Source organism: Pistacia vera, unplaced genomic scaffold, assembly GCF_008641045.1.
Source record: "Pistacia vera cultivar Batoury unplaced genomic scaffold, PisVer_v2 Contig503, whole genome shotgun sequence".
NCBI lineage: Eukaryota > Viridiplantae > Streptophyta > Magnoliopsida > Sapindales > Anacardiaceae > Pistacia > Pistacia vera.
The window spans coordinates 2246800-2379886 of record NW_022196339.1 but is presented as its reverse complement, the minus strand read 5'-3'; the positions used below and the strand labels follow the sequence as shown (position 1 = coordinate 2379886).

Here is a 133087-nt window from a genome sequence, read left to right as displayed (position 1 = left end):
AATTAACAAAAATGCTCCAACTTATTCATCAAATGTCGGTAGTTGGTCACTACCGTTGGAGGGTCGTTAAAAGTCGTCATTGCGTAGATCTGACTGAAAAATGCTAGATCGGTGTACAACCGGCTAGATCTAACCGGTTGTACATCATTACGGTGACTTTTGGCCACCCTCTTACGGTGGTGGTTGATTGCTGGCATTTAATGGGTGGGTGTGAATGTTTTTGTTAGTTTTTAATGTTTTATTATAAGGGGTGTTTAACTAAATTAATAAATCTAAAAGGTTTAAAATAGTTGAATAGAATAGGATTAGATTTTGATGATAAGGAAATAAATATGTATTTTGGATAGAATATGAATAAGATAAGGAAAAATGAAAAAGAAAAGGCAGAGCGTTTTAGAGCCCTAAACCATTGATGTAGAATGCCTCTGTTTTTATTATTTATAATTATCATTATTAAGGAAATGATATTTAGTCCTCGTTTTCTATTTTATGTATGGTTATAATCATAATAGAACATTTATTTCTTTCTTCTATATTTTAATTTCAAAACTTTAAGTTCTCATATCCTTCTAAATCTAAAGCAGTTGTTTAGTTTTTTTCTTCTTTTCTTTTATAAGTTTTGTATTTTGTACAACTATTACGAAAAACATTTTTAAATTGAAAACTAATCATATGACCAGAAAATTATTAAAGCTTGAATCAAATAAGGTATTATGTTAGTTATAAGTTGGAGTGTTTTTAGAGTGAATAGGTACACAGTCTCATATGCGATTCCTTATTTGCATATCCGCAATTCAAGTGAGAGGTCATGACGATAGATTGCTGTTTTAATCTCCTCCAATAATTACTTGAGATATGTATAAATTGGCTTAGACACTTTAGTTAAAAAAAAAAAAATAATAAATAAATAAACTGATCTGGATCCTTTGGTTACAAAATAAAAAAAATTAAAAAAAAAAAGCGTTTTTAGAGTTGACAACTTAATAGAAACACAAGCAGAGGCGGAGTTAGGGGATGGGTCTCCTGACTGCAACCTGAGTCAAGTTTGGGAAAATAACTTTTATATTTCTTTTTTTAAGTTTGAAAAAATATTATTGTATGAGCTAATTTTAAAGTCTTTTAAAATAATATCTCTTACTTCTGATTCTCAATACTTTTTTTTTCTTCTATTATTTAACACATCTCTTCTTTTATTTTATAAATTCTTTGTTGTGCGAGAATGTTTGGACAACTCAGAGCAAGCAATAACTTAGAGTGAGCTTTAGCTCAGAGTAATTTGTGAGACGATGATCAAATGGAGGCGGGCTACAGTTGGCGAGCTACCTGGTAGTTATCCTCCAGACAATGAATGAGCTTTATCTCCTTAGACAAATGTTATCCCTTAAAATCAAGGAGAATATCATGGGATTGACTACTTATAATTTCGGCATGATAACTACATCAAAGATCATGAGATTAACTTTCCAAAATCAACTCTTTATCCTGAATATCACTCTTATAACCGTTATCAACTCAGGAGTATATAAACCCCATCAAAATCATTGTAAAAGGGGTTAGCAATTTTAGATAGAGAGAGAGAGAGAGAGCTTATTCTTGTAATCAAACACTTTAATAAGATAACAACGGACCTAGGCTTGAAGTTTAGCTCGCCAAACCACTTTAAAAGTTTTATTTGCATTCAGTAGCTTTATCTCCTTAGACATGCGTTATCCCCTAACACTACAACAAAATTTTTATTTAGGGACGAATTCAGTTTTGTCCCACAATGGTCACTAGAGGACAAAATTATAATTTCGTCAAAAAATGCTTAACACTCGATTTCCAACCCACGCCAACAATTGATTTTCTTGGCCAAATGAAGGGAATGGTGAAATAATATGGAAGGAAATCATTTTGGGACGAAAATTATTATTTTTGGATGAAATTTTTTGTAGCTAAGAACCTTTTTGTTTTTGGGGACAAAATTTTGTCTCTAATTGTACAAAATTTGGAAAACTTATTAGGGATGAAATTTGATTTTATCCTCGATTATGAAAAATACATTTTTAGGGACGAAATTTGGAAAACTAATTAGGGAGGAAATATTATTAATTCTAGATAAATATAAAAACACCCAATTTCTTTTCTATTTCATTTGAAACAAAACTCTGATTTGCTTGCTGGTGAATCTCGATCTCCTGCCCTAAAATTGATTGAAACCCAAGATAAAAAATTGAAAATTAAGTACAGGTGGCGAATAAGGATCGACTGAAAATGGCAGGAAGGCGTGGTGGGTGTCTTTGAGGATCTCGATATGCTCTAAACGAGCCATCGTTTTACTCTTTCTCTTCAGTTCATTTTTTGCTTCAACTTTATAACTGAATCAGGTTTCTTATTTAGTTGCTTGTTTTCTGGGGTTCTTATTTTGGCCAAACTGATTTCGCAGGATTTGCTTCCTTCTTTAATTGATTGTTTACGGAAATATTGAACTAGTTCAATTTTCAACTTCTTACTTTCTTTTCTCCATTAATTTTTCTAGGGGATTTTGAGTTTTTGTCTTGGTTCTTGGGTTTTTCTTTGTTTATTAAGTTCTTGTTTAACGGAGTGGTTTTATTTTAATTGTTTAAAACTTAAATAATTCATTTATATATGTTGTTTTCTACAGGATTTTAAAAAATCTGTAGCTGCTAGGTAATGTATAGTTTTTACTATCGAATTTATAAATCCAAATTTGTAAATTATACATTCTCATTTTTGTTAAAAAATATTGTTAGAACTCGGAAGCAAGCGGAAGAGGATGTTCATGACATACATTGTTCAAGAGAAAGGAGCAGGGCGGCATGGAAAATTATTGAGCAGATTGCACAATGTGTACAATTTGTTAGATATAAGATGCGAATTTCTTGGTTTTATTGTTCATATCAAAGAGCATGATTTGACATGACCTATCGTGACCCTCCCTATCCCATAGACTACCAAAGAGCATGATTTGACATGACCTATCCTGACCCTTCCTATCCCTATCCCATAGGCTCCAGTCTCACCTATGAGACTCTGGTGACCGAGACGTGCTATGTGGAAAAACTATGAAACATGTTTATGAATTAAAACATCATAAAACTCTTCTAGCTAAAAAAATTTATAGACACTCCTTCTTATTTCTCACAAATAAATATAACATCATTTGTAAATAAACAAATGCAATTGAATTTTTACAAAATGAAACGTATAGTTTCACATTTTTCCATATCTTTTATAATCTAAAACATGAAATAAATACATGATGAAGAAACATAAACTTTGCAACGGAAAATAAAACACAACTATGACACATATGATGAAATGAAGTCGTATGGCTCAATCTTGAATGAGATTCACTCATTTGCACGATCTCCTTCTTGACCTGATGGGGGGAAAAGAAAAACATTTAAAAAGCGAGGGGTGAGCTATAATGGAGAATAGGTTAGTATACAATATAACATTTTAATATACAATAAAACATTTATGTTTATAAAATCTCATTTCTATAAGCACATTTTATAATATAAGCTATCTTTCATAACCAATGCTGAAATCTCTCATTGTAAAACTTTTTTCTAAAAACTTTTATAGTAAACAAATCAATACTCATGTTTTTCTAAAAATATCATTTAAAAAAAAAAAAAAACATTCCATATACAAATAACATTTGCAAATATAAATTTCCATTTTAAATACATGATATACATATATATATCCAAACCATCTCTCAATCATATGTGAAACTCTCACCCATCTAGTACCCAAGGGTAAATCCGTCTAACCCAGCAAGATCTAACATCGCGCAGGTTGAATCATTAAATCCATCCTGCTAGGCGGAATCAATCACTGCTTAAGCCTTCGACCCAGCAAGATCATGCATCGCATGAGCCGGCACAATCAAATCCTATCTAGCGATATCTATCTCACTCGGACTTTCGACCCACTTGGACTAGCAAAATCAAATCATATGTAGTGAAATCTACCTCACTCGAGCCTTCGACCCATGGACCGACAAAATCATGTCTAGTGATATCTGCCTCGCTCGGGCCTTCGACCCACTTGGGCCGACAAATGACCAATCATACACGTGTAGAATTAAATCAACATTATGAGGGGGATGGGTACTATAAATGATAGTTTGAGAACTACTATCATCAATATACATACCTTTAACTCATCACTTTTCATAAATCTCATGCCTTTATTCATAAAGAAAGCATTTAACATAACATTAAATTCTCATGTGCAATATAAGGCTAAAATGTAAGTTTTCAACATGATTTCATAATAACACTTTAGCCCAATTTTTTGTATTATCAACAACAATTTTCCAAAAGAAACTTCAATTTCTCATGTAAACCAATAACATTAACAATGAATCATATTTATATAAAGAAAATCACTTAATTATGGCAAATAGTAAACCAAAACAACTCATTTGAAGTTTGTAACAAACATTTATTTCAAAATGAAAGTTAGGGTTTGGATTTTCCACTCACTATTTTGGAGCTTAACCCTTAAGCCAAAAAAAGATTGAAATCCTCTAACGATGCCCTCGCTTGCCTCCCTATATACAAAATCCAATAAACTCTTCATACATAAGTCCCGTAAGGTAAACCTCAATATTAAAATCATTGAACACTTCACATACCAAAAGATTAACATAACTTCTTCTTTAACAAAACTGTCTCATAACCGAACATTGGTCACTCTCGGATTTTTTTCGTGAAAATTCCATTCATCAATTTAAGCCATAATTTTAATGAGACATTTTAGAGACACACAAGTTGCTCTCATAATTTTCTCAAGTCATTCTAGAATCAATAACTATTTAAAACACAATTTTTTTTCAACTCACTCAAAACTGTCAACTATTTCCAGAATTGAGGTTATTGACTTGTAAAATTCGTAAAAATTTAACCTTTAATCAAAACCTCACAAAACTCTCAAAAATTAAACTAGGCACATATAGGATTTACCAGAATTTAAAATTATTCAATTTGGATAAGAATGGAAGCACCAAATCATTTTCCAAAAATACATGTTCTGCAGAAAACGAAAATTCCAGAATTCACAAGGTAATTTCAAAAATCCATATAAAATTCAATTCTTCGAGTTTTTGAGTGAAATAAATTTTAAAACACTCCTAAAGAAGTCTACAACAAATATCTGAAATTCAACTTAAAAAAAAAAACCCAAAACATATAAACAATTTTCTGAATTTCTAGCTAGATTTTTATACAGTGAACCCTTATATGAAAATCACATCTTTAACCAAATTTTATTTAGGAAACACATTTATGTTCCACCCACATAAAATTATTGAGCTCAATCTTCCCATTTTAATGTAATCTCATGCTATTACACTCAATTATAACCAACACAAATCAAATGATCTAAAACTCATCAAAGAGAGAAATTTTAAGCTTTACTCACCTCCCATATGCTTGATCTTTCTCCATTCTTTCCGATCACAGGAGTTTTATTCACCAGTGGCCACTTTTCCAGCCACCTTCATCGTTCTCTACTCCTCTCTCTCTACGTTCTCTCCCTTCTTCCTTTCTTTCTTCTTTCTCTCTTTTCTTTTCTCCATTTTCTCTCTTTTCTTTCTTCTCTTCTTTTTCTCTTCTCTTTCTTCTTCTCCCCGTCGTTCCCTTCTTCTCCCTTTTTCTTTTCTTTGATTAATCACTGTTCACAAAATATCTAGCAAAATTTCTTTAGTCCTCACTTGTTTCAGTTATTACTTTATCCCCTTAAAACTTTCAAAATCTAACACTTTAACCCCCAAAATCACAAAATAAAATTTAATAAAATTCTATACGAAAAATACGGGGTATTACATGATTGCTACTTGATGTTTGGTGTAGTATTTGATGCACTTTGTGGAGAAAGAATGCTATCAGATTTCGACTAGGTGTAGACTTCACCCTGATAAGGATTTGTTTAGAGATCAGGCACATCATAAATTCCATGTAGATATAAATGAACTGCTTTTGGAATTGTTATCTTGGGTTTGAAAATGAAGATGGATTTTGGTTAGAATTTATGATTTTGTGTTTTTGGGGTTTGAATTGACAAAGGTTGCTATTGTGATAGTGTTCATTTTATTTGTTTTTCTATAACCTGTGCTTTTGATATTTGGGTATTGACTTGATCATTAAATTGGTGGTTCTTATATTCGCTGCTTGTGGGTTTGCATCGAGGCTATGAGATTGGGGGTTTATGCTACATGCTAATTGTGAGTGATAAACAAGTCCATGAAATAAGTCCTAATTTTTCAATACAATATAATTATTCTTTATTCTTTATTCATTTTTTTGTTTTTGTTTTTGTTTTTTATCTTGCAGGTTTGAGTGAAAAAATATTATTTGCTAGAATTACTTGCATTATTCAAGGTATTTTCCAATTAAATTTGTGCAAGATTAGTGTCTTTTCCTATTGAGTTTGGAATTCTGGCTTGAATTGGAACTTTACTATTGTGTTTATAGTTAGAGTAACTTTATTTGATTAATGTAAAATTTTGATTTAGTTTAGTATTTAAAAAATGGAATTATAATTTATCTCATTATAAATGGTTTCTTTAATTCATAGGCTGCAACCCAACCCATCCAACCCAATTACTAAATACACCCAACCCAACCCAACCCAATATATTTACTAAATATACTTAATATTAAAAAAAAAATTACTAAATACACCCAACCCAACCCAATAGGTTCTAAAGTTTTCAATGAGTTTACAAACAAATAATATTATTTATGCATTGAATGAAATAATTTGATCATTGAAAATTAACATATCTTCCATACAGTAATTATAGCAATTATAATTCCATAGTGACCCTTAGTGATGGTTTGACTTCCATTTCACATACTCGACTTTTTCAATTCTGTCCGACGACTCTTTAGCTCTCATGACCCATTCTAGCGGCTGTCAACCTCTTTTAGTCTTTGGTTAGGTGAGTTTTTTAATCTTTATTTTTTATACTTGTTTGTCTCTAAATTTAGTTGAGGTGATCGTGTTAAATTTAGTTGATGTGATTATTTTGGTAAGTGGTTATATTTTTGTCACCTTATAGTTATTAAATCATGGATTGGACTTGGATGAAGGGAAAAAAATGGTTGAAAAGATATGTGGAAGGAGTAAGATATTTTTTGAAATTTGTGGAGAACAACTTAGGTGGGGAATGTGATATTAAATGTCCATGTGCAGATTGTCTAAATTTGTACATCCAAAGGCAAAATGTTGTTTGCGATCACCTACTTATTCGAGGGATAGATACCGACTACACTAGATGAATCTATCATGGTAAGCACTCTAATTTTGATATTGGTTCTCCTTCTCATCCTAATGGTTGTGATGGTCAGGACTATCATGAAACACTTAATAATGAGAGAGAGGATGATGAGATCTAGGAGATACAGGTGGGAAAATCCGGTTAACCGAACCAGATAGTGTTATTTATAAACATAATCGGTTTTTTGATTCAAGTAAAAACCTGAACCGAAACCAAATCGGTTATATGACTAAACCGGTTTTAAACCGAACCTAATATTTGGTTCGGTTCACCGGTTAACCAGATTTAAACCGGTTTTTTTTTTTAAATCACCTCTTTAACTCACAAGCCTCCCAACAAACATCCGTCAATTTATCAAAGTAAAACCTTCTTTCAAAGCATAAGTTTAATCAACAACAACTCAACCATCAAATTAATTAATCAATCTAACCCACTATAACTCAAACAAACAGAATGGGGGAGAGAAGTGAATTTTGTTTTTTTGCATCAAAGTTGAGTGCCCATTTGGGGATTAGCTGCCTATAGTATGAGGTGTCTTTTGAAGTTTATACGGTGTCAAAGTGTGGAGGATCAGTCTAGAGAAGTGGGCTTGGCTCAAAAGAAAAGGAAGAGAAGATAAGATGAAAAAGTGTGGAGGATGAGTCTGGAGAAGTGAGCTTGGCTCAAAAGAAAAGGAAGAGAAGATGAGATGGAAAGGAAAGAGAGAAATGAAGGAGAAGAGATGGAGAAAAAGATGAAAAACAAAGTGAAAAGTGAAGAAGAAGAAATGGACGAGGAAAAGATGAAAAAGGGAGAGAAAAGTGGAGGAGAAGAAGGGGAAGTGAAAGAGAAAAGCGGCGGTGACTCAAGTTAGAAGTTTAGTATGATTATAGTTATGTTTTTTGATTTTGTTTTTTTTTGTAAATCAGTTTTAAAATCTGGTTTCGGTTAACCGGTTTAAAAAAAACGAATGAACCGAACCGAATAATCGATTTATGAATTTTTCCAAACTGAATTGGTTTTCAAAAAAACTGAACTTTCGGTTCGGTTTCGATCAGATTTTCCGATTCGGTTTGGTTTCTAGACTTTTTACCCACCCCTACTAGAAGATGTTAAATGACTTTGAGAATTTGAGAGATCATTGTTTTGGAAGTATTGGTCCTCGTGACCATGTTCATAGTGAGGCAGCAAGGCATTCATATACGGGTTTTGAAAAGTTTTTGAGGGAAGCTTAACAAGAGTTGTATCCAAGTTGTTCAAATTTCACAACATTGTCATTCATAGTAAAGTTGCTTCATTTGAAGGTGTATAACAAATGGAGCAACAAATAATTTGACATGTTGCTTGATTTACTTAAACAAGTAAAACCAATTGGTGAGAAACTTCCAAAATCTTATTACGAAGCAAAAAACATGTTGCGTGATTTGGGTTTAGGATATATCTCTATACATGCATGCAAGTATGATTGTGCCTTATTTTGGAAAGATTATGAGTGTCATGAATATTTTCCTAAGTGTGGTCCTTCTAGATGGAAAATAGATGATGGGAAAAGCAAGAAAATTCCTCATAAAATTTTGCGATACTTCCCCTTAAAGTCGAGGCTTCAAAGGTTATTTATGCCAAGAAAAACAAATATAGAAATGAGGTGGCATAAAGATGGAAGAGTAGATGATGGAATTTTGAGACATCCAACTAATTCTCAGGTATTGAAAGATTTAGATAGGGTTTTGCCATGGTTTGCACAAGACTCTCAAAATGTACGTCTTAGCCTAGCAACTGAAGGATTCAATCCATTTGGAGATATGAGTAACTCTTATAGCATGTGGCCAGTTATTCTCATGCCATATAACCTACCACCTTGGAGATGTATGAAAGAAAATTTCCTCATGATGTCATTGTTAATTCCATGGTCTCATGCTCCAAAGAGAGACTTTGATGTGTATATGCATACCTCTTGTGGATGAATTAAAAGAATTATGGGATATTGGTGTAGATACATATGATGCATCTAGTGGATAGATTTTTTAGATGCATGCTACTATTTTGTAGTCGATACATAATTTTCCCGCTTATGGTACTATGTCTAGATGGATGACAAAAGGATACATGGTATGTCCGATTTGTAATGAGGACACATTTTCCCAAAAATTAAGAAGTAAAATCTGTTATATGGGACATCGTCAATTTTTACCAAAAAATAATAGTTGGTGAAATATTAAGAAGTTTAATGGTAAAATAGAATGGCGATTAGCACCCAAAGAGCTATCCGAAGACGATGTGTTGCACCAACTAGAGAATTTGAGAGGGGACCCTTTTAGAAAACACCCAAATTACAAAAAGAGAAAGCGCTTAAATAAAGAGTTAAATTGGACAAAAAAACGTGTTATTTTTTAATTGTCTTATTGGCATACTACAAAGTTGAGGCATAACTTAAATGTTATGCACATTGAGAAAAATATATGTGACAATATCTTAGGCACATTGTTGAGCATGGATGAGAAAAATAAAGACACAAGCAAGACAAGATTTGGAGGACATGAATATTAGAAGGGAGCTACATTTAGTGAAAAATAGTAATGGGAGTTGTACATTTCTATTTTTTTTTTTTCATTATCAAAGAGAAAGAAGCAAGAATTTTGTGAATTCTTAAAATCGGTGAAGTTTCTAGATGGGTATGCTTCTTCTATCTCTATGTGTGTAAATGTGAACGATGGAAAAGTATCAAGACTCAAAAGCCATGATTGTCATGTCCTTTTACAAAGGTTACTCCCTATTGGCATTCGGGGATGCTTACGAAAGGATATCTCTTCTACCTTAGCCGGGTTGAGAGAGTTTTATAAACAACTATGTTGTAAGACATTAAAGGTAGAGGAACTTAAGAAGCTACAAGGAGATATCATTTCAATACTTTGTAAACTTGAAATGATTTTTCCACCAGCATTCTTTGGTGTAATGGTCTATCTAGCTATTCATCTACCATCAAAGGCCATTCTTGGAGGTCTAGTCCAATTTAGATGGATGTTTTGTATTGAGTGGTAAGATACTATAATTATAAGTTCTCTACATTTTTCAATAGATTAAATTGTAACAATTCATTTTTAACTCTTAATAGGTTTTTGGGACGTCTTAAGAAATATGTTCAAAATAGAGCGTGTCTAGAGGGTTCAATTGTTGAGGCATACATTGCCAATGAATGCTTGACATTTTGTTCAATGAATTTGAGCGACATTGAAACCCAATTCAGTAGAGAAAATAGAAACAATGATATTACGAAGGATGATGGATTATCAGTTTTTTCGCACAAGTTGAGACTGATTAGAGCAGGAAAATATGTTGACATGGAGAAGGAGATTGATATGTGTCATTGGTATATCCTAAATAATTGTGCAGAGGTGGAGGTTTACATTGATTAAGTCATTTCTAATTTTGTTATACTTAAATAATTAGTAGTTATGGTTGTCACATGATCACAATTGATAATAATACAATACTTTTTAGTGCACATATGGATGAGCTTATGAAAGAAAGTGAAGTTGACATAGAAGAAAGACACAAAGTAGAGTTCCCCTTATGGTTTAAACAAAGAATAAGTAATTAATTGTATATGACAAAGTAACTGTATACGACAAAGTAATGTCCACCAGTTTAGATTGTATATAGCATCATCATACTTTTCTATAAATTTTGAAGGTGATGCATTTTTATAATTCTCGAGCACCAGAAGTTAGTGAGGCATTATTTGCTTTAGCTTATGGACCACAAGAAACTGTTAAGAAGTATCAATGTTGCATTGTGAATGGAGTAAGATTTCACACTAAGGATCGAGGTAGCCAATTTAGAAGCCAAAATAGTAGGGTTGTCATTGAAGGGAATCATGGAGATAGCGTGATTGATTTTTATGGTGTACTCACTGATATTATCGAGTTGGATTACCTAAAAGATAAAAAAATGGTGCTTTTTAAATATGAATGGTTTGACGTTAGTAACAGAAAAGCAAGTACACATGTTGATGGAAATCTCACAAGTGTCAATGTCAGTCTCACTTGGTACGAAAATGATTCTTATGTACTAGCTTGTCAAGTGAAACAAATTTTTCATGCTCCAGATTTTGTGTTGGGAAAGAATTGGCAAGTAGTGTAGAAATTTCAGCATAGACAGTTGTTTGATGTTCCAGAATTACAAACCAAAGCAATGGTTGAGGAAGCATTATCTAGTTCAAATGATGAAATTTATCAAGATGTTGAGTTGGAAGAAAATGTGAATGTGGCTACAAATGGGGATGAAGAAATTGATTTATTGTTGAGAGGGGATATAGATCTATAAATATCAGAAGCCAATATAGTAGAACGTAAGAAAAGAAATTTGCAAGAAGATGAGTTCATTTATGATGATAGTAATGATGAAGATGACACTCTATCAGATTATTATAATGATGAAGAAGAAATCAATTGTTGTGATGATAATGATACATATTCTTATACATGAATTTGGTAATGTAACTTAATGATTTTTGACATTTTGATTACATGTCTGTACAGTTTATGTTATTTTGCATCTTATAATAGATTAATATGTTTTTGTTGTGATAGGTACTTTATTGTAGAAGATGGTTTCAGTTTTACAACACTGCTCTAAGGCTAAAGGGAAGTCTACATCTAGTCCTTCTCATGCATCAACTAGTGGTACAACTATTTCACTTAATTCAATTGAAGATGTTCCTCAGGTTGTCTCTTCGCAAGATGAACAATTTCAGCCTACTCCTCCCATTGCTCCTTTTTGTAACATTATCTCATTTAGAGGATGTCACTTTTCCCACTACAAGTTTAGGCTCTCATTAAATTGCTTAAAATTTCGGTCTTCCTTATATTTTTTCATGACATAGTATAAGTCTTTTTACTTCTCATGATAAATTTCATTTTTGTCACAATAGATTCCATCTCAACCAAGCTGAAAAGAGGTCGTACACAAGGAAAAGACCTAAGTAAAATGAACAAAATCTTTGGTAAAAAGTTGAAAGTGCATGTTGATTTGGATAAGGGAATGCTAGTAAATAGAGTTCAGCCGACTAAGTTGTAAAGTCAACTAGGAGTAATTTCTTGAGAGTGTATACATGTACCAATTAAATGGAATGATATGGAGGTTCATGATTTCAAGCTTGCACTGGATAACTTAGACATAAGTGTATTCATTAGTTATTATTTTTTTATTGGAACAATAATTCTATTTTCTTTTACTTGATATGATTTGAGAAATGGATACATATTAGGTTATTTGATCATTCTTTATTAGATGTACTATTCATTAATAGAGACATAGATACATATTTGGTTTATTTGATCACTATATAGAGTCACCTAATGGGTATTACATACATAGAGTTCCATATGTTCTTATTCTTTCAACAAGCAGCATGCATACTTGTTTTCTTTCTTTTAACAATGACAATTGCCTATAGTAATAAAGTGTAACATATTATTTGTTTAGCTTCACATGGAAATTGAAGACATAGGTGATGAAGCAATACAAGAGAAGATTGAGCAATTGTTGAAGAATTGATCTAGGAATGCACAGTAAAAGTTGCACAACCATTTTAGGAAGTTTACAACACTTGACGAGGCACAAAGAAACAAGCCAAAAGAAAACAATTTGACTCAATATAATTGGAATTTACTTTGCAAATATTGGCCCGATCCTAATGTCAAGGTATAAAATCTTATAGTTGTATTAGACCAATAATCAATACAAGGAATTTATGAGATTCACTATTTTACCGGTTTTGTCAAATACAGGCAAAATGTGAAAAAAAAAATGTTGAGAATCGAACAAACCATACTATGTCACATAACCAAGGATCTAAGGCTTTCGTGGTGGTCCAAAATGAGATTATAAGTACTCTAAATAGCCTTCACTTTTAACCTGGATTGTTTTCGTTAGTTTAGTACAAACATATATATAAATCAAATTTGATTATCATATAAATTCTGTTATTTGGAATTTGAAATTGTATTGTGACCAATTTGGATGTACATAAAATTAGGAGGAGAAGGAACTTGATGGGGAGGAATGTGATCGAATTAGCCTTTTTAAATTCACTCATTTCAAAGAAGGAAAGGGTCAGATGCCACCAGAAGCTAGAGGCAAAATATGTAAGTGAAATTAATTAGTGTTCAATTGATTGTATGTGACAACGTTGTGTCTGCTCACTATGATTGGCATTGTTTAACCTAATTTAATGTTCATATTGAATGTCTTAAAATGCAGAATGAAATGATAGAAGTGAAGGAAAAGAGTTCATCAGATAACAAACCATTAACTATAGATGAAATTTGTGGTCAAGTGTTTGGAACTCGATCAAGATATATTAAGGGACTTGGGTATGGTCTAAAGCCTAAGAAAAAAGCAGGATCAAGTCTTCACATTAAGAGACTTCCAAATGCTCTTAAAGAATCTGAAGATATATTTAGATAATCACAGGAGAGAAATCTCAAATATCAAGAGAACTACCAAGCCTTTCTAGTTTTTGTTCTTGGCTCCATTTAAGTCTTCACATTTGAGATGTGGCTTGCCACTGGAAATCATCCACCTGCTACTTGGAGGTAAAATCATTAGCAATATGTCTCCCTAATGTTTTATGTTAACTTTATCTTACAAACTTTAGACAAATATATAGTTGAGTAATTGTTAATAATGATTGTTGCAGACTTGTTTGACATGCATATACCTAGACATCTAGCAGCTTCAAGAATTAACTTTTTTGCTTCTTTTGACATCCAAGTAGTGAAGAAAATGTTAGGATTTTTGTGCGATAACAAGGTAGCGGAAACAATAAAATTCACATTAAATCCTAAAAGCCCATGTATCCGGGAGTTGAATAATTTATTTACATAATCAAAATCCATACAAGGATTCGTATATACCTAGGTTTGGAGGCTCTTTCAATGGATTGTCTCTGAAATTGATTTCACAATCCGATTCACAGTAGAACCGCACTCATGTCATCCACACAAAGATAGAACAACAATTACCAAAAATCAATTTTTGCTAGAATTGATTTTGACTTCAAGGATCGCAGATCATTGGAAGAGAAAGTTGAGAAAAAAATAATATAATTTTTCTCTAAGTGGGCGGCTAGGTTTAGTTCAAAGTGAATTTAAACTGAAACCTAATTTTGCTTTTATTTATATAATAAAGCAAATATCCTCTCTACCCCTCAAGTTTAGCATCAGCCAAACTTTAGATAGAATTGCATATTAATCCAATCTAATTATTAGTTTAAATATTAATATTAATTCTAATAAGTAAATTTATAATTTTACTAAATTATTCTAATAATGAAATTGGACATAGACTACAACCTCAGTAAATTGGACATAAACTTTAGATAGAATTGCATATTAATCCAATCTAACAGATAGAGATTCAATGAAACTACAACCTGTCAACAGTATGGTTATCGTGCAATCAAATCCTTTCATCATATATTATCTCATCAATGTCGAGGTACAAAAATAGTGTCAACCTCATATATCCTTGATTTTTTGCATTCGGTTATTGGGCCAACGACCAAAATAGATTGGATTGAGCAACAACTCAATCCCACTGTGGCCACAGATTTAGTGTCGTTGCCATTTACCAAATTGATTAGTGAGATAATTTCTCACGTACCCAGGAGTAATGAATCATTTGTCAATCCACCATAGTCTTGATACACTTCTCGATGTAACCAATCACTACCATTCTGATTGCTTTGAATAGAATTACGTTGGGCTAGTGTCAAACTACACCAATTAGTGACAGAAGGCACTCCGGTCATCTTAAGTCTAAGGATCACATGCACCACCATCCATTAGAGGATTTATTCCACAGACACTAGAGTTACCATCTATGTGGAATCATATGGTGGGTCTGTCTGATGAACTCGTCTATGGCAAGCACCCATGTGTTGCACCAGGTTATCGGTAAACAATCTTGACAAGTGAAATCAGTCACTACCTCACAACCGGGTCGTTCAAAACTATGATAGTCTTACCGTATTGTCTGTCCTTGGTCAGAATAATATTGGAGCTACGGACATTTCTAGAATGACCACCATATGTGATCAACTGATCATAAGGTTCTCACTATCAAGATTAAAAACACTCAATACCCTTGTCACAATTCTACCATCCTAAGGACATATATCAAGATATAAAATTATGAATTACATGATATATTAAAAAATGTCTTTTTATTGATAAATAAACATTCTTACAAAGAGACAATATTACAATAATTGATTGTCTCCAGGACATCTACTCTAACAGAAAATAGTATATATTTTCTTTTGACATCCAACTAACAAATAAAGTGTAGTTATTTTACACTAATGGCTGACACATTCTATATTTTTTGTTTATATGTTAGTTACAATTGGATGTGTTTATGATACATGATGTTTTGTTATTACTTGGTCATTTGTTGATTTGTAGTAGTATCAATTTTACATTAATTAATATTATTTACTTAGTTAAAAAGATGTTTCATATGAATTTTTTGACTTTGAGAATCAATGCATTTGTTAATTTTCAATCAGGAACAAATTCTCATTGTAATTCATCATAAAAGAAATGACGAAATATTTTATCCTCAAATCTTGACACAATCAATGATGAACATTTTTGTCCCCAATTCACCACACCATTAGGGACGAAAATTTTTGTCCTCAATTCACCACATAGACAAGGACAAAAATAGGTGTCCCCAATTATTGACCCAATCAGGGACAACATTTTTTGTCCCCAATTGTGCTTTTTTTTTTCGGGACAAAACAATATTATTTGGGATGAATAGTTATTCTTTTGTGGAAAAAAAATTTCATCACAAAATAAATAATCTTTAATGACGAAACCAACCGTATTCCGTCCCCAATGACGTGGCTTTGGGGACGATTTAGTTTTTTGTGGGCATTATCCTTTGGTAACACAGCTTTGGGGACGATTTGGTCTATCGTCCCACATTACTTTTTAGGATGAATTTTTCACTTTTAGTGACGAAAATTTTTGTTACCTTTTTTTAAATTTCTTGTAGTGTAAAATCAAGGAGAATATAATGGGATTGACTCCCAACAATTTTGGCATGATAACTACACCAAAGATCATGAGATTAACTTCCCAAAATCAAGCCATGATCCCAAATATCACTCTTATAATCGTTATCAACTCAAAAGTATATAAACCCCCTCAAAATCATTGTAAATGGGTTAGCAATTTTAGAGAGGGAGAGCTTATTCTTGTCATCAAACACTTTAATAAGATAACAGTGGATGTAAACTGAAGTTTAGCTCATCGAACCACTTTAAAAGTTATGTTTGCATTCAGTAGCTTTATCTCCTTAGATGGGCGTTCTCCCGAGAATATCACAGGATTAACTCCCTACAATTTCGGCATGATAGCTACACCAAAAATCATGAAATTAACTTCCCAAAATCAAGCCATTATCCTGAATATCACTCTTATAACCATTATCAACTTAGAAGTATATAAACCCCTACAAAATCATTGTAAAGGGGTTGGCAATTTTAGAGAGAGAGAGCTTATTCTTGTAATCAAACACTTTAATAAGATAGTAGTGGACGTAAGCTTGAAGTTTAGCTTGCCGAACCACTTTAAAAGTTCTGTTTGCAATCAGTAGCTTTATCTCTTTAGGCAAGCGTTATCCCCTTAGATCAAAGAGAATATCATGAGATTGACTCCCTACAATTTCCGCATGATAACTACAACAAAGGTCATAAGATTAACTTTCCAAAATCAAGCCATTATCCCAAATATCACTCTTATAACTGTTATCAACTTAGAAGTATATAAATCCCCTCAAAATCATTGTGAACGGGTTAGCAATTTTAGAGAGAGAGAGAGAGAGAGAGAGAGAGAGAGAGAGAGCTTATTCTTGTAATCAAACACTTTAATAAGATAACAATGGACGTAGACTTGAAGTTTAGCTCGCCAAACCACTTTAAAAGTTCTATTTGCATTCAGTTTATGAGATTTGTTATAACTTTTGCTAATTATTCATTATCACATGACCATCTTATCTGATTCCATCAAGGTCAATTGGATATCTTTGTTGTTGCGAGATTTCGTAGCAACATTTTAGAACTAGAAGGTGGGCTTGAACACTCCCTTTGTCAATCTTATTTGTCAATAATAATAGTCATGGCATGCAGTATAGCATCAAAAAGTGTCACCAGAGCTAATCAGACTGGTGATAATGAACCTAGCCACTAGGAGGTTGATTATAGGGCCACGCAAACTCACCTATCAGTTGTTCCATCGATAATCCAGCTTGGGGCAAGAACGTCTTCCAATTCGTAGAATGCCCAGATTATGGACATGCTAAGGTCGCTCATCTATGCATTCCAAACCCTGCAGCAAGAGGTGGCTGGAATGAGGGACGTCCAGCAAGGAAACCGATACATAGCCAGCAAAACGTTATTGCAAGAATGCAAAGTTGTTTATATCACTAATGTATAGTAAAATTTTATTTACTAGTACACAATACGTGTAATAAGATGATTGAGATGACCCCCATTAATGAGATTTAATTAATCAATGAAAGCTTGTCTGGCTTGTTATTAACGTGGGTTTGAATGTTTTGATGGTGCAAATTGTTTAAATTTGTAGATAGAGCTAGGTCATTAATTAAACTATAGTATTTCTAAGTTCATTTAACTCAATCCAAAAAATTCATCATTAATAAACGACATTTTCCCAACTCAAAAAGTTTCAAAACGATATTTTCCCACCCATTCACGGTTAACTTTAATTGAAGAAAGATATAATGGTAAATTCAAAAAGCAGTCAAAGGGTAATTATGTCATTTTATCCCCTATATATAAACTTAGAAAAAGAAAAAGAAAAAAAAACTCCGAATCAAACCCTTTCTTTCCCACCCCTCAAAATCTCGGGGCAGTTTATTAAAAAAGACATTTGGAGTTAAAATTTAATTAAAAGGCTATCTAGTTTGTAAATTTTAACTAAATAGCCTTATTTTTTATTAATCTTAATTAAATATGATTAGGGGTTAATTAAAATTAATGAATAATTGTGTAATCTTTTAAAAATTATAATATGTCCCCAAAGAGTCAAAATTCTTGCAAACAAACCCAAACACCTTCTTCTTCTTCTTCCCGCCACGTTAACACATTCCTCCACCATTAACATCTTCTCCAACACAGATCCTCCTCCTCCTCCTCCTCCTCCTCCTAACATTTCGTCCAGGTATGTGTATCTCCCTTTCGATTTACAAAGATCTGGGTTATGATTTTGATTTAGCATGGATTGGGTTTGGGTTATGATTTTGATTTAGTTGTTCAGGTTGTTGGGCTGTGTTTGATGTAATGGAAGTTGAAAGGAGTGAAATATGTTGAAAATTTGTTCTGGGTATGTGTTCTAGGGTATGATGGATCGATTATAGGTGGAGATGACTGAAAATGTGTTCTGGGTATGATGGATCGCTTAAGCGATCTGGTAGGTCTGCTAATACAGCAGATAGATCACTTAAGCGATCAGGTATGTGGCATAAATTTTCTAAAAGTCTGGTGTATAGGAGCAGATCGCTTAAGCGATCAATAAATGGCATAAGTAGCGATCCAGTATAAATAACCATGATCGCTTAAGCGATACACCAGACCATATAAGCAGCTATGCAGATTCTTTTTAAAATATTTGAAACCTTAGTACATCATTTAAGAATATATTTTTTCTTGCATTACAGGTAGTTGGCTATTATTACACATGGGACAAGTTGTTTTGGGTGTTGAATATTTTGGTGAGTGGGTGGAGGAAGAAAGTAGCTGGAAGTGGATTGGGAAGAGCAAAGAAGTTATATCAATTNTTTAAGGGCGAATATTCCACTTTCTGTGACAAAAATTTTCATCCTTAAATGTTAAATTTCTTGTAATGTTAGCATTTGAAACTTAAGGATCTCTCAGATAGACAGATAAAATTAACTCTTGTCAAAGATTAGGAAAAAAAAAAAAAAAACCTGTTAAGGACAATAAATGTTATAAACATTCGTTTTTGGTGATGAGCACAGCAAGGACACCTACAAAAATGTTTTTATTTTTTCTTTAATTTCTTTTTACAATATTGTAAGAGTTACTCAAATATCGTACACATCGTGGCTGTGTTTGGTAGAGTATTTACAATAGTATTTTTGAAAAAGTTGAGTTGGGTTGTTATTATGAAAATAGGTTTGAATTTGAAAATGTGTTTAATAAATTTTTGAAAAACATTTTTTGAAAATATTTAGATTATTTTTTAATCCCCTATATTTGTTAATTTAGCTAAACACTCCCTACAATAAAAGTTTTATAATTAACAAAAACACCTCCACCCACCCATTAAATGTCGATAGCCGGCCACCATTACCGGATGGTGATAGAAAGTCATCAGAATGGTGCACGACCGAATGAATCTGGCCAATAGTGTGCCGATCTGGCCGGAAACAACCAGATCTACGGCCAAAGATCTGACCATCGTTTGGCTGTAAATGACGACCATATCATGACTGTCGTTGACGACCAGATGTGGCCATATGTAGCCATCAACTACCAGATCTTTGGCCATAGATCTGACATTTTCCAGCCAGATCCATGGTGGATTGGGCTAGAAAGGGCCAGATCGTCGCATGACTGGCTACATCCACCCAGTCGTGTGCCATTCCGATAGATTCTGACCACCTGCCAAGGGTGGTGACCGGTTGTCAGGAATATGTGGGTGGATGAGGGTGTTTTTGTTAATTTATAAACTTTTATTATTGGGAAGTGTTTAGTTAAATTAATAAACATAGGGGGTTAAAAATTTAAATCTTTTGAGTTGAATATAATATAATTAAATTTTGATAATATTGAAACAAATATGTATTTTGAATATGATTGGATAGAATAGTATTTTGAATAGGGAACAAACACTGCCCATATTCTTTTATTGAGTGGAGTTGACGAGGATCAAAACATAAAGGTTCACATGTCAACTACTTTCTCTAATATTTAGTTGTTTGTTACTTTATGTGTCAAAGTGAGTAAAGGAGCTACCTAATTAATTTCATATCTCATAATGATTATAGACAGGATCCAAAATCTGAGTATCTCATTGATTTATACCAAAAGAGAACTTCAAATTGAAGCATTTCATAATCTCTAACCATAATATCAACATTCATGCACTAATCAAGGACTTAATAAATGTGAAGTTTATTTCAAAAAAAATATATTAAAAAATAATTAATATTAATGAATCAAGATTTTATTTAAAATTAAAAATAATTAAAAGTTTATATAGACAGAGTACATAAATCCAAACTTTTAAGTGTCATTAAAAATAAGTAGTGAATTATAATCCATTGGTAGCCAATGACCTTTTGAACACAAAAATCTTTTTTAAATTCTCTTAGTAAATTATTTATTTAATCAAATAGTTAATATTAGACTATAGAATAAGTTTAAAATTCATGACAAACCCCAAATGGAACTTTGTATTATTCCTCTATTAATTTTTTTTTTTTTTTTCTAAGAGTTTGCAATCGTTCCACCGTCAAAACATATTGCTGAATGTGACACAAGTATACAAATCACATGCAAGTTCATCTATAATATGATTGTCTAATACACCAAAAAACCAGCTATAGTTTGACCTAATAGTCTAAGCTGAGCTTGACGGCACTTATATATATATTATACTTTTCTATTTATTAAGATTTTAAATGTGAATGGGAAGAAAGAAACAAACCCCCATTATACAAACACATTATTGATAAAATTCAGCTCACCTTTTTGTATCCCAATTTTAAAATTGGACTAATCAGATCAAGATCTCACTTTTAAATTAAATATAATTACCTAGTAGGAGACATATCAATCAGGCACTTAAATTTCCCCATCGTTGTCTTTTTTCTTTCATTTACTCCTCTATTGAGAGAGAGGGAGAGATTGAATTATGATGCTTTGTATTGCACTGACAGTCATCAAATGGTATTATATTTGCTTAAAGTAAAGTGGCATTTTAGAATAANAAGGGCGAATATTCCACTTTCTGTGACAAAAATTTTCATCCCTAAATGTTAAATTTCTTGTAATGTTAGCATTTGAAACTTAAGGATCTCTCAGATAGACAGATAAAATTAACTCTTGTCAAAGATTGAAAAAAACAAAAAAAAAAAAAAAAACCTGTTAAGGACAATAAATGTTATAAACATTCGTTTTTGGTGATGAGCATAGCAAGGACACCTACAAAAATGTTTTTTCTTTAATTTCTTTTTACAATATTGTAAGAGTTACTCAAATATCGTGCTATGTTTGGTAGAGTATTTACAATAGTATTTTTGAAAAAGTTGAGTTGGGTTGTTATTATGAAAATAGGTTTGAATTTGAAAATGTGTTTAGTAAATTTTTGAAAAACGTTTTTTGAAAATATTTAGATTATTTTTTAATCCCCTACATTTGTTAATTTAGCTAAACACCCCATACAATAAAAGTTTTATAATTAACAAAAACACCTCCACCCACCCATTAAATGTCGATAGCCGATCACCACTACCGGATGGTGATAGAAAGTCATCAGAATGGTGCACGACCGAATGAATCTAGCCAATAGTGTGCCGATCTGGCCAGAAACAACCAGATCTACGGCCAAAGATCTGGCCATCGTTTGGCTGTAAATGACGACCATATCATGACTGTCGTTGACGACCAGATGTGGCCATATGTAGCCGTCAACTACCAGATCTTTGGCCATAGATCTGGCATTTTTCAGCCAGATCCATGGTGGATTGGGCTAGAAAGGGCCAGATTGGCGCATGACTGGCTACATCCACCCAGTCATGTGCCATTCCGATAGATTCTGACCACCTGCCAACGGTGGTGACTGGTTGTCAGGAATATGTGGGTGGATGAGGGTGTTTTTGTCAATTTATAAACTTTTATTATTGGGAGTGTTTAGTTAAATTAATAAACATAGGGGGTTAAAAATTTAAATCTTTTGAGTTGAATATAATATAATTAGATTTTGATAATATTGAAACAAATATGTATTTTGAATATGATTGGACAGAATAGTATTTTGAATAGGGAACAAACACTGCCCATATTCTTTCATTGAGTGGAGTTGACGAGGATCAAAACATAAAAGTTCACATGTCAACTACTTTCTCTAATATTTAGTTGTTTGTTACTTTATGTGTCAAAGTGAGTAAAGAAGCTACCTAATTAATTTCATATCTCATAATGATTATAGACAGGATCCAAAATCTGAGTATCTCATTGATTTATACCAAAAGAGAACTTCAAATTGAAGCATTTCATAATCTCTAACCATAATATCAACATTCATGCACTAATCAAGGACTTAATAAATGTGAAGTTTATTTCAAAACAAATATATTAAAAAATAATTAATATTAATGAATCAAGATTTTATTTAAAATTAAAAATAATTAAAAGTTTATATAGACAGAGTACATAAATCCAAACTTTTAAGTGTCATTAAAAATAAGTAGTGAATTATAATCCATTGGTAGCCAATGACCTTTTGAACACAAAAATCTTTTTTAAATTCTCTTAGTAAATTATTTATTTAATCAAATAGTTAATATTAGACTATAGAATAAGTTTAAAATTCATGACAAACCCCAAATGGAACTTTGTATTATTCCTCTATTAATTTTTTTTTTTTTCTAGGAGTTTGCAATCGTTCCACCCACCGTCAAACATAATTGCTGAATGTGACACAAGTATACAATCACATGCAAGTTCATCTATAATAATGATTGTCTAATACACCAAAAACCACTATAGTTTGACCTAATAGTCTAAGCTGAGCTGGACGGCACTTATATATATTATTACTTTTCTATTTATTAAGATTTTAAATGTGAATGGGAGAAAAAACAAACCCCCATTATACAAACACATTATTGATAAACATCGCAGCTCACCTTTTGTATCCCAATTTAAAATTGACTAATCAGATCAAGATCTCACTTTTAAATTAAAATATATTACTATTAAGACATATCAATCAGGCACTTAAATTTCCCCATCGTTTGTCTTTTTTCTTCATTCACTCCTCTATTGAGAGAGAGGAGAGATTGAATTATGATGCTTTGTATTCACTGACAGTCATCAAATGGTATTATATTTTGCTTAAAGAAAGTGGCATTTTAGAATATAAAAATTTGGATTTGGATTTGGATTTGCATTTGACTCGATTGTATTACTTTGGATTTTTTTAATGGCCCTACACATTATTTATGTCATTGTTACTACTTATTTAGGTTATTTTTTTATATAAAGAATTGGAAGAGATAATGCAACCTAACACCACATTTAGGTTTAAGTAGGTAAAATTGTGGGTATTATGGCACTAAGCATTATTTTCTCTTCTGCTAAGACTAGAGTCCTCTTTCCCTTCTAAAACAATTTTTTTACATTATAACCGGTGAGATGTACACCTTTTAAATCATAGAATACAGTATTACATTTATTTTATCGAGGAATTATATCAGCCAAATAATTGGCATGCAATGGCAGAATTTCTGGGGCTAAAGTGGAACTCAACTTCAACCAAGGGAGACCAAATGTCATATTTGTAAAAAAGAATTTGCATTTAGGGTGGGCTGCAAACTAACCTGAATACGAGGAACACCTCTAGTCTGTAAATCAGTTCGTGCAACAAAGGGTTGTTGCGAATTGGTTGTTCGAACTCGAACGAACCCAAATGCCCGTTGTGTTAAACGGTTGTGTTCGTGCTCGAGACTCGTCGAAAACTGGTCTTTTCGAATGACGTGACAAACGGTTTGAATAACTGTGTTGAAATACTTATGTCGATATTAAAAAAATATACACCAAATTCGGGTTAGGCCCGGTTGTTGTTGGGGATTTGTGTTTATTATATATATAGTATATACTTAATCATAGATTAAATATTGTAATATTTACTAAATTATCAAAAGTAAGGTTTACATAATATATTATCATGACATAAATTATCATAAAAGAAATGCACAATATACTTTATATCAACCCCAAAGACAAAATGGAATGAGTCTATTTACCATATAATCAATAAAATGCTAATTATATAAACTAGTATAAGCTAATGATTAATTCTCATACGTAAGATCACTTGATTAACGATATGAGATAACATTGATATATCACGTTGATTACATAGTTAGCACATTTACCAGTATTTTATTATTATAATTGAAATTCTACTCTTAATAATCATTATGATTACATTGAAAAATATAAGTTATTATGTTTTAATTTGTTATGTACAATAATTAATATTGATGATACATTTTAATAATAAAAATAATATAATATGATAAATTGATGAAAATGACATATTATGATAATAGATATATAAGCACGACAACTTTTCATAACATAATAGCTTAATTAAATAGACGTATAATGGCAAAATAATAAAATAAATTTTAGGGAGAATTGATATATTCATATGTTCAATTCTAAAATTTCATGTAGGGTCTAGTTGCCCTAACACATGTTCTGCCCCAAGTAATCAACAGCAAACAAATTACTTCTAAAATTAACTTGGACATATTTATGTTATCAATGATCTTAAATGTTTTTATAATTATTAGTAATACAAAGTACATTTATAGAAGAAAAACTTTCAATTATAGAAAAAGAGAAAACCTTTTGTATATTGATCATTTAATTACAGTACAATCAGTCAATGAGAATATGTCTCTTTAGTTGATTGGAACATACTTATTTTTTAATTGGTTGATTGTACTATAATAAATCACCATAAGTTTTATTATAGAAATCCTCAATGAATAGATCTATACGTGTAAAACCTGTCAGTTCATGTGCTTCATAAGAGACTTTTGGACTTCGGAAAAATTGATGAGTAGAAAGGATGATAGTAGATGGTCCCAAACGTTTATTGGTATAGAAAGTTGTACGCATTCATACTAAGCGTATGAAAATGGCAATTTCGATATCTTGAGCATGTGGAGGAAGTGCTTGTACATAAGGTAAAATTTGAACCATTTGTCCGTGATATAAATTGAAGCATGGCACAGGTATATCCGTTTATAATATGCTTCTCCATGATGTGCAACAAAGTATTTTATAATTATTATGGTAATAAGTTCTATATTCACCTGAAAATATCAACCTTTATATATCACTATGTAATTAATTCAAAAAAATTAGTAGTGATGCATTCATCAGCCCCACATTAATTGTCAGAAGCATGTGCATTTTTCTTTCTTTTCTTTCGTCTCTATAAATTGCATGTCAATTTCAGTGCCTCTCTTCAATCAAACTTATGAAGAAAGTATTAGAAGAAAGGAAATAGAGACAAGAGAGATGCAATTCAGGAAAAAAAAAATTTATTTTTTGCTTGATTAATAACTAACAATCTCGTACTCTCGTTCTGATATCATGCAATTTGAATGGTATTATTATCGAAATTGGATGAGACAACATCAAAATCATAAATTTAAATACTTTAATGAGATACGCTGAAACTTAAAATTCTACATAAAGTACTAATACTGAGAGAAGCCACTTTGTGCTGTCCCCAAAAGTTTTCAAATTAACATATTATTATACTATTCAAAGCTCATCGTCGTTGATTAATTAAAAGACAAAGAGAACAGAAATACAGAATGTGAACTTAAAATCAATAATTGTGGTATTCTATAAGTATATCTTGAGATGTGTTCATGATAATCTCGAATGCTATTTTCTCCCATGATGTTTAATTAATTTTTTCATAATTATTTTTAATAAAAGCTTGTCGTAATCATGTCCAAATGTCTTTTTGCCTTTTGATAAGTAATCTTACATGAAAAGTAAAATAAACTAACATCTTTTAGATGGACTAATAAGTATTGATATCATGAAATAATGTAGATCAAAATCTTTCTATGAAATTTAATGTAAATTTACATATAAAATAATGTTAAGTTGGTAAACACAATGGCTGGTGTTTGTTTCATGTTTTGGGAATACTACTTTTAGTATTCCTAAAAAGTTAAACCGTAAAATACCCAAACCTCAGATTTTTTGGAATACTACTCTCAATTTATTCAACTTTTTTAAACCCCTTAAATTTGATAATTTAATTAATACCCCTAAATTTTTTTTTAAATTACAAAAACACCCCAATAATTCACATTTATCAATTCTGGCCACCACCACCGGAAAATGGCCGGAATCTGGTAGGATGGCGCACTACCGGTTGAATCTGGCCGGTGTGCGCCGATCTAGCCTTTTTTCGGCCAGCTCCACGGTGGATCTGGCCAGAAAAGGCCAGATCTAAGGCCAAAGATCTGGCCGTTGACGGCCAGATCTTGGCCGTAACAGTCGGTCACAACGGCCACAAACGGTCGTCGTTGACCATCAACGACGACCGTTTGTTGGCCGTCGTTGAGAGCAAATACGTCAGATCTACGGTTGACGGGCCAGATCTGGCCGTAGATCGGCCTTTGCCCCAGATCCACCATGGATCTGGCTGGAAAGGCCATATCGGCGCATGACCAGCAAGATCCAGCGCGTCATGCGCCCATAAGGTGACTTCGGCCACCTCCGGTGGTGGTGGCCGACTGGGGTGTTTGAGGGTGGGTTAGGGGTATTTTTGTTAACTTTTAATGTTTTATTATAGGGGGTATTTTGTAAAAAAATAAATATATGGGTTTTTAGTTAATTTATAATCCTACATCGTATACCCGCCCCATTCAATTTTTTTTAACTTTTTTCAAAAAACTTTTTCCCAAAACCCCTAAATTTTGAACCAAACGGAGACCATTTCCCCTATTTTTAACATTCCATGTTTATAATTTAACAGCAAATTTTAAGAAAAATTACTTAATGTTACTAGTCAACCATGGATATTTGTTTTTTTTCTTTCTATTATTCATTATAAGAACAATATCATATACAAACAAGTCCAAATAAAACCAGTATACAGAAAAAAAGATACCATTCTAATTGTAGAATGGACACCAGCATAAGAGGGCCAGCCTACAAAAGTAAATGGAATACAGTCTGTTTGCCAAACTCTGGCACTCTCACTCTCACTTCCCATACTCTTCTTCCTCTATAAAAACCTCTCTCTTTCCCTCTTCACAAACCAAACTTAATTATCCATAGCTATGAAGCTCCATCTCCTCTCCCTACCCCTCCTCTTCTTCTTCTTCTTCCTCACCCTCTCCCACGGTCTCAACCCCAAATGCAACATCCCTGACCGCGGCTCAACCCTCCAGGTTTTCCATGTCTTCAGCCCTTGCTCTCCCTTCAGACCCTCCAAGCCCGTGTCCTGGGAAGAAAATGTGCTGCAAATGCAGGCCAAAGACCAGGCCCGCCTGCAGTTTTTGTCCAGCCTTGTGGCCAGAAAATCAGTGGTGCCGATTGCCTCCGGCCGGCAGATAATCCAGAGCCCTACTTATATTGTTAGGGCGAAGATTGGAACCCCTGCTCAAACCATGCTTATGGCTATGGATACCAGTAATGATGCCGCTTGGGTTCCTTGCACTGGCTGTGTTGGCTGTGGCTCTACTGTCTTTAACACCGCCAAGTCTTCTTCTTTCAAGCCTGTTGGTTGCCAGGCCGCTCAATGCAAACAGGTAATGTAAATTATTTCATTATTTCTGTAGAATTTGGGAAGTTCCAATGTTGATTTTATTTGCAAAAGAGATAAACATCTTCATGATAATTACTTGAACAGGATTTCAAAGTTCAAACCTGACTGTCAAATTGGGTCCCTAGTGGGTGTTTCCATATGATTGTTGTCACTATATCTACACATTTCTATCTCCTTCTTCTTTGTAAGGTTTTAAAAACGATTTAGATGCTTTTTAAAATTTTAAGAATGATTTTAGACGTAATAAATATATTTTAACTAGAATGAATAGTTTATAGCAAGTCTGTTCAAATATCATGAGGTGTGCTAGAAACACTATTTATAACAGTTCTTTTTCACTCCCTCATTCTTATTGTCATACGTGTGCAATATATAAAAAAAGTATGAAAAAAAATATATATATTTTTTCATTTTCGTTAGCTTTTTGTACACATATCTAATGGTAAGTAAAAAAGGGGTGGGTCTCCCCATACCCGAATGTGTTAGACTAATCCCAATCGGGGTTCGGTAAGTACCCCTGGCCTCGAGGTACTTACCCGAACCCCTGGCCTCGGGGTTCAGGTAAGTACCCCTGGCCACAAAGTGCTTCCAGTGTTGTTCGAACCTTGATATTGCAAGTAAAGTTGGCCCCACTTGAAGCCCAGTTACTACACCTCGTGGTTTGTCATCACTCTTTAACTGATGCCAAAAGGTTCACGGGTGACAAAATATTACAAGCTACTTTCCAAACATAGAAAGTTCACATGACTTCACAAGATCACATAATGACACTAACAATCAATGCACATGAAATTTCAGGTACCAAACCCCACTTGCGGCGGCACCACCTGCTCATTCAACCTCACCTACGGTAGCTCCACCGTCGCAGCCAACCTCTCACAAGACAACATCACTCTAGCCACTGATTCAATCTTCAGATACACCTTTGGCTGCATAGCAAAAGCCACAGGCAGCTCTGTGCCTCCCCAAGGTCTATTGGGCCTTGGCCGTGGCCCGCTATCGCTTCTGTCCCAAACCCAAAACTTGTACCAATCCACATTTTCTTACTGCCTTCCTAGCTTCAAGTCCGTCAACTTTTCTGGGTCATTGAGACTTGGGCCCATTGGCCAGCCCAAGAGGATCAAGTACACACCGTTATTGAAGAACCCAAGAAGATCTTCACTTTACTATGTGAATTTGATGGCAATTAGGGTTGGAAGAAAAGTTGTTGATATCCCACCCACTGCTTTTGCATTCAATCCCACTACTGGTTCAGGAACCATCATTGATTCTGGTAATGTTTTTGTTTTCTCAATTTATTTTTTGTTTATTCTATAATAAAGGTACATATCTTATGCTTAGGGATGTTAATAGAAATTTATACTAAGATGGGTTCAATTCCATGTCTAGGTAATGGTTGGTCCAAATTAGTTATGTTCTTTTAATGTGGACAAAAAATTGTGGGATGAAATTGGACACTAGTTTTAAGTCAATTAATGTCACATTTTCTTTGTACTGCTGGAAAAAACAAAATATCTAAAGCTAAGAGCCAAAAAAGGGATATAAATGGGTTCGTTGGAATCATATATATTATCAGTAGTCGTGATTGTGACAATTATTAATTGTATTGACCTTTCTTTATTATTATGGTAATCAGGCACGGTTTTCACCCGGCTAGTCACACCAGCATACATTGCAGTGAGAGACGAGTTTCGGAAACGGGTTGGCCGAAACTTAACAGTGACAACCCTAGGTGGATTCGACACGTGTTATTCGGTCCCAATAGTTGCACCAACGATAACCTTGATGTTCTCGGGGATGAATGTGACACTCCCACAAGACAACCTGCTAATCCACAGCACAGCAGGCAGCATCACATGCCTAGCAATGGCTGCGGCCCCTGACAATGTGAACTCAGTGCTGAATGTGATAGCCAACATGCAGCAACAAAACCACAGGTTTCTTTTCGATGTACCCAATTCCAGGCTCGGTGTGGCCCGTGAGCCCTGCAGCTGAGTTTGATGGCTTTTCGTGTTTGTTTGGTACTAATTTTTAAGAGGAAAAAGGGCCAAATTAAAATTATTTTGTAGCTTTTTGTAATGGGTTCGTGATTTGTCACGGGTTCTCTGTATTTGTCCAGGTGTTTGCATTTTCTTCAAGATGATGATAATTTATGTCACGGGTGACTAGAAGTCTTTCATGTACTTTTTTTTTGTTAAAATAATTCTAATCAATCAATAATACACCCCCTGGTTTCTTTATAGTTATTATTTCGAGTAACTTTTTCCAAAATAAATTAGATTGTCTTTTCTTTTTTAATGTTTCTCTGACCCACGTCTCCTTTCTTTAGGGAAAACTTTCTGAAAGGCTTAAAAAGAAAAGGGAGGGAGTAATATCTAAAACATGTTTCTTTAATCATTTTTGTACCGCAACCTTTTATGTTGGATTTGACTTTTGAGGTCAGTAATAGTATTTGTTTGGGAAGTGATCTAAGAAATCAACACTTTAACCCCTGAAATTGAAGACTTTAATCTTGTAAAATTTATATATTAACTCATTTAAATCCTCGGATGGGTATTAAAGTGTTATTTTCTAATTCTAATAAACTAATTCGTTATATATAAGACCCTAAATTTATCCTAAACTTGGTTTCAATATTGAATGTTAGATGTAAAATTTAAATAAATTAGAAAAAAAAAAGTAATTTTCTGTTTTCTATAGCTTCTAGTTTTGAAAATAGTTTAAAAATATTATACTAAATATATCTTTCTTTATTAAAAATATTAACGTACAACTTAGTTTTATATTAAACTTAGTTTATTCAAACTTATTTTTGAAAAACAACAAAATTGGTAGAATTATATTTCAAAACTTTTTATTTAGGTATATTTAAACATTGATTAATTCAATATTTTCATTAGGAGTAACACTATCCACTAGTAAACTCTAATAGTGGCTTGCGTCTACTATGTTGTTTGTATGATCTTAAATAATGAAAGATGTATTTGCATGACATAATCGACTCATTACTGAACACTAATTAACTTAGATGATTATTGATAATTTGATCTTTACGATTATATTAATGGTCCAATAATATTATCAAATCCATATCATAACTTCACCCTAAGTTACATACTCCATATGACATTTGATTAATAATCACTAGACGTTTGATTATTGGTATGTAAGCATCAATTGAGGCCTTCATGACAAATGTCTGGTCTCTCCATCCTGGTGGGAGTAGGGAGTCCTAATGTAACTCTGATACAAACCCTAGAAGATAGAGCCCTGATAGGCTGTCTTACCAATGTCCGGATAGGAAGGTGATTCTGATTAGGAGATCAACTTCGAGTAGGAAGTGTAAGTCGGGAAGGTGACCTGAATAGGAGATTGCTCGAGAATAGGAAAATATTCTGAGGCCTTGGGCCCTGGATTCGCCCATGGGCCTAGGAAATGGGCCGGGATTGGCTGGCTTCTTCCTTGTCAGGCCCGTTTTCTTATTGGGGCCGAGGATGATTTTTGGCCCTACAGACTCCCTTTGAAATAGACTACAATTTCCCTATTTACATTCCATGTTTAATTTTATAGCAAAATTTTAAGAAAAAATAACTATATGTACTAGTCAACCATGGATATTTTTTTTTTCTTCTATTATTCATTATAAGAAATAATATCATATAAAAAAAATCCAATAAAACAAGTATACAGAAAAAAGATACCATTCTATGTAGAATGGACACCAGCATAAGAGGCCACCTACAAAAGTAAATGGAATACAGTCTGTTTGCCAAACTCGCCACTCTCACTCTCACTCCCATACCTTCTTCCTCTATAAAAACCTCTCTCTTCCCCTCTTCACAAACCAAACTTAATTATCCATAGCTTGAAGCTCCATCTCCTCTCCCAACCCCTCCTCTTCTTCTTCTTCTTCTCTCACCCTCTCCCACGGTCTCAACCCCAAATGCAACATCCCTGACCGCGGCTCAACCCTCCAGGTTTTCCATGTCTTCAGCCCTTGCTCTCCCTTCAGACCCTCCAGCCCGTGTCCGGGGAGAAAATGTGCTGCAAATGCAGGCAAAGACCAGGCCCGCCTGCAGTTTTTGTCCAGCCTTGTGGCCGAAAATCAGTGGTGCCGATTGCCTCCGGCCGGCAGATAATCCAGAGCCCTACTTATATTGTTAGGGCGAAGATCTGAACCCCTGCTCAAACCATGCCATGGCTATGGATACCAGTAAATGCCGCTTGGGTTCCTTGCACTGGCTGTGTTGGCTGTGGCTCTACTTGCTTTAACACGCCAAGTCTTCTTCTTTCAAGCCTGTTGGTGCCAGGCCGCTCAATGCAAACAGGTAATGTAAATTATTTCATTATTTCTGTAGAATTTGGGAAGTTCCAATGTTGATTTTATTTGCAAAAGAGATAAACATCTTCATGATAATTACTTGAACAGGATTTCAAAGTTCAAACCTGACTGTCAATTGGGTCCCTAGTGGTTGTTTCCATATGATTGTTGTCACTATATCTCCACATTTCTATCTTTTCCTTCTTTGTAAGTTTTAAAAACGATTTAATGCTTTTTAAAATATTAAGAATGATTTTAGACGTAATAAAAATATTTTTAATTAGAATGAATAGTTTATAGCAAGCTGTTCAATATCATGAGGTGTGCTAGAAACACATATTTATAGCAGTTCTTTTTCACTCCTCCTTCTTATTGTCATCCGTGTGCAAGATATAAAAAAGTATGAAAATATATATTTTTTTTTTCATTTTCGTTAGCTTTTGTACACATATCTAATGTAAGTAAAAAGGGGTGTTCCCCCATACCCAATGTTTAGACTAATCCCAATGGGGCCAGGTAAGTACCTTGGCCATAAAGGCTTCTATGCGGTTCGAACCTTGATATTGCAAGTAAAGTTTGCCCCACTTGGAGCCCAGTTAGGCACACCTCGTGTTTTTTCATCACTCTTTAACTGATGCCAAAGTTTCACGACAAATTTAATAACATAATAGCTTAATTAAATATACGTATAATGGCAAAATAATAAAATAAATTTTAGGGGATGAAATTGATATATTCATATGTTCAATTCTAAAATTTCATGTAGGGTCTAGTTGGCCTAAGCCATGTTCTGCCCCAAGTGAATCAACAACATAACAAATATATTCTTCTAAAATATAACTTGGAAAATATTTTATGTTGTCAATGATCTTAAATGTTTTATAATTAATTAGTAATACAAAGTACATTTATAGAAGAAAAACTTTCAATTATAGAAAAAGAGAAAACCTTTTGTATATTGATCATATTAATTACAATACAATCAGCCAATGAGAATATGTCTCTTTAGTATGAGTGGAACATACTTATTTTTTAATTGGTTGATTATACTATAATAAGATATACCATAGTATTTTTATTAGAGAAATCCTCAATGAGATAGATACATATACGTGTAAAACATGTCAGTTCATGTGCTTCATAAGAGACTTTTGCACTTCGGAAAAATTGATGATGTAGAAAGGATGATAGTAGATGGTCCCAAAACGTTTATTGGTATGAGAAGTTGTACGCATTCAATACTAAGAGGTAATGAAAATGGCAATTTCGATATCATTGATGCATGTGGAGGAAAGTGCTTGTAACATAAGGTAAAATTTGAACCATTTGTCCGTGATATAAATTGAAGCATGGCAAGGTATATCCGTTTATGAATATGCTTCTCCATGATGTGCAACAAAATATTTTATAATTATGATGGGTAAATAAGTTATTTATTCACCTGAAAAATATCAACTTTTATATATCACTATGTAATTTAATTCAAAAAAATTATAGTGATGCATTCACCGTGCCCACATTAAATTGTCAGTAAGCATGTGAATTTTCTTTCTTTTCTTTCGTCTCTATTAAATTGCATGTCAATTTCAGTGCCTTCTTCAATCAAACTTATGAAGAAAGTAGATAGATTTGATGCTCTCAATTTTGTCTTAGAAAAAAAGGAAATAAAGAGACAGAGAGGGAGAGAGAAATTCAGGAAAAAATAATAATTTATTTTTTGCTTGATTAAGAGAACTAAACCAATCTACGTACAAGTATCATGCAAATGTGAATGGAAATTATTTATCGAATAAGTTGGAGAGACAATCATCAAAATCAATAAATTTAAATACTTTAATGAGATACGCTGAAACTTAAAATTCTACATAGAAAGTACTAAATACTGAGAGAAGCCACTTTGTGCTGTCCCCAAAAGTTCAAATTAAGCATATTATTATACTATTCAAAGCTCATCGTCGTTGATTAATTAAAAGACAAAGAGAACAGAAATACAGAATGCGAACTTAAAATCAATAATTGTGGTATTCTATAAGTATATCTTGAGATGTGTTCATGATAATCTCGAATGCTATTTGCTCCCATGATGTTTAATTAATTTTTTCATAATTATTTTTAATTAAAGCTTGTCGTAAATCATGTCCAAATGTCTTTTTGCCTTTTGATAAGTAATCTTACATGAAAAGTAAAATAAATAACATCTTTTAGATGGACTAATAAGTATTGATATCATGAGAAATAAAGTAGATCAAAATCTTTCTATGAATTTTAATGTAAATTTACATATAAAATATAATGTGAAGTTGGTAAACACAATGTATAATAATAAAGTAATTACATTGAACATTTTCTCATCTAAGTTTATATTATGTTATGGATACACTATACATTGAGTTACTAATCTCAACTTCCCTATCAAAGATCTAATTAAAAAAAAAAAAAAAAAAAAAAAATTCAATATTATTAATCTATCTTCTCTCCATTATTTTTATCATGTGTATATATTATTCATTTTCATTCTCTCTTCTATATATACGTTCTATTTTATTTGCAATCTGAATTAAGTTCGTCACAACTTGGTCAAAGAAATACCTTCTCAAAAACTTTTCACAACAGTTTTATAATTTCTTACGACTTTTATACTATTTATGGCATATTTATGCACTTGTCACAAAATAAATAAATAAAATTCCTCACAAAAACTTCATTTTATTGTTGTAGAGAGTTTCCTAATATGAAAATATTGTCTGAATTTTAAAAGACACATCTACATATATTTCAATTGAAGGTAGACCCTGTAGACGTAAAAATCTACTGGCACGGAAGGAAGGATTGATCCTGTGAGGTTGAGGCCACTAGCAATCTGTTGTACCTGCACATGTAAAGAAACACGTGTGAAGCGACGGAAAACACCGGGGTGGTGTTCGCCGTAGGCACTCCGACGCTCAAGTCAGCAAGGCTGAAAGAGGCTAATATAGTGAGGGTTAGGGAGTAGAGAGGTTACCGGAAGTCTAGTCGGAGACTGTGACTACGGCCGTGATGTGAAGCTCTCAAGTAGGAGCTTCAGGTGTGAAGGTGTATTGTCCATCCCCCTTGTGAGAGGGCTGGCCTCTGTTTATATAGTGACTGTCTGGTCTCCCAATCCTGGTGGGAGTAGGGAGTCCTAATGTAACTCTGATACAAACCCTAGAAGAATTAGAGCCCTGATAGGCTGTCTTACCAATGTCCGGATAGGAAGGTGATTCTGATTAGGAGATCAACTTCGAGTAGGAAAGTGTAAGTCGGGAAGGTGACCTCGAATAGGAGATTGCTCGAGAATAGGAAAATATTCTGAGGGCCGTGGGCCCTGGATTCGCCCATGGGCCTAGGAAATGGGCCGGGATTAGGCTTGGCTTCTTCCTTGTCAGGCCCGTTTTCTTATTTGGGCCGAGGATGATTTTTGGCCCTAACAGACTCCCATTTGAAATAGACTACATTTCCCTATTTTACATTCCATGTTATAATTTTATAGCAAAATTTTAAGAAAAAATATACTTAATTTTACTAGTCAACCATGGATATTTTTTTTTTCTTTCTATTATTCATTATAAGAATAATATCATATAAAAAAATCCAAATAAAACAAGTATACAGAAAAAAGATACCATTTCTATGTAGAATGGACACCAGCATAAGAGGGCCAGCCTACAAAAGTAAATGGAATACAGTCTGTTTGCCAAACTCTCGCACTCTCACTCTCACTTCCCATACTCTTCTTCCTCTATAAAAACCTCTCTCTTTCCCTCTTCACAAACCAAACTTAATTATCCATAGCTATGAAGCTCCATCTCCTCTCCCTACCCCTCCTCTTCTTCTTCTTCTTCCTCACCCTCTCCCACGGTCTCAACCCCAAATGCAACATCCCTGACCGCGGCTCAACCCTCCAGGTTTTCCATGTCTTCAGCCCTTGCTCTCCCTTCAGACCCTCCAAGCCCGTGTCCTGGGAAGAAAATGTGCTGCAAATGCAGGCCAAAGACCAGGCCCGCCTGCAGTTTTTGTCCAGCCTTGTGGCCAGAAAATCAGTGGTGCCGATTGCCTCCGGCCGGCAGATAATCCAGAGCCCTACTTATATTGTTAGGGCGAAGATTGGAACCCCTGCTCAAACCATGCTTATGGCTATGGATACCAGTAATGATGCCGCTTGGGTTCCTTGCACTGGCTGTGTTGGCTGTGGCTCTACTGTCTTTAACACCGCCAAGTCTTCTTCTTTCAAGCCTGTTGGTTGCCAGGCCGCTCAATGCAAACAGGTAATGTAAATTATTTCATTATTTCTGTAGAATTTGGGAAGTTCCAATGTTGATTTTATTTGCAAAAGAGATAAACATCTTCATGATAATTACTTGAACAGGATTTCAAAGTTCAAACCTGACTGTCAAATTGGGTCCCTAGTGGGTGTTTCCATATGATTGTTGTCACTATATCTACACATTTCTATCTCCTTCTTCTTTGTAAGGTTTTAAAAACGATTTAGATGCTTTTTAAAATATTAAGAATGATTTTAGACGTAATAAAAATATTTTAATTAGAATGAATAGTTTATAGCAAGTCTGTTCAAATATCATGAGGTGTGCTAGAAACACTATTTATAGCAGTATCTTTTTCACTCTCTCATTCTTATTGTCATCCGTGTGCAAGATATAAAAAAAGTATGAAAATATGTATATATATTTTTTTTCATTTTCGTTAGCTTTTTGTACACATATCTAATGGTAAGTAAAAAAGGGGTGGGTCTCCCCATACCCGAATGTATTAGACTAATCCCAATGGGGGCTCAGGTAAGTATCCTTGGCCATAAAGTGCTTCTAGTGCGGTTCGAACCCTGATATTGCAAGTAAAGTTTGCCCCACTTGGAGCCCAGTTAGGCACACCTCGTGATTTTTCATCACTCTTTAACTGATGCCAAAAGGTTCACGGGTGACAAAATATTACAAGCTACTTTCCAAACATAGAAAGTTCACATGACTTCACAAGATCACATAATGACACTAACAATCAATGCACATGAAATTTCAGGTACCAAACCCCACTTGCGGCGGCACCACCTGCTCATTCAACCTCACCTACGGTAGCTCCACCGTCGCAGCCAACCTCTCACAAGACAACATCACTCTAGCCACTGATTCAATCTTCAGATACACCTTTGGCTGCATAGCAAAAGCCACAGGCAGCTCTGTGCCTCCCCAAGGTCTATTGGGCCTTGGCCGTGGCCCGTTATCGCTTCTGTCCCAAACCCAAAACTTGTACCAATCCACATTTTCTTACTGCCTTCCTAGCTTCAAGTCCGTCAACTTTTCTGGGTCATTGAGACTTGGGCCCATTGGCCAGCCCAAGAGGATCAAGTACACACCGTTATTGAAGAACCCAAGAAGATCTTCACTTTACTATGTGAATTTGATGGCAATTAGGGTTGGAAGAAAAGTTGTTGATATCCCACCCACTGCTTTTGCATTCAATCCCACTACTGGTTCAGGAACCATCATTGATTCTGGTAATGTTTTTGTTTTCTCAATTTATTTTTTGTTTATTCTATAATAAAGGTACATATCTTATGCTTAGGGATGTTAATAGAAATTTATACTAAGATGGGTTCAATTCCATGTCTAGGTAATGGTTGGTCCAAATTAGTTATGTTCTTTTAATGTGACCAAAAAATATTGTGGGATAAATTGGACACTAGTTTTAAGTCAACTAATGTCACATTTTCTTTGTACTGCTGGAAAAACAAAATATCTAAAGCTAAGAGCCAAAAAAAGGATATAATGGGTTCGTTGGAATCATATATGTTATCGGTAGTCGTGATTGTGACAATTTTAATGTATTTACCTTTCTTATTATTATGGTGATCAGGCACGGTTTTCACCCGGCTAGTCACACCAGCATACATTGCAGTGAGAGACGATTTCGGAAACGGGTTGGCCGAAACTTAACAGTGACAACCCTAGGGGGATTCGACACGTGTTTATTCGGTCCCCAATAGTTTCACCAACGATAACCTTGATGTTCTCGGGATGAAGGTGACACCTCCCACAAAACAACCTGCTAATCCACACGCACAGCAGCCATCACATGCCTAGCATGGCTGCGGCCCTGACAATGTGAACTCAGTGCGAATGTGATAGCCAACATGCAGCAACAAACCACAGGTTTCTTTCGATGTTCCCAATTCAGGCTCGGTGTGGGCCCGTGAGCCCTGCAGCTGAGTTTGATGGCTTTTCGTGTTTGTTTGGTACTAATTTTTAAGAGGAAAAGGGCCAAATTAAAATTATTTGTAGCTTTTTGTAAGGGTTCTGATTTGTCACGGGTTCTCTGTATTTGTCCAGTGTTTGCATTTTCTTCAAGATGATGATAATTTATTGTCACGGTGACTAAAGTCTTTCATGTACTTTTTTTTTGTTAAAAAATTCTAATCAATCAATATACACCCCTGGTTTCTTTATAGTTATTATTTCGAGTAACTTTTTTCCAAAATAATTAGATTGTCTTTTCTTTTTTTAAGTTCTCTGACCCACGCTCCTTTCTTTAGGGAAAACTTTCTGAAAGGCTTAAAAAGAAAGAGGGAGTAATATCTAAAACATGTTTCTTTCTTTAATCATTTTTTGTACCGCAACCTTTATGTTGGATTTGACTTTTGAGGTCGTAATAGTATTTGTTTGGGAAGTGATCTAAGAAATCAACACTTTAACCTACTCAAATTGGTTTAATCTTGTAAAATTTTATATTAACTCTTAAATCCTCGGATGGTATAAGTGTTATTTTCTATTTCTAATAACTAATCGTTATATATAACCCTAAATTATCCTAAACTTGGTTTCAATATTGAATTTTAGATGTAAATTTAAATTAGAAAAAAAAAGTAATTTTCTGTTTTCTATAGCTTCTAGTTTTGAAAATATTTAAAAATATTATACTAAATATATCTTTCTTTATTAAAATATTAACGTACAACTTAGTTTTATATTAAACTTAGTTTATTCAAACTTTTTTTGAAAAACAACAAAATTGGTAGAATTATATTTCAAAACTTTTTATTTAGGTATATTTAAACATTTTTAATTCAATTTTTCATTAGGAGTAACACTATCCACTAGTAAACTCTAATAGTGGCTTGCGTCTACTATGTTTTTTGTATGATCTTAAAATGAAGATGATTATGACATAATATCAATAACATAATCGACTCATTCTGAACACTATAACTTAGATGATTTTGATAATTTGATCTTTACGATTATATTAATGGTCCAATATTTATCAATCCATATCATAACTTCACCCTAAGTTACATACTCCATGCGACATTTGACTAATATCACTAGACTTTTGATTATTGGTGTGTAAGCATCAATTGAGGCCTTCATGACAAATAGCCTACAATAAATAGCTTGATGCGTTTGGTTCATTATTTTGGATAGGATTTTGATAATATTGGGTAGTTGATAGGGGAGTATTAGGAGGTAAAATTTAAAAATTTATTAAAAAGTCCATAGGTTTACTAATCTAATTAAACACCCCAACATATAAATGATAAAAAATACCCTACCACCTGCAATGCCCAGATTCTGCCTCATCGCTGAATCTGGTTTGAAAAATCGCATTACAACACCAACCGGTCGATCTGTGTCGTAACGCGTCGTTATAGCCTTTCTGGCCAAATCCATCATGGATCTAGCCAGAAAAGGCCAGATCTACAGCCTGCTATAGCAGTTGACGGCCAGAAAAGGCTAAAACGACGACCATCTTTGATCGTTAGCTACGGCCAACGATATGGCCATCATTTTTTCGTTCAACGATCGCTATTTCTTTGCCGTCACTGACGGCTAGATCTAGCCTTTTCCGGCCGATCCACTGTGGATCTGGTTGGAAAAGGCCAGATCAGTGAATTACGCCAGTTCCGGTTGGTATTCACCGTTGTACAGATTCCGGCTACTACCGATGGTGGTTGTCGGAATCTGCCAAGTTATGGTCAGGGGGTGTTTTTTTTATTTTTAAATTTTTTTTCAGGGTATTTAATGAAATTAATACCTTATGGTTTAAAAGTAATTAGAAAAATTAGATATATTTCGGAATATGTGCCAGATTATTTTGGAGAATAGTAGTTGGAATATGGGTAGGAATAATGAACCAAACCCGGTATTTGATTTTGCCAAGCACTCATTTATATGGGCCTATGAAGCCCATTTAACGTTGCTTTTTATTAGACTTTTCTGGGAATTAGTAGCAAATAAAGGGGTGTTAAAAAGCCCCTAATTTTCTCTCACAAAAGTTCAATTTCTTGTTAAATGAGGTTAAAATAGTCATAAAAAGAGATAAATAAAAGATAAAATTAATCAGTTTTATAATTGAAGGAGGAGTTGAAATAAAAGATGTTGATTTATAAGAACATAAAATTAAGTAGTGATTTTTAACCCCACTCAGTATCATCGACACACCATAAAATATCCTAATTAACATGTTTTGTACATATAAATTTGACTCAAACATAACTGCAATGCTTTTTTGTTTTTTAAATTTACAAATAAAATACCTCTTTTGAAGTATTTTGGTCCTTCAAAACTATGGAATTTGGGTCCAGGCTATTTTATGAGATTCTTTCCAAAATTGACTAATTTTATTTGGACCCTAAATTAGTGGCAATTAATGTAATTTCCCAAAATTGAGATATCATGTCAATCAGGCACACTTAAAAGTGTAATTGTATTTAAAGCAAAACAAGCTCATGAGCCAGCCATCCTCTAGAATAGGGGTGAGTAGTTTTGGGTACCTTTTATTTTTCAGGGGAACCAAAACGGCACAATGCTAGCTCCCAAAAAAGGAACCGAAACCAGAACCTGATTCCTCACCTGGGTATCTTATAAAAAAATCAATTACCCCCTATTAGTTTAAAAAATGACAAAAATACCTTAAAAATTTACAAATACACCCATAACAAATTAAGAAAACCCACATTCAGTAGTTTTCAACTTTTGATTACTCATTCATTTGTGTCCAATGTGACTCATAAATCCTCTAATCTCTAGGCAACACTTGAATTCAGTCAATTCATCACCATGCACATAAAATTTCTCAATCAAAACCAAAACACAAACAGGTTCCAAGCAGGATACCCGTTTCAAGTTCTTTTCCCAGGTTCAGGTTCAGGTTCCAGTTTCAGTTCCGATTTCGAAACTTGTAGGAACCGGAACCACATAGTGTCGATTCTAATAAAATGGAATCAGAACCTACCCGCATAGTGTCAGTTCCGGGTAGGTTCCGGTTTCAGTTCCGGTTCCGGTTCTGGTTCTACCCGCTGCCAATGCTCACCCGTCTAGAAAGGCATAATTGAAGAGTTCCAAATCAGATTTAAATTAAAAATGTTATTAGCAAAGTTTGAGTAGTCAGTAGACAATCCAAATGCCAGATTAAAAGAGAATTTAGGGAACCAAACCCAGAACTGGGCATACCATTTGCAAAGTTTACTACTAAATAAACAATTGAAAGCCACAATATAAATATTTAGTCAACCAAAACCAAATATGCCAGCAGATTAGAAGAAAATGTCTGTTATAACCTAAGCCTGATAAGCAAATTCGCAACACAAATAACANTCTTCAACCCGTAACTAACCCTAGAGATTACACCCTTCGAATCTCTAAGTACAGCGTATACAATACACCTAGAATGACCTGACCAGTCACTCAATAACCAAGTTACAGGAAACACTCAACCCAAACTGAAAAAACCCTAAAGGCTCAACAATGGTGTTTAACGAAGAAGAGAGAGACTTGTAAAACGAATACTGAATCGAAATTCATAAACTGCCAAAATAATTCTGCTTTTATATGGTCAAAATTAGGGTTGAATTTCAGCCGTTGGATCTTCTTCTCATCAACGCTCAGGATTGTTTCTGTCATTTAGATCAAAGCGACGTCGTTCCACTTAAGTGCAAATATGACAGCGTTTCAAGCCATCATCCAACATGTTGAAAAGCTGAAAAAGTCTGGCTATGCCCATGATGATGTGGTGTTTCATCAGCTTGATGTGGCAGACCCTGCAAGTATCAGCCGTCTAGCAGATTTCATCACAAATCAATTTGGGAAGCTTGATATTTTGGTATGACTTAGACTCAAAAGTCAAAACTATATATATATATATATATAACAAAGGTGATCACTGATTAAGTACTGTGTATGTGGCCATACATTTATAGCAATATTTACTATTATCCTTCTGGGGCAATTTAAGAAACCAATCCACCATTTTCCTATAAACTATGCAAAACTTATGATTTTTTCTTTAAGTAATACTAGTCTTACAAAGAGGTATATAAAGAGTCATACAAAAAGTCAAATCAAGCCTTTGAAATTCATAATTACCTATTTCTCTCTCTCTTTTTCCCTTCTTCTGGACTTGACTCTTTGTATGACTCTTTGTATGCCTCTTTGTAAGGCTAGTATTACTCTTTTTCTTTTAGTCACCAAATTGATTCTTTAGTCTCTTCTCAAAGCATTATCATTAAAATTATAAACTAAAGTAATAAATTTTAATGTTCTAATCTACATTGCATAGAAAAAAAAATGTTAGGTCTTGGACTTATAAGAATCAAAAGGTATACGTTAGTTTTTTGGGTAATGTTCAACTCGTAACACTAAAGAAATTAAAAGTATCCCAAATTCTAGCTTAAATGTCTGGACTTTTTGGTAGGTGAACAATGCAGGGGTTGGCGGTGTAGTCCTATCGGGTGATGTTGACGTTGCTACTTTATCAGGTCTTCTCAAGGTACTACTACTTGCCTTAAAATCACACTCCGTTTCAGACCCTTAGTTTTCTTGTTTCTACTATTGACTTGGTGAGTATTAACTATTAAGATAATTTTTTCTCTCTATAATACAGGCAGGTCCATCAATCAAATGGAATGAAATATCAACTCAATCTTATGAGTTAGCTGATGAATGTGTTAGAATAAATTACAACGGCGCCAAAAGAATGTGTGAGGCGCTTATTCCCCTCCTCCAGTTATCTAATTCCCCAAGAATTGTCAACGTTTCATCCTCCATGGGAAAGTTACAGGTAAAACAATAACTTCTTACTTCTTGCTAGAAATATACAAGTTCCATTTCAACCCTACTCAAAACTTTGTTTCTCATTGTTTTGTTCCAGTTGGTGACAAATGAATGGGCCAAGAGAGTATTAGGAGATGTGGAGAATCTTACAGAAGAGAAGGTGGATGATGTATTGAGAGAGTATCTAAAAGATTACAAAGAGGGTTTGCTAGAAACCAAAGTGTGGCCTGCTTTTATGTCTGCTTATATTTTATCAAAAGCAGCTATCAGTGCTTGCACAAGGATCTTGGCCAGAAAGTACCCGAGTTTCTGCATTAACTGCGTTTGCCCTGGTTTTGTCAAGACAGACATAAACCACAATGGCATTTCGTCGATCCCTTGTGTTTGTAACTTAATCTCACGAATTAACCCCAAGACTTAGCAAGATCTGAAGTCCTAACGATCTAGAATCTTGAAATCGAAAAACCCCCAAATCTGACAAACCCTAATTTTAGAATTCGTCAAGAAGACCAAGCGATTTCTAACCCTAAATCCCCTTAGAACTTTCCAGCTCTGATACCACTGTTATAACCTAAGCCTGATAAGCAAATTCGCAACACAAATAACACACACAAGATTAAAGAACAAAGAATCACACACACAACACAAGACACGATTTTACCGTTGTTCGTCTATCCAATCTTGGATAGACTACGTCCACGTTGAGCTCCGAAATACGAAAGCTCACAGCACTAAGAAGATATTCAACGATTACAAGAAGGACAAGAATACAAATCTGCCAAAAACAGACTAACACCCAACCAAGGCCTAATCACTCAAGAATCTCTCAATAATCTGCAAGAACAGAGGACAAATACCAGCCTCTAGAAGGAAACGCAACCCTCTCTCACAATCAACCCAGATTACACCCAGAAAGATTTAGCAAAAACCAACCCTAGCTTATCCCTCTTTTGCAAACCCTAATACCCGATTAACAACAAAACGCGTTCTTTTTTTTTTTTTTTTATCACTGTTGCTCTTCTTTATATATGTTTGCGTTCGTAATCCTCAGCCCTTGGATCTATATTGATCTGACGGCTGAGTTTCGGTAATGGTCTTAAATGAAACGACCCCGTTTTGGCTTCCAATGGACTTAAGTGAAATGGCTCCGTTTTGGCTTCACAATATTTTCAATGTCCAATGTTATTAATTATTTGAATGACTTCATCAGGCGATTTCAAAACTAGATTCTAAATCATGGATCATCCAAAAGCCTACCAGGCATCATGCCTAGACATCAAATAATCTGTTTATTTTAACTTCTTCATTTTTGCTTTCAGAAGCCAATAGAAAACTTTGCCAACTCTTAAGCACACAGCTAAATGACAATCTGGTATGTATTGCAACTTTATTGTTGTCCCTTGATAGAGGAAAAAAGTATTCTAACAACCACTAAATTAACAATCCATGGTAGAGCAATGTGCATTGCAAATTCATTGTTGTCCCCCTCGCAGTAACCAGAAGATTAAGAATCCAGTACAACAGCAGAATGGTTCAATTAATTAAACAAGAAATCCAAGCTCCAGGGGCCAATGCTAGCATGAGTAGTAGATTTGCACAATTTTGAGAATCTGGTAGAAAATTAGGCGTTGCAGGAGGATACATGTTCTCAGATTCTTTAGCACAGCAGAATACATTAGAGACTACTGCATATGTAAGAATGTAACAGACTTGAAAGTTTTAATCACTTACCAAGTTGATTAAACCTAAGCGGATTGGGTTGCTAACTTGATTTTAGTGCTTGTGAGTTTGTTCATTCATCACCAACACAAATCAAACATTCATGAAACAAAATAAAGCACACCAGGGGATTTTACATGGTTCGGCAAAATGCCTATATCCATTGGACCAAGTCCAGATGAAGCCAATCCACTATGATAAACATTTACAGTTCAATTACAAAGCCAAATTAAGCATCAATTGCAAGAACACTCCTTGCTGTCGTAATGCTTTAAACTCCACCCTTTGGTCGAACTTCGAACTACCACAGCAAGCTCCACGTTAACGAGACCACCTAGTCAGCCTTGGATCAATCACCAAAGACGCTCTCCAGTTGAAGTAGCTTGAAATACCATCAAGCAATAGCCACATAACCAACGTAGAAGCAAGGAGTATTGATGAAGGTATTTGTAAGCCTATCTAAGCATATGAAACTTGATGTAAGACAAAAGAAACCTTTTAGAATACACAGAGTACTTTCAAAGGAATTATCAGGCTTTAAATGAAATTGCATTGGAGAAGAGAATATAAAGAAGAAAATTTCCGGCCAATGCAAGGGGATAGGTGGCCAACAAGATGCATTTTGGTTTTACCTTTTTGGAAAAGTTTATTCCAAACTTTCTTGGGACCACCGACAATTGCAAATAAACTTTCTAGCACATTGTATGAATAAATTTCAAGTGTTACGGACCACAAACAATATCTCAAAAGAGAATAAAAACAGTTTAATGGAATATCAAAATGCAATATGTGTTATGCAAAATATCTGTCAAATGCGTGTGACCACTCAGACTCCGAGGTGCCCACGCGATATAATGGAAAAATAGATCTAATTGAAAATAATCACTTCGACAGAGAGTCGTCACACTGGAAATTTAAACAGAAAATGATTGTGCAATAATAAGAGTGAAGTGCTCATACCACGACTAGTGTTACCACACTAGAATCATAAGTTGACAAATTGTCAACGTTTCATCCTCCATGGGAAAGTTACAGGTAAAATAATAACTTCTAACTTCTTGCTAGAAGTATACAAGTTCCATTTCAACCCTACTCAAAACTTTGTTTCTCATTGTTTTGTTCTAGTTGGTGACAAATGAATGGGCCAAGAGAGTAATAGGAGATGTGGAGAGTCTTACAGAAGAGAAGGTGGATGATGTATTGAGAGAGTATCTAAAAGATTACAAAGAGGGTTTGCTAGAAACCAAAGTGTGGCCTGGTTTTTTGTCTGCTTATATTTTATCAAAAGCAGCTATCAGTGCTTGCACAAGGATCTTGGCCAGAAAGTACCCGAGTTTCTGCATTAACTGCGTTTGCCCTGGTTTTGTCAAGACAGACATAAACCACAAAACAGATATATTAAGTGTTGAAGAAGGTGCCGAAATTTGTGTGAGGTTAGCTTTGCTGCCCAATGGGGGTCCTTCTGGTCTGTTCTTTTCACGGAAAGAAGAGACCTCTTTTTGAATTGAGGAAGTTGATAAATTTCAAACCATAGCTTGTAAAAATTCTGTGCTTTTCCCTTGTATTGTGGTGGACTTTAGTAATGTGTTCCTTTAAACAATAATATTATGATTATTTTTATGATTGATCAACAACAAATCTTAATTTCTTCTTTCTTCTCTTCTCCATTCTGTATGTATAATCTATGGTACAATGATATTATCATTCTCAAATTTTAATTCAATTATCTCTATGTAAAACTTAATATAAAGGCTCTTAATTTTCAAGATAGGAAATTAACCATATTCTCGACATGCTTTGAAGAATCATGATAAGTTATTCAAATTTACAAACCGCATACTATGTTGTGTTTAGTCATCGAGAAATACGTCTCATTCAAATTAATTGTTGATCTTCTTTGCTGGTTTTATATGATGTTTTAAAGAAGTTTTACACTTACAAGAATGATAATTATTCATTAACGAAAAATCATGATAAAAAAAGTATTATATTGAAAAAAATCTAGAATACGTGCTGAGTTAGTAGGGGTGAGCATGGGTAGCGGATAAAACCGAAACCTACCCGAAACCGACATTGTACGGGTAGATTCCGGTTCCTTTTTATTGGAACTGACACTGTGTGGTTCCAGTTCCGGTTCTTATAGGTTTCAGAACCAGAATTGAAACCAGAACCTGAGAAAAGAACCTGAAGCGAGTACCCAGCTTGGAACCTGTTTGTGTTTTGGTTTTGATTAAGAAATTTTATGTGAATTGATTGAATTCAAGTGTTTCCTAGAGATTAGAGGATTTATGAGTCACATTGGACACAAATGAATGAGAAATCAAAAATTGAAAACTACTAAATGTAGGTATTCTTAATTTGTTAGGGGTGTATTTGTAAACTTTTAAGGTATATTTGTCATTTTTTAAACTAATAAGGGATAATTTATTTTTTATAGGGTATACGGGTAAGGAACCGGAACTTACATTTCAGGTTCTAGTTCCTTGAATTTAATAACCGGAACCTGTCGGTTTCGAGGTTCCTTTTTTTTTGGAACCTGCATTGTATGGTTTCGACTTTGATTCCCTCGAAAAATACAGGACACCCGAAACCACACACCCCTAAGAGTTAATACCACAAGCCACTTAAAAGGTTGATATGTGTCAATTTCATTAAAAACTCAATTAACTTTATATTCATTTTTTAATTTCAAATTTTAAAAATAAAAATTAATTTCTCTCACTTCTCTCTTGCGGATCTTTCACTGATGGTTTGTTTGGTATCAACTTTAAGTATAATCAAACCCAACAAATCTAAATCATCGAAAAACAAAATGGAAACAAAGGAATGGTTGTGCAAAAAGTTTTCAGTTCGGTGATGCAGGTTGTGCTCGATGATGCTAGGACGAGATTTGGTGGTGGTTTGCGAAATGGGCAGCCAAACCCAACCATGCTGGGTCGCCGACATCACGCTGCTAACGTTAGGTGTGATGCGACCTGATTCTAGGCTGCCCTTCAGGCGACGATACTGGGTTTTACAGGACCAATCCTTGTCACCGGAGACAAAGCCGCCCAGCTGCCTCCACCTTTGTTGTTGTGAAGAGTGAAAGTCGAATGTATAAAAATCTGTTAATTTTGTTGTTAGAATAAATACGCATCGTTTCGTTAATATGTTAAGTGAAACTGTGGGTATTGGATATTCTAGTTGGTTAACAAAACAGTGCGTACAATGCAGTCGTTATTCTTGTTTAATTTCTGTTGTAGGGTTGGGTTTGTTAGAGTTATCGACCATTTTAGTATTAGTGGGCCACGCAGACTCATTCGAGGGTTTTACTCCCCGGTAAGCAAGTAGGGGTCGCGGGGGCAACCCCCCCGAGCCCGCAGATGGTTTGGCCTTTTTCATGAAGAGTTGTTAAAAGATTTATTTTAAGTTATTAGTTCTTTATTGGGTTTGGACTTAGGAATATGAATCCTTATAATACTATATTTTAATCTTTTAAACCTAGCATATATAAAGACATTTTTCTTTTGTAATGAGTGGTAGCAAACAATAAGGTAAATTCATTCATTGTAAACGAGAGAGATGAGACAATATTGAAATAATATCGATTCTGCTAGATATAGCTGGTTAATTGGGTGAACAAGGATAAATCATGCATATTACTTTTTCTCTTTACTGTTTATGTGTTGTGTGTTTACTATTATCTTAGTTTCGTATTTGTCTTTATTTCGTTCAGGGTTCAGGTGCAAAACGTGCGAACTCTTTTGCCACTTTTGCACTCTTTTATAACTATAAAAGCAGAGTTTCTAATAAGAATTTCAGTTCTCATTTCTCTTGGGTTCACTCTAAATTTCTCATGATATCAGAGTTGGTTTGACTAGCGTGAATGGTCAATTTTCCTTCTTTTTTCTAGCTTACCAATCTACTTGAGAAAAGCTTTACATCAGATGTTGTACTAAGTAGTTTGATGAATCATTCCAATCCTTTTTCCGTCTTCTAATCTGCAAGTGATAAACCTTATAAAGAATATTAACGATACTGGAGCTCTCAAGTACTCATTCACTCTTGGAGCTCATGAGCTAGAGCATCATCTAACAAGTTATTAGTACCTTGTCTTTCTCCTTTTGTTATGGTCAAATCAGATAATAGTATCTATAAGTGTAAACGAATCGAGCCGAATCGAGTATATAACTTCTCAAGCTAGGCTTGGTTGCTACAGTATCAAACTCGAGCTCGACCGAGCTTGAGATGTTTACTAAACCATCATTAAATTGATTTACTATTGCTTAATTGATTATATAATAAATATAATGCTCGCTATGTCATCAATATTGCTTATGTAGTAAATATAATTCTTCATTTATTTTCTTAAATGATTTACTAAATCATCATTAAATTGATTTTTTTTTTTCAATATATTTATATATTTCAGAAATTTTATTAGATGAGCATGCAAAAGTCAGTAATATATAGTGATACACTAAATAATTTCTTGATTAGCAAATAACATAATTATTAGAGATTTAACAAATGAAGAAGAGTTTAACAATCATTCTCTTCTGTGACATCTTCATCTTTTTAAAATTAGGCCTTTTTACGGTAAAAAAGTGTTAAATTACAAAATTACATATATTATTTTATTATAAAACTTTCAGAATTTTTTTTATTTCCGCATTAATTAATCGGTCTATATTAACAATGAGCAATGCCAAGAAAATAAGGAAGTATTCATGATTTGTATCTCAACTATAGATTTAATTTGACAAAATACTTTTTCACGCTATAACATTACTGTATATATTTCAACTTCTATATCTCAATTTTAATTTGTACCTCCAACTTAATGGCATTATTAGATGAAGAGATCATGTATCAATTAATGCATATCCACCTTTTATATCAATTAAATTGCAACTTCAGTAGGGATACAAGAATTGAAATGAGTATATGCTCCATCTTTTGGATAAATAGTGTAGACGTAAAAATCTACCTGTACGGAAGGGAGGTCTGATCCCGTGAGGATGAGGCCACTAGCGATCTGCTGTACTTGCACACGTAGAGAAACACACCCGTGAAGCGAACGGGAAACACCGGGATGGTGTTTGTCATAGGCACTCCGACGCTCAAGTCAGCAAAGCTGAGAGAGGCTAATATAGTGAGGGCTAGGAAGTAGAGATTACCGGAAGTCTAGTCGAGGACTGTGACTATGGCAGTGATGTAAAGCTCTTGAGTAGGAGCTTCGGGTGTGAAGGTGTAATGTGATGTCCTTTGTGAGAGGGCTGGCCTCTACTTATATAGTGACTGTCTGGTCTCTCAATCCTGGTAGAAGTAGGAGTCCTAGCATGACTCTGATGCAAACCCTAGAAGAATTAGGGACGTGGTAAGCTGTCTTACCAGTGTCCGGATAGGAAAGTGATTCTGATCAGGAAAGTAACTCTGAGTAGGAAAGTGATCAGGAATAGGAAGGTGACTTTGAATGGGAGATTGATCCGGAGTAGGAAAGTATTCTGAGGGGGTCATGGGCTCTGGATTCGCCCATGGACCTAGGAAATGGACTGGGATTAGCAGGCTCGTGCCCACGTGGTTTGGATCGGCTATATCTTGTATCGAATGGGCCTAATCCGGTTGGGTCATATCGGGATTGGGCCTAGCTTCTTCTTCAGTGTCGGGCTCGTTTTCCTATTTGGGCCAAGGATGATTTTTGGCCCTAACAGTTTGCTCCCCACTCTCGGAGTTAAGAGTTTCTTAAGTCAGAGAGTAGGAAGCGATCGATGGGCGCTTGGTCATTCTTCCGGGATGATCGGTTATTAGTGTAGTTGATCCTGCAAGTGATTTTTGTCCTGGGGTCGTTCGGTATCCATTGCCAATCCGGAGTATGCCGTCATGGAGTGCTGTGCCCGATCAGTGTGAAGGGCCGAAGGAACGGACAACGAGAATTCGGGGGCTCATAAGCTCGTTCGGTACGTCCTACCGACTGAAGAGGTGAGGTGTTACTATTGCCGCGGTGTCCGCTCGGCGGGCTGGGTCGAATGAACATGAGCATTAAACTGGATGCTTGCTCGGTCGGGGTGTTCGGGCGATCGAATGAAAGAAATATGCGAGCTTTAACTCTGTCGGTTCGTTTGCTCCAGAAGGACGAATGGGTCGTACCCATACCTTTTTACCTACGGAGAGATCGGGTCGGGCCGTTCTCAGGCTGTTTGGTCGGTCGGTAAGCTTGCCTGGACTTGTGAATCATGGGCTTCTGTTGGGTCTTGTTCTGGCGGTCGCGAGCTAGCTCGGTCGGGGAGGTAGGTTGATTGGGACTGATCGTGCGGATTCCTAGGTGCCGTAGATGCTTGCCACGTGTTCGACAGATATCAAATCCTGATTTTCGAGGCGGGAAAACGAAAAGGTGCTCTAACTCATAGCCAATCGTGGGCTGCCACGTGTTTCAAGCTGTCAGTTTTTCTTTTAAAAACGAGTGAACAAGCCGTTCGTCTCCCATTGTAATTTTCCTCCGTTTTTCTTCAGAAAAATATTTTTACTTCTGCATTCTTGGTTTCATTTTCGCGACGGCAGCTTCTTTCGGCAGAGTCCGGCTTTTTCACGATAAACACTCTTCTTTCATGGCGTCTTTTGTTTCTTCTTTGTGTTTGTTTTGGAAGAATAGGATGAATTTTTTAAGCTCTGGATATTTTTGACTTGTTCTGAGGAGTTTTGAGTATAGATTTTTAGAATAGGCATGAATTTTGGTATTTTCGGTGGGTTTCTGGCGTCTTAACTGGTTTTTTAGGCCTTCTTCTGACGTTTTGGACGGTATTTGGGAAGGCGAAGTCGAGTTAGACTTAAGTTCGTTCGGTCAATTTGCCTGACCGAACGGGGTACCATCTTGGTGTTATAGGGGAGTTCGGTCGTCCGGTCCATCTAGCCGAGTGGGGAAAGGTGAGCGGAGAGGAGTGTAGAGTCGGTCGGTCATCCAAACCGAGCGGGTGATTTGAGTTGCTTGATTGGTGAGAAGGGGCGAGTAGAATTTAAGTTGACCTTGGGGACCAGTCGGTCACCTAAGCGAGCGAGGGGATACCTCGATCAGGGATTGGCGGGGTCGGTCACCCAGGGTGAGCCGAGAAAGGCTAGAATCCAGAGCCGGATCGATCGACCGGGAGGGTCGACCAAGGTTTAGGTTAAATTGTATCCGGGTAGGTAGACCGGTACTGAAGGGCGAGTAATAATAGGTCGGTGTCTCGGGTCGGGTGGTTGACACTTAGCATTTTTGGCAGTAAGGAGCGAGGCTTGGGTCGATCTGTTGGGTTGGGCTATTAATCCAACATGTCGGATTCTGAATCGGCTAGTTCGAGCGGGATTGTGGCAGACCCAGGGGATGAGTACGAACGTGCCCCGACTATAGTGATGATGCCTGAGGGGGGTGTTCCGGTGGGCGTGCCGACTGGAGTTAGTATAGCCGCTCCAGGGTCGAGTGAGGCTGGGCCGAGTGGCTCAGGCAGGCATAGGAGGAGTGGGGAAGACTCTGAAAGAGTTGATAGTCCATCTTCTTCTGGAAGTGGCTCTAAGGAAGAGCAGAGCCAACAAGGCAACGGGATTTTGACTAGAGATTATCCGCCCGTGCCGAGAGATAGTGATGTGTGGTGCATCCGGACCTTGTATCACATTCCAAGTTCGGTTGATATCCGAATGCCGCGGTCGTACGAACGGGTTGATTGGGAGGCAAAAGACTGGATCAGTGTTTATGAGAAGTGGTTTCATGATGGGTTGAGGTTTCCTGTGCCCCGCCTCGTCTGGGAGGTGCTGAACCACTTCATGATTGCCCCGTCTCAGCTTATGCCGAATGCTTGGAGACTGCTAATGGCTTTGGAAGACCTCTGTGTTCAAAACCAAGTGAGGTTCGGGCTACACGAGCTGCTGTACTCGTACTTCTTGAAAGAGAATGATAAAGAGAAGGGTCGTTACTTGTTGAACTTGAGGCATGATCGGTCTCACTTGGTGACCGACCTACGGTCCAGTGATAAGAACTGGAAGGACCGATATTTCTACCTCAGGGGTCAACTGTATTTGGAGAGAGAGGACAGGGCGAGATCCCGATCGGCTGGCGAGCAACTGGTGAGAACTTAGTTGTTTCTTTCGTACTTTTGATTACTAAATCTTGATTGTGTTTTTTGTTTGCAGAGCTTGAGTTCAATCGGGCTGGGCAAAGCGGAGGCGGCTTTGACGTAGCGACCCAGAGAGTGTTAGCCATCCCATTAGAGCAGAGGGATTGACGAGTAGTGCTAGTAGAGTCCAACCTTAGGACCAGCATTCTTTGGGCCGGAGTAGAGGCGATACAGAGAGGTACTCCTTTCCCCTCGCTGAAGTAGACTTGGGATGTGCTTCTGAGTCGATACTGCAACCATATCATTTTTGGTGAGTCCGAGCTGAACCCACTAACCATTGGAGAGTTTGCACTTGTAGAGTCACTGATGAAGAAGTTGACCGTCTCGAGCGCGAGCGAATCTATTGCCCGATGCCGCGAGAAGAGGAGGAGGGAGTCTTTAGCCAGGGAAGACAGAGGAGCAGAAGATGTGCTAGCGACGCCACCAAGTTAGCAGCCACCGAGTCAGTAGCCTGCAACTAGAGCCAGGTCATCCCAGACCGCGGTAATGGATGAAGAGGCTGGAACGATTACCATCACGATTCCGGCTAATGCATCGACTTACTCTGATGCGACTACCATGAGTAAGTTGGCCGACTCATTTTTGTTCCCGACGAACGAGGCACGGCTTAACCAGATGGGTGCAGTTGCTGCGGCTGATTGGGGGGTAGCCCGCGCCGTTCAGGTATTACAGTAGTGTTTCATGATTTTTGTTTCTGGATCTTGTTCTGATTGCAATGTTTTGTTGTGCAGGTACTCACTAGCAGTCTTCACATGAGGAAGTTCGTCGTGGCGCAGGAGAAACGTATACAAGATGTGTCCAAGGCCAACAGCAGCCTACGCTAGAAGGAGATGGCAGCCCGAAAGGCGGAGCAAGAGTTTCAGCATCGTCTGAGGGATAGTGAGCATGAGGTCGAGAGACTGAGGCGTGAGTTGGCTGAGAGAACCGCAGAGGTCGAGTCTCTCGGGGAGCAATGCATCTCCATTGCTGATGATGCTATCATTAAGGCCCGAGGTGAGCTCATGCTGGAGTTCAAGGAAGGATGGACCTCTCATTGGGATCCAGATGAAGACATCTTGCTTATGCAGGAGTTACTGGAAGAATGGGGTAGTCATCCAGGGGGGCAGGACGACGAGCAGATGCCTGACCTTAGCCAGCCGAGGCCATCGGGTGTTGATGATGCGGGCAGCCAGGCTGCTAGGCCGAGCGCTGGCAGCACGGACATGGTGACCGATTCGGCGATGGAGGATGAAGCTCGTGTTGAGGATCCTTAGCTTTTTTCTTTATTTATGTATTTTGGGGCCTACGATGCCCTTTTGTCTGGCGTGTGTGCCATTTTTTGTATTCTGAACTGAGCCGTTTGATGTTATATATATAACATTTGACCATTTTGACTTCTGATGCTGTCTCCTTGGATGAATGAACTGTTGTTTCTTTACTTGTAGGTGCACTACGTCGTGTATGTTACTTTAGAGTGGCCCAGTGGCTAGGGCATGTAAGCCTTATGTTGGGCTGGGTTAGTGCTTCGCTTGTCAATGGTGTAAGGACCATTCATTCGGTCTGGTCGACCGAGTGTACATTCCCTTGGATGAACGAAGTTAAACTTTAGTTCAGTTCTTGGGTCGGATCGGGCCGACTGGGTGGTGTGGATCATAAGTCGTGCTGAGTTTCGTAGACCGTGTGGGGCCAATACTAAGGTGCAACTCGCGAATCAGGTAGGGCCAATCGGAGGATGTCATTGTGAATCGAACAGGGTCGATTCGGCGGTGTAAATATGTTTATCGGGCAAGGCCGATATGAAGGTGTCCTTGTGAATCAAGCAGGGTCGATTCGAAGGTGTACGTACGTTTATCGGACAGGGTCGATTTGAAGGCGTTAGTACGTTTATCGGTATGGCCGATCTGAAGGTGTCATCGTGAATCGAGCAGGGTCGATTCGAAGGTGTACGTACGTTTATCGGGCAAGGCCAATTTGAAGGCGTTAGTACGTTTATCGGCAGGGCTGATCTGAAGGTGTCATCGTGAATCGAGCATGGTCGATTCGAAGGTGTACGTACGTTTATCGGGCAGGGTCGATTTGAAGGCGTTAGTACGTTTATCAGCATGGCCGATCTGAAGGTGTCATCGTGAATCGAGCAGGGTCGATTCGAAGGTGTACATACGTTTATCGGGCAGGGCCGATTTGAAGGCCTTAGTACGTTTATCGGCATAGCAGATCTGAAGGTGTCATCGTGAATCGAGCAGGGTCAATTCGAAGGTATACGTACGTTTATCGGGCAGGGCTGATTTGAAGGCGTTAGTACGTTTATCGGCATGGCTGATCTGAAGGTGATAGTAATTCATTGACCGGGGTTGGTTTGGAGACAAAAAACTTCTGAATAATACTTCATTAAATTTCTGGCCATGAGACTGACTGTCTAAGAGGAGATGGATAGGCCCACTCATCCTTTTTAAAAAAAAAAAAAATGACAAACAAAGTTCACCTAGTAGTAGTAGCGTTTGAGGTGGATGGCATTCCAACTGTTGTTGATGTCTTTGCCCTCGGGGGTCTGGAGTTTGTAGGTGCCCTTCCCTGCTGCTTTGATTATCTTGTAAGGACCTTCCCAGGTGGGGCCGAGTTTGCCAGAGTTGATCTCCTTGGTGTTTTGGAAGACCCTGCGGAGGACCCAGTCGCCTATCTTGAAAGCACGGATCCTCACGTTGCGGTTATAATGTCGGGCGGCCTGTTGCTGGTAAACTGCGTTACGGATGCTCGCCCGTTCCCGTAGCTCGTCCATAGTGTCTAGGTTCTAGCAAAGGTTGTGACTGTTTGATTTCTCGTCCACCCATTGGAGCCTGGTGGATAGAACTGATACTTCAGCTGGGATGACTGCTTCAGAACCGTATGTGAGGGAGAACGGGTTTCACCCGTTGATGATCGAGCCGTGGTTCGGTATGACCAGAGGACTCTGGGTAACTCATCTGCCCATGCGCCCTTAGCTTTCTACAATCGCTTCTTCAATGTCTATATGATGGTTTTTTTTGATAACTTGGCCTGGCCGTTAGACTGGGGGTTGCGAGGTGTTAAGAAGCTCAACTTTATTCCCCACATGTCACAGAAATCCCTGAAGCCTGAACTAATGAACTGGGATCCATTATCGGTGACAATCTCCTTCGGTATTCCGAACCTACAGATGACATTCTTCCAGATGAAGGCTTTTACCTCTCGATCTCTGACTTGTGCGAAGGCTTCGGCTTCGATCCACTTGGTAAAGTAGTCTGTCACAGCCAACATGAAGACTCGTTGCCCTGGTGCAGTAGGTAGCTTTCCCACGATGTCCATTCCCCACTTCATGAATGGCCAAGATGTGAGGATGGAATGGAGTCGCTTTGGTGGGAGGTGTGAGACATGGGCAAACCTCTGACAGTTGTCGCACTTCTTTACGTAAGCGGTCGAATTGGTGTGTATGGTCGGCCAGTAATATCCAGCAGTGATCACCCGGTGTGCAAGACTGTGGCCTCCTATGTGGTTCCCGCATTTGCCTTCATGGAGTTCGGCTAGAACACTTTGGGCTTCTTCTGGGCTTACACATTTGAGATAAGGGCTTGAGAATGACTTTCCGAGGAGTTGGCCCTCATGTATGGTGAATCTGGCAGCTCTTGCTTTCAATCGGCGTGCTTCGTTCTTGTCAGCCGGGAGTTCATCATTTTCCAGGTATCTTACTACCGGAGTCATCCAGCAGTCGGCTTGCTCAATGCCCATGGCTTCTACGGGAGACCTGTTCGGTGGTTGTTCCTTCCAGTTGGCTGGCCATTGCATGAATAAGAGAGGGATGGATGACTGGGAGGAACGTGGGAGTGCCGAGCCAAGGTTGGCTAGGGCGTCAGCATGGTAGTTCTCAGCTCTGGGGATCTGTACGATGGAGAACTCTTCGAATTGGGCCTGCAGCTCTTTGACCATGCTCAAATAAGATGTCATCTTTGGATCGAGTGCTTGATACGTGCCTTGTAGTTGATTGACTACGAGTTGGGAATCGGACTTTACTTCCAGTTTCTTGGCTCCAATTTCTCTGGCCAAGGTAAGTCTGGCTATGAGGGCTTCATATTCAGCCTCGTTATTCGTGCACTTGAACCTACACCGAATTGCTTGCTGGATGATGTCTCCCTCTGGTGCGATCAGTACTATTCCGAGTCCACTTCCATTGACATTACTCGATCCATCTACTAGGAGAGTCCACTTTGAGGGTGGTGCGCCGTTCATGCATAGTAATTCTCTTTCGACCTGGGTGGTGGTGCTTGGTGTAAAGTCGGCAATGAAGTCTGCTAGTGCTTGGGACTTGACGGCGGTGTAGGATTGGTAAGCTATGTCGAACTCACTGAGCTCTACTGTCCATTGCATGAGTAGGCCTGATAGTTCTGGTTTGTGTAGTATCTTCTTGAGCGGGAAGGAGGTGATTACAACAATGGAGTGGCACTGAAAGTACGGCCTGAGCTTCCTGGATGCATGGATGAGGGCAAGGGCCAGTTTCTCCAGTTGAATGTACCGAGTTTCTGCGTCGAGGAGCGACTTGCTCACATAGTAGACCGGTAACTGCTTTGATTCTTCTTCCCAAACTAGCACTGCTGAGATGGTTGTCTCTGAGACCGCTAGGTAAGAGTAGAGCTTCTCCCTGTCCACAGGTTTGGAAAGAAGCGGGGGTGTGGTCAGATACCTCTTCAGCTATTGTAGGGCTTCTTCGTAGGAGGGGTTCCAGTTGAACTTTTTGGACTTCTTGAGGGCATGGAAGAATAGGTGACACTTATCAGCTGATCTGGAAATGAAGCGGCTCAGGGCAACCACTCGTCCTACAAGGCGTTAGACATCTCTGATGCAAGTAGGGGATGATATGTTGAGGATCGCTCTGATCTGGTCGGGGTTCGCTTCTATCCCTCTCTGAGTAACCATATAGCCCAAGAATTTACCTGATGAGATGCCGAATGAGCACTTGGCTAGATTCAGCTTCATGTTGTACTTCCGGAGGACGTCGAATGCCTAGCTAAGGTGGTCAAGGTGTTGTTCGGCTATCAGGGACTTGACGAGCATGTCATCGATGTAAACATCTATAGTCTCTCCTAAGTAGTTGGAGAACATCCTGTTGACTAGCCATTGGTAAGTGGCCCCGGCGTTCTTCAGTCCGAACGACATTACTTTGTAGTAGTAGGTTCCCCTCTCTGTGATGAAGGCTGTCTTCTCTTGGTCATTCGGATGTATCAGGATCTGGTTATATCTCGAGAAGGCGTCCATGAAACTAAGGAGTTCGTGCCCTGCGGTCGCATCTACCATCATGTCGATATGTGGGAGTGGGAAAGAATCCTTGGGGCAGGCTTTGTTCAAGTCAGTGAAGTCGATGCAGACTCTCCACTTCCCATACTTTTTCTTTACGACCACGATGTTTGCTAGCCATTCGGGGTAGTGGACCTCTCTGATCATGCCGTTGCTCAGGAGCTTTTCAATCTCTTCATTGACGATCCGATTTTGTTTAGGTGCGAATTTCCTCTTCCTTTACTTCACTGGTGGGTGATCCAGATCTGCCTTGAGCTGGTGGACTATTGCGTCTGGACTGATTCCGGTCATGTCGGCGTGGGACCAAGCGAAGCAGTCTTCGTTTTGTTTGAGAAATTCTATCAGCTTCTCCCTTGTCTCGGGTTCGAGGTGGGAACCTATATGTGTCTTTCTCTCGGGGTCGTCCGGATGTATCTGCGCTTCATCTAACTCCTCAATGGTCAGTTGGTCAGGCTCGGTCCGAGGGGTTGGATGAGATTGTAATTGCTATGAAGAGTTTCATTTGCTCTTGAATGCGTTCTTGTAGCAGTCTTTGGAAGCTTTGAGGTCGCCCTTGATCTCTCGTACCCCCCACTTAGTTGGAAACCTGATCGTCTGGTGGAAGGTAGATGGGACTGCCCACATGTCGTGGATCCAAGGCCGGCCCAAAATGACGTTGTAAGGAGATGGACAGTCGATCACCAGGAAGACAGTCTGTTTGTTCACTCTGCCGGCATAGATGGGAAGGACTATCTCTCCAATAGTGTATTTCTGCTCCAAGCTGAACCCAACCAGCAGTGTCAGCCGCCTGTTGATGTTTGCTTCTTCTAGTCCCATTGCTTTTACTGCTTCGAGGAACAAGATGTTTGCTAACGAACCTCCATCTACGAACACCCTTTTCACTAGGATATTGGCAATCTGCAGGGATACGACTAAAGCGTCGTGATAAAGAGCGGCCAGTGTGACTGGTTCGTCATCTTTAAACTGAATTACCTGATGAGAGTGTGACCGCGAGATCGGATGGATGGACTGGACTTCATGGTGGTGGTTGGCTCTAGCATACCGCTTGGCCAATGAGTAACTTACCCCGCTGATCTCTGATCCTCCGAAGATGAGCGAACAAAAACCTTTCAGTGTGGGTTTCCACGGAGGGGGTAACGGTTCTTTGGAGCTTTTCTGGCTAATGGTGTTCTTCCCCTTGTCAGTAAGCAGATCACGGAGATGTCCCCTTTTCAAAAGTGCGGCAACCTCGAGTCGTAAGGCAATACAGTCTACGGTGTTGTGCCCATGGTTGTTGTGAAACTTGCACCACTTGGTTGTGTCTCTCCTTGCCTCGGGATGGAGCTTTCCAGGGCACTTGACGGTGGATCCTAATCCTTTTATTATTGCTACGACCTGGGTCAGTTCGACGTTAAGGTTATACTCCGGTATTCTGGGTCGGTTCGATCCGAACTACCTGTTATCATTTCTCGAGGGTTGGCGATCATAAGGCTTCCTGACTCTGCCCATATTACGTGTTGGAGGGTGGTAGCGGTGTCTATCAGTCCAGGCTCTAGCTTCCTATCGCTCCGCCTTGGTTCATATCTAGAGTGAATCGTTCGGTTTATCTCATCCTCCTCCCACCTTATTTGGATCACTGCCCAGACCAGGGCGTCTTCCATTGCTGTACATCCCAGCTTTGTAAGTTCTTTGTATAGCTCTCCGTCCAGGAGGAGACCCTTCCTGAAGGCATCTACGGTTGTCTCAGGGTTGCATGCTGGGATGGAAATCTTCTCTCTGTTAAACCTACTGATATATTCTCTCAATGGCTTGCCCCTTCTCTGGTATACTCTATACAAGTCGGCTGACAGCTTCTCGAGTTTCTTGCTGCTGGCGAACTGTTCCACAAACGTGTCGGTGAGTTGAGCGAACGAATCGATGGATCCATTCGGGAGGTTCGTGCACCATTGTAGTGCTGGGTCGGATAAGCTCGAACCGAAACTTTTGCACATGCAGGCTTCCCTAAGCGGTCGGGGTTTCGAGACGGTGAACATCCGTTGCTTATACGAGGCTATGTGATCGTCCGGATCGGTTGTGCCATTGTACATTTTCATGTTGGGGATAGTGAACTTCTGTGGCAAGTCGGCTAGGGCGATCTCGTCCACGAAGGGTGAATCCGCGTAACAATGGGGCTTGCTCTTCTTGGTTGGGACCGGCATTCTTGGAATGCATCTCATCACTGCCTTGACGTCGGCCAGTCTCTTGGCCAGTACTTGTTCTATAGGAGAGGGGGATACTACCGGGTCATCCTGTCTTACTGGGTCTGCTACTGCATTCGCTCTCAGCACATTCTGTTGGGTCATCCCTCGGGGGGTAGTCTGATAGATCATTCTGTCGTGCATTCCTTGGTAGCATGGATCTTCGTTCATCCCTTCCGGTTGGGTGACTCCCATTGTCACTATTCTATTGTTCCACCCTACATGAATGGTCAGTGGAGTCGATTGGTAGTCGCTTGGTCTGTTAGGATGGATGAGCTCGAGTGTTGGGGTTGGTTTGGTTTGGCCATTCAACCCGCGAGGTTGAGCCGAGCCGAATGGGGTTTGTGTTTGGGTTGTAGACTGGAGGTGGAGCAGGACAGTGAGGATGGGCTGGTCTTGTGGATGTGGGCTTTCTGTTATTGGATTATCTTGGTCACGAGGCTGGGATGGGTCGGCTGGATGGTATTCTACTGGCATATCTTTGTCTCCATTAGTCAAAACGGAGTCGTCAAGCGCCAGTGTTCTTAACTGACGCGGCCCTTTACCGAAGGCCGAGGACTGATGCTCTGGTATGGAGAGTGGTTGCATGGATGGGATAGGGGCGCGGAACCGATTAGGGGGTACTTGGCCGGGAAGGAACTCTAGGTCATAGAATTGACTCACCTTCTCCTTGAGGGATTGGTTTTCTGACCTGACGGACACGTTTTCCGTCCGGATCGCATTGTTCTCAGCTTCCAATGCAGCCACCTTGTCCAAGTTCTATTGCATGAGAGCGGTTAGAGCTTCCAGTTTGGCCTCGAGGCCGGGATTAGCATTATCGGAGTTGTCAGCCATGGAATGTTCCTCCACGTAGCAAGGTTCGTCGAGCCGAATGATTGTTAGAGGCCCCACGGTAGGCGCCAAACTGTAGATGTAAAAATTTACCTGTACGGAAGGAAGGTCTGATCCTGTGAGGATGAGGCCACTAGCGATCTACTATACCTGCACACGTAGAGAAACACACGCGTGAAGCGAACGGGAAACACCGAGGTAGTGTTTGCCGTAGGCACTCCAATGCTCAAGTCAGCAAGGCTGAGAGAGGCTAATATAGTGAGGGCTAGGGAGTAGAGATTACCGGAAGTCTAGTCGGGGACTGTGACTACGACAGTGATGTAAAGCTCTTGAGTAGGAGCTTCGGGTGTGAAGGTGTAATGTGATGTCCTTTGTGAGAGGGTTGGCCTCTGCTTATATAGTGACTGTCTGGTCTCTCAATCATGGTAGAAGTAGGAGTCCTAGCATGACTCTGATGCAAACCCTAGAAGAATTAGGGTCGTGGTAAGCTGTCTTACCAATGTCCAGATAGGAAAGTGATTCTGATCAGGAAAGTAACTCCGAATAGGAAAGTGATCAGGAATAGGAAGGTGACTTTGAATGGGAGATTGATCAGGAGTAGGAAAGTATTCTGAGGGGGTCATGGGCTCTGGATTCGCCCATGGACCTAGGAAATGGACTGGGATTAGGAGGCTTGTGCCCACGTGATTTGGGCCGGCTATATCTTGTACCGAATGGGCCTAATCCGGTTGGGTCATATCGGGATTGGGCCTAGCTTCTTCTTCAGTGTCGGGCCCGTTTTCCTATTTAGGCCAATGACGATTTTGGCCCTAACAAATAGTATACTATCGAATTTAAAATACTATTTTATCAAAAACTGAATTTATGTATGTAAGTCAAAAGAGGACAAACGACTTTCACTTCCGGAATCGAAAAGCCTGATTACATGATCAGCGCCTAACTTAAATCAATCAAAATTGATCAGCAAAAAAGAAATAGTTTTTAAGTTGTTTGTCATGAAATAATAAAAACTTAACAAGGAAAAATAGGAAAAGATTAACTATTTATCGTATTTTTTTATTATGTGTCATGTACAATAGAATTTATATACGGAGACTTAGAGTCCAAGAAAAGAAAGAATCAAATTTTGTTACACATAAGGAGAAAAATAAGAAAATGAAGATAAACAGGAGCAATATATGCATAGAGCCATTATCATCCACAAACTGCTTAAATTTCAATTTGTCTACACAATAAGTTCCATAGATTGCTCCTTCAATTTTGCTCCATGATATTCCCCCTTAAGTTGGAGCATGTATGTCAATCATGCCCAACTTGCCAAGAAGACAGTCAAAGTGCTCACTAGCCAAAGGCTTCGTAAAAATGTCTGCAATCTGTTTTAAGGTGGAAATATGTTCTATTTTGATCAATCCTTTTTTTATCTTCCCACGAATGAAGTGGTAATCTAACTCAATGTGTTTAATCCGTTCATGGAAAACAAGGTTAGTAGCAATATGAAGAGCGGCCTAATTATCACAATATAAAATGCTTGGAGTGGATGAATTAAAACCAAAATCAGCCAATAAAGACTCCAACCAATGTAACTCACATGTAGCTTAAGCCATAGTCGGTACTTTACTTCAACAGAGGATCTTAAAACAACACTTTGCCTTTTTGTTTTCCATGAAACAAGGCTAGATTAAAGAAAGATACAAAAACCATTTGTGGAGCGACGAGTTAGAGGGCAACCTGCCTAATCAAAGTCTACATAAGCAATCAGTTTATTTCCATGAGTCTTGGAAGGATGAAACCTAACATTCCCATATCGTGTAGAATATCAAGGCTATATTTTCCTTGACAAAGAAAGATTCATTGTCATTAATGAGCTACCTCAATGCTAAGGAAATACTTTGTTGAACCAAGATCTTTTATGCTAAACATATCATTGAGCATTTTCTTCAAGCCTTCGATTTCAACCATGTAGTCACATGCTACAATGACAAAAATAAAGCCATGTGACATCCTTTTGAAGAAAAGTGTGGATTTTGCTTTGATTGAGTATATCCTGTAGAAATCAAAGATTGACTTAGCTTGTCAAACAATTACGACTCGCTTGTTTAAGTTTGTAAATTTATTTGTTAAGGTGATATACATAATTTTCTTTCTCCCCCTATCAAAAATAACTTGGAGACACTTGCATATAAACTTCTTCATTACCACCTCTTGATAGCAACTATAGCAAAAAAACAACGAACTGTACCATCTTTGCTACCCGCGCAAAAGTTTTATTGTAATCCACCCCTTCCATTTGTGTGAAATCTTTAACAACCAAACATGCTTTATACCTTTCAATAGTCTCATTTGAACAATACTTTATCTTATATACTCATTTACAGTCGATGGCTTGTTTACCATGCAGTAAAGTTGTGATAGTCTAAGTATTATTCTTCTCAAGGGCATTTATTTCTCTGGTCATTGCTTCTTGCCATTCTAAAATTTGAATTGCTTGGGAAAAGTTTGTGGGTTCCACTTAGAGTCAAGGGTAGTAAGGAAAGCTTTATGGTTAGTAGACAAACGGTCATAAGAAATGAAATTGGACAAAGGATGAAGCATACCTGAACCACGAGAAGACATTGGCTATGGTCAAGTTATTGAAATGATGGTGTTGCATAATTGTTCTTAAGCTTGGCAACATTTCATTGGTTAGTTGGGTGGCTGAAATTAGTATATAAACTCCCTCCCCCCTTTAAAAATTGATGTACCAAATTAAAAGACAAGTGAATGAGAAGGAAATATCATCTTAGCCCTTCTATTCTTTCTCTATATCATGAATCCATTATCTTTCATCTATTTTGTTAGTCCCTATTATTTTGTATTTCTGCAATTATATTTTACAATAGTTTTCAAAACTTAATAACTAGTTTATTAAGCAGAGAATGATTGTTCAAATTAGTTTTCTAGTTGCATATATATACTTAAATTTTTTACTTCATTTTTTGGTACTCCTTGTGAACCGTTCATCTATATGGATCCAATGTTGACAAGATGTGTTGAGTTAATTTGCATTAATGTAACTACCTTAAACATTTATCTCATCATTATTGTACTTACACAAATTAACGGTTCACAAGAAATGTAAAAAAAACAAGTTAAAAAAATTAAGTTACAATATCCTTACCCTGTATATAATACTCATAACTTACACAAATATATTCCAGGCGACATTCATTTAAACACCAAACAACCCATGTTTTTTTCGATTTGAGAATCCTATATGATGTGACTAAATTTTATTTTTGTCACATTTAATTATATAGAGCAAATAGTATTTCAAATGGTGACTAAATGAACAAAACCCTGTTCCTGAGTTTGTTTTGTTAATTTGTAAGGGTGCTTAAGACCTCATCGCATACGTAATAGAAATTGCTGAGCTCCCAGCCGCCCATTTTAATAATGTTAAGTAAAGTTTAACTCCCTTATTCAATTTGAAAATTGTTCATTAATTATTAATTAAGGGCTGCGTGCAAGTTGCAGGTTTTCATATATTTTTAACAAGAAGCACGCATAAAAAGTTGATGAAAATGTTTTCAATTTACTCTATATATAATTTTCTTCCACTTGGAACCATCATCTTACATCTATCGGTGAAAGCAGAGAAAGAGAGTTAAGAAATGGAGGCAGTTGCAGCAGCCAAACCAGTGATCAAAGTTGCAGCTCTTTGTGGGTCTGTTCGCAAAGGCTCCTTCAACCGTAGCCTCATTCATTCCGGTAATCTTTTCTCTCCTTTTATACATATATACATTTGTAGATCACTACGAGGCCTTTTAAATTTAAAAAAAAGAATAATATAGGGTAATGGTAAAATAACAAAAAAAAATTAGGTACTAGGGACGGAGCCACAAACAAATGAGTGGGGGCTGCTGACCTCACTCAAAACAAAATTTTCTTTAATTTGGTTTTTTTTAATATTTATATACCTTTTTTTAACTTGTCCCTTCTGAATTTAATTTTAGATTTCGTTCCTCTTAGATACATCGAGATATATATATATTGTTTTAAATCTTAATTCCAGTTTCTTAACTCCAATTGATGCTGAAAGGTAAATCTAATTCATATAGTTTTTTATAAGAAAAAGTTTGACCCATCTTTTTATTTTTACAGTTTTTGATACCCAAAATGAAGAAAAAAAAAAGAGGTTGACTAAACTTTCTGACTGGTAAAATTTATCGTCGATAATAAAATTTAACCAACACCATAAAAAATGCTGAAGAGAACAGTGAGCTAAACTAAAGATATCATACTATGAGGGGGAGCATCTTGAAATAGACTGTTTTCTTAATCTTTCACAGATTATTATATGTGAATTAATGGAATGTCTTTGTGTCTTTGTTTTGACATGGCTGTTGATGCTGTAGCAATTGAGATTTCAAAGGAGTCAATTAAAGGCATGGAAATAGTATACATAGACATATCGCCATTGCCGATGCTGAACACTGATCTTGAAGTTGACGGAACGTTTCCACCAGTAGTTGAGGTTTTCAGAAAGAAAATTCTGGAAGCTGATAGCATCCTTTTTGCTTCACCTGAATACAATTACTCCATCACAGGTAATAAGCATTAATACTAGCTGTATTTGTATGATAAAACATTTAATTTTCATTTATATAAGAACACACACAAAGAAAAAGGACTATATTTACACGTTAAAAACTTTAAGAGATATCCACACCAAAGAATAACTACATAAATGAAAATAATGTTCATATTTATATTTGTTTTGAATCCTAATATATGTAAATCATATCTCTATATATATGTAAATCATATCTCTATATGTTAGCATTCATTAATTTAATGTTTTAATATTTCATATTTTACAAACACCATTTTTGTTGTTATATTACTGATGTTGTAACATATGCATGATACATAGATGTTTTCAGGTAAACATGATAGGGATGTGGAAGTGGTTTTCTTAAATGAATTAGTCATAATCCCAAAAGTGACTAAAATAAAATAAAAGGATTAAAAAAATTAAAAGGTTCTCTTTATTAGTGACACATCTTTTATAGAATATGGTGATATTAGGTAAATGATAAATTATCAACATTCTTCCAATGACATACTATTCTTTGAATCGTACACAATATTCAAAGAATCAAATTCAGTGGAATTAAAAATAAATATTGCTTGAATTATATTGTTTAACTATAACCTAAAGTATACCACTCAAAGTCTTTTATATTTATATTAAATATCTTTTATAACTTTTAAAAAAGGAACATGATAATTGAACATATTATTTACTTTGTATCCATTTTATACTGTGTAACTAAATTACGTTGAGCATTTCATAGAATAACAGAAAATCTAATTGGAAGAGGCGCTCGCTTATATGTAATAATACTTTTCAGACAATATTTGATGGAGCATCTTTTTTTTTTTTTTTACTATACACATGAAATTAAAATAGAAAAGAAATCAATATTACAAATTATTTACTCGTTCCATTCAAATTCATAATAAAATCGTATGCACAAATGTCCTCATCAATATATAATATATAGAATAAAAAAATATGTAAGATAGATGATGTGTGTATGATAAATTATATAAATTTTAAAATCTAACGTCATCTATTAAAAAGAATATTTAAGCTAACTATTTATATATAGAATAGAATAATACTATATATATAAACTTTTAAGTAAAAAGCATGAATTAATTTGTTTCAAAGTGGATGATGTAGCAACCATGTAATTGCGTTTTGGTTGTAACTTCTGCTTTCTAAACATTTTTTATACACTTTCAATTTATTACACCCAGCACCATTGAAGAATGCAATTGACTGGGCATCAAGACCACCGAACTGCTGGGCTGACAAGGCTGCAGCCATCCTAAGCGCCAGCGGTGGCTTCGGAGGGGCACGATCACATTATCATTTACGGCAGATAGGGGTTTTTGTAGATCTTCACTTCATAAACAAGCCTGAGTTCTTCTTGAACGTGTTCCAGTCTCCTTCAAAGTTCGATAGCAATGGCAAGTTGGTTGATGCAGAGGTGAAGGAAAAACTGAAGGGCGTTCTTCTAGCTTTGCATGCATTTTCATTGAGACTCCAAACCAAGCATTTGAAATAAATACTTATCTCTGCAAAATAAAAGGCAATTGATATGGAGCTTGTCAGTTGTATGTTGATGATTTGAATTTAGACTACTTGGGGGGACTAAGCCAAGGAATTTCTTGTGCACCAACTTCAAAATGACCAAATTAATAAATAGCACTAAACTATTTGTGGCTTTTAGGAAATTGAAGAAGAGGAATAATAAGAAAGACTTGAGGAGAAAAAAAAAATATGTACGAACCTGTTGAAGTAAAGGAACGTCCTTAATTTAATTTTGTAGCAGCCATCTTTTTGAATTCACAGGCCATCAATGGAAATATTTGGGATGAGCAAATTTTGGCCATTCAACATCCATGTTGTTTTCGCATCTTTCTAACAGTTGCGGACAATCCCTGATATCTAAGTACTCTAATTGCATCCCTTCTGGAAGAGTAATTAAACAAGGACAATCATTAATCTGGAGATGCTTCAGAGCGGTAACATGTTGAATCCCTTTTGGAAGCGACGCTAATTCAGGAAACGTAGGATAGGCTGGTATGGCCTTCCCATTGTTTTTCGTACTTGTTAATAAACGAGTCAAGATTGCAACAGTCTTCTATTATCAGAGATTTTAATTTTCAGAGAAGGTGGAGGAAGATATCAACATCATTGTCTGTTGTAGTGGCTTCAAGCTGGTTTCCCGCAAAACCAGTTCCTCTATAGAGGGAACAGTGGCATGATAGTCAGATTGGGACAATACTCGATATTTAACTTGGAAATTAAAGAAGTTCTGTCATTTCTGTTGTTTCGCCATTATTATCATATATTCTCCACCATTCCTTTGGATTAAAACAGTCAAAAACTTGATGTTCCTGATTTCTTGGACAGTCAGAGGTCCCAAAACTCCCAAGATTTTAGCAGCAATGTTAGACAAAACTCCTTTGCCATTTTCTCCCTGATTTTAGTAAGGCTAATGAAATGGTTCTTCAAGATCAATATTGAGGTATTAATAAGGACGATTTATTCTCCAAATGAATTGGTCAACTTATTGAAAACCGCACCAAAACCAATACAATTGTCAGATGAAGAGGCGTGAATGATGCTTCAATTTGAATAAAAAAGCTAATTAAAAAATTAAGTGAATGTTTAGATCTATGATGTCAACCAACACAGTGCTTTTATTGGTTGTATTTGTTTTTATATATTATTAAAATAGTAAAGGAAGAAACCTCGGATGCCATTCTCAATGAAAAGGAAATGCAAATGCTTCATTTGTTTATATTTCTCAATGCACTGCTACATATGCAAATGCGTAAAAGCCATTCAACCATGTACTTTGGTTTTTCAAACTTTATGTTTAAATATAAAAGATTTCATTATTTAAGTAAATACTTAAGAGATCTTCAAGGATCAATAGTAAATATGATGATTTTTGTTGAATTTCAAATATCTAAAAAGAATTGATTTTAAAATGTATAATTGTCATAAATTTTACTAGAGAGGGTAGAATGTATAGTTCTCATTATGCCCACGTTTTGCTTGCTGGGTGTATTGAGTTCCAATCATGTGGGATCCCATGATTTATAATGGTAGTTAGAACTTTAGATTAGTATTGTATTCTGATTACAATTTTTTTTTTCAAGAAAAAAAAAAAAATCAAGTTTGAAAAAGAGAGAATGATAAACATAAAAACTAACTCTTGTAAACTATATTAAATAAGTAATAAAACGTTTGATAATATGCATCGATTAGGGAAAGATGTTTTTTTAACCTCTTGAGCACGCTTGATAGACAAAGAGAGAGGTAGTAATTGATGTTTTCTAAAACATCAGAGGTGATATGAATCTCTAAAATCTGTGGGGTCCAAATAGTTTCAGAAACTCGAAAGTCTCGTTATCTACCCTTTCAAAATCGCTGTCCCCTCCACCTTCTCATCTAGTCTCCGCGCTTCAGGCGCTCGAGCGTCATCTTTCTAATAGTTGTACTGTGTAGAATTACATTATCATCCGTTGCTACTAGACGTGAACCCCCTTAAATTTGGAAAATATTCATCGACTCCCACTGTTCAAAGAAACTTAATGTTACCACAAAAAAAAAAGGGTTTTTGCCACAACTTTGACTAGACATAAATCATTGTAAATGAAGCCAATCAAAGAAAAATACCAATTTTAAGACACCATCACTAGTTAAGAATTAACATCACCACCAATTTCAAACACATAATGTTTATATAAAAATTTGAATTTCAACTATGGTATTGTGGATGAGTCACCACTACAAAGAATTATAGGATTATGCAATAATATTGTTCTTGTTAAATTAATGCTAATGACCATCAATAACTATGTCTAGGGTTAGTCTTATGTGTTCTGTAATGTGTGTGTTATATACTTTTTTTTTTAAATTAAGATACACTAAAGACTAACGGTAAAGAACTTCATAACTATTTAATTCTCAAAAGGGTATATTTCAAGGGTACTTTGCCTTCTTTACAATTTGAAAATCCAGTTACCCTCATCAACTTTAGAAATATTCACTTACATCCCTTACAAATTACAATTAATTTTCAGCCGTTAAAATGCTAAGAAGTGGTAAAACCGAAATTTTTATTTCTTTTTAACTTTTTCTATATAAACTAAAATATACAAAATATTGGAAAAAATGTTACTTTTAAATTCTATATTAAAATAAATCATAATAATAAAACAATTTAACATTTAAAAGAAAATTAAAACAGTTAAAAAATTATCTAAAAACTTAAAAATATATAAATACATTTTCATAAATAATTATATATTTAAAATATATTTTCTAAGAGTTTTTTTTTGTTTTTGTTTTTTTTTCATTTATTTTTTAAAAAGAAAATGTAAAATTTTAAATAAAATCAAGGTATTTTGGTTTTAGGGGTCAACTCTAGTCCTCCATCCAATTTTAACCACAGAAGCTTACAGCAAGGGGGTACCTGGAATTTTCTGGATTTGGCAGGATAATTGTTAGTTTTTCAATTTTGAGGTCACCCTTTCAAAACAAAGGCGTATGTTCTTAAGCGGGACAGGGAATATGTATTTCCTTCTTGTCATCTCGCAAAAACTGAAAATATGAAACGACATTAACCAATTCTGTAACAGCCACCATAATCCGAAGCAGCAGACGTGAGAAAAGGAGAATGGAGCATGGTAGCACACACACCATGATAAAAGTGGCGGCTCTTGTGGGTCTCTTCGTAAAGCCTCCAACCGCGGCCATTCGCTCTGGCTCTCCTCCTCTCTCTCTCTCCCCGTATCCTATAACGTTCTGTTGTTATGTTGAGTTTCTTCTGACAAATCATGATTCTAAATTAAAGCTATGCAATTGGTGAAGGACTCCGTGAAGGGCATGGAGATAGAGTACGTCGACATTGCGCCATTGCCAATGCCAATACTGATCTCGAAGTTAATGGAACTTATCCCCCGTTGTTGAAGCGTTCGTCAAAAGATCTTCAGGCTGATGTTATCTCTTTGCTTCTCCTGAGTATAATTACTCGTTTCTGGTACTCTCTTGAACCCCTCGCCTTTTATTATTATTTTTTTTTTTTTGCAATGATTTTGTCTGCTGTGAAATGGGAATTTTTTTTTTTTTTTTTTTTTTAATGTAAGGAAAAGTTCATTTAGTTTATGATGTTTTGTTTAAATTCCTAAGAGAGTTCGTGACTTATAGAGACCAGCTTTATGCAAATTTATAAAACTTAAAACGGGAGCTCTGACAAATTTAAGAGAGATTTGGTTTGTTTTCAGAAATTTATGAGAGCTTTCTTTTTACGGAGTTTGAAACTAATAGTAAGTGGATGGAAGTTTCCTATAAGGAAGTTATTCTTTTAAAGTATCACGAGGAGGAACAAAGATTAAACAAGAAAGTAGGAGTGGAGGGCATAATATCTTCTTTTATTAAAGACACATTGTGGGTTCTAGTTGGAAGTTGCAGGGAGTGGGCAAGGTATCAAATTTGTGCCATTAGGACCATATCCTGAGTTGGGTTCTTGCATCATTTGATGGGGCCTTGTGCGTGATATTTGGGGTCTTCACATGTATGGATGACTTGTATTTCTTAATCTGTAATAGTAAATTGTGAGGAAAGTCACGAGGATACCATTGACCTTTAATTGGAGGTGTTGTCTTGGTAATGATTATAACTCAATGGTTGGCTTATGAGTTGAGTAACTTTAATTTGTAGTCCCACATGATACACTCATAAAACTAATTTGCATGACTTGGATTATATCTATGTAATCTAAGGATGTATGAACTTAAATATTATATACAACACCTAATTCACAATGGATAGTATTTTAAACATGAACCATATGTACAAAAATACTTAAGCATTTGTTGTGATTGGTATTCTTATCCTCGGATAAATAGTAGAGTTTTAGTAAGTAAAGCTATAGTATATCAGCTTTTATTAGTAGAAATAAGTAAACATGTTCCTTAAAAGTTTAAAAACCTTGGCTTTTATAACTAACCAGTGAATTCTGAAACTAGAATTCTTAATCAATTACTTGATTCAAATATCATTTCCCAAATTAGTGTTCATTACCATTAACTTGTGTGTACCATACTAAGTTCAACAGCTGGAAGGGGGATTGTTCCTAGGGTATTGAATTATTGATGGGGAAAATGTATTATTAAGCTGAGCTATTGGTGTCTGATATTATTTCTGCCATTGGCAACTACTTGTTATATATTAAATTTGGAAATGATGAAACAAGATATTGTTTTCTTTGGCTTTGTTCATGATATTGAAAATATGAGGAATGTGCTACGAACTGATGTTTAATTCAGATTGTTTAGTAAGACAGAAAGCTGGATGTGTGAATCTTTGTCAAGAAATGATTTACTGTGCTCTTGTTATTGATTTTTCGAACTTGATACTCTATTAAGATGGTGTGCTTACACATCTAGTGTTGTACTTAGAGATATATTCAATTTTAGGTAGTGCTTAATGGGAAATTTGAAAAGATTATGATGCTTTAGTCAATTTTCTGGTACTTGTTGACTTTAGATGAAAAAAATGACTGTATACAGCTTGTAAATGCATACTTCAAATAGTTAAGTATCATTTCTTCAACTATTATGTTTCATATTATATTCCCTGACATAGACGGTTTGTTGGATGTGTAACTGTAATTTTGATTTCGAAGTTTAAAGTACAACTGACCATAGAAACAGTTATAATTTGATATATTTTAGTCTTCTTGTTAGGATTTGTATCAACAAACAATAAAGTTTTATGTAGTGTTGCTTTCATCTCCTCAAGGTCCTCTGAAGAATGCAATTGACTGGGCATCCAGACCACCAAATGTTTGGGCTGATAAGCTGCTGCTATTGTAAGTGCTGGCGGAGGCTTTGGAGGGGGACAGCACAATATCACCTTCGCCAAATTGGAGTTTATCTTGATCTTCATTCATTAATAAACCTGAATTCTTCTTGAATGCATTCCAGCCTCCTGCAAAATTCGATGTGATGGCAACTTGATTGATGAACAATCCAAGGAACGATTAAAAGCAGTCCTTCTTGCCTTAAAGGCCTTTACCTGCGCCTCCAAGGTAAAGGCTATATTTAGGATGCATTGGAGCTGTGCAAGTCATGTATACTTTGAAATGTGATTCATTTGGGATTTTATTGCAGCATCAAAACCTTTATTTAAATATTCTTTTGCTAAACCGTGTGATGTTCGAGTTTGTCATAACATTTGTATTTTTACCAGCTTGCTGTGCACTATTTCTTCTGTTTCTTAATGTTAAATAAAATCCCAGTTGTTTGTCATGTATGACATAGCTTGATGTTTGACTGGATAATTTTTTTTTTTTTTTTCTTGATGCTGTTTCTAAGAATAAACAAGGTGTTTTTGGTTTATTATTTTGGATATGATTTTGGGGATAGTATGGATAGTTGGATAGGGTTATCATTACAAGAATAGGATTTGCAGGATATGTGTTTGGTAGAGTATTTTGACCTTGATATTGTGTTGAATATTTTATTAATATATTTTTTTATAAATGATTTATTAATATAATATTTTGTTGCATTTGAAAATAATGTATTATTATATATATATACTTATCAAATTACATTTTAATAATATTATTTTTATTGGTAATTTTGTCACCCGTATATATTAAACAAAAACTCATATAATTTCATTATTAATCCAACGTTTTAAACACTACATTAATACATATATACAAAAGTACTAATTATCAACCCTTACAATCATTATTACACGTATACTCCATTAACAACTAACATGGTCCACTGTGCCACCCACAGTGCATTCGTTATGTTATCCCGTATAATCGTCATGTTGTCGTTGACTCGGTCCTTCTCCATTTCGGCCATATTCTGCCCCATTTTAATAATCACAATACTTGCTCATTACCCATACATTATTGGTTTGTTCAAGATATGGTCGTCCATATTGTACATTCTAATAAAATTATGAAGTACATAACATGCCATAACAATCTTCCCTTGTTTGTCCAACGGGTAATTGTTCATTCCATTTAGAATACGAAACCGTCTTTTCAAAATACCAAAGGTTCTCTCGATAACATTGCAGAGTGAAGCATGTCTTAGTTAAACAACTGATTCAATCATATGCCAGATGCCAAATTAAACCCATTCACATGCGTGTGCCAAATGGCAATAAAAACAAAACCCATTCCAAATACCAATAAAACAAAATCCAAATAAAACAAAACAAAACCATTCAACAATCTATTAACCAAAAAGCATTCTCTTCTACACAGATCAACAAAAAACACATTCACCCCTTAATGCAAAGATCATCCTCTTCCACACAGATAAAAAAAAAGCATTCTCTGTATCCATTAACGCAAAAGCTTCTCTTTACACAGATCAAACAAACCCATTCACACCATTAACGCAAAAGACTCCTCTTCTACACAGATCAAACAAAAACTCATTCACACCATTACACAACATCATCCCTTTTTCACACAATCAAACAAAAACCATTCACAATCAATTCCTGTCAACAAATAAAAAACGTAAACAACATCTGAGGTGGGTTTGATCCAGAGGGAGGTGTCGGTTTGCGAGGATCGAGTCGTGGTGGGTTCGTTTGGATAGATCGGGTCACGGTGGTGGGGTTGCGAAGATCGTCACGATGGGTTCATTGTGGATAGATCGGGTCACTGTGGTTGTTTGCAAAGGATCGGTTCACGGTGGATTCGTTGTGGGTAGATCGGGTCACGATGGTTGGGTTGCAAAGGATGTGTCACGGTGTGTGCGTGTTGGGTTGCAAAGGATCGGGTCACGGTGGGTTCGTGTGTGACAAATCGGTCACGGTGGATTCGTTGTGGGTAGATCGGGTCACGATGGTTGGGTTGCAAAGGATTGGTCACGGTGGGTTCGTGGTTGGGTTGCAAAGGATCGGGTCACGGTGGGTTCGTGTGTACAAATCGGGTCATGGTGGGTTTGTGTGTGACAGATCTGTCACGGTGGGTTTGTTTGACAAATCGGGTCATGGTGGGTTGTGTGTGACAGATCTGTCACGGTGGTTTTGTTTGTGACAGATCTATTTCCAGGTTCACGGTTGGGATCTGAAGTGGGTTCGCGGTGGGTTTGTGACGAGGCATTGCAGGTTGACGGTGGTGGGTTGACGGTGGGTTCACGTTGGGTTAGATGGGGTTTGTGACAGAGGACTTGTAGGTTCACGGTGAGAACTGAGAAGTGAGCACTGAAGCTGCCACTGGATACTAGAAAGTGAAATGGTGGTAAGGCAAACTGGGAAGTGAAGCACTGAACCTGGTAATGGATTATCAAAAAAACTGAAATGGTGGTGATTGGATCCTGAAAGTGAAGCACTGAAAACAGTAATGCGAACTGAGAAGTGAAGCACGAAGCTGGTAGTATACTGAGAATGAGAAAGTGAAATGGTGAAGCGTGAAGATGCAGTGAAGAAAAGTGAAAAAGTGAAAAAGCAAACTGTAACGGTAAAAAAAATTTGTCAGGATAGTTGTCGGATTGAATTATCAGGACAGGGTTATGTAAATAATAAAACAAACGCTATATGAAGAATCGGGTCCAAAATATGAATAAAATAACAAGCCAAACATAGCCCAAATTATTCATCAAAAAAACATGCACATAGACAAAATCTTAAAGGATAATACTTAGGTTTTCATTTCAACTTCCTGAGAAGATTCGGCAGCTCCAAAGCAGCCTTCTTTCACATGTGACATTACCAAATCAAATTAAAGAAAGAGTTATGTTTTAAGTTGTCTTTGTGCCCACATAATCAAAGATTTTTCTCAGATAATGCAAGTCCAAGTGTCGATTTTACAGGCCAATTATTCAAGCTCACCCAGCGTGGTTCAGTACAGATTATTAGTCCTCTTTGAGGAACTTTTGACTCAGGTTTCCGGCCTCTATGACACCTGTCTTTTGAGTTGTTTTATTTGGCTTGAAACCAAAAATACAGCGTGGAGTCCGCTCATCTCGCCCTTCGCCACTCCTACAAGCCTTTGGCCTTGCAAAACTACAGGAAGACAAATTCCATGATTGCACAACACCTTCACCCGCCTGTGTCGTGTCCTTGGGTGGCCAATCGCTCGGGTTCAGGATCTAGCTCGACTCTACCTCCCCTTTTGCCTACGCCAATTTCTGTTCTGCGATCGCCCACCCCCGTTACACCAGCACCAAGTTCCTTCCCGTTAAAACAGCTCACGACAGCTCAAATGCAGGAGCGTCCCGACCGTGGCCTTTGCTTCAACTATGATGAGAGGTTCCATCGGGGCCATCGTTGTAAGGCCAAATTTTTCTTGCTTATAAGGATGAGACTGCGGAGGAGGAGGCCTCCCCGGAATTGCCAGTTGAGCCCGTGCCGCTGGAAATTGCAAGCCGCTGATCCTCTAGAGTCGAATGATAATTAAGAAAAGCACTCTGCTTTGAAGATCTAGCCCTTCGGATTAACACCATCAAAACGAGGTACCTCCAAACGAAAGGGCTTAAACGAAGGAGTAGAACCAGCAAAATCTCCGCTACCCAGAGAACCCGTACCCGTGTAATCTCCATCGCCCACGGAACCATTGGCCGCAGCCATAGATGTATCAGCATGTTTCTATAGGGTTTGTTGATGTTGCGCAAACTATGAAGAGAGAATTGATAATTGCACCGCAACAGTCTTCAAGAAGTCTTCAAACGAATCCAATTTGGCTACCAAGGTAGACTGCTAACTCGAAAGTTGGCTAACAGTGTCATCTAGGGAGCGAAGTTTGGAACTGTCGGCCATGGAAGGGAACGAGAGCACCAATGTTAGGGAAGAAGATATTCTGAACGATATGGAGAAAAGAGATTCTATTTATACGAGGAATAGGGCCTCCAAGAACGAAGGTTGAAGAAGAAGTTTATCAATTTTATTATCTTAAGCATAAAGTTCTTTTAGGCTTATATAGCCTGACACCTTAACTCTTTCCTACTACAAAAGGACTCCTGCATAATGATAGAATCCAATTCTTTATTGACTACAATTCCTAAAATTCTTCCATATTGAATAAAATACTAATAGCTGAATAAAATACTAATAATACTCTAATTATAATCAGTTGCCCATGCAGGTCTTCTCTTTGAACGCATGGACCTTTTCACAATACTCTCATCATAATCATGCAAGTTCCTAACACAAAGACTCCAAGCCTAGGGATGGGCACAAAGCCCAGCCCCACGGGGACCAACCCTGATCCGACCCGAACACGGCGGATTTTCACCCAATCGTTCGGGCTTTTGGGTCGGGATCGAGCCCAAGATTGGCCCCGAAATTCGAGGACGGGCCGGGGCTGGGATAGGTTCCGCCCCGGCCCATNAGTTTCAGAAAACTCAGGGAAAGTCTCGTTATCTACCCTTTCAAAATGCGCTGTCCCACTCCCACCTTTCTCTAGAACCGTTCAGCGCATCGAGCGTCATCTTTTCTAATATTGTCACTAGTGAGAAATTACATTATCATCCCGTTTCTATGACGTAAAATGTAACCCCTTAAATTTGGAAAATATCAAGTCACTCCCAACTTTAAAGTAAAACCTTAATGTTACCAAAAAAAAAAAAAAAAAAGGGTTTTGCCACAACTTTGACTAGACATAAATCATTGTAAGAATTAAAGTCCAACATCAAACTCCAAAATTTTAAGACAATTCCATCACTAGTTTAAGAAATTAACATCACCACCAATTTTCAAAACAATAATGTTATATATAAAAATTTGGAATTTCAACTATGGTAATTGTTGATGAGTCACCACTACAAAGAATTATAGGATTATGTGCAATAATATTGTTCTTGTTATAATTAATATGCTAATGACACATCAATAATCATTAGAGTTAGGGTCTAGTCAACTTTGTAAGTGTGTTATTACTTTTTTTTCAAAATTAGACACTAAAGATAACCGGGAAGAAGTTGACATTGTTAATTTTCAAAAGGGTTATTTCCTTTACAATTTGAAAATCCAGTTACCTCCATCAACTTTAGAAATAGTCACTTACATCCCTTACAAATTACAATTAATTTTCAGCCGTTAAAATGCATAAAGAGAGTGGTAAAACCGAAATTTTTATTTCTTTTTAACTTTTAATCTATATAAACTAAAATATACAAAAATAATGGAAAAAATGTTACTTTTAAATTCTATATATTAAAATAAATCATAATAATAAAACAATTTAACATTTAAAAGAAAATTAAAACAGTTAAAAAATTATCTAAAAACTTAAAAATATATATAAATACATTTTCATAAATAATTATATATTTAAAATATATTTTCTAAGAGTTTTTTTTTGTTTTTGTTTTTTTTTCATTTTATTTTTTAAAAAGAAAATGTAAAATTTTAAATAAAATCAAGGGTATTTTATTTTAGGGGTCAACTCAAGTCCTCCGTCTAATCTAACTACAGAAGCTTACGGCAAAGGGTGTACCTGGAAATTTTTGGAGTTGGCAGGGATAAGTGTTAGTTTTTCAAGTTTGAGGTCACCCTCTTCAAAAGACAAAGGGCGATAGTGTTCTTAAGTCTTGGACAGGGGTGAATATGTAATTTCCTTCTTGTCATTTCCGGCAAAAACTGTAAAATAGACATGAAACATTAACCAAATTTGAACAGCCATAATCCATAAATCCAGAGCACAGACAAGTAGAGAAGCAGAGAAAGAAATGGAGGCAGTGGTAGCAGCACAACAACCAGTGATAAAAGTGGCGGCTCTTTGTGGGTCTCTTCGTAAAGCCTCCTTCAACCGCGGCCTCATTCGCTCTGGTCTCCTCTCTCTCTCTCTCTCTTTCCCGTATCCTTTATAAGCTTTCTGGGTTGTGTTATGTTGAGTTTCTTCTGACAAATCATGGATTTCTTAAATTAAAGCTATGCAATTGGTGAAGGACTCCGTGAAGGGCATGGAGATAGAGTACGTCGACATTGCGCCATTGCCAATGCTCAATACTGATCTCGAAGTTAATGGAACTTATCCTCCCGTTGTTGAAGCGTTTCGTCAAAAGATTCTTCAGGCTGATTGTTATCTCTTTGCTTCTCCTGAGTATAATTACTCTGTTTCTGGTACTCTCTTGATACCCCTTCGCCTATATTATTATTATTTTTTTTTTTTTTGCAATGATTTTGTCTGCTGTGAAATGGGAATTTTTTTTTTTTTTTTTTTTTTTAATGTAGAAGGAAAAGTTCATTTAGTTTATGAGGTGTTTGTTTAAATTCCTAAGAGAGTTCTTGACTTATAGGAGATTCCAGCTTTATGCAAATTTATAAAACTTAAAACGGGAGCATTCTGACAAATATTAAGAGAGATTTTGGTTTGTTTTCAGAAATTTATGAGAGCTTTCTTTTTACTGAAGTTTGAAACTAATAGAGTAAGTTGGATAGAAGTTTCCTATAATGAAGTTAATTCTTTTAAAGTATCACGAGGAGGAACAAAGATTAAACAAGAAAGTAGGAGTGGAGGGCATAATATCTTCTTTTATTAAAGACACATTGTGGGTTCTAGTTGGAAGTTGCAAGTGAGTGGGCAAGGTATCAAATTTGTGCCATTAGGACCATATCCTGAGTTGGGTTCTTTGTCATCATTTGATGGGGCCTTGTGCGTGATATTTTGGGTCTTCACATGTATGGATGACTTGTATTTCTTAATCTGTAATAGTAAATTGTGAGGAAAGTCACGAGGATACCATTGACCTTTAATTGGGAATCGTGTTGTCTTGGTAATGATTATAACTCAATGAGTTGGCTTATGAGTTGAGTAACTTTAATTTGTGAGTCACCACATGATTACTCATAAAACTAATTTGCATGACTTGGATTATATCTATGTAATCTAAGGATGTATGAACTTAAATATTATATACAACACCTTAATTCACAATGGATAAGTATTTTAAAAACAATGAACCATATTTGTACAAAAATACTTAAGCATTTTGTTGTGATTGTGTATTCTTATCCTCGGATAAATAGTAGAGTTTTAGTAAGTAAAGCTATTATTGAATCAGCTTTTATTAGTAGAAATATAAGTAAAACAATGTTCCTTAAAAGTTTAAAAACCTTGGCTTTTATAACTAAAACCAGTGAATTCTGATAACTAGAATTCTTAATCAATTACTTAGATTCAAATATCATTTCCCAAATTAGTGTGTTCATTACCATTAACTTGTGTGTACCATACTTAAGTTCAACAGCTGGAAGGGGGATTGTTCCTAGGGTATTGAATTATTAGATGGGGAAAATGTATTATCAAGCTGAGCTATTGGTGTCTGATATTATTTCTGCCATTGGCAACTACTTGTTATATATATTAAAATTTGGAAATGATGAAACAAGATATTGTTTTCTTTGGCTTTGTTCATGATATTGAAAATTATGAGGAATGTGCTACGAACTGATGTTTAATTCAGATTGTTTAGTAAGACAGAAAGCTGGATGTGTGAATCTTTCGTCAAGAAATGATTTACAGTGCTCTTGTTATTGATTTTTCGAACTTGATACTCTATTAAGATGGGTGGCTTACACATCTAGTGTTGTACTTAGAGATATATTCAATTTTAGGTAGTGCTTCATGGGAAATTTGAAAAGATTATGATGCTTTAGTCAATTTTCTGTTACTTTTTGACTTTAGGGTTGAAAAAAATGACTGTATACAGCTTGTAAATGCATACTTCAAATAGTTAAGTATCATTTGTTCAACTATTAATGTTCATGCATATTTCCCTGACATAGACGGTTTGTTGGATGTGTAACTGTAATTTTGATTTCGAAGTTTAAAGTACAATTGACCATAGAAACAGTTATAATTTGATATATTTTAGTCTTCTTGTTAGGATTTTGTATCAACAAACAATAAAGTTTTATGTAAGTGTTGCTTTCATCTCCTCAAGGTCCTCTGAAGAATGCAATTGATTGGGCATCCAGACCACCAAATGTTTGGGCTGATAAAGCTGCTGCTATTGTAAGTGCTGGCGGAGGCTTTGGAGGGGGACGAGCACAATATCACCTTCGCCAAATTGGAGTTTATCTTGATCTTCATTTCATTAATAAACCTGAATTCTTCTTGAATGCATTCCAGCCTCCTGCCAAATTCGATAGTGATGGCAACTTGATTGATGAACAATCCAAGGAACAATTAAAAGCAGTCCTTCTTGCCTTAAAGGCCTTTACCTTGCGCCTCCAAGGTAAAGGCTATATTTAGGATGCATTGGAGCTGTGCAAGTCATGTATACTTTGAAATGTGATTCATTCGGGATTTTATTGCAGCATCAAAACCTTAATTTAAATATTCTTTTGGCCAAACTGTGTGATGTTCGAGTTTTTCATAAACATTTGTATTTTGTACCAGCTTGCTGTGCACTATTTCTTCTGTTTCTTAATGTGTAAATAAAATCCCAGTTGTTTGTCATGTATGACATAGCTTGATGTTTGACTGGATAATTTTTTTTTTTTTTTTTTTTACCAGCTTGCTGTGCACTATTTCTTCTGTTTCTTAATGTGTAAATAAAATCCCAGTTGTTTGTCATGTATGACATAGCTTGATGTTTGACTGGATAATTTTTTTTTTTTCTTGATGCTGTTTCTAAGAATAAACAAGGGTGTTTTTGGTTTATTATTTTGGATATGATTTTGGGGATAGTATTGGATAGTTGGATAGGGTTATCATTACAAGAATAGGATTTGCAGGATATGTGTTTGGTAGAGTATTTTGACCTTGATATTTGTGTTGAATATTTTATTAATATATTTTTTTTATAAATGATTTATTAATATAATATTTTGTTGCATTTTGTTAAAATAATGTATTATTATATATATATAACTTATCAAATTACATTTTAATAATATTAAATATTTTATTGGTAATTTTGTCACCCGTATATATTAAAAAACAAAAACTCATATTAATTTCAAGTATTAATCCAACTGTTTAAAAACACTACATTAATACATATATAACAAAAGTACTAATTATCAACCCTTACAATCATTATTACACGTATACTCCATTAACAACTAAAACATGGTCCACTGTGCCACCCACAGTGCATTCGTTATGTTATCCCGTATAATCGTCATGTTGTCCGGTTGACTCGGTCCTTCTCCATTTCGGCCATATTCTGCCCCATTTTAATAATCACAATTTACTTGCTCATTACCCATACTATTATTGGTTTGTTCGAAGATATGGTCGTCCATATTGTACATTCTAATAAAATTATGAAGTACATAACATGCCATAACAATCTTCCCTTGTTTGTCCAACGGGTAATTGTTCATTCCATTTAGAATACGAAACCGTCTTTTCAAAATACCAAAGGTTCTCTCGATAACATTGCAGAGTGAAGCATGTCTGTAGTTAAACAACTGATTACAATCATATGCCAGATGCCAAATTAAACCCATTCACATGCGTGTGCCAAATGGCAAATAAAAACAAAACCCATTCCAAATACCAAATAAAACAAAATCCAAATAAAACAAAACAAAAACCCATTCAACAATCTATTAACGCAAAAAGCATTCTCTTCTACACAGATCAAACAAAAACACATTCACCCCATTAATGCAAAAGATCATCCTCTTCCACACAGATAAAAAAAAAGCATTCTCTGTATCCATTAACGCAAAAAGCATTCTCTTTTACACAGATCAAACAAAAACCCATTCACACCATTAACGCAAAAGAGCATCCTCTTCTACACAGATCAAACAAAAAGCATTTTCTGTATCCATTAACGCAAAAAGCATTCTCTTTTACACAGATCAAACAAAAACCCATTCACACCATTAACGCAAAAGAGCATCCTCTTCTACACAGATCAAACAAAAACTCATTCACACCATTAACGCAAAACATCATCCCTTTTTACACAAATCAAACAAAAACCCATTCACAATCAATTCCTGTCAAACAAATAAAAAACGTAAAACAACATCTGAGGTGGGTTTGATCCAGATGGAGGTGTCGGTTTGCGAAGGATCGAGTCGTGGTGGGTTCGTTTTGGATAGATCGGGTCACGGTGGTTGGGTTGCGAAGGATCGGGTCACGATGGGTTCATTGTGGATAGATCGGGTCACTGTGGTTGGGTTGCAAAGGATCGGGTCACGGTGGATTCGTTGTGGGTAGATCGGGTCACGATGGTTGGGTTGCAAAGGATTGGGTCACGGTGGGTTCGTGGTTGGGTTGCAAAGGATCGGGTCACGGTGGGTTCGTGTGTGACAAATCGGGTCATGGTGGGTTTGTGTGTGACAGATCTGTCACGGTGGGTTTGTTTGTGACAAATCGGGTCATGGTGGGTTTGTGTGTGACAGATCTGTCACGGTGGTTTTGTTTGTGACAGATCTATTTCCAGGTTCACGGTTGGGGATCTGAAGTGGGTTCGCGGTGGGTTTGTGACGGAGGCATTTGCAGGTTGACGGTGGTGGGTTGACGGTGGGTTCACGTTGGGTTAGGATGTGGGTTTGTGACAGAGGGACTTGTAGGTTCACGGTGAGAACTGAGAAGTGAAGCACTGAAGCTGCCACTGGATACTAGAAAGTGAAATGGTGGTAATGCAAACTGGGAAGTGAAGCACTGAACCTGGTAATGGATTATCAGAAACTGAAATGGTGGTGATTGGATACTGAGAAAGTGAAGCACTGAAAACAGTAATGCGAACTGAGAAGTGAAGCACGAAGCTGGTAGTATACTGAGAATGAGAAAGTGAAATGGTGAAGCAGTGAAGATGCAGTGAAGAAAAGTGAAGAAAAGTGAAAAAGCAAACTGTAACGGTAAAAAAAAATTTGTCAGGATAGTTGTCAGGATTGAATTATCAGGACAGGGTTATGTAAATAATAAAACAAACGCTATATGAAGAATCGGGTCCAAAATATGAATAAAAATAACAAGCCAAACATAGCCCAAATTATTCATCAAAAAAACATGCACATAGACAAAATCTTAAAGGATAAATACTTAGGTTTTACATTTCAACTTCCTGAGAAGATTCGGCAGCTCCAAAGCAGCCTTCTTTCACATGTGACATTACCAAATCAAATTAAAGAAAGAGTTATGTTTTAAGTTGTCTTTGTGCCCACATAATCAAAGATTTTTCTCAGATAATGCAAGTCCAAGTGTCGATTTTACAGGCCAATTATTCAAGCTCACCCAGCGTGGTTCAGTGACAGATTATTAGTCTTCCTTTGAGGAACTTTTGACTCAGGTTTCCGGCCTCTATGACACCTGTCTTTTGAGTTGTTTTATTTGAGCTTGAAACCAAAAATACAGCGTGAGGTCCGCTCATCTCGCCCTTCGACACTCCTACAAGCCTTTGGCCTTGCAAAACTACAGGAAGACAAATTCCATGATTGCAACAACACCTTCACCCGCCTGTGTCGTGTCCTTGGGTGGCCAATCGCTCGGGTTCAGGATCTAGCTCGACTCTACCTCCCCTTTTGCCTACGCCAATTTCTGTTCTGCGATCTGCCACCCCCGTTACACCAGCACCAAGTTCCCTTCCCGTTAAACAGCTCACGACAGCTCAAATGCAGGAGCGCTGCGTCCGTGGCCTTTGCTTCAACTATGATGAGAGGTTCCATCGGGGCCATCGTTGTAAGGCCAAATTTTTCTTGCTTATAGTGGATGAGACTGCGGAGGAGGAGGCCTCCCCGGAATTGCTAGTTGAGCCCGTGCCACCGGAAATTGCGAGCCGCTGATCCTCCAGAGTCGAATGATAATTAAAAAAGTGCTCTGCTTTGAAGATCCAGCCCTTCGGATCAACACCATCAAAACGAGGTACCTCCAAACGGAAGGGCTTAAACGATGGAGTAGAACCAGCAAAATCTCTGCCACCCAGAGAACCCGTACCCGTGTAATCTCCTTCACCCACGGAACCATTGCCCGCAGCCATAGATGTGTCAGCATGTTTTTGTGGGGTTTGTTGATGTTGCGCAAACTGTGAAGAGAGAACCGATAACTGCACTGCAACAGTCTTCAAGAAGTCTTCAAACGAATCCAATTTGGCTACCAAGGCAGACTGCTGGCTCGACAGTTGGCTAACAGTGTCATCTAGGTAGCGATGTTTGGAACTGTCTACCATGGAAGGGAACAAGAGCACCAATGTTAGGGAAGAAGATATTCTGAACGATAGGGAGAAAAGAGATTCTGTTTATACGAGGAACAGGGCCTCCAAGAACGAAGGTTGAAGAAGAAGTTTATCAATTTTATTATCTTAAGCATAAAGTTCTTTTAGGCTTATATAACCTGATACCTCAGCTCTTTCCTACTACAAAAGGACTCCTGCATAATGATAGAATCAATTCTTTATTGACTATAATTCCTAACATTATTCTATATTGAATAAAGTACTAATAGCTTGAATAAAATACTAATAATACTCTAATTATAATCATTTGCCCATGCAGGTCTTCTCTTTGAACGCATGGATCTTCTCACAACACTCTCATCATAATCATGCAAGTTCCTAACACAAAGACTCCAAGCCTTAGACTTACTCCAAAATGATACAACGTTATTGGTGACTTTTTCAATATTTGGTCAATAATTTATACGGCTAAGTTTCTCTCTTCTCTCTTCATTCCCATGTCTATAAATAACCATAACCCAACCAGAAAACTAACAAGTAAATACATAGAAACTCAAAGTTGATAAGAAGAGATGGGCTCAATTTCAGAAGCAAAAGCAGTAATAAAAGTTGTAGCTCTTAGTGGTTCATTACGTAAAGCTTCCTACAATCTTGGCCTCATTCGTTCAGGTACTCTCTTTCTTTCTGACTTTCTCCCTACACAATATTATATTTTGAGAGTTAACGTATTAATTCTTTTGAGGTATGATAAAATAACAAAAACCCCCTAAAGTTTAAAAATAATAGAAATCCCCCTACTATTAAATTTTAGGTATGGAAGGCGATTTGATAATTATTACTAACTCATAATGGTGTAATTTTTAATAGTTCACTAACGGTTTATTAATGTTTAGAAACCTCATGTTTTGTTATTATATCAAACCTCATACCTCATGGGAGGTTTATGTCTTTTAAGTTTTAACCCTATTTTGAATGAGATTTGGTATTGAATGAAATGTTGTTTGGTTGATGAAGCAAAGGAGATCACCAATGAGTCGATCAAAGATCATTGACACATCATCTCTGCCAATGCTCAACACTGATCTTGGGGGTTATGGAAATTATCCTCCTGTGGCTGAAGCTTTTCGTCAGAAGATTTTAGAAGCTGATTGTTTCCTTTTTGCTTCACCTGAATATAATTACTCTGTCACTGGTAACGCTCTCTTCATCTCTTACTTTTATATCACAATTGAAAAATACTTGAACATAAGACAGTTTCCTTGTCTTAATTTATTGATGTGGTCAGTTAAAATTTTTCATTTATCTAACTTTCACCGTAATTAATCAATAACTATCCTATATCATCATATGATTTTTGGTTTTGAATTTTTATATGTTGAGATCGTCCTATATATAAAAGTTTTCCTCAATTTTTATAAAAATATAGGGCTTTCGATAATATGGTACTAGTTCGATAATATTATCACGTCAATATCAATTACTATATTAAAGTTCCAATTATATTATGAGATCTTTAAGATTCTAATATATTATTATATGACATGGAGAGAAAAAAAAATAAAAACACAAAACATCAACTGTGGTATTTACATGAGGGCTAGGAACTTAAGAAATTCCATAATGAAATTGACGCGTGTTATTTTTTAAGATCTCCAAATACTAATAATTCGGATGATATTGACAGTTTGACACTGAGTTTCAAAAAAAATTACACATAAATAAATATATTTATTTTTGGTTGACCAAATTTATTGGTTAGTACAAAGTTATTGGCCAGATTTTATATTTTAAAAACTTCAATAATGCTTTAAATTATGATTTATTAAAATGGAATTTGTTTTTTAATAAAAAAAAATATTTCCTTAATTATTTGTTTAAAGGTGTTCATGTCTCTTACTTTTCTTGAAAAATTTAATGATGACTAAAGATTTGTTTGAATTTTTCAATAAATATCCTCTGAGGCTTAATTAAATAACAAAAATTTCATTGTCATTATATTTAGGTGTTAAATAAATAATAGAAAAGAAACACAACTTATAACCGGTTCCCTGAACGTCGGGAGAATTTTGATTATTTCAAAAACCTCGAAGTTTTTTATTATTATATCAAATCTAAAAAAGTCTATTCTTTAACTCAAAATACAATCTAACTCATTTCTTTTGTATAATTTTAAAAAAACACAGCACAATTGAAGAATGCACTGGACTAGGCATCTTGTCCTCCAAATGTTTGGGCTGATAAAGCTGCCGCAATCGTCAGTGTGAGCGGAAGCTTAGGGGTCAAGAGGACAATATCATCTTCGCCAAATTGGAGTTTTTCTTGATCTTCATTTCATCAATAAGCCTGAGTTTTTCTTGAATGCATTCGACCCTCCTTCAAAGTTTGATACCGATGGCAACTTGATCGATCTAGACGCCAAACAAAGACTGAAAGAAGTTCTTCTTGCTTTGCGAGCATTTACCTTGCGTCTTCGAAATGGTAAGTGATATGAAGACTGTTGATCGTCATCGCTGTGGTCTTAGCCTTTATTATTATAAGCTAATGGACAGGATAATAAAAGAAAATATTTAAATTTAAATTTATCATGTAATCCTTAATATTATTTTAGTTTTTTTTTAAATATCTCATAATTTTGATAAATAGTATTACTGTACTTTAATTTAAGCACTTCTTATTGGAATGCTATAGTAGTTTTTTCTTTTGTTTCCGCACCTTTCTTATTTATCTCCTAAATTGTTAAATTAAAATTAACTTTCATTCTCTTTTGAATAAGATTATAATAAATTTAATTTATCATATGAATACTGTCTTTATTTTTCTTCCTTTAAAAATATAACGTACATTTTGAACAACAAAATTTATTATATTAAATATGTATGTTTTTATTAATGTGATATAAAAAAAATCTATAATTGTTTAAAATACACTTGGATGACCCACCAGACTAATTTAAAATGAAAACTTATGAAAATATTAATTATTTTCATACAACAAGAATTTATCTGATTTCCATGATTTCATTTCTCAAATAATTGCTTCCCATAAATGAAGGTCTAAACATTGGCTTAGCTAGGATCTAATACACAAAATTATATACTATTGTTAGGGTTATTTTCAACCGACATAAGTAACAGCACAAAGTAAAGAGAATAGGAAAGAGAAAATCAAATACGGCGATATATAGTGGTTCGACCCAAACCTGACTTATGTCCACTCCTCCAAGCTATCCCCCTTGAAGTAATCCACTATCTCACTTAGTCTTCAAGCAAGACTAAGATTTTCTTCATACAAGTTGAGTCCAATGTGCAACTAAACCTTTACACAATTGTTCTATCCAACACTTCATCCCAATTAACTTCAAGGTGTTAATTAGACCTCTCATAACCGTTAGGACTTATTTTCTCTCACTAGAAAAGCCTAAAACTCCAAGAGTAGTGAGATTCACTCTTTTACAGTTTGAGATTTGATTAATGCATTAGGATTTACTTTCTCTCATATATATGTGCTAGCTCCTAAAACCTTTCTAAATCACTCTTATGTTGTTCTTAAGGTTTATTTGCTTCACGGTTTTGGTGAGGGAATAAGAATGCGAATAAGAATCCTCATTACAAACCATCCTACTTAAAGGTCATACGTCCTCGTGTAGGGCTCACCAATTAGTGTCGGATTGTGTTGGCCCTATTACATTTTTAATAACCTGGGTTGCACTTGTCAGATATTGTTCGTTTTTGTCAAATAGACCTCTCGACTTTACCTTTGGGCTTTTTGATGAAATATGAATGTTATGATTATAGCTAATCACTAAGATTATGACAATTACCCAAAATCACTCAATCAATCAATTCCTCGGCTGAGTGTAATTACATTATTGTGATTGATAATCACCCAGAATCATTTAATCAATCAATTCCTTGATTGAGTGTAATTACATTATTTTGTTCCCTTATTGTGTAGCTAAACTTTTGTATAAATAGGTGATGTATTCACAATTCAAAATAATTCAATACGATATAATTTAATTAATCTAAAGATATCTTTCGAGCATACTCTGACTTTTTAGTTGTCTCTCTTTTCCTCTCAAAGATATCTGTTCAGCATACTCTGACTTTCTTCAAATTGCCTTCTTGCCCTCTCAATTCTGACATGATATTAGAACTTCCAAGTTGAATTAGCTTCCACTCAGCTAGCCTCTCTTTTATGTTCCCGCAATTCAAATAGATACTCGGTTAGCACGGTACTCGGCTAGTCTCTCTTTCTATCCCTACAATTCAAATAGATACTCGGTTAGATTTTCCAAAGGCAAACAACCAAAGCCCAAACTCTGACGTATATCACCAACATTTGCATCTTTTACACAAGCTTGTAGTTTATGACCACAAGCTTGAGAGAGAGTGATGAAATATGAATATCATGATTGTGGCTAATCACTAAGATTACGTCAATCACCTAAAATCACTCAATCAATCAATTCCCCGATTAAGTGTAATTACATTATTGTGATAGACAATCGTCCAAAATCGCTCAATCAATCAATTCCTTAATTGAGTGTAATTACATTATTTTGTTTCCTTATTGTATAACTAAACTTTTGTATAAATAGATGATGTATTCACAATTTAAAATAATTCAATACGATACAATTGAACTCATCTAAAGATATCTCTTGGACATACTTCGACCTTTCAATTGTCTCTCTTACCCTCTGAAAGAGATCTCTCGAGTATACACCAGCTTTCTTCAAATTGCCTCTCTTGCCCTCTCAATTTTGACACTTTTGAACCCAAAACATATCTAGCAAATTAAGGAATACCCAAGGTTATATACACTAGCTTAGGCTCTCCCCCTAGCTATGTGTGACTCTTGCACATGGTTTTTTTCCTCATAAACCTTGTGCCCACACTAAGGCCTCAATTGGGCACGGTTCAGGACATAAATTATAAAAGAAGCCTTAAAAAAAATGTCTTTGAGAGAGAAAGTGTTCTTCTAGTGAGAGAATGACTACAACCTCCATGGGGAGACGGGATTATCACTAGGGATGTGTTGAGGGTGTCTCCAATACTATAAGATACCCAACGCCACACCCCACCTCCAATTTTTTAGGGCCGTAACTAAATATTTTGGGTTTCATTTGTATTTTTTGTTAAGTTAAGTTTTTAATTATTTCTTATTATATGATTATGGATTGAGATTTTTTGTATTTTGTGTATTCTACATTAAATTGGGAAAGTGTTCGGGTGGAGCAATTTTATGTTGTTTGGTTGAAGATTCGACTGATTTTCTGAGACATTTGGAAATGAGTGGAGATAATCGAGGCTGTTTGAATTTTTCTCTTTTTTGTAAAATTTAGTTGAATTAATATTTGAAATAATTTCTTATTTCTTTTATACTATCTCGATTTGACATTTAATGTTTAATTAATTTTTCATTAATATATAAGATTTTATTATTATTATTTTTTTAATAAAAAATAATTATCTTTTAGAAGTGAATTATTCAGGGGTATTTGGTCATTGCACCATTTGAACCCGTATCAAAGGGCAAAATGCATTAAATATTAATAGATAGGTTATTTGTACTTTTACCTTTAAGGTTGGAAATATATTTTAGTTACCTCCAATACTATAAGATACAAACAGTCAAGTGAACAATTATAAAAGTCTATAAATATCCTTATTGTCTTATTTCTGTGTTAGTAGAAATGAATGAAATATACAGAGTAAAAGTATAAGGTATAACTCCAAAAAAAAAAAAAAAAAAAAAAAGTCAATTTTTCATAAGAGTAATGGTTGACGTCTAAATATAATATAAACCATATTAGCACATTATAAAACTTGCTCATTTACCAAACAATTGAAACATCATATAAGTATCACTCATCACAATTATAAATATACAAGAAAAAATATCAAACCTAAAACCAGAGTGAACAACATTAAAAAAAAAAAAAAAAAAAAAAAAAAAAAAAAATATATATATATATATATATATATATATATTATATATATAAAACCTCTCTATAGTCATAATTGGGGTGTTCGGTTCTGGGTACCCTGCACTTTTTGAAGGAATCGAAACCGGAACCGGAACCGACGGTTCCTTGAAATTTGGAACCAGAACCAGAACCGACGGTTCCAGTTCCTAGGTACCCAGAACCAGAACCTGTAACAACGGTTCTGGTTCCAGTTCTGGGTACCCTATAAAATTCATGACCCCCCACAAGTGTTTAAAATAACAAAAAAAACCCTTAAAACTTACAAATACCCCCCCACCTGGCACTTGTTAACAAAAATAAAATTACAAATTATAAATTCAAAATTACAAACTCCATTACTTTGTAAAGGTAGATTCTCAAAAGGCAAACCAACTTACTTTAAATGTTATGAAATATGAATATAAATGTATTCACATTACTTTTTCTACAAAAGTTTTTATTAAGCCCCCTAATTTTTAATTTTATTTTATATTAGTCTCGGTTCCTGGTTCCTGGTTCCAGTTTCGGTTCTTAACTATAGAAACCGGAACCGGAACCATACAGTAACGGTTCCAAACATTTGGAACCGGAACCTACCCATTGACGACTGATTCTGGGTAGGAACCGGAACCAAACCCAGGGTACCCGCCTGTTCCGGTCCCAATCGGTTCTTTTGAACACCCCTAGTCATAATGGTGGGATCAACCTAATTTTATTACTATGAGGAGGTTATAACTTAATAGAGGTGTAGTTATGAAAACTACCGTTTTGATTTCTTATTTTATAAGTCATGTTTTAGTAATACAATATTAGGATTTCAATTCATATTTAAGTAGTATTTAGATTTCAATTCAGCGCTTCAATTGTCTACTTTGAAATAGATAGAAGATCATGTTTTGGAATCAGCAAAGATAAGTGTCATTGATAAAACTGTAAATACAGTTGATGCATGGTCAATTGATGTGAAGCCACAGACAATTGTCAATGGTTTTAAACACTGCAAAATTAAGACCCCCGAACTAACATCGATGAATTACAAGTTACAAATGAAGTGGATGAAGAGAATAAAAGAGTCATTGCAGAATTGAATGATCAGATTCGGTAACTTTACTACACTAATCGAATGGATATTTAATTTCTTCATCGATCATCCAAATGACTAACAAATCGTGTATGTTTTAACTAAAGAAGAAACTATTGCTGCAATTAGACAAGAAGAGAAATGAAATAATCCTGAGGATGATAGTACGGAAATATAAAAAGTTTCATGCCATGAAGGCTCTAAACATGCTTGAAAAGCTAAAAATACTCTGGCTTTAACAAAAAGGTGTCCATGCTAACGAGTTATTACGTACTCACAAGTTAAAATATGTGGTAACAACTCTACAGTATAAATCATTGTCCTAAACAACTTTAGATAAATATTTTATTTCATCTTAAACCTTTAATGTAACATAAAATATATTTTTTGTAATATATATAATTATTACTATATAGAGACAACTTTCCTTAAGGTGGGAATTAGAAAAATTATAACTTATTATAATGTGGAGTTTATTCTTATTTATAACTATCCCAAATTGGGACTATAATTTTTTATGACTATGTAGAGTTTATTCCTATATAGAGTATCACTATAGAGAGGTTTTACTTTATAATATATTAATATTAAAGTTTTGATTAATTAAGCATATAATTGGAATTAGGACAAATTAAAAGTGTTTTAATGTTATTAAAAGAATTATTTTTGAATAAAATAGTATATTTGATTGAATAATAATATAATATTTAGTTATTTACTTCAATTATAAGTTCTAAGTATATCTGTAGTAAATNGAAAGCTACGGGACTATTTGAATCTCCTGCATTTATGTTAGTAAAATCAGTAGGACTAGGACTAGAATAGTAGTTTTCTTCATTATTGATATTGATGGGAGAGAAATATCTATCCATTGTAGTTGAAAAAAAAATTGATGTAGAAGAAATAAAAAATTAAAGAAAGAGAATTGGAATATGGAAATTGCAAAATTGCAAAAATTAATAAAAATTAAAATAAGAGCAAATTGATAACAAAGAGATTAAGAGAGTAAATGAATAATTGAGAGATTAGAGATTAGTGAAAATGAGAGAATGAGAGAATTTGAGTTGTGAGAAAAGATGAGAGTTTAGGGCCAATTTATAGAAAAAAATGGGAAAAGAAAATGACGAAAAATACCCCTCCAACAGCTATAAAACGGCTATATTTCAAGGGTAAAATGGTAATTGGAAAAAACAAAAAAAAAATCTTTTTTTTATTTGTTTTTTGGCCAACCCGCCGGGTTGGCTGTTGCGAAGTTGGTGCAACAGCGTCAACCCGACGGGTTGGCGGTCTTTTCTCTAGAAAGGACAAAACAGCAACCTGCGGGTCGTCGGGTTGCCATTTCTCAACCCGGCCCACCCGGGGGTTGCTGGCGGGTTGGGTTCAACCCGGACCGTCTTATTGGCGGTCCGGGTTGAACCCTCTTGAATGTGGGCCAGGTTAGGGTTGACCCGCCTAACCCAGCCCATTTGTTCCACCTCTAAGCTCACATCATATTAAAAGTTTAAAACTCTCTCCACTCTTCTTCTCCACAGTTCTACCTGCTTTTTATGATTTTATCTCTAAAATTCTTTACTCTCTCATTCTGTTCCTCATGCTATTCGATCTTGAAACTTTTGAAGACTGAAATTGTTGAAGTATTTACTACTCAAAGTGTCATAATTAGCTCTGTTTTCTGTTTTATCAGTTTTAGGTATGTATATTACTCATTTCAATTTTATTTATTTTAGGGTTAAATCATTTTTGTTTTTTTGGAAGTTTTTTATTCTAATTTGAGAGGAAAAAACATGGATCTTGTGAGTTTATTTGTGTTTTGTGTCTAAGAATGAACTTGTTTTTCCAAATTAAAACATTAACTATATTTTAAAGAATATTATTCTTCACTATTCACTCACCACTTTCTTACATTTCAAACGTCACCATTCTGCTACTCAAAATAATTAAAAAAAATTGAGTTACTATCTATGTTTATATTCAGAAAATTCCTTTTTTTTTTTATTAATTCATATTAAAAGTCAATGCAACATTGACTTGATTTAATCTTTGGTTGACTTTAGTTTAGGTCAGGTTTGGTCAAAATCATGAAAATTTATATTATAATATTTTGAAGCCAAAAATTAAAAGAAGGTTTTACTCAAGGTTTACTTAACACATTTACTCAAAATTTTGCTTCTCATGGATTTATTAAAGTAGGAAAGCATTGCGTTATTGCATTCTTTTCTCTTAAGTTTTTAATATTGTATTATTTTCTTTACTTAAGGTTTGGTGATTTTTTAAAGTTTTTATTAGTTGTTTAGCAAACGATGATGGAGCTGTGGAGGGCCCCATTTGACAAAAATCCTGGATTCGCCAAAGATTTCAATAATATTATCACGTCAATATCAATTACTATATTAAAGTTCCAATTATATTATGAGATCTTTAAGATTCTAATATATTATTATATGACATGGAGAGAAAAAAAAATAAAAACATAAAACATCAACTGTGGTATTTACATGAGGGCTAGGAACTTAAAAAATTCCATAATGAAATTGACGTGTGTTATTCTTTAAGATCTCCAGAACTAATAATTCGGATGATATTGACAGTTTGACACTGAGTTTCAAAAAAAATTACGCATAAATAAATATATTTATTTTTGGTTGACCAAATTTATTGGTTAGTACAAAGTTATTGGCCAGATTTTATATTTTAAAAACTTCAATAATGCTTTAAATTATGATTTATTAAAATGGAATTTGTTTTTTAATAAAAAAAAATATTTCCTTAATTATTTGTTTAAAGGTGTTCATGTCTCTTACTTTTCTTGAAAAATTTAATGATGACTAAAGATTTGTTTGAATTTTTCAATAAATATCCTCTGAGGCTTAATTAAATAACAAAAATTTCATTGTCATTATATTTAGGTGTTAAATAAATAATAGAAAAGAAACACAACTTATAACCGGTTCCCTGAACGTCGGGAGAATTTTGATTATTTCAAAAACCTCGAAGATTTTTATTATTATATCAAATCTCAAAAAGTCTATTCTTTAACTCAAAATACAAACTAACTCATTTCTTTTGTATAATTTTAAAAAAACACAGCACAATTGAAGAATGCACTGGACTAGGCATCTTGTCCTCCAAATGTTTGGGCTGATAAAGCTGCCGCAATCGTCAGTGTGAGCGGAAGCTTAGGGGTCAAGAGGACAATATCATCTTCGCCAAATTGGAGTTTTTCTTGATCTTCATTTCATCAATAAGCCTGAGTTTTTCTTGAATGCATTCGACCCTCCTTCAAAGTTTGATACCTGTTGTGATGTGGCATTGACTTATGCCTTACATGGAAGTCAGATTTGTAAATGGGTGGTCAAAGTTATTTTGTTAAAAGCAAAGGGGCATTTGAGAAATTTCCCGATTGGGATTTTTATGTAACCTAACCTAAATTGGTTTGGTCGATTGTGGGTGTGCTCCATTCGTTACAGAGAGAGAAAGTTTGTTACAAATGATTGTGCTGGAACCTTGAAGATCGTTGATGGGATCAAACGGTGTTGGTAGGTTTAGTTTGTTTTTACGATTCCTTTTCTCTTTATGTATAAAAATGTCCATTAACTTTTGGTTTTTGATATGTATGAGAACTGAGGAACATCTGGGTTTTTCTTGTATATTACAGAGGGATTTTATGGGGATTCTTTGTGTAAAGAGAGAGAGTTGCAATCTCTGTAAAGTTTTTTTTTTTTTTTTTTTTTTTTTTTTTTNGGGGGGGGGGGGGGGGGGGGGGGGGGGGTGTTTGTTAATTTTTAAAAAAATATTCAGGGGGCATTTAGTGAAATTAATAACCTTATGGGGTCTAAAAGTAATTAAAAAAATAGGGTAATATTTCTGGAATAGTGTGCCAAACATTATTTGGAGAATAGGATTGGGAATATGGATAAAAACAGGGAGCCAAACGCACCCTGTGGTTCAACCCAAGCCCGACTTATGTCCGCTCCTTCAAGCTATCCCCCTTGAAGTAATCCACTATCGCACTTAGTCTTCAAGCAAGACTAAGATTTTCTTCATACAAGTTGACTCCAATATGCAACTAAACCTTTACACAATTGTTCTATCCAACACTTCATCCCAACTAACTTCAAGGTGTCAATTAGACCTCTCACAACCATTAGGACTTACTTTCTCTCACTATAAAAGCCTAAAACTCCAAGAGTAGAGAGATTCACTCTTTCACAGTTCAAGATTTGATTAATGCATTAGGATTTACTTTCTCTCATACGTCCTAGCTCCTAAAACCTTTCTAAATCACTCTTATGTTGTTCTTAAGGTTTATTTGCTTCACAGTTTTGATGGAATAAAAATGCTCGCGAATGAGAATCTCATGACAAACCACCTTACTTAAGGGTCATACGTCCTCGTGTAAGGCTCACTAGTTAGTGTCGGATTGTGTTGGCTCTGATTACATTTTTAATAACCTGGGTTGCACTTGTCAAATACTGTTCGTTTTTGTCACACATACCTCTCAACTTTAACTTTGGGCTTTTAATTTGATGAAATACGAATGTTATGATTGTTGCTAATCACTAAGATTACAACAATCACCCAAAATCACTCAATCAATCAATTTCCTGATTGAGTGTAATTATATTATTGTGATTGATAATCACCAAAAATCACTTAATCAATCAATTCCCTGATTGACTGTAATTAAATTATTTTGTTTCCTTATTGTATAGCTAAACTTTTGTATAAATAGGTGATGTATTCACAATTCAAAATAATTTAATACGATACAATCGAATTCATCTAAAGATATCTCTCGAGCATACTTTGACTTTTCAGTTGTCTCTTTTGTCCTCTCAAATATATCTCTCGGGCATACTCTGGCTTTCTTCAAATTGCCTCTCTTGCCTTCTCAATTCTGACATGATATCAGACCTTCCAGGTTTAGTCAACTTCCACTTAGCTAGCCTCTCTTTTATGTTCCCGCAATTCAAATAGATACTCGTTTAGATTTTGCAATGGCAAACCAACTAAAGCTCAAACTCTGACATAATCACCAACATTTATATCTTTTACACAAGCTTGTAGTTTACGACCACAAGCTTGAGGGAGAGTGATGAAAGATGAATGCATGATTGTGGTTAATCACTAAGATTACGTCAATCACCTGAAATCACTCAATTAATTAATTCCCCAATTGAGTGTAATTACATTATTGTGATTGACAATCACCCAAAATCGCTCAATCAATCAATTCCCTGATTGAGTGTAATTATATTATTTTGTTTCCTTATTATATAGCTAAACTTTTGTATAAATAGGTGATGTATTCACAATTTAAAATAATTTAATACAATACAATTAAATTCATCTAAATATATCTCTTGGACATACTTCGACCTTTCAGTTATCTCTCTTACCCTCTCAAAGAGATCTCTCACCAGCTTTCTTCAAATTGCCTCTCTTGCTCTCTCAATTTTGACACTTTTGAACCCAAAACATATCTAGCAAATTAAGGAATACCCAAGGTTATATACACTAGCTTAGGCTCTCCCCCTAGCTATGTTTGACTCTTGCACATGGTTTTTTTTCCTCACAAACCTTGTGCCCACACTGAGGCCTCAATTGGGCACGGCTCAGGACAACAATTATAAAAAAAGCCTTAAAAAAGTGTCTTTGAGAGAGAAAGTGTTCTTCTAGTGAGAGAATGACTACAACCTCCATAGGAAGATAGGGATTATCACTAGGGATGTGTTGAGGGTGTCTCCAATACTATAAGATACCCAAGGCCACACCCCACCTCCAATTTTTTAGAGCCGTAACTAAATATTTTGGGTTTCATTTGTATTTTTTGTTAAGTTAAGTTTTTAATTATTTCTTATTATATGATTATGGATTGAGATTTTTTGTATTTTGTGTATTCTACATTAAATTGGGAAAGTGTTCGGGTGGAGCAGTTTTATGTTGTTCGGTTGAAGATTCGACTGATTTTCTGAGACATTTGAAAATGAGTGGAGATAATCGAGGCTGTTTGAATTTTTCTCTTTTTTGTAAAATTTAGTTGAATTAATATTTGAAATAATTCCTTATTTCTTTTATATTATCTCGATTTGACATTTAATGTTTAATTAATTTTTCATTAATATATAAGATTTTATTATTATTATTTTTTTAATAAAAAATAATTATCTTTTAGAAGTGAATTATTCAGGGGTATTTGGTCATTGCACCATTTGAACCCGTATCAAAGGGCAAAATGCATTAAATATTAATAGATAGGTTATTTGTACTTTTACCTTTAAGGTTGGAAATATATTTTAGTTACCTCCAATACTATAAGATACAACGTCACATGAAACTTTTAATAAAAGTCTATAATATCCTATGTCTTATTTGTGTGTTAGTAGAAATGAATAAAATATAAAGAAGTAAAAAGTATAAGGTATAACTCCAAAAAAAAAAAAAAAAAAAAAAAAAGAAAGAGTCAATTTTTCATAAGAGTAATAGTTGACATCTAATATAATATAACACATATTTAGCGCATTAAAAACTTGCTTATTTCCAAACAATTGAAACATCATATAAGTATCACTCATCACAATTATAAATAGAATAATACTACACTACATCATTTTTATACAACATTTCCCATACAACATTACGTGCAAGATATGATTGGTGAATTTAATTTTAACTTTAAATTAGTCAATCATATCTTGTCACATAATGTTTAGGAAAATATTGTATAATGATGTATGTGTAGTATTACTCATAATACAAGAAAAAATCATTGTTTTAAAGTCGGACCGGATTGGCCGGTCCAACCAGGGAACCGGTCACGAGTCCAGTTCGAGTCAACCCCAAACCGCTAATGCATTAAATCGCTTGAAAACTGGATAAAATCAGCGAACCGCCGGTCCGAAAACTGGTCGAAATTTTAAAATCCCTATATGCAATTGCATCGCAGCCCCCTTGTTTCACATCTTCTTCTCAGTCTCGGTTTTCTCTAATTCTCTCTGAAAATTTCTAGCTTTTTTCTCTTCTCTGCGAAAATTTCTTAGTTTCTTCTCTGTTCTCTCTACGAAAATTTCTCTGAACTGAAATCTCACTCAATCGCAATCAACTCCACTCACCGAAGTCTGAAATCGCAATTAAACTCTCTGAATTGACGACGACGTCTTCCTCCCTCGCCGAAAATCATGACGTCTTCCTCCCTCGCCAGAAATCGACAACGAAAGCTCCATTCCTCGCTGGAAATCGACGGCGACAGCTCCATTCGTTGAAATAGGTCCGTTCCTTGATCCAGGTTATAAACACGCCATTCCTCGATCCAGCTTCATAATGATTTCGTTGCAAACTTTACTGAGTTATTTTATGTACACTATCAACTGATTTTGTGGTATGTTTGTTGCTAAGTACTATTGTATGTGCATGTATTTCCAGATTATGTATTTGTATTTCTAGGTTATAACACGTCTTACTAGAATCTGAATGTTTATGTTTACTTCTATTGTATGTTTGTGGTGGAATAACCGAATAAGGACTTATGTTTAGGAGGACAGTATGTTGCATGATGACATAGCAAGAATACAACTTGACTTGATTCCGATGATTCAAGAAATTGTTACTGAGTGGCTTATCATTCTCTAATTGATGGGTTGACAGATAGTTCAGCTCTATAAACCAAAAGGAAATCATTTTCCTACTCTAATTGATGGGTTGACAGATAGTTTTAATGTTTTATTCAAACGAAATTACAATAAAAGTTGAATTCTTTTATCTATTTTGATTATATCTTATATGTCCACTGTCCAGTTAAGTTTTGTTGAAATATTATATCCAATTGCTATTATAAATGAAAAGAAATCAACTTCTTGGAAATTGATGAGTTGACAAATATTTTTACCTGAATGACTTCAGTTAAGTCAAAAAGTCTAATTTATTTTTGATCAATATTCTGTATTTATAGCCATATGATTCGACTCTAAGCTTTGGGGCTTAAATTGAAATCCTTGTAAATTAATGACACAAAGAAAATACATGTACTCTTAAAATGACAATTCAGTTAAGTATGATGATGTCATCGGTCCAACCGGTTGGACCGATTGAATCGTGACCCGGCCAGTAGAGCGGGTTGCTCTCCGGTCCAGTTTTTAAACAATGGAAAATATCAGACCTAAAACCAGAGTGAACAACATAAAAAACTTAAAACTTAATATTATATATATATATATATATATTATATATATATTATATTATATATATATATATATATATATATGAAAAATATAAACTATCCTTACAAAGACCCATACAAAGAGGGCTACCAAGTGACATCATCTAAAGAAAAAACAAAGAAAAAAGGGAAAGAGAAGAGAGAGAGAGGAGAGAGAGAGAGAGAAATCATGAATATCAAGGGTAGGGATTGTCTTTGTATGCCCCCTTTGTATGTGTCTTTGTAAAACTAGCATTGCTCATATATATATATATACACACACACACACTGACACACACGAATAACCTTTATGCTAGTCATAAAAAATTATGGTCCCAACTTAGGCCAGTCGTAAATAAGAATAAATTTTTCACACTATAATAAATTATAAATTTTTCTAGGTCCCGTCTTAGGGAACTTGTCTCCGCATAGTAATAATTATCTGTATATTGCAAAAAATATATGAAATGTTACATTCAAGTTTTAAGGTGAAATAAATATTTATTTAAAGTTGTTTGCAAGAATGATTTATGTTTTAGAGTTGTTACCACATCTTTAAACTTGCGGGTACGTAATAACTCGTCAGCATGGACACCTTCTTATTGAAGCCAAAATATTTCTAGATTCTTAAGCATGTTTAGAGCTTCTTGGCATAAAACTTTTCGTATTTTCATACTATTATCCTTAGGATTATCTCCTTCATCTTCTAATCTAATTGGAATAATAATTTCTTCTTTAGTTAAAGTATACACAATTTGTTGCTTATTTCTATGATTTAGAAATACATTAATATTTGTTCAATTAGTGCATACTTTACCTCTATACCACTTTCACTAAAGATAACTAAGTCAAAATAATAATTTTTATAACTACAACTCTATTGAGTTATAACTTTTTTATATAAATAAAATTAGTTTAATTTTACCATTATGATTATAGAAAGACTTATATTTATTCCTAGTAATATGTTAATAAGACAACGGGAGTTTTATAAACTTTTTATAAAAAAGTCTCAACTGATTGGACTAAACTATTCTTATCCCGTAAGATTGGAGGCAAATGCAATGTACTCCAAACCTTAGGATGAAAAGGAAATAACCCTTAACGGACTCTAATGAAGGGTGGAATGTTGATGGTTTTTGAAACCGAGGGTATGAGATTTACTTTTGCTTAACCTAGGGTGGAAAGATAATTCAGCCCATTTTTGAAACAAGGTATATTAAGAAGTGGCGCAAATGAACTGGTAAGTGAAAAGAAACATGGAGAAGCTGAAATCACTAGTTCCAAGTAGCATGAAGCGATTGGTAGCAAACAGCAGTGAAGACGATCTTCCTTCAACATCTGCATCACTACTCAACTTCTTCCTTAATTTGGACCAGTTTCAGCAGGTAACTGTCATTTAATTTCCATTTTCAATCTCTATATTTTAATTAATTCATTTCTGGTAGATTGTGAGAGACTTGGCGGATCCTGAGAGCCGTCTCTGCGGGAAGAATTCGGAGGGGGCTTTTGAACTGAAGCAAAAGGGAAATCAATGTTACTTGAGGGGAGATTTTGCTAACGCTTTGAGTTGCTATACTCAGGTCCATTTTAATCAAAATTATTTATTTATTTAGATAATTACTGATTATTTATGTAAAAAGTAAATTATTTTTCTTGAGCAGGCACTGCGAATTGCTCCAGTTGATTCCAATGACAAGGACAGAAATTTGGTTGCAACTTTGTATGTGAATCGGGCTTCTCTCTTGCAAGTGAGTCCCCCTCTACTGTGATTATTTAGTTGAATTCAAGAAAGCTTTCCGGTTTCTAGGTCTAGAGGTGTGCACGATTCAGGTTCGGTTATATAGTTAGTAAAATAAACCAAATCAAACCAATTTAAATCGGTTGATTCCAGTTGGGATTAATTGTTTTAGCATATAAAGCCACGTACTTGATTATCATACTTAATCTTAAGTTAACATAAAGTTCAAAGAAAGAAAAGATATTTCAGGACTTGGAAAAGTAACAAAGAAGTGTGTAGAAAGATTATGATGTGCTATTTTATATATTTACATGTACTATTGTTGTGATTTCTATTTTCTTCTACGAAGTTAGTTTAATGGTCATGCAACGATAGATCAACCATAGTTATATTATGCAAAAATATGAATTCTTTTGCCATAATTCTGAGTTTTTTGCGAACCCCATCTAGAACTATCTATACAATCCTTTTTTTTTATCAATATACTATCAAAGCATTTTATTGTAGGATTAAGGGTGATACAAGTCTTTTCCTACTCCAGTTATTATTATTACCTTTGGAAAAAGGGATTAATATAATAGCTGGAAGGCCATAAAAAAATGTGAAGAAAGTCTTGGGTAGACTGGACATACTACTCATTTCTACTTCTGTCCAATAACATTCCACTGTCTATAAATCTATTTTTGCCTTCCTCCACCAATCACTGCCTTGATTGGATTTGAAGTAATTACATATTTCATAAGATCTTATTGGAGAGCATACTGATAACGTGGTACACCTATCCTATCAATGCCAAAATAATCATATCCCATGACGCATGAGTATGTTCATAATATGAAAAAGCCAATGTTTATTATTTTCAAGCTTAGCTTGTCATTTATTTGAGACTATCAATCAAGCTGAATTTGTTGAACTGTAGAAACAAACCGGAAAAAAAAAAAAAAATGAGCTTTTACCATCGCATTTGAGCTGATTAATGCCCATTAAGGCAATCTTTCTTTTTCTTGGTTAGTATTATTAAGTGTTTGACCATGTCAACTTATGTGATAGCTGGTTTTTGAGTTCTACGCCTTTGTAAGAAATGAAACAATGATATGCTATCAAAAAAACACATTGATATTATCTAATTTTGTCACTTATATCAAATGTACTGACATTTTATGATTTTTTTTTTTTTTTTAAATCAATATCAAATTATTATTTTGTTATATGCTTGCTTCAGAAAATGGATCATTTAGTGGACTGCTTACGAGATTGTAATCGAGCTCTTCAGATTTCTCCAAGCTATGCAAAGGTGAATATATTGTTTGTTTTATTGCATAATTTTGTTATCTGTTCCTTGCTATAGCACACAAGATTTTACAAATTGTGTTCAGCTAAAGTATCCGAAATTGATAAGTACAAAATTTAGAATTGCAAAACTTTCATTGGATAGGAAACTAAAAGAATTTTATTAATGAGAGTAAAAAGAGATATACAAGAGTGTATATGAAATCCACTATTCATAATGGCTACTTATGTGATTTTTGTTCATCTAATTGCCTAAGTTTTTGAGTTAAAATTGGCTCACATGATATCAAAGCCAAGTTTATGAAAGCTTTGCAAGACAAAATGCCTCTCCTTTTGTTTTTTCGTTCACCTTTTGTGTTGTCTATATATATATATATATATTTATATATATATTCAATGATCTATGTAACTTTGCGCTTGTCAACTTAAGATCTGGTTCTATATAGAAATTACTAATATGTTATGCATGTTGAAAGGATACAATCTGTGATGGAGGTGGAAGTTTAGTATGAACTAGCTTTACACAGCCTACAACTTCCCCATTTTGGTTGTCTTTGTTGAAGGATGGCTTGGATAAAGTTATTCATCAAGCAAGTTTCTTAAGATTGATTCAGGCAATAGTGTAAATGTAATAACATATAAAATTTCTCTTTGCAGTAAAAATAGCAGATTGAAATCCAGTGTGGCCCATTAATAATTTGAGTCTAATTCTTGATATTCATAGTGGTGTTTAAACTTTGGAGAAAGTAGTCTAGCAATTTGTTGTACCTCCATGATGATGACTTTAATATCCCTGCTATTGACAGAATTATATTATCAAGTTGATTATCCATGTGATGTAGATGTCCATAGCTTTATGAAATGTAAATGAATTCATAAAGGGAGTGGGACTCCAAATATGAAAATAGGCCAAATACATAGAAAAGGCTCTGGTACTGCTCATGATCTTTTCCAAATATGTTCCAAGTTGCCTTTCTTACGTGGGCAACTAAAGCAAACTGAGGTCAGTGGTTTGCATGAGTTCTTGTTGGTAAATTAACTTTAATATATGTTGTATTCTTTTTATCTGTGACAATGAAGAAAAGGATGAAAATTTAAATGATTGGTTGGGCATCTAGTGGATTAAGAAAAGTCCTTTCTAAACTCATTAATTGATTTCTTTTCTTTCCCTGTCTGATGCGAACACCTGCAGATTAATCAATTCACAACCAACCAGCAGTAATTCTCACACAAAATAAGCCAACACACAACCAATCCACAACCAAAATAATATCAGAAACAGCAAGTGCAATTCCAACAATATTTGTATTAGTCAGATAGTTGAATAAAAATGAAGCAAATGAAAGATGGAATGAACTGGACATAAACCCTGGCGTTTCGAGGAGCCAGGAACCTCCACTATTTTATCAACAAAATCCCGATGCCTGTTATTACTACTCTCCCTTAATATATACTAATCCTCTTTCCACAATTACCCTCACTCACACAATTTGTATTCTCAAAACAGACTCCTATCCATGACACCTGTGCTTTGTGGTCCCTACTCCCTTAACAACCTTACTAATGTCTTTCGTGCCCCTTACGGTTGTAGACTTTATGCACTGCTGGTTTATCGCTGTCAATACCTAACTGATAGTGTGTAATATTATGCAGGAGCAGTTAATTTGTCTATAATAGTTGCAAAACATAACTTGGGTTGTTCCAGCGACTTTAGCTTGTATATTTTGTTTGTGGTAATTGTCTACAGATAGGATTGTATTTAAGGCCATGATTAATTGTGAGCTTGGTTTTGGATTGCTGCATTATGTAAGAAATTCATTAAAGATTTTCAGACTCTTGGATTTGTTATTAATGGAGATCTCCTTTGGTTCCTTTCATTCATTTTGAGAATTTTTTTTTTCTCCCTTTAGCTACCTGAAAGAGGTTTCCTTTGTCTCACTGTGAAAAACTTAAACTTAAGGCTGTTATCATGTGTGATCGCTATATATAATGGAGGAAAGTAACAAATGATAGCTTTTTGGAACTTGGATCATATAATGTTGTTATTTTTTCTTATGGAAATTTCTGAGCGAAAGTGACTTTTACCTATCACAGGCATGGTATAGGAGAGGGAAGGTGAATGCTTCACTGGGAAATTACGAAGATGCAGCTCAGGACTTGACCATTGCAAAGGACATGGAATCATCAGTGGGTGGAAAGAAGCAGATAGAAAGTGAACTGAAGATAATTTTAGATCAATCCAGGAGTGCAGACAGTAAGTTTGTTCAACACAATGCAAACAACCTCAGTGTACCAGGTAAGATGGTTAACTCTATTGCACCCTTTTCATTTTTTGTTATATGATAACCATTAATCTATCTTGCAGCCATTTCTATTTGACCTTTATAATGTTTACTATTTTCTCCTCATTTTATATGTGTTAGAGTTTGACTCTTGAAATATATATGACCAAATGAAGCTTATGAAGTTAAGTATTGTACTTTAACACTTATTACTTTATGAATCACCGCATCAGATGCATGACAACATAATCTCAGCTTTGTGGGCCATCATAAAGTTGATTTCTCTGATATCCATAATAGAGGAAATTAAATAAAACCCTCTGTCGTGGGGAAGCACCGCATAAGTGAGCTTAGAGAGGAAGAAAGTTTCTTTCTTTTAGATAGAGAAAATTTGATAAAATGGGGAGTTTTTTGAAACGGGTTGGCATAAGCTCCAAAATTCTTCTATATTTTCCAATAACTTAGGCCACAATTGAAATAATCTCTTGTTGTCGAATACTAAGTTATGAAGAAAGAAAATGCTAGAAACTTATGAAACCTGTTGACAAAACGATTCCATGCTTCTGGAATTATTTTATGCTAAAAATTAGGAACTTAGAGATAGGTGGGGCTCAAAGTGGGCCATCTGCATGTGTATATTGTGTTGCATATTGACTTGTTGAAGAAGAGGGAAAAAAAAAAAAAGAAGAAATTAAAGCAGGAATAGGACAGGAAGAATGAGATTGCTTAGGAGTGGAACAATTTTGATAAGTGTTTGTAGGTTCATTTATCAATATTTTGAAGATGATGTACAGATATATAAATATGAGGCTTGAAGTTGAGAAAATTGGTTTAATTTGTCTTGAAATTTGAGAAACTGTTAGGAGATAAGAGAAAAAGAAATTTAGAGTTTTGATATTTTTAAAGACAGAAGATAGCAGCTTCTGTGAATGTGGGAGAAGAAAGAGAGCAAAATAGGGTTAAGATGTGGTGAATTTTTTCCTTTAATAGTTTTACTCTGTTCATTCAGTTTTATGTCCATCCCTAGTCCTGTGAGAATAGGTTATTTCATCTTTGGCAATTTATGGCAACACAAGGGCCTCATCTATTGCATTGGCAATAGATGATATGGTATTTCGGCTTACAGTTTGTGTGGCTGGTCTAACTTGGAGTTTTGCTATTGTTAGATGGAAACAAAAACTCACTTCCAATAACTAATATAGAGGCGAAAATAATATTGTTATAGCAGGCATTTCTCAAGTTTGTAATTCTCATCACATGGGTATTGCAGATAATTGAGGAGATTGTGATTGCACAATCTCCATCCTTTTGTTTTTTTGAATTTTGCTAATTTCTAGTTTGGGCTCTTTGAATAAACTTCATCCTTTTTCTTCAAAAACAAATAATAATAATGAAGGCTTTTCTCAAATTATGTGTTTCCCCGAGGAATGGCTATGTATTTGGCCAGCATTTAAGAATTCAAATTCAACATGTTTGATGTATTTTTTATTCAACTGCCTAACTTTATTTTCTTGTTTTCTGTCTTTATCATGTCTAGCTTCATAATTTTCGTTGTCATGGGAGTGATCACTTAAAATTTTGTCATTTTCTTGATCAGTTACTAGTGTAATTCATCATTAATAACAGTGTAGGTTTGCTCAAATCTGTGCACAGAGGCTAAACCGCTTAAGTGTTGTCCTGTATGTACAATGTGACATTTGCATGTTGTCTGACCCTGTAATTTATTCAGTTTTATCTTGTTGATATTAAGAACTTCCTGAAAATTAAAGTTTCAGTGAGAAGTTATTTTACTTTAGTTTCATGACTACTAAAGTGGTACATAAATTTGTTACAGAGGATCTACTCCAAGTAAAACTGGAGTGCGTTAGCACTCCTGATAAAGGAAGGGGTATGGCTTCTCAATGTGACATTCCGGAGGCTTCCTTGGTGCATAGAGAAGAACCTTATGCTGTGGTATAGACTTTATCATGTGTTATTTCCAGCTTTATGGATTCTTTATTATTCTTCTCATCAATGAAAGTCATTGGGAATCCACTTGCTTGATAACATGATAACACAAATTTACAAGATAACAATCATGCAAAAGCTAAAGTCTTCGTGGAGAAGTGTTGAAATGGGAGATGAGTGAAATCATCAAAAGGACAACCTAGACTGTATAACCTAAAAGGTGTGCTAACACTCCCCCATAATGTTGCTTAAAGTAAAAAAGTTAAAGTACATCTTGAACTTCTTCAGCCATATGCTTCTTTTCTTTTTCCTAGTGACACGGTGGAGAATTGTATATTATGATTCATAATTTTCAGTCATATTCAATAGTACAACTATCTGGTTATCTAAGGTCAGGGTTTAGCCATTTGTCATCAAGAGGTGGCATAATGCAGGTTGTACTAGATGTGTGACACTTGTTAGATTAAAGGTCTATTGATTTTTTGCAAAACACCCTGTTCTGCAGCAGGGAGGATTACCTACAAATAGATATTTTAATCAATTTTTTTTTAAAAAAAAAAAAAAAATAGGTTAATCCAAATTTAGTATTCCATGCTTTGGCCTCTTATAGAAGAGTTTTGAGGGTCTTGGTTTGGTAGCCAGAAGTGGTTTACATCAAGGCATATGCCACCTTGAATATTTTGGTGTCGCCCAGCAGTCCAGCTAAACCGCAGTCCACTAATGATACCAATGAATGCTTCATCGCAGGGTGGATCTTTTTCGAGAAAATTATCAACCTAGCTTTTCTTATTAGGATTTCCCTTATTCCATGCTTTTACTACTCACTCGTATTTTGCACTTTATTGAAATAATTCTTGCTTTTTACCTAATATTATTATGAATAGTAGGCTTGTTATTTTGAACTTAGAATGCAGCTAGCATATCAATTTCTGCTGATGAGAAATATAATCATTAATTGGCACCGCAATCTGTAGATTATATCAAAGCACTGTCGGGAAACTCATTGTCATTACTGCTTAAATAAACTACCAGCAGATGCAATACCCTGTACATCATGTTCAATACCGCTTTATTGCTCCCACAATTGCCGAGCATGGGCAGGAGGACAACTTTTGAAGACTTATCCAATGAAACATAATAGTAATGAAAGCCTTCTCAACAAATTTGAAGAATATATTGCACAAATTACTCGAGTCATTGATTTGTATCCTGGTGATGGGCACATTTTTGAACATAAACATGAATGTCAAGGTGCACACTGGCCTATAATATTGCCAGCTGATATAGCTTTGGCTGGACGAGTGGTGGTCAAATCTATAGAGCAAAGAAGAGCTTCTAGTGAGGATTTTAACCTCATGGAAATTTTGGTACATCTCTTGACTGTAATTTGTATATTATATAGATTTTTGCTTTAATTTGGTGACAACTGTTGTATGTAAGTATTTGCTTATGGCCTCTATATTTTCCTGTAGGAGCTTTCACACAATTATTCACATGCGTCTCCAGAAAGCAAATTGGAATCACATATATATTCAATTGTTTTGTTGTATTGTATCCAGCATTCTTATGGCTTTGAACTTCCAATAAATGGAGCCTCTATATCACAGGTTGCTTCTCTTTCCCTTCTCTTTCTGAATATCATCTAATCTTATTTAGGATAGTTGGATACAACATGTTGTCTCTCTAAGTGAGGGAAAAAATAAAAAAAGAAAAATAAAAGATCTTGTTTAAATTGTGATGGCCACAATATGCATGCCTCCGACCTCAAACTTCTCTCTCTCTCTCTCTCTCTCTCTCTTTATACTTCTGGTGTATTTTTCAAGATATAAAAATGATTAACCATAATCTGCTAGTCTTGATCTTTTTGTTGAAATATATGTTCTTATTGTGTTTGCCTTCATTTATGATGTCGACATATTTAAGAAAGAAGCTATTATTCCCCTGTCATACATGATCTACTCTTCTTATATTCTAAGGTTTTAGTTGCTAGGAACATGGGGAATGCCCAAAGCAGCGTCCTGGCTCTTAATACACTTTATAATGTTTTTAGATGTTTACTTTTCTTGTTTTGTATTATTCCTGTCCTCACTTAAATAAAAAATGGTCAAGCAATAATAAATGTTGTATTTCTGCTCAATCATGTGCAATTTTCTGTCATTTGCACCATGTATTTGTTATATACCCATTCTGCTATGTTTGGACTAGTTACATTTCACCTATGTTGATACTTTATAACTTGTTAGCCATTTTCTCATGTTGGTGCAGATTGTCATACTAATATCTCAAATTAGGGTGAATTCTATGGCAATTGTGCGCATGAAATCCAATGATGACAGACCACCAAATCAGTTTGGAGATACTGTACCTGGTGGAAGTGCTTTAACTAGCTCTGTGGAACAGGTTTGTACTTGCTGTATGGAAACCCCCTTGCCCTCTTCAGAACACTGAACTAAATTTTACAATAAAGTAAAAACAAAAAAATTGGTGTCTGTAGAGTATCAACAAGCTCCAAGCAGCTTACATAATCAAAGACTAATAGAAACCAAGAAAATAAACTTAGTGACTACCTTGATTTGATGTCATACACTGAATACTCTACTTCATTAAAGGCTCTGCTATTTTCTTGTTCGGCTGCAAAGAAACCACTACGGATATTTTTCCGAGCTAAAACCACATTCCTATTTCTACCTTAAATTGATTTTTCTTAGTATTTATGTAACACAGCAGACCCTTATGTTCTACAGTATAATCTTGATCTTTTTCGTGTCTGTGGTGACATCAATATAACTTCGCCGAGGAGCCAAAACTAATCAAGATTAATAGAAAACCAAGAAAATAAAATTTGTGATCGCATAAGCTTGATTTCCTAGACTGAATGCTTCACATCATCAACCGCCCTGCAATTTGGTTGGTGGGCTGAAAAGAAAACACAATGGTGATTTTCCAAGCCAAAACCACATTCCTGTACCACCTTAAATAAATTATTCCTAATATTTCTGTACTGCATCAGACCCTTAGCCTGTGCAGATTAATTCTGAATCTTCAGAGCAACTTCCTAATATGATTGTTTGAGCTTTTGTTTAATCATATCATCATAAGTGATTACAATATCTCAAATTTAGATTCAGTAAAAGCAACCAATCATCCTCTAAAATTATGGTAATGATTGTTGTTACTTGCACAGATCAGAGTAGGCCAAGCTATTTATGCAGCTGGCAGTTTGTTCAACCATTCTTGCCAGCCAAATATTCATGCATACTTTCTTTCGCGCACTCTCATAATGCGGACAACAGAGTTTGTGACCTCAGGTTGCCCCCTTGAGATGTCCTATGGTCCCCAGGTTATACTCTATCAACCTTTAGGATCTTCTTCAATCCCGGTTACTTAATAATGAATATGCTGTATGCTTTGGATTATATCTGCCTCCCAACTGCTATAGTGATGTTGGTGAGCATGTTTTTGTTTGATATTTCAAACTTCAAATAGTGCAGAAAAGAAAAGTACATAATTCACTATGTTTTACAGGTTGGGCAGTGGGACTGTAAAGACCGTCTACAGTTTTTGGAAGACGAGTATTCTTTTCGATGTCGGTGCAGTGGTTGTTCTGAAATTAATATATCGGATCTGGTTATAAATGCTTTCCATTGTATTAATCCAAATTGTTCTGGCGTAGTTTTAGATTGCTCTGTGGTCAATTGTGAAAAACAGAAACTTAAGCGTTTCCCCACATTTCGAAAAGGTAGCAGCTCAGAATTTCATTTGCAGGTATTTCAGTTGCTCTGTAATGTAAATTGTCAGGTAACCATCAGGTGCAATCTGTAAGCTTGCCCTTTCAATTGCATTCCTACATTTATAATAGGCAAAATTCTGTCATTGTAAAGAACTAAGATTTTTGTTTCCCTTTCTTGTAAGCGAATGGTCTCGACCATCAACAACTACTGAATTTTAGAATGGTGAATTCACTGTTGCTGGCAAAACAGGGCTATATTGTCTGAATCTATAAATTTGCAGTTGTATCCAGATATAAATTATGAAAAAAATCCGATTCTGTTATATAAACATATTGTTAATATACCTCTGTTGTAGATCATTGTTTTTAGTTGCGACTTCCAGTAAGTTGCATCAGATTAAATCGTGTAATTGCTTTTCCATTTACCAAATTTTGTGATTTTTCAGGTTGGCAAGCTTAGTAGTGATTACATTGATTCAGTGGCTTACCTTGCACTTCAGAAAAAAAATAGAACCATTGATGCTGATCCTGGATACTGTTTGAAATGTGGTTCTTATCGTGATCTGGAATCTTCATGTGCAGCAGTTGATGAAGCTTGGATTTATATTAAAAGGTATATTCTACTCATCTCATTGATTGCATGCCTCAATTACATATTGCTTATTCTATAAAGGTAACTGTCATGTTGGACTCTCTTTTTTATTATTTTCTTTTCTCTCTCTCTCTCTCTCTCTTCCAATAGATAAAATGTCAGTCTTGGCTGTGAACTGGTTGATTTTTATCTCTGGTGAAAACTTTTAATCTACGCTACTAATTTTTAAATCTAACTGATTAAAGATGACCATATTTGCATTTGATAAGTTCATTGTTTCTCCTTGTCTGTATACCATAATTCTCACTTCTTGACAGGTTGGAGGATTCAATAGTTTCAAGAGAAATCTCAAGCACTATAGTTTTAGATGCTTTGAGATCACTACATCTGCTAAGAACAATATTGCATGCATACAACAAGGCCATTGCCAAAGTGAGTTCTACTGTCCAATTTAGAACTTATTCGTCTTTTGATTTGAGAACAGTTTATGGCATCTGTGTGTATTATATTGAATTTTCTGAAATATGTTTCAGTCAGAAACTTCATTGTCTTTAATTTTGTCATATAAATCATAAGTTCATAACTCCGTGGGTTGGGCTTTAGTGGTAAATGCCCTTACTTTCAACTAAGAGGTCAAGGATTCAAATTCCCTTGAGGCAAACATATAAAGTAGTAGGCTGATGAAGTAATCCCTAGTTTTATTTTCTAAATGATATTTTCTGAAGAGAATGACAGTTTGCATTCATACACATATTACAGTATGAGTTTAATGATTATGAGAACAGGTTGTAATAACGACATGCATAATCACGTATAATGTTGTATTTGCAGACAGAGGACAATCTTGCACAGGCATTTTCTTTGGTTGGAGACCTACAATCTGCAAGAGACCATTGTAAAGCATCAATTGAGGTAAAACTGTTTTCAGCAGAGTCATATTAGCCAACAAATCTGGTGGATTTACAATGTTTTGTGGTATTTGGTATTATATTTCTTTTGAAGGACTAAATATGTGGCCCTTCAGTCTTTCCCATTAATATATTTGTTTTTATGCAGTGCAAAGTTTTTGTGCTACAATGTAGTAAAAAGTTCTGAGAGAGAGAGTATTATTTGAAATTTCTTATGTCATTTGAAGATCAGTTATTCTTCATCTGGCTTCGAATTATTCAGAAAAAAATTGTGGAAATACATGGAAAAGTGGAGAATAGGATAGAGAAATATAGAAGGGTTAATGGAGATTATAATTTGGAGGATCCTTGGAAGAATAAATAGAGTCAGAACCTATTCTAATGAAGTCTGAAAAAGGTAAATTTAAGTAGTATTGACTTGTGACCCATTGCTGGACTATTAATGTGGAACAACCTAGAGATCTAAGAGATTTATCGTGATTCTAAGCTTTGTTTTTAATGTATTTCCATGTTTGTTTTTAGTTCTTTCCTAGTTTAAATACGAGAAGACTTCCTCATTTGGATTGGTCTTCTTACCTATTAGATGGAGATTTATTTTCTCAGATAAATTTTATTTACTATTTATTTTTTCAATCTTTTGTTACTGTGGTATGCCTTGAAAATGTAGATTGATAATAAAGATGTTTTCTCCCCCAATTTCTATATTTCTGCCTTGATTCTTCTAATTTTCTTCTATTTCTCTTCTTGCATAGTTTCTTTACTTTCTTGCTACTTCTCCCTTCACTCTATCCTTTCTTAATACCTATCATTTGGTATCAAAGCCTAATCTCTCACAAAAGACTCCAAATTCAATCCCCTTCACTTTCTTCTAAATGCACCTTCTTCAACTTAACTAGGGATATATAATGCAGTTTCAAGATTTTACACACCTTCTAGCACATCAATTAATCTCTTTCTATCGATGGTTCAAGATCAACTTTGGTGTGTCTCATCTATTGGCAACATCCGCCGTATTGGGCTTCTGCTCCAATCTACTTGCCAAGAATTTAGTTTTTTTTTTCAATCGAGGAGAATTGATGTTCAACAACTTAGAGATCATAGAGAGATTCTCTATGGACATTTTTGGGAGGCAAGACTGAACTAACCAGACTAATTTTTTGGGATTAGAGTATTTATAGTGTTGTCCCATTAGACTCAACGGGACTATATATTGCTAAAATTAAAAATTAATATTTTTTATTAAGTTATTAAATATTCACTAACATTTTATTTATAAAATAAGTAAATAATTTATATATATTACTGCCCCCGTCTCTTGTTACGTTCAAAATGACAATGGCACATGTCCATGATGTACGAATAGATCAAAGCATAAGCAGAACTTTTAAGGAGAGAGGCTGTTTGTTATCCGTGTCTCATAATGATTTATTCTTCTAATTAAATATTGTTTAACTATTTATGGAAGTATTGGGAGTGTGTCAACATTTTCTTAAAGCTTGTGTAAGTAATCAAATGTGCCCATTTCGAACAAATTGCCATTAGAAACTCATTTTGCGACCCCTTATGTTGGAATATAAGTCAATGCCTCTTGATTCACTAACTCTGTCTGGATGATAGATGCAATCTATTAACCGTCAGTCAACGACAATGTGCTGAACCTGTGTCATGTTGAACAGAAAGGTCACCCTGTAGAAATGATTTAATTGAGAACAAAACAGTTGAGAAAGCTTATCACGATTTCACTTTAATGTGGACATGGTATAGTGGAGCCCTAGCCACATAATTGGTTTGAGTCTTACTTCATTTTAATTTTATGTGTTGCATGATACTTGCCTGATTTTATTAGATTTCCTTTTATTTTTAGACCAAGGACAGTTTTGTAGTTTTGGAATTTCCTGAATTTTGTAGTTACAGGTCATGAATGTTGTAGTAGTTTTAAGTACGTTATTATAAGTTTGAAATCTTATTGTTTCCAGTTTAGGAATCTCATTCCTAGAAGGTTTAAGTGAACTAGTTGTCTATATAAAATTCTAGATTCTATCAATCTTAACCTGCGAGAGACTAATAAAGAATTTATAAGCTTTAAAGTACTATATGAAGGTGTGGTTTCCATGCTTTTCCTAGTGATGAGATTGTACTAGACTTTCATGTATTTGTTTATGTTGGCAGATATTAGAAAAGCTCTATGAGCATAATCACATTGCTATTGGATATGAACTGGTGAAGCTTTCATCCATTCAACTATCCTTGGGTGATTGTAATGTGGTGGACAACATAAATCAATTGGATGCAATATTTTTGCGCTATTATGGATCACATGCAGACACAATGTTCCCAAATCTGCAATCCCTTAGAGAGATGGCTCTCAAACTTGTCCAATAAGGTTGGTTTCCTTTCTGTTTTCCCACTAAACAGTTTTGAGTTGAGGTCCTCGCTGTTGAACTCATTGTTTAATGGTGCTTCTCTATCTTTGAGATTGTTGACAATGTTGTCATGTTCATTTATCTGTTTTCTTTTCTTTGTCATTTTCTATCTCTTGCTAATTATTTCTAGAAGGCCTCAATCCTAACTCTTGAGAGTGGTTGGATTTTAGGAATATCTGTGCAGGCAATTTTTTTCTGCTGAAAACATGATTTGTGCCTGCTATTGGTTTTTTCCTGCTTATACACCATCATTCTTCAAGGCTTTGATACCATTTTCACTACACCCCTCATAATAACAATGATATTATTATAATAATTAATAACTATATTTACGCCCCTCATAATAATAATGATAAACTATAGTTTTTTTTTTTTTTTTGGTAAGTGATAAACTATAGTTATTAATTCGAGAGAAAATACATATTCTAGTTTTAAGGAACAAGTTCATACCTAGACAAATTTCTTCTGAACCTTTTAATTGTTTGAATAATTCTTCTTAGAACTTGCCTCGAGTATGCAGTTAAATATCTTAGAAATAAACAGTAAAAATATCAAGAGAATGAACTTTTAAAACTAGAAATATTATTAATTTTTTCTCTCCTTAAAATGTAACATAAACCTCTCTTTTATAGAGAGTTTTGGATTTCAAGATAACTTGAATCTAGGTACAATGTTAAAACAAAAGTAAAAGGATAAAGCGGTCTAATAATATTTCGCCATTAAGGTCATATAAATTAACATTAGAGTCTATATGTCTTCCACATGTTTTACATAATAACTAAAAGTTATAGAATCGTCGAAGAGTGTTGGCAAAATCTTAAATGACCACGTATCAGTTTAACGAAGCCCAAAAGGATGGAGATTTGGTCAACTAGAAAGATCAATACGTTCACATTGACGTATACCAAATAAACGAAAGTGATACGTGGTCGTTTAAGATTTTGTTGACCTTCAAGACATGGTTGTCTAGATTTTGCTGACACTCAAGATATGGTCATTCAAGATTTTGTCGATATTTTTCAACGATTCTATCACTTTAATTATCATATAAAACATGTGGGAGACATGTGGATTCTAGTGTTAATTTATTTGACCTTAATGGTGAATTAGAGTAATGTTAGACACTGTTTTAAAACCTAGGGTTTAACTGGGACCCGTAAGCTTCACTGGGTTGGGTTTAGAATAGATTTTTCCTATTCACCCAAAACCCTGGAATTTGGGATAATGATTGGCGAACAATTGAAGGCTGGAATGTTAAGGCTTTTGCAGATAAAGTGCCAGTGAGTGCAATGATGGTGACGGAGTTGATTTCGGTGAGTGAATCAACCGAAAATCCAAAAAAATAGGTAGCGACAACAACTAGTTATTGTCGACGATTTGCAAGGCTAACGGGGGTAGGGTTAGGTAGGTTTTGGTCAGGAGGAAAAGGGGATTATTTTTGGGTGATGAGGAGGGTTGTCAATGCCAACATCGGTGAGATCTGACCTAGAATGCCGAAGTCGGCGTCGGTGAGATCTGGTCGAAATCAAACCTATTTCGACCAGATCTTAGGTAGATTTTCAAGGGAATGGGCTCAAAGGACGATTGAGGCTGCATTTGGGGTGTCGTTGCTGTCAACTAATCGTCGGCCGATTTGTATTTGGGGTGTGTTCGCTAAATTTTAAACTTAGAGGGACTTAATTTAATTTTTAGAGGGACTTAATTTAATTTTTAGAGGTGTATTTGTTGAATTTTAAAAGTTTTGTCGATCAAACCAGGACTCGATAACTTTGTTGGGTTTCACCTTAGGTTGGGTTTTAAAATATTGATGCTAGGTCCACAACCCAATCTTCGATGTGGCAACTCGTCATTGGTCAATTTGCAAAATGGGTCCCGTCTGTCTATTTGCGAGCTAACCAATGACGAATTATCACGTTAGAGGTTGTGAGAGAAGGTTGTTGACCTAGCATTATTGGGCGAATTATTATTAAACCGCTTATCTTTTACTTTTGTTTTAACTTTGTACCCGAATTCAAGTCATCTTGAAATCCAAAACTCTCTATAAAAGAGAGATTTATGTATATTCTAAGGAGAGAAAAAAATTAATAATAGTTTTGGTTGTAAAAGTTCATTCTCTCGAAATCTTTATTGTTTATTTTCTGAGATATTTAACTACATACTCGAGGTATGTTTTAAGAAAAATTATTCAAACAGTTAAAAGATTCAGAGGAAGTGTATCCATGTATGAACTTGTTTTTTAAAACTAGAATATGCATTTTCTCTCGAATTAATAACTTTAGTTTATCATTGTTATTAAGAGAGACGTAAATATAGTTATTAATTGTCATAATAATATCATTGATATTATGAAGATTGTAGATGGAATGAAGACTTCAAATGGAAGAATGAAGAGCGAAGAAAGAGTTGATTGAAATATTTTTTCGGGTTTTCACTTTTAATGACCCGGTTTAGGCCTCTGGCCAATTCGATCGACAGTTTGCTACTGTTTTGCCGGTCCAATCACGGGTCACTTCGGGTTAATTGACATAGCTGGGTTTACTGAATGTCTGAAACGGTGAAGGCTCGGTTCCCAATCTAACCAATCAAACCGATCGGGCTAGACTAGGTTTTAAAACATTGGTTTTAATGTGATTTGGTGATTTAAATTTAGAGATAATTTTACAAATTAAAGTAGTTGGTATTTCAAATATATAGAGTTACCACATCAGTTTGTAGAGAATGATTTATATATGTACTATTACTCAATGTATTATATACTCTATATCATTGTTTTAAAACCCAGTCGATTGAACCGGGACCTGGGGCTTTCATTGGGCCAAATTACCTGTTTCATTATTGACTAAAAACCTTAGAAAATGGGATGATGATCGGCAAACAATTGAAGGTTGGGATGTCGGAGCTTTTGAAGAAAAATGTCGGTGAGCGCAATGGTGGCGACGAAGTTGATTTCCGATGAGTGAATCGACTGGAAATCGAAAAAAATAGGCAGCGGCAACAATCGACTTTTGCTGACGATTGGCAAGGCTAACAGGGGTGGGGTGTGGTGGGTTTTGGTTAAAAGGTAGAGGGCATATTTTTGGGTGATGGGGAGGGTTGTCAACGCCAGCGTTGGTGGGATCTAGCATGGAATGTCGACGTTGGTATCAGTGAGATCTAGCCGAAATCAGATCTTAGGTAGATTTTCTGGGGAATGGGCTTAAGGGATGATTTGGATTGCATTTGGTGTGTCGCTACCGCCAACCAATCAACCATAAATTTGTATTTGGGGTGTGTTTGCTAAATTTTAAACTTGTAGGAACTTCATAAATTTTTAGGGGTATATTTGCTAACTTTTAAACTTTTTGTCACCCGATCAAACCGATAAACCATTATTTTAAAACCCGGACCGAAGGGCAACCCGCTCTACTGCCCGGGTCACGGTTCAATCAGTTGGACCGTCAGTTGGATCGGTGATGTCATCACACAGCATGATGATGTCAGCACATTAAAAAAAATCTTTTTTTTCTTTTTAAGATTTCCATTTTTTAATAAGACAATAACAACTTAATTACTGTCTAACATGATTCAAAGTTCAAATTCAATAACAATCCTAACACAATTTAAGTATTTAACAACAATCCAAAGTCCAAATCCAAATATGATGTTGTATTCATCCATTACATATTAAATGAAAAAATACGTAATAATTAATAACAAAACATTTGGTTCAAGTATTTTTTCTTTGATCCGTCCCCATGTTGATTGAGTTTTACACACTAGCATCAAAATTCATTACCATCATCATCATAACCATCACTATTATCTACGTAAATTTCAGTAAAAAATAAAAATCATAAGTTAAAACTTGTAATTTAATTTGAACAGATATTAAGTTGCTTAAATATTTAAAATCAACGTTTTGAATCATCGATTGAATTATAAAAAGAAGAGTGATCAGTAACTCTAACAGGAATAGATTATTCTCATATAACATTTGTTCCAACTCCTCATAATTAAGTTCACTGACCTCCTCTTAATCGTCAACTATCCAATCTTCTATACTTTCATAATCAATAGGATCAAAACTTATTATAAACCCCACAAATCACAAACTCAATTAACATCACCAATTGCTAAACCCTGGAAACAACAAACATCATTCAACCCAAATGAATAAATAAAACCCATACGGAAACTAGGAAGTAAACCACTTCAATGCAAATTCAAAAGGCAATAAAACCCAAATAGTAGCCCCAAATCCCGTTTGCTTTGAATCATCTCTATCTCCAACTCCCAAAGGTTGAACCACTACCGTGACACCGTCTCATCTGTCTCGACATCTCCATAACTCCATTTTCTGGCTTAATCACCACCATGACATTTCAAATTCCGTTTAAATCCTCTGTCTCTACACCCCAATTCCTTATTCATTTTCGATTCAATATTATGCAGTAACTAAGCACGACTCCACTTCAGTCCAATCGATCACCGATTCAACTGCCCTAGGTAAGAGAAATCTTAAAATTGTTTGTGTATTGTGTTGACCGATTTCCGGTGAGGGAGGAAGGCGTCGTCGCGATTTCAGAGGCTTGAGTTGCGTCGATTTCAGACTCAGAGAGTGGATTTCGTTGAGATTGAGTGTCGATTTGTGTGGGATTTTAGATTTTCATGTTTGTGTTAATTCAGAGGATTTTGCGTAGAGAAAGGAGAAATTAGAGAAACTGAGAATTAGGGATTTTTTCCCCTTTTCAGACGTTGGACCGGTTTTTCAATTGGTCCAGTCCGACCGGCGGTTTACACGGTTTATACGGTTTTTTAACAGGTTATAACGGTCCATTGGTTAATCCTGGGTTTTATATTGGCTCGGACCAGACATGTGATCGGGTCCCGGTCCAACCGGTTGGACTGGTCGGTCCGATCCGGTTTTTAAAACAATGTGATCAACTTGAGACTCGGCAACTTTACGGGGTTTCACCCCGGGTTGGTTATTAAAACATTGACTCAAAAGTATTATATACTCTATATGATTATAAAAAGAAATTGGAAAAAAAAAAAAAAAACTCCTAAAAATATCAAACTCCCCTTACAAAATTATTAAAACCCTTTATTAAAGAGAGATTTAATACTTTTCAAATTAAGCGATCTAAAATGATAAAACACTAGGGGGTGCGTTCGGTGCGATGCACTAGTTTAGAATCTAGACTAGGTTTTTCGTATTGGATGAAATTTAATTCTGTTGTGTGTTTGTTTGGTTCGTCAAATTAATTGTATAATTAATTATTTAAATATAAATGCTAAAGACTTAAAAAATGAATCATTAAACCGTTTAAATATTCTTAAATATTATTTTCACACTTAACAAAAAAAAGTCCCATTTGCTTCCTTAACTAAACGTGTCTCTTGTTCCTTGAGAAAGATAAAGCTCTTGACATTTTGATGAGACTTAATCAATTTCTTTCCTCCACTTGAGAGTATCATTTACTCTTAGGGTGTGTTTAATTCAGAAAATGTTATATTATTAGAAATATTATATTAATGAAAAGATATATTACCTTGAAAATTACTGAGAATGTTTAAGGAAATGTATTTGGTTGGTTGAAATAAATTGTGGGTATGTTATATTAATATGTTTGGTTGGGAGGAATAAATTGGTGGGTATGTTATATAATTTACTAAATTGCCCTTCTTTTTAAATATTAATATAATATTATTTTTATTATTATTTTTTGAATAATTCTTTTAACCCCCTATGTTTGGCATATTGCTAAAACACCCCAACAACCAAAAAAAGTTTAAAACTTAACAAAAACACCCCCATCCACCCCAAGCCACTGTCGGTTGCTTGCCACCACCACCAACAACGTTAGACATGGCCGTCAAATATGGCCGGTCGTGCATCGATATGACCATTTCCGGCCAAATCCATCATAGATCTAGTTGGAAATGGCTAGATCTATAGCTAGAACTGGCCATTGTTAACGACTAAAGCTCTGGTCGTCTAGTCGTTAACGGCCAAAAGTCGTAGATTTGGCCATTTTTTGCTAGATCTATAGCCATCTTGGCGTTTTCGGCTATCAATATGGCCAGAAACGGCCATATCAGTGCACAACGATCATTTTCGGCGGCTTCAGATGGCGACTGACAATGGTTAGCTAGTTGACGACGGTGATCCTGGGTGCCTGCAATTTGTTTTAAATATGAGAGCATTATTATCCATAAACTTAATTAAATATGGGTAAAATTGTAGTGGCAGATTAATGTAAATTAATTTCAAAATAAGGGCATTATTGTCCAAAAATTTTATTAATAAAGGATAAAATCGTAACAAAAATAAGATCACCAAGTAATCTTAAAATACTTAAGAAAATGGAGGTAATCAAATTACCTCCTACATTACCAGCAGTAACTACTATTGGTTTTAAAAGATTATCGGAATCTTATATTACTTGACAACCAAACGTGGTGATCAAGTAATAAAATATACATTACCTCAGTAATTGGGGATTACCCCTAACCTAACACGCCCTTAAAAAAATATGTTCCTAAAATTTCAAAGAAATTATTAATCATATTAATCCATCCTCATTTTTCAAGTTTATTTCTTGTATTTACTCATTCATTTATTTATGTCGCTTAATATAAAAAATATTATTAAAGTATAGTATTATTCGAGGAAGAATATTTCGAACAGAGCTGAAGAATTTATATAAGAAGGCAAAATTAGGTTAAATTAAATCATATAATTGGAGAAAATGAGATGATAAATCACACCGGAGACACTACTGTTCCTCATTCTAAGCATCATTCTCTATCACCACTCCAGGAGACAAGCTGGTTTGACGGATCTTTGAGATCCTGCTTGAATCATAAGAGTGATTGCCTCTCACTTTCATGGCAGCTCTTTGTTGCGTAAGCTAATATTGATGGTTGCTAAGGTGAGTAACTCAAGAAAAAGAACAATAATGTTCATGGTTGGTTTCATGGCCATTCACCTCTGATATATTAATTAGAATGTTTGTAAAACTAGTTAGTTTCACCATATTTTAAATATTTACATAATCTCAACTACCAACATGAAAAAATCCTCAAATTTCAGATCATAATCGTATATAATTTCCTTTCTTATAGCCTATCTTATGTACTATACCAACAGTCAAATTCCTTGTATTCAATGAATGATCTCAACTAAATTACCAATGATTGAAACAAATGTAAATTTATTAAATTCCGAATGACAAATCATTATTCTATCTAATTACCTTCATTATCTTCTCACTAAAACAAAACAGAATAGAATGATTCTAGTTCTCTTGCCCACAATAAGATAAGAGGATTAAATATACCCCAAAATTTCATGGTTTACAAACAGTTAGTTAAGTATCTTTGCAAGAAGTGAACTATAAGCCAAGAAAAAAAAAATCAATAAAACCATTTGACTTCATGTCATTTCCATCTTCTCTTTCTTCTTCATGGTTAGGCTTTGAATTAGTCGTAGTGTAATTCTTAGGAAGTGGAGATCCACATAGTTCATTACCAGCAAAACAAGATGCATCAAAACTTTGTAGTTGAGTGCTCAAAGAAATCCTACCTTTGAGGTTGTTGTTGGACAAGTTCAAGTAACTCAAAATAAACAAAGTTCAAAATACCGAGGGTGTTTCACCATAAAATTGATTTCCATAGAAATCAATGGATTCTATAGATGTCATAGCACCAATGGTTCCATAAATTCTTCCAATAAAAGAATTGTGTGACAAATTCAATGATTGCAATGCCTTAAAATTTGTCACTTCGATAGGAATCTCTCCTAAGAAATTGTTTTTGGAAAGTTCCATACTTCGATAGAATCGGTTAATACTTTTTATTTCAAAAATTTGGAAGGTAGATTTCTTTAGTATGACTTCTTTCAGCAAAGTTTGTTAGAGTAAAACTTATGAAAATTTGTTAATTATTTGGTTAAAATCAATGTAGTTATACAAAAATAAATCAAATCAAAATTATAAAATAGATAAGGGGTATTTTTTAAATTTTAACACTTTAAATAAGTTCAAAGAGAGTTTATGGGTTTGAGCTTCGTCTATAAACAGTAAAATAGCTTATTAAAAATACTATAAACATTTTCGAGATACAATCATATAATCTACATAAATTTCAAATTTTAAGACTTTTAATGGTTAAAGGGCCACACTGCTCCATATTGGTAAGCTATCAGACTTGACTTATTAGTCAAGGGTAAAACTATGCTTACTAATTAATCTTACTAACTTTTTTTCATAAATACGACGTAATACCTCACAATGGGTCCCGTCCGTCTAACAATGAGTCATGTTTGACCAATTGTAAGCTGTCACATTACATTTGTGAGAGAAAGTTAGTGAGAAAGGGTTTATCGGCCTATATTTATTGATTAGTCAATCCACTAAGCATACATAATTAAGACTAATAATAAACAATTAATTGAGACTGATCTTCAAAAAGTTTATGGCCATTGTGTACTGTGTTACATATAAAGCAGTAGACCAACCCCAAAATGAATCCAAGAAAGAATAATAACCTGCCATGGCAACATGAGGAATTCAATTAAATAATAACAAAAGAAAGATTTTTATCAGCGAAAAAGTTTCTAAGTGTTATTTATCATGACGACAACCGCTAATATTTTTCTTTACACTTTTATGATTTATATTTCCCGGTAGCAATAATACAAAGCACTAAATAAGTCAAATTAATGGTGATCTATTGATGAGTTGAGGAGTGATTTTTAAGTTCATATATATATATATATGTCCAACAATTTCTATATATAAAATCGTTTATGGGGAAATGATTTTTTCATAATTAACATTACTTTCAATTAACACTGAGGGCAAAATAAGATAAAATAGTAAATTTATTGATATATAGATCATCATATTTTTACAATCTTGATTGAATTAACGTGATTAACCATTTAAAAAGGAACGGTATAAACTTGTATGAAAATGGGTAAAAGAGTGTTGATGCGTGATTTTGACACCAACTAATCGACACGTGTGCAACGTTGGTTGGTCAAGAGGCACACGTGAGTATGGATAATGTGTCGAATAAATGTAGTAGTAAGAGCTTTTTAAAGTGGTTCGGATGCTAAGATAGCAGGTCCTACGTCCACTGATAGTTGTATTAATATTGTGGGTCAGGTCGCAACAGCGGACTGACTTACAAAATGATTAGTGAAAAGTAAATGCAAAGATACAAGAGGGAGAGAGAGGGATAGCTAATTCAGAGTGTAAAATGGCCGAATCCCCTCAATGAAGGGGTCTTCTCCTTTTTATAGTGAGATGAGTGTAAGTAATCATCGTTAAATCCGTGGGTTGGTGTGAATGTCAGGACAAAATCCAGCTTTATGTCACATTGCCCACCTTCCAAACCGATTTCACGCGATTTGGAGCAGGGAATGGACACGTGGGATCTCCACAGAGTCTGGCAGGTCTGGCGCGCGCTTACCGTTCTGCCGGGAGCAGGTCACACTCCATCACGTGATTTCCCACGTCAGCCCTTGATCTCCCAAGCATAACAAAAGTCCCCTAGTTTTTAAGGTTTGAGGATCGAACCTTGGAAACTAAGCCATGCCGCGATTGGAAGTTTTTTGGAGGTTTTGACAGTTCCGACCTGAATGAAAGAAGCTTGGGATAGGGCCTTTTGCGAACAGGACATCGCACGAATCTTGTCCAAACGACCTGACAACCATCGCTCAAGCGATCTGACGGCCCTTGCCCGAGCGACCTGACAGCCATCGCTCAAGTGACCTGACTTCATCAGGTGTTCCTTACCGTACCTTAAGGACGGAGATTTAAAGAAGCAACTTCTGCGTTGATAGGGGCTCTGCGCGTGTTAAGCGTCTGCCAGGCGCATTAAATGCGTTGTGCGCTGACGCGTTATTGCTTTGACAGAGCATTAATTGCATGACACGCTCGAAGCGATGACTCTTATCACCGCATTAAATGCGACATGGGGTGCAATTAATGCGGAGAGAGAGAAAGGCATCGTTTTGGTTCCGAGGGGTGGTAAACGCCGGTTCATAGTCCATATAAAAGCGCAAACTTTTCAGATGATGCCACCAGAATCTCTTTTGCCTCGAGCGAAAAATCTTTGCAAACTGGAAGCTTTTCTTTTCCGATTGGCATCTCTCCGATATCCGAAGCAAGAATCGTCCACGGTCGCGTGCCCCAAAAGGTAAGGTTTTTTTTTTTTTTTTTTTTTTTTTTTTTTTTTAGCGGTGCAATGGCATTGGGTCTTCTGATGTTTCATCAGGGACATGATGCTGGAGTCAGGCTTGAGCCATGAATGGTGGCTCGAGTCACCGTTAGGGTTTAGGGAATTTGTTCCATGCCGCCGTACGGGGCAACGTACGATGGCTAAAATGACCTTCTGTCTGTCGGTGTTACAGACTGCGGAATGGAACCCTCAGCGTTCAGATCCGAGGAAGGAGCCAGCTCGTCTTCGCGGGATGTTTCCGTGGACGCATCCCTTGAGATCTTCTTGGTTCTCACCCGAGAGGAGCTCGAGAGGGTAAAGAGACAGTTCGACGTCCGCGCAGAGGTGTTCCTCGATGACACCCGGTCGTCGTGGCATCCTTCTGATGGCTTAGCTACGATCTCCGAAGAGATCTTCAAGGGTGGGGGGATGATTCCTTTTCACCCCTTTATTAGGTCGATCCTGGATCACTTCGGGATCGCATCAATGCAGTTAACGCCAAACGCGTAAGTCATCGCCGTTGCGATGTACATCGTGTGCCGCGAGAGCGGCTTGGGTGAGCTAACAGCGGTGGAGCTCGGCTACGCATATTTCCTAAAAAGGAGTAAGGACAATGACTCCTACTACTTGTCCCGGTGATCTACCATTGCCGGAGGGATACATAGCTATCCCAGCAACGCGGGGGCCTACAAGACGAAGTTTTTCTTCTTCTGTTACGATGGCTATTGCCGCTTTCACGATCCAAGTAGGTTCCTCTTCGCTAGATTCATTAATTGTGCGTTTCTTTTTTCTTACGACCTGCATTCTTTGGCAGTTAACAAGTCAACCAGCCTGGACTTGCTCACTGACCCGGACAGGATCGTGTCTTTTAGGGTTCTCCCCGAAGAAAGTCAGGATGCGAGGAAGCTCGTGACGACCGCGAACTTGCGGAAGTACGATTTTTTCAGCAATAATGCGTCTTTAGAGTCCTCAGAGTGTAAATTTGGTAGACTGATCCCTTTCTGGTCGTAGAATAATTTTTGTTAGTTACTGACGTATGCGCATGCAGCGACCATGCCTCAGAAAGAATCCGAGCAACCCCGGCGAGCGCCATTTAACTTCCCTCGATCGAGGAAGGCCAGGGCGGCCGAAGCTGCTCGCCCCATAGCGGCACAACCGGTGCGAACTGCTGCGGCTCCCCAGCCCCGTCCCGAGGAAGAAAAGACCAAGACAGAACAGGTTGCTCAACCATCGCCTACTCGCCCGAGGCGGAAGACAATGGCTCAGCTGTCAAAGAAGAGAAAGCAGATTCAGGCTGACGAGTCAGAGATCGAATCTGAGGGTGATCAACCTTTGAGGTCATAGCGGGACGTCGGAAGGAGGTCGGGCAAGGAACCTGCAGACGAGACGGTTGCTGCCGATAAGGCGAAGGACACACCAGTGCTGGACGCGTTGGGGAACCTGCCTGAATACCTGCAGCCGATAGTCTACTGTCTACTCGAGTGTGGACTATCGGAGTCATACGATGAGTTCGCCGATACGAGCGATGTTGACCTGATGACCACGTCAATTCAGCATCTAAGCAAGGTGAACGAATTGGTCTTGAAGAGTTTGTTTGTCATTTTCATTCTAACTCATTTCTTGCTCACAAGCTCTGCTCGCCATGAGAATGTCCCTGGAGAAGGCTCGACTGGAAGTCGCGAAGGGGGAAAATGATCTGAAAGAGGAGATCGCGAAGCTCAAACAGAGCTTGGAGGACGTCGAAGCGGAAAGAGCGCTGTCCGTTGAGTGAGGCAGCGAACAGATACTTGAACCAAAAGATGGCTGCTATGCGTACAGTGGACTTCCAAAAGACGGAGCTTGAGCGACGCGCAAGAGCTTTAGAGGACAACCACTAGACTCTCCAAGGAGGTCGGAGAGAAGGACCAAGAGCTCCAGACGACCTTAATGCGGGCCCAGCGAGCAGAACAAGAAATGGAGGCCTCCGAAAAGATAAGGCTAGCTCTTGAGGCCGAGCTCCAGGAGAGTCTAGGAAAGGTTGCTTCCCTGACTGAAGAAATGCGGAACCAGTCAGAGGAGGTCGAGGATAAAGCCGTCGACTGGGCGATCGGGTCCATCTATGCCCTGTGACCAAAGAACCCAGATCTAGATATGTCCGACCTCTCGAGGGACTGGCAGGAAACCTTGCAGATGTTGGCGATGGAAGATGATAAAGCAGCAACTGCCCGAGGATCCGACCAGGCAGAGGGTTTCAGGTTCGGGTTCTGCTTCGAAGAAACCTCTCACCGACCAGGCCTAGCGCGATGAGGCCGACCCAATAGGAGTCAATAGGGTCAATTTTTGTTGTACATAAATGAAATACATTTTGCTTTCAATTGTTGTTCGCTTAATCATACATGAGTGCAATTTACAATTCAGTTTATTTACATAGGAAATATTACATGCGAACTGTTACAAGCGAACAGAATAGTATTTTACAAGAAAAAAGGAAACCTTAACAAAATCAAAAACTAATTTACAATGAGAGCTGAGTTCAGGATTACTGATAGTAGGGCCGGAGGTGCTCGGCATTCCAAGCTCAAGGTACTTTAGAACCGTTCAGCCTTTTGAGATGGTAAGTCCCCGGTCTGATCACCTTGTCGACCCGATACGGACCTTCCCAGTTCAGTCCTAGTACCCCCGCACTTGGCTCCCTGGTTCCGAGGAGAACTTTTTTTAGCACAAGGTCACCGACCTGGAAGTCTCTTCGCTTGACCTTTGAATCGAAGAATCTCTTCGCACATTGTTGGTAGGCTGTTATCCTTAGCGAAGCCTTGTTGCGGTGTTCTTCAACAAGATCTAGACTCGCTCTCACAAGTGCTTCGTTTTCAACCTCATCGTACAAGTCCCTCCGAAGAGAACCAGTTCCTACCTCTACATGAATCATTGCTTCGCAACCATAGGCTAGCGAAAAGGGCGTTTCTGAGGTAGAAGTTCTCGGAGTTGTCCTATACGCCCATAGGACTTCGGGGAGATCGTCGGCCCAATTTCCCTTGGCCGCCCCAAGCTTGGCTTTTAGAGTGTGCTTGATGGTCTTGTTGACAGCTTCAACTTGGCCATTTGCTTGCGGTCTTGCAACTGAGGCAAATTTTTTATGGATGCCCAGCTCGTCGCAGAATTGCTTAAACTCCTCGTTGTCGAATTGCTTTCTATTATCCGAGATGAGGGTGTGAGGAATTCCGTAGCGGCACACTATATTCTTAAAAATGAAGTCTTTTAGCTTTCTGATCGTGATCGCGGCCAGCAGTTCAGCTTCCACACATTTTGTGAAATAGTCTACCTCGACCAAGGCATACTTAACTCCCATTTTTCTGATTGGCATGGGACCAATAAGGTCGATCCCCCACATGAAAAATGGCCAGGGGCTGGTCATCGTTATCAGCTCGTGAGAGGGGGCTCGTAGAATGTTCGCGAACCGCTGACACTTGTCATACCTCTTGACAAAATTACGGGTATCTTCTTGGATCCGGGGCCAATAATACCCTTAACTAACAACCTTGTTCGCGAGAGATCGTGCGGCGGTGTGATTACCCCAAATCCCTTCATGAATTTCCCTCATGATATAATCTGCCTCTTCACTAGTCACACATCGGAGGAGAGGGGCGCTGAATCCTCGCCTCTATAGCTGGTCTCCGATAAGAGAGTAACGAGTAGATCTTGTTCGCAGGACCCGTGCCTCGACCTTGTCGTCGGGCAAGACCCCATCCTTGAGATACCTGTAAATGGGCGTCATCCAGGAATCTAATTGTGTTACATTCATGGCATGTTCGGTCGGGCTGATGCTTGGGGCCTCGATGAACCGAACATAAATGCTACTAGGTGCCTCTGAGTCCAACGATGAGGCTATCTTTGCCAAGGCGTCCGCCACAGAGTTGCTATCTCTGGGGATCTGGGTGATCGTGAAGTGTTGAACGGCTCGAGCGCGGCCTTAGCTTCTTTTAGATAACGGATCATGTTTTCTTCCTTGGCTTGGTATTCTCCTAGGATTTGGTTGACGACCAGCATAGAGTCGTTGTGGACGCTGATCGCGGTTGCGCCCATTTCTCTAGCCAACCGTAATCCAGCGAGCAAAGCTTCGTACTCAGCTTAGTTGTTGGTCGCCTTGAATCCGAATCGCAGGATGCCATGAATGCGAGCCCCTTTGGGACTCAAGAGGAGGAGACCTGCTCCTGCCCTATTCTTGGTCGATGACCCATCGACATAGAGGCTCCAGGTCGATAGGCTCTGAATGTTCTCTTCGACGGCTTCCCTGGGCTGTTGCTCTGACTCATTCGGGAGATAAGAGAATTCTGAAATGAAGTCAGAAATAGCTTGTCCTTTGATGGTCCACCTAGGCTTGTACTTCAGGTCGAACTGGCTTAACTCCATGGCCCATTTGAGCAGTTTACCCGAGGCTTCTGGCTTCTGGCTTCTGGAGGACCTGCCTGAGGGGGTAATTAGTCATTACATGGATCGTATGGGCGTGGAAGTAAGGTCGCAACTTTCTGGATGCGATCAGCAAGGCATAGGCTAATCATTCCATTTCCGGATACCGCATCTCAGCATCTGACAGGTGCTTGCTCGCGTAGTAAACAGGCCATTGAACTTTTTCCACTTCTCGAACTAGGGCTGCACTGACCGCAAACTGAGAGACGGACAGGTACAGGGGCAAGATTTCTTGCGGAAGGGGCTTGGAGAGGAGAGGTGGCTTCCCGAGGTGTTCTTTTATACTTTGGAATGCCTGTTCGCATTCGGGAGTCCATTCGAATTTCTTATTGGCCTTCAGAACGTTGAAAAACGGCAAGCAGCGATCTGTTAACCTCGATATGAAATGACTAAGTGCCGCTATTCGCCCGTTAAGACTCATGATCTGCTTTTTGCTGGTCGGGCTTTCCATATTGCGGTGAGCTTGAATTTTTTCGGGGTTGATTTCTATTCCCCGCTGGTTAACCATGTACCCTAGGAACTTACCTGAAGATACCCCGAACGAACACTTGAGTGGGTTCAGCTTCATTCTATACAACCAGAGGATATCAAAGATCTCTGCGAGATATGCTACGTGATCTGAAGCGACATGGGATTTGACCAGCATGTCATCTACATAGACCTCCATTGACTTTCTGATCTGGTCGGAGAACATTCGGTTAACCAGCTGCTGGTAGGTCGCACCAGCGTTCGTGAGGCCGAAGGGCATGACCTTATAGCAATATAGTCCCCGATCTGTAATGAATGATGTGTGCTCTTCGTCTGGCGCATACATCGGAATCTGATTATACCCCGAGTATGCATCCATGAAACTTAGCAGCTCGTGCCCCGAGGTGGCATCCACGAGCTGGTCAATTCTTAGCAGGGGGAAGCTGTCATTAGGGTAAGCTTTGTTGAGGTTGCTAAAGTCGAAGCAGGTTCGCTACTTGCCATTGGGCTTCTTTACCAAAACCGGGTTAGCGACCCAGATCGGGTATAATGCCTCCCCAGATGGATCCGTTATTGAGGAGGTTGTCCACCTCTAGCTTTAGGGCGGAGTACCGCTCTAGATCCATCGCTCTTCATTTCTAGCGAACTGGTTTGGCTTCACTATCGATATTTAATGCATGGCCAATGACATCCGAGCTGATCCCGACCATATCTGCATGCGACCATGCGAATACATCGATGTTTTCCCTAAGGAAGCTTGTCAGTTCAGTAGCGAGCTGGGGATTGAGGTTTTTACCGACTCTTAACACCCTGCTCGACTCTTTCTGGTCGACTAGCACTTCAATCAAGTCCTCAACCGACCCACTGGAAGGGCAGTCTTGAATGCGAGGGTCTAGGTTGTCCTCGGTCGGACTAGGTCGTGGATCAATCCTGTTGATCAGCATGGCCTGGCCTTGATTGCCGCGCGCGATGCCCTTTCCTTTGTACGCCATCTGGACCGCTTTTACATAGCAGTCACGCGATGCACGCTGAGACCCGCTAACTTCCTCGATCCCCGTCGGTGTGGGGATCTTCATATTCAGATGGTAAATTGAAGTGACCGCCTTGAACTGTCTTAGCAGAGGTCGCTCAAGAATCCCATTGAAGGCTGATGGGCAGTCTACCACTAAGAACTCCATTACCTTGGTTACTTCGTCAAAATCGCCCAGCGTGACTGGGAGTGAGATTGTTCCCTTGGGGAGTAGATGGTCTCCCGTGAATCCGTATAGCGGGAACGAGGCAGGCTTCAGGTCGGCCTCGTCCAGATTCATCTTTTCAAAAGTGGATGCGAACAGGATGTTCACTGTACTTCCGTTATCCACTAACATTCTCTGGGTGTTATAGCGTCCTATCAGGGGAGTGATTACAAGGGCGTCTTCGTAGGGATGATGCAACCTGGCCGCATCCTGTTCAGAGAAGGAGATTTCCACCTCCCTGCGAACCTTTCGCGGTCGCTGATCTGTACTCATCACTCTATTGGGGTCATGATGTGCTTCACGAGCATACCTTTCTTGGGCACCTCGCGAATTTCCAGCAAAGTGTGGTCCCCCGAAAATCAAATTGAGACTGACTACCCCTTTCTGATCGCAGCGCTTCTTACTCGGCTCCCCCTGATCTTTCTCTTTTGAGGGAGCAGAGTCATCGATGTATTCCTTGAAATGCCCCTTCTTGATAAGCTCTTCGATTGCTTGTTTTAGAGCTCGACACTCATCAGTATAGTGTCCATTATCCCGATGATAGTGACAGTACTTTTTATTATTTCTAGCTGTCGCAGGAGTTTTCATAGGCTCTGGCTCTCCGAGTAGACTGGCTTCTTCGGATTTATCAAGAATGGCAGATATAGAGGCGTTCAATGGAGTATATTGGTGCCTATCACGATCGCGACGAGGAACAGGTGCATAGGACTTTCTGGGCTTGTAGCAAGGTTTCTTCCCTTTTCGCTGATCGTCGGCCGCCCCTTCGCAATTAGCCCTTTGGCTTTCCCCCCTACCAGACATACTGCCAGAAGCGCCGGAGTCGCGACGGCGGAGTGCCGCTAGCGAATTTTCTATCCGGAGGTATTTCTCCGCAAGGTTATAGAATCTGGTGAGGGAAACATCGTCCTCAGCCTGTAATTCTATCCACAGGTTGGTTTGCGGGTGAACTCCAGCTATTATGAGTGTTCGGATGGACTCTTCGGGAGTATGAGCCACCTTGTTGATTTCCCTGTGGAAACGGTCAATGTAGGATTGTAGGGATTCATCCCTTTCTTGCCTTATGTTGCTGAGTAGCTCAAAGGCATTGAAAACTTTTGATTTGCTTGGAAATGCCGTAGGAACGTTGTGCTCATCTGGGGTCACAAACTGATCGATCCCGCTGGGAGCGACCTTAACCACCGTTTGGCATGAGAAGTTAAAGTCACGGCCAAACAACGGCATTTTGCAAGATCCGAAACCTGGTGAAGCTCCATCAGGTCGTTGAACTCATACAAATGATCCTGCGGGTCATGGTTCCCATCAAACGGCCGCATGTCGGGCATCTTGAACCCCGGTGGGAGTAAAGCAGCTAACACTTCGGGAGAGAAGGGGGATGCAG

At 36.2% G+C, this 133087-nt stretch overlaps 6 protein-coding genes, 1 long non-coding RNA gene and 2 pseudogenes across 7 annotated transcripts; 7 read left to right on the top strand and 2 right to left on the bottom strand.

The window, feature by feature from the left end:
- Positions 1 to 3196: 3196 nt before the first annotated feature.
- LOC116105759 lies at positions 3197 to 5640 on the bottom strand. The gene is made up of 3 exons (XR_004124133.1): positions 5437 to 5640; positions 4500 to 4567; positions 3197 to 3382 (listed from the first exon to the last, which is right to left on the bottom strand). It is a non-coding gene; the product is annotated as an uncharacterized LOC116105759 (long non-coding RNA).
- Positions 5641 to 27349: 21709 nt separating this feature from the next.
- Positions 27350 to 30179, top strand: LOC116105734 (aspartyl protease AED3-like). The gene is made up of 3 exons (XM_031392147.1): positions 27350 to 27916; positions 28732 to 29206; positions 29570 to 30179. Exons 1-3 carry the CDS (start codon positions 27446 to 27448, stop codon positions 29926 to 29928), a joined length of 1305 nt encoding a protein of 434 aa, XP_031248007.1. The 5' UTR covers positions 27350 to 27445; the 3' UTR covers positions 29929 to 30179.
- A 5806-nt stretch (positions 30180 to 35985) lies between these two features.
- Positions 35986 to 38490, top strand: LOC116105751 (annotated as a pseudogene).
- Positions 38491 to 42217: 3727 nt separating this feature from the next.
- Positions 42218 to 46551, top strand: LOC116105715 ((+)-neomenthol dehydrogenase-like). The gene is made up of 4 exons (XM_031392123.1): positions 42218 to 42379; positions 42971 to 43045; positions 43160 to 43336; positions 46174 to 46551. Exons 1-4 carry the CDS (start codon positions 42218 to 42220, stop codon positions 46549 to 46551), a joined length of 792 nt encoding a protein of 263 aa, XP_031247983.1.
- A 12401-nt stretch (positions 46552 to 58952) lies between these two features.
- Positions 58953 to 60865, bottom strand: LOC116105714. The gene is made up of 2 exons (XM_031392122.1): positions 59948 to 60865; positions 58953 to 59828 (listed from the first exon to the last, which is right to left on the bottom strand). The coding sequence occupies exons 1-2, from the start codon at positions 60863 to 60865 to the stop codon at positions 58953 to 58955; spliced, it is 1794 nt and encodes a 597-aa protein (XP_031247982.1).
- Positions 60866 to 65128: 4263 nt separating this feature from the next.
- Positions 65129 to 68069, top strand: LOC116105773 (NAD(P)H:quinone oxidoreductase-like). Its single transcript, XM_031392189.1, has 3 exons — positions 65129 to 65248; positions 65896 to 66087; positions 67307 to 68069. The coding sequence occupies exons 1-3, from the start codon at positions 65152 to 65154 to the stop codon at positions 67615 to 67617; spliced, it is 600 nt and encodes a 199-aa protein (XP_031248049.1). The 5' UTR covers positions 65129 to 65151; the 3' UTR covers positions 67618 to 68069.
- A 10552-nt stretch (positions 68070 to 78621) lies between these two features.
- Positions 78622 to 81540, top strand: LOC116105739 (NAD(P)H:quinone oxidoreductase-like). Its single transcript, XM_031392152.1, has 3 exons — positions 78622 to 78881; positions 78984 to 79175; positions 80999 to 81540. The coding sequence occupies exons 1-3, from the start codon at positions 78782 to 78784 to the stop codon at positions 81307 to 81309; spliced, it is 603 nt and encodes a 200-aa protein (XP_031248012.1). The 5' UTR covers positions 78622 to 78781; the 3' UTR covers positions 81310 to 81540.
- Positions 81541 to 85767: 4227 nt separating this feature from the next.
- LOC116105777 lies at positions 85768 to 87729 on the top strand (annotated as a pseudogene).
- Positions 87730 to 101684: 13955 nt separating this feature from the next.
- LOC116105731 (SET and MYND domain-containing protein 4) lies at positions 101685 to 115515 on the top strand. Its single transcript, XM_031392144.1, has 15 exons — positions 101685 to 101829; positions 101890 to 102024; positions 102106 to 102192; positions 103405 to 103476; positions 105567 to 105761; positions 107537 to 107707; positions 108676 to 109068; positions 109174 to 109308; positions 109967 to 110101; positions 110886 to 111041; positions 111227 to 111466; positions 111878 to 112044; positions 112341 to 112455; positions 112855 to 112935; positions 115101 to 115515. Exons 1-15 carry the CDS (start codon positions 101701 to 101703, stop codon positions 115311 to 115313), a joined length of 2424 nt encoding a protein of 807 aa, XP_031248004.1. The 5' UTR covers positions 101685 to 101700; the 3' UTR covers positions 115314 to 115515.
- Positions 115516 to 133087: the final 17572 nt, after the last annotated feature.

Bases quoted from the DNA above. Each gene is read 5' to 3' on its own strand.
- LOC116105739 (XM_031392152.1), top strand. From the start codon at position 78,782: ATGGAGGCAGTGGTAGCAGCACAACAACCAGTGATAAAAGTGGCGGCT. The intron at 78,882-78,983 runs GTCTCCTCTCTC...CTTAAATTAAAG, and splicing joins CCGCGGCCTCATTCGCTCTG to CTATGCAATTGGTGAAGGAC. The intron at 79,176-80,998 runs GTACTCTCTTGA...CATCTCCTCAAG, and splicing joins GTATAATTACTCTGTTTCTG to GTCCTCTGAAGAATGCAATT.
- LOC116105715 (XM_031392123.1), top strand. From the start codon at position 42,218: ATGACAGCGTTTCAAGCCATCATCCAACATGTTGAAAAGCTGAAAAAG. The intron at 42,380-42,970 runs GTATGACTTAGA...ACTTTTTGGTAG, and splicing joins TTGGGAAGCTTGATATTTTG to GTGAACAATGCAGGGGTTGG. The intron at 43,337-46,173 runs GTAAAACAATAA...GTTTTGTTCTAG, and splicing joins CCTCCATGGGAAAGTTACAG to TTGGTGACAAATGAATGGGC.
- LOC116105714 (XM_031392122.1), bottom strand. From the start codon at position 60,865: ATGGGAGTCACCCAACCGGAAGGGATGAACGAAGATCCATGCTACCAA. The intron at 59,829-59,947 runs GTAATATGGGCA...GAACTGACCCAG, and splicing joins CCGCTACCACCCTCCAACAC to GTCGTAGCAATAATAAAAGG.
- LOC116105731 (XM_031392144.1), top strand. From the start codon at position 101,701: ATGGAGAAGCTGAAATCACTAGTTCCAAGTAGCATGAAGCGATTGGTA. The intron at 105,762-107,536 runs GTACCAGGTAAG...TTCAGTGAGAAG, and splicing joins ACAATGCAAACAACCTCAGT to TTATTTTACTTTAGTTTCAT. The intron at 111,042-111,226 runs GTTATACTCTAT...TATGTTTTACAG, and splicing joins AGATGTCCTATGGTCCCCAG to GTTGGGCAGTGGGACTGTAA.
- LOC116105773 (XM_031392189.1), top strand. From the start codon at position 65,152: ATGGAGGCAGTTGCAGCAGCCAAACCAGTGATCAAAGTTGCAGCTCTT. The intron at 65,249-65,895 runs GTAATCTTTTCT...TTGATGCTGTAG, and splicing joins CCGTAGCCTCATTCATTCCG to CAATTGAGATTTCAAAGGAG. The intron at 66,088-67,306 runs GTAATAAGCATT...TATTACACCCAG, and splicing joins ATACAATTACTCCATCACAG to CACCATTGAAGAATGCAATT.
- LOC116105734 (XM_031392147.1), top strand. From the start codon at position 27,446: ATGAAGCTCCATCTCCTCTCCCTACCCCTCCTCTTCTTCTTCTTCTTC. The intron at 27,917-28,731 runs GTAATGTAAATT...ATGAAATTTCAG, and splicing joins AGGCCGCTCAATGCAAACAG to GTACCAAACCCCACTTGCGG. The intron at 29,207-29,569 runs GTAATGTTTTTG...TATGGTAATCAG, and splicing joins AGGAACCATCATTGATTCTG to GCACGGTTTTCACCCGGCTA.